Source organism: Scyliorhinus canicula, chromosome 5 (genome assembly GCF_902713615.1).
Source record: "Scyliorhinus canicula chromosome 5, sScyCan1.1, whole genome shotgun sequence".
Taxonomy (NCBI): domain Eukaryota; kingdom Metazoa; phylum Chordata; class Chondrichthyes; order Carcharhiniformes; family Scyliorhinidae; genus Scyliorhinus; species Scyliorhinus canicula.
Genome location: NC_052150.1, coordinates 62,954,097 through 63,098,275, shown reverse-complemented (window position 1 = coordinate 63,098,275; position 144,179 = coordinate 62,954,097). Strand labels below are relative to the sequence as shown.

At 47.5% G+C, this 144,179-nt stretch overlaps 1 protein-coding gene across 3 annotated transcripts; it reads right to left on the bottom strand.

Annotated features, from left to right (window-relative positions):
* Nucleotides 1–88,753: 88,753 nt before the first annotated feature.
* LOC119966024 (1-aminocyclopropane-1-carboxylate synthase-like protein 1) lies at nucleotides 88,754–143,892 on the bottom strand. 3 transcript variants are annotated; one of them, XM_038797172.1, is made up of 14 exons: nucleotides 143,720–143,892; nucleotides 137,319–137,378; nucleotides 136,968–137,041; nucleotides 118,225–118,294; nucleotides 115,265–115,331; nucleotides 115,094–115,191; nucleotides 114,926–115,003; nucleotides 104,693–104,808; nucleotides 97,389–97,472; nucleotides 95,099–95,144; nucleotides 93,655–93,796; nucleotides 93,427–93,569; nucleotides 89,852–90,005; nucleotides 88,754–89,029 (listed from the first exon to the last, which is right to left on the bottom strand). In XM_038797172.1, exons 1-14 carry the CDS (start codon nucleotides 143,837–143,839, stop codon nucleotides 88,893–88,895), a joined length of 1,389 nt encoding a protein of 462 aa, XP_038653100.1. In that variant the 5' UTR covers nucleotides 143,840–143,892; the 3' UTR covers nucleotides 88,754–88,892. The 3 variants fall into 3 exon arrangements, with proteins under 3 accessions (XP_038653100.1, XP_038653101.1, XP_038653102.1); XM_038797173.1 differs by having other exon boundaries at nucleotides 104,693–104,793; XM_038797174.1 differs by lacking the exon at nucleotides 88,754–89,029 and having other exon boundaries at nucleotides 89,697–90,005; nucleotides 104,693–104,793.
* Nucleotides 143,893–144,179: the final 287 nt, after the last annotated feature.

Sequence of the window (144,179 nt, the reverse complement as noted above, 5' to 3'; positions counted from 1 at the left end):
TCGACTGGCCTAATTATGCTCCTATGACTTATGGTCTTATGGAAAGAATACACCAGTCCAAATTCATCACAAAGATAGACTTGCTAAAGTGCTATCAGCAAATACCTTTGACTGAGTGGGCAAATGTTCCCGTACCACCCTCCCCAAACAGGCACCGGAATGTGGCGACTAGGGGCTTTTCACAGTAACTTCATTTGAAGCCTACTTGTGACAATAAGCGATTTTCATTTCATTTTAATTTCAAATGAGATCTCTGTATTTGTAATACCAAAGGGACTCTATCGATTCAAAGTTATGCCATTTGGGATGAAGAAAACACCTGCAACTTTCCAGAAATTCACAAATAATGTTATTCAAGGAATGAGCTGCTGTGCTGTATACACTAATGATTTAATTCAGTCAAAGTTGGGAAGAACAGCTGTGCCACTTAAAAGAACTGTTTGACCGCTTGAAAATAGGCAATCTTTTAATGAATCTAGCAAAAAGCACATTTGTTCAAGTCGTGGGACATGGTCAAATGGCCCCATGGGATGAAAAAATACAAGCCTTTAGGATTTTCTGGAACCCACCAAAAGAAAATAGATTTTATGGTTTCTGGGAATGAGCGGTTTCTATCACAAGTTTGCGCCAAACTCACAGTGCTTTTAACGAAGAACAAGAACTTTAATTGGACTGCCAAATACTATTCAAACATTTAAAAACTGTGTTTACAACAAAAGCAATGATAGCCATACCAAACTACGGCAGGCGGTTTAAACTGGCCATGGCTTCGAGTGACATTGGTGTGGGAGCCGTGTTGCCACAAGAAGATGAACTTCGCATTGAGATACCTGTGGGCTATTTCTCAAGGAAATTAAATCCACACCAACAGAAATATTCCACCATTGAAAAAGAGACTTTAAACTTTTTATAATAATAATCTTTATTGTCACAAGTAGACTTACATTAGCACTGCAATGAAGTTGCCATGAAAGCCCCTAGTCGCCACATTCCAGCACCTGCTGGGTACACGGAGGGAGAATTCAGAATGTCCAATTCACCTAACAGCACATCTTTTGGGACTTGTGAGAGGAAACTAGAGCACCTGGAGGAAACCCACGCAGACATGGTAAATGTGCAGACTCCACACAGACAGTGACCCAAGCCGGGAATCAAACCTGGGACCCTGGCGCTGTAAAATAACAGTTCTAACCACTGTGCTACCATGCCGCTTGGTACTGGCATTACAATGGTTTGAGATTTATGTTGCCAATAATCCCACAGAAACAATCATATGTATGCACCATAATCCCTGAAAGTTTCTGAAAAAATTTCAAGTTCAAAATACCAGGGGCGGGATTCTCCCCTACCCAGCGAGGCAGGGGATCCCGGTGCCTAGGAGTGGCATAAACCTTCACACCTTCAGGGCCCAGGCCCGCCCCGGAGTGGTTTGCGCCCCGCCGGCCGGCGGGAAAGGGGCTTGGCGCCACGCCAACCGGCACCGAAGGGCCTCCGTTGGCCGGCGCGAGTTGGCGCATGCGCGGGAGTGCCAGTGTGTGCTGGCGTCATCACCACGCATGTGCAGAGGGCTTAGTTTCTGCACCGGCAATGGTGGACTGCTACAGCCACCGGTGCGGAAGAATAGAGTGCTCCCACGGCACAGGCCTGCCCTCGGATCGGTGGTCCCAGATCGCGGGCAAGGCCACCGTGGGGGCACCTCCCGGGGCAAGATCCCCCCCCCGAGAACCCCGGAGGTCCCTCCGGTAAGGACCTACTCCAATTTACGCCGGCGGGACTGGCAAAAAATGGGACTTCGGCCCACCACGGGCCTCAGAATTCAGATGGCCCCGGGACCCATTGAGTCGTGCCGGTCCCCGCCATTCTCCGAGGCAGGTAGCACGATTCACGCCAGGGTGACTTTTGGTGGGCCAGAGAATTTGGAGGACGGTGGGGGCGGGATGCATGCCGACCCTCGGCAATTCTCCGACCTGGCGGGGAGGGGGGGGGTTGGAGAATCCTGCCCCAGGTTATTCCAATGAGCCCATTGCTAAGAGAGAGATTGTCATTGCGGATGTTTTATCCTGAGTATAAAGGAGACTTTAGGGAACATTGGGTGTAAATTCTCTGGGGTATAATGTTATTTTAATGCATGCTCTTAAATGTTTGTAATGGTTAATAAGGTAGAACAGCTAAGAAATTATTGAGAAATGTAAGCATCTTTCAAACTAAGACGTTTAATCTTTAAAAAGAATGGATGTGTCAGGTATATGGACAGTTAACAAGATTAACAGTGAGCTTGAGTTGAAAATAAAATAGCAGGAAAGTAACAACACTAGCAAAAACCTAGAGGAATAATGAGATGCGATTTTCCCAGTAACAAGATTAGCAGGAGTCTAGAGACATTGAGATGTGAATGGCCATATCATAAACATTGGTTGCCAGAGATCAGTGAGGCTATACAAATGATAACTTCTAAAGGTAGGGAATTTGGGAGAGGTACACAGCAGAATCCACAGAGAGGGATATTAAAGAGGCTGATCAATGTAACAGCTAGCACCCTCATTGCGGAAGCAGGCTAGTTCTCCAACCAACAGCCAGACAGGCTGGTTCCATCTGTGATTGAAGCCACAAATGCCTTTTCCAGCCAACATTTAGAGCCAGGACAGGTTACAGATATTCTCCTCTAATAGACGGAGATGTTTACTCCAGCTGGTCACCTAAGTGGCATTGTGTAGTAACTATTAACTGGATTTGACCTATAGAGTTACTAAAATTGGATAATGTTTGGGGTATCTGAAGTGAGTTCAGGTAATGTGGGTATATTTTGGGAACAAGAGGTAACTTATGATAAAATGGTGCATTTAGTTATTAATATACATAAGTGTCATAGTGTGCATTAATCTTTTATCGTGTATTTTTTCTTTTTTACTTTAATAAGTATTCCTTATTAATTGTTTACACAACGACTGGACTGGTTCCATAATGGGTAGTACGTGTTTCCTCACATTATTCCGAACAAACATACACCAGTAAGAAGCAGTATTTCAAATTATCCTTCAGAGACCCTCTCACAGGAAACATTGGCAGGGTACTTAACATGCCGCACCATCTTTATGGCAATTCGAATAAATTAATTCACCCTAAGCAAGACTGGGACTTCTCATCAACACAGAACTGGGAACCATAGTGCCTGAAAGATTATCGAAGTATTGAGTCAATATTGTCAGAAGCAATGCTGGCAAAGTGCATTGTAAATTCATTTTAATTCTGTAATCCAGGAGGGAATTATTATAGTCTGCAAGAAATTACAAGAAACATCAGCCAGAAATGTCAAACCAGCACGGAATTTGTTTGCTAAATATGCTTTGGATTGTTGTAAGTAATGTCAATCTTTCAGTGCACAAAAATGTGTAGTTACTGCAATTACACAGCTTTTACAAAGTGCACCGCTGAGAATGACAATTTCCCTGATGGGCTTTCAATTCAGGTACAATTTAGATTTACAGAAACAGAACAGACTTTCACTCAATAAAATCAAAACGCAGAACTGTTCCTCTTAGAAAATGCCTAAAATTGAAAGGTTGCTAATGGTCAAAGATCTGCCGCTTATTAGCCTTTTTAAAAGATAGAAATGTCAACTGAACGATCTTTCTTCACATTAATGTTGGTTTTCTTTATTAAACATTTGTTCTCAGACCTGTGTAAATCTATATGAAACAATTTCCCCTTGAAATGTGTTTTAGATCATTATTTGTCGAATAGTAAGTGCTGTACTTATCAGTGCACAAGGTGAATATATTTCATGTTTATATCAAATGATTGAGCATTTGTCAGACAACAGATTAATGTGTCAGTGCCTCAAAAACAACTGATTCCCGTACAAGGATATGGTATAGGGCAGTACGGTAGCACAGTGGTAGCTTCACAGCTCCACAGTCCCAGGTTCGATTTCAGGCTTGGCTCACTGTCTGTGCTGCGTGAGTGTCTCTGAAGGATCATTTGAAATACTGCTTCTTAGTGGTGTATGTTTGTTCGGAGTAATGTCTGTGCGGAGTGTGCACGTTCTCCCTGTGTCTGTGTGAGTTTCCTCTGGGTTCTCCGGTTTTCTCCCACAAGTCCCGAAAGACGTACTCTTAGGTAATTTGTACATTATGAATTTTCCCTCTGTGTACCCGAACAGGCGCCGGAATGTGGCGACTCGGGGTTTTCACAGTAACTTCATTGCAGTGTTAATGTAAGCCTACTTGTGACATTAAAGATTATTCTTATTATACAGCATTGTTAAAACCTAGAGCCAGGACATTTTCAGAAAGAAACATTTGGGTTCATGCCCATCATTTTTTTTAAATAAAGGTATTGTGGTCGGTGGGGGGGGGGGGGGGGGGGGGGGGGGGGGGGAGCCTTCCCTCTCTTTTCTACTTTTTTTTACAGAGAGAGTACCTATCACACCAGTAATACAAAATAGATCTGGAGGAGGGGGAGGGGGGGCACCACTGATGTTGCTTGCTTCTCCCAGTCGATTTTCGCTGTTGTTGTTGTGCGTTTGGCACTGCGTCTGACTTTCGCCGTTTCTTCCTCGTGTGCTTTCTTGTTCTCTGTCGTCGTGTTTATCATGGTCGCTGTCATTTCCTGTGCTCTCCTCCCAGTTGGTGTTCCCTCACCTTCCCTCCACCCCCCCCCCCCCCCCCCCCCCCCCCCCCCCCCCCCCCCCCCCCCCCCCCCCCCCCCCCCCACCTCCCCGGTTCCTCTCCATTGTTCTTTGCCCCCTGTCTTTTCTTCTTCCCCCCCCCCATCTCCCTGTCCCCGTGCCCCCACCCCCCCGCCTTCTACCCGCTCTCCCTCCTTGTAGCTCACCTTTCTTTTCTATTGTGTTCGGCTACCCCCTCTTGCACTGTTTCCCCCCCAACCCCTGGGTCTTTCCCTCCTTCCTTCTCTTTTCTCCTGCTTTGGCTACTTTCCCCTGGCTCTTGGCTACTTGATTATTCATCGACTTGTTCGTTCGTTGGCCACTAACAGGTCCCAGAACAGTTGGATGAATGGCTCCATGTTCTGAAGAAGCCATCATCCGACCCTCGGATGGCGAATTTGATTTTCTCCATTTGGAGAAATTCTGATAGGTCGGACAGCCAGTCTGCAGCTTTGGGTGGTGCTGCTGACCGCCCGCCGAGCAGGATTCTACGGCGGACAATCAGGGAGGCAAAGGCAAGGGCGTCCGCCCTCCTCCCCATGAAGAGATCTGGCTGGTCTGATACCCCGAATACCACCACTTTCGGGCACGGCTCCACGGCTCCACCCTCACCCCCACCACTTTGGACATGGCCTCGAAGAAGACTGCCCAATACCCAGCAAGTCTGGGGCAAGACCTGAACATGTGGGTGTGGTTGGCCGGGCCTCCTTGGCACCATTCACATCTGTCCTCCACCTCCGGGAAGAACCTACTCATTTGGGTTCTGGTCAAGTGGGCTCCATGTACCACCTTTAGTTGCGTTAAGTTGAGTCTTGCGCGTGTGGAGGTGGAGTTGACCCTATGCAGTGCATCACTCCAGAGTCCCCACCCTATTTCGATCCCCAGGTCTTCCTTGTTGCGTTCAGTACGGTGTCGGCCCTCTCTACTGTGGTGATATGCATCACTGTAGATATACAAGGGGTTAATGTAAGTACATGTAGACTAGCTAGACACTAGAGGGAGCACCAGAGACATGACACGCAGACTCTCAACCAATAGGTCAGTAAGATAGGACACGACCAATGGGCATTCACGATACACACAGAGGTGACACGACCACAGGGGGGCATTACACCAACCCATATATAAAGGACACAGCACCTATTCCTCTTTCCAGTGGCGACACTCAGTGAGTACAAACACAGGGTTGATTCAATATCACACCCACCACATGGATTGTAGCAGACTGGTTTGTCAGTCTGAGTAGCTATAGAAGGAGTAACAGTAGTGGCGAACCCTAGTAGGAGAATTGTAAATAGTTCAATAAGCGTGTTGAAGTTATCTCCACGTCTGAACCTTCCTTTGTCAGAGTGCACATCAAGGAAGCTGCTTATGCTACGCCAAGAGCATAACAAGACATGGTACCAGTGAGCAACTGTCTCAATCCATATAGCTACAACTCAGCAAACAGTGACAACCAGCAACAACACCCAGGCAAGATGATCCAGATCCCGGTTCCGCAGCGGCTCAAGTGAGCCACGGCAATCTCCGCGAAAACTGGCGTGCATTCCGGCAAAGGTTTGAGATCTTCCTGGTAGCAGCCGACCTACAAGACGTGGCCGATGCTGAAAAGACAGAGCTTCTGCTCACCATCGCTGGTGCCAGAGCAGAAGAAATCTTTAAAACATTCAAGTTCTCCAAAGGGCAAAACAGGAGCGACTTCCAGGCAGTCCTGGACAAATTCAGTAAATACTGCGAGGAAAACACAATCAAACCAACAGAAAACGGTAAGAGAGGTGCCAGTACTTACCACGAGCACAAGATACCGGAGCAGAGAACGACAATTTTGATTGGCGGGCATCTTTGTAAAGGTACTGCACATGCGCAGTTGCACGAGAAGCGCACAGAACGGGAAGGTCCGTTTGCGTATGCGCGAGAAGCCGCGCACGTGCAATTGCGAAAAAGGCCCCCAGTACAGGAACAGCGATAAGCGCATGCGCAAACGCTTCCTACGACTGACGTCACACGCTTCGTGACGCCCCGGACCACGTCCACTTAAAGGAGAAATGTCCCAAAACACGAAATAAAAATTCTTACAGCCATAAAACAAGATTCTTTCACCTGGAATGACAGCACAATGCCTGAAATTCAACCAGTAGCTGAAAGTAACCTCCGCAGAACCCTGCAACAAGCAGTTAGCACCGCCCAAAGAGATGATGCAGTCGTTGAAGACTATCACTCAGACCTTGAATTCTTCTTTGAACGTCACAAGTCCAATGCCAGCTCCGACACAAAGCGTGATGATATGGTCCTAGAAGACTACGACTCAGATGAAGCTTGCACCTTAGGAGGCTACCCCAGTACCAAATCCGAACCACAACTAGACGTTCTTCAGATTTGAGGATCTTCAGCCCAGCATATGCAACATCCCGACTCGTGAGTGCAGGATTATGCTGAGGCCTGACACCAAGAGACAGAGAGAGTGGTACAAGCCCACAGACTGCGGCCTGCTGCCACACAGAGAGTGGACACAGCACACATGATCTTCCTCTTTCCGGTGGAGACACTCAGTGAGTACAGACACAGGGTTGATTCAATATGACACCCACCACGTGGATTGTAGCAGACTGGTTTGTCAGTCTGAGTAGGTATAGAAGGATTAACAGTAGTGGCGAACCCGAGTAGGAGAATTGTAAATAGTTCAATAAATGTGTTGAAGCTATCTCCACGTCTGAACCTTCCTTCGTCAGAGTGCACATCAAGGAAGCCGCTTATGCTACGCCAACAGCATAACAAGACATCTACCAGTCGTTGGTACATGTCGCTACAGTTTCCTTTACCCAGAATGTTTGCATCAAGTACCTCCACTGGTAGTGTCTGTCATGGTAGTCGTGGGTATGCCCTTGTCTCCTTCCGTAGGAAGGTTTTGAGCTGCAGGTACCTGGGTTCATTGCCCCTAGCTAGTTGAAGTCTCTCCATCAGTTCGTCCAGTGTTGTGACCCTGCCATCATGAAATGAAATGAATCAAAATCGCTTATTGTCACGAGTAGGCTTCAATTAAGTTACTGTGAAAAGCCCCTAGTCGCCACATTCTGGCGCCGGTCCGGGGATTGTATAGGTCCCTGACTGTCAGTGTCCCTCCGTCTTGTCTTCACCTCTTGAAGGTGGTGACGGTGAGTGCTGATGTGAACCTGTGGTTATTGCAGATGGGGACTTTGTCGGACATTTCGGTCAGGCCGAATTGCTGTCGTAGTTGGTTCCAGGCCTGAAGAGTGGCTATCACCACTGGGTTGCTGGAGTGTTTTGTGGGTAGGGATGGGAGTGCCGCCATGGCCGGGCCCGGAGGGAGGTGACCCTGCAGGAGGCCTCCTCCGTGCACACCCAATCGGCTTCTGTCTCCTTAATCCATCGGCTGTCGCCATCCAGTGGTAGTATTGTAGGTTCGGGAGAGCTAGTCTTCCATTGGCCTTTGTTTTCTGCAGGACCTTCTTTGGGATCCAAGCATTCTGCCCCCCCCCCCCACTCCCCCCCCCCCCCCCCCCCACCCCCCCACCCCCCCCCCCCCCCCCCCCCCACCCCCCCCCCCCCCCCCCTTACAAACACCTTGATTACTTTGTCCAGTGAATTGGAAAAGGCCTTGGGGACATAGATCGGAATGGATCTAAGTAGGAAAGATGTTCCATCATTGCAGGTCCTTTTTGACTTTTCTCTGACAGACTGGTCAAGTTCCATTTGTGGATCCCTGTCCAGTCGGGAGTGATTTGGATCCCGAGGTAGCGAAATTTGTGTTGTACTTGTTTAAACGGCAGCCCCACTAGTGCTGCCCCTCCCCCTTGTGGGTTCACTGAGAAGATCTCGCTTTTGCTCATGTTAAGTTTGTAGCCCGAGAAGGCACCAAACTCTTTCGGGAGCGCGGTGATTCCTTCCATGCTGCTTTGTGGGTCCGAGATGTAGAGGAGCAGGTCATCTTCTGCATAGAGTGAGACTCTGTGCCCTCTCCCTCCCATTTGGATCCCCCTCTAGTATCTTTGCTGTTCTGAGAGAAATCGCTAGTGGTTCGATCGCTAGGGCGAACAGCAACGGGACAGCGGCCATCCCTGCCTGGTGCTCCTGTGCAGCTGGAAGTACTGGGAGTTGGTGTTGTTTGTCCGTACGCTCGCCATGGGAGCGTTGTACAGGAGCTTCACCCAGGAGGTGAACCCTGTTCCAAGCCCGAACCGCTGCAGTACGTCTATGAGGTACCTCCACTCGGCTCTGTCAAAGGCCTTTTCTGCATCCAGGGAGACGATCACCTCTGGTGTTCTCTCCCCGGGTGGGGTCATTTTGACGTACAGCAGTCGCATGATGTTCGGTGTTAGCTGTCTACCTTTGACAAAGCCCGTCTGGTCCTCTGCGACCACCTCTGGTATGCAGTCCTCTAGCCTTTTGGCCAGTATTTTGGCATCTGCGTGCAGCAGTGAGATGGATCTGTATGGCCCACATTCCATTGGGTCTTTGTCTTTCTTAGTTATTCGTGAGATTGAGGCCTGTGCCTGTGCTTGAGTGGCAGTGTGCCCCTAGCTGTGAACATCTCCCACAGGTGCGGGGCCAATGTTGTCGCAAATGTTTTGTAAAAGTCTGCCGAGAACCCGTCCGGTCCCGGCGCCTTCCCACCTGCATGGAGCTAATACTATTCATGATCTCTCCCAGTTCATGTGGTGCTTCCAGGCCCCGTTTTCTCTCGTCCCCACAACTGGCATATCCAGTCCATCGAGGAACCGCTTCAACCCTGATTCTTCTGTTGGGGGTTCCGAGTACAGCCCTTGGTAAAAGGCCTCAAAGGTTTTGTTGATCTTTTCTGATTTCTGTTTCTAATGTGCCTCTGTTGTCTCTGATTTGTGCGATCTTTCTAATGGCTGCCTGCTTTCTCAGCTGGTGTGCCAACAGGCGGCTGGCTTTGTCTCCGTGTTCGTACAGAGTCCCCTGTGCCTGGTGGAATTGGTGCATTCATTTCCTCGTGGCAAGCAGGTCAAAGTCCATTTGTAACTTTTTCCTCTCTACCACGAGCTCTATGGTAGGGGCCTCGGAGTATTTACGGACTACCTCCAGATGCTGCCTCACCCTCCTTTCCTCCCTGTCTCTTCATGCTTTGAAGGTGATAATTTCCCCTCTAATCACGGCCTTTAGCGACTCCCAGAACATGGAGGGTGAGGCCTCCCCGTTTTGGTTGTTCTCCGTGTACTCTGCTACGGCCTGTGATACTCTTTCGCTAAAGGCCTTGTCGGCCAGTAATGGAGTGTCCAACCTCCATGTGGGGACCCTGCCCATCTCCAATCTCACATCCATATAATGTGGTGGGTGGTCATAGATTACAATTGCAGAGTATTCAGTTTTGGCCAGCCCTGGAAGCACCGATTTTCCCACCACAAATAAGTCAATCCTGGTATATACGTTGTGTACTGGGGAGAAGAAGGAGAACTCCTTCTCCCCTGGGTGGGTGAACCTCTAAAGGTCCAATGACCCCATCTGTTCCATAAAACCGAGTTCTTTGGCCATGTTTGAGGTCTTCCCTGTTTTGGGGTTTGACCTGTCTGTCTGTGGGTCCTGTACACAGTTAAAGTCCCCCCCCCCCCCCAATGATCATTTGGTGCGTCGCTATGTCGGGGATTTCCGCCATGGTCTTTTTAACAAATTTTGTGTCATCCCACCTTAACGAGTTCTACCGGTGCCCCATCCACGGTCCTGCTGACCATGACGTACCATCCCCCTGAGTCTGTAACCATCTTCATCTGCTTAAACATCGTCCTCTTGTTGATCAGTATTGCCACCCCTCTGGCCCTCGTCCCGTAACAGGAATGGTAGGTCTGTACCACCCAGCCCGTTCTTACCCGCAGTCGGTCCTGCTCTCTCAGGTGTGTCTCTTGGAGGAAGACTATGTCGGCTTTTATGTTTCTTAGGTGGGTGAAGATCTTTTCACTGGGCCATTGAGTCTGTGGTGATTGTTGATCTGAGTAGATGCAATACAACTGAGCAAGCACTAGAGGGAGCACAGGAGAGCTATAAATACACAGGGACAGGAAGTGAGTACACACTTCACGGAAGGCAGAACTGGTAGCAGGACACAGGACAGGCAGGCAGCATTTGAGGCAGCCGTAAGTTAAGCTCTGAAGACAGAACAAATTCACAATAAAGCATCTTCTCCACCTTTGAGACTACGAGCTTTATTAAGACACGAGGAACAACACAGAGTCCAGGTGACTATCCTAGTGGAGGCTTCTGTCCCCCCATTCCTGTGGGGTTAACCATAATTCCCTGGTGGACATGCCCCTGCACTCCGGGGTTTTCTTTTGTTAGGGGGCCGTCCAAGATGGCCGATGTCACTGCTCTCCCCTTGTGGTCGGGTCCCCGCGATCCGGCATTTCCCTTTGTCCAGGGGGCACACAACATGGCCACCCACTGTGCGTCCACCACGTGGGTAGGCCCCTGCACTCCGGGGTCTCCCTTCACCCAGAAACTGTACTGCGTAGTTTCTTTCAGTGCTTCTTTGCTCTGGGTCCTTGGTTACGGCTCTTTGTAGCCTTATTGCTGCTCTTGTTCTAGACCTATCCCCCCCCCCATGCCCACCTCACCTCTGATCGCTCCCATCCCCCCCCCCTTATCTCCCCCCTCCCGCATTCTCCTATTTTGTCCCACTTCCCCCTGCTTCTATCCCCATTTGCTCCCACATCCTTGTCGTGTGTCGACTCCTCCCTGCCTGGAGTCGCCTCCCCCTGTTGGGAGCCCAGCTCTGCTGCATACCCCCAGTGCGAGCTCTCCTGCTAGTGCGGTGATCCCCCCTCCTGGGAGTTACTGTCTCGCTTCTCCCTCGCCCACTCTCTGCAGTTACTGCCCGTTCTTTCCCTGATTTACCCTGCACTCCTCTCGCTTGCCACTTCGCCCTCCCTTCTCTGCTGTGTTTGTTCATTTGTACAAGATCACGGGTTTCCCACCTGAAGCGGTCCCTCGGGTAGTGGTTTGCCTTTTGTCGTTCAGGGTTGTTTTGTGGGAGGGGGGGTTTTGTCTGCTCGTCGCCGTTCTATTGCTCCTTGCCAGGGGCCCCTTATTGCTTCCCCTGCTGTCACTGTTCCAGCCCGCATTCCTCAACAAACCTGTTTGCCTGGGCGGGGACTCAGAAGAAATGCTCTTTGCTTTGGTATGCGACCCAGAGCTTCGCTGGGTGCAGCATACCAAAGTGTACACCGTGTGGTGATCCTCGCCTGAGTCACCAGGGGGCAGCGCGGGGACACCCATAAAAGGAACGCCGAAGGCCCGCCTCCGCCACTTGAAACCGGAGGGGTTGGAGTGGCAAGAGGTGCAAGAACGAAGGGTGCTAGTCTGTTTGGGGCCTAGTTGCAGAACATTGAAGAGCAGCCTTTTCTCAAGTGTAATCTGTAATTTATTGTGGGACACAATAAATCATCCTTAACCTAAAGACGACTTCGAGCATTCTTTCAAGAAGCATAACACACCGTTCTTGTACAAGGCTGTTTTTGCCCTATTGATCTCAGCCCATTTCCTGGCCAGATCTGCCCCAATGTCTTGGTATATCCTAATACTATGTCCTTCCCATTGGCAGTTCTTGGTCTGTTTGGCCCAGCGCAGGATTGTTTCCCCGTCTTGGTACCGGTGCAGTTTGGCTATTACTGCCCTCGGTTGTTCCCCAGCTTTGGATTTTGGGCGCAGCGACTGGTGTGCGCTGTCCATTTCTGGTGGGTTGGGGAAAGTTTCCCTGCCCACTAAGTTGCCCAGCATCTCGGCCATGTATACCTTGGGTCCCTGCTTTTGATCCCCTGTGGTAGGCCCACAATCCGTAAGTTTTACCTTCTAAAGCGGTTTTCTTGATCTTCCACTTTGCCCTTCAGACTGCCCTGTGTCGTGACCAACCTCGCCACCTCCTTTTCCAGTGCCACGATCCGATCACTCTGGTCAGTTGCAACCTTTTCCAATTCTTTGCTGTTCACCTCTTGGGCTTCTAGTCTCTTCTCTGCTCTGCTCAGGGCAAGCTGTATCTGAGCCAGGGTCTCAGCCACCACTGCCTTCACCGTGGCCTCAATGTCCGCTTGTATCTCTGCTTTTATCTCTCGCTGGTTCTCCCTCAGCATCTCGATGAAGGATGTTGTCCAGTTCACCCCGATGCAGGAGGGATTTGTTCTTGTCTGTCCTGTTCCTTTTGTTTTGCCGAAACTTGCGCTCCGCCGCCTCGTGCGCCGGTTGGCTCGTCTGAGTGTGGTCGTTCCTGGCCCCTTCTACTCCTGGTGTCTGTACTGCCTCTAGTTTGGCTTCCTTCGGGCATTTCTGCTGGAAAATTCCTCACTTTCTTCCTTCCCTCAGATCCTATTAAGATTGGGGAATGGATTGCTGAGTCTTTTTGGCGAATTATGTGAAAAGTGGCTGTTTTTCTGGGTCACGGGAGCGAGAGCCACCTCCGTGTGACTGCTCAGCACAACATCACCGGAAATTCCCGGGTACATATCCATCATGGGCTGTAATTCTAAACAGGCAATACAAACTGGGTTCCAATACATTACCAGATGGAATGACATGCAGTAAGTGCATTAACGATCAAAACTTGTGCTGGAACTAAGATGGATTCGTTGCTCATACAAAATACTTAGAGCAGTCAGTGTATTCTTCTCATTGCTTATTAAAGGTTTTGATAAGAGCACAAAGCCACCCACTCCCATCTTTTTTCAGACTCAGGCCAGTGCTGTCGTCTCCTTAACAAAAAGAACTCAGATTAAAATTTCAATATATTTTATACTAGGTTAATTGTTTTTTTTTTAAACTCCTAACATCTTCATCCTGCTGTCTGGCATGATGTGCACGCTGTCAATGGTGTGACCATGGACCTCTTGCTTTCCACCTCTTCCCCGCCCAATCTCCTTACTACACTGCACCCCCCACTCCTTTAAATTGCTTTCAGATTCCCAGGAACTTCCACCTGGTTATCCACTGCAATCTCACCACAAAGGGCATGAGAAAACCCCATAAGGAAGCACCATCACCTGATCTGGAACTCGCAGCCACCAATTCAGACACTGATACTGCATGTGCCTTAGAGAGTAGCCTGGAGAAAGGACCATGCCCTAGTGGGCTACAGAAAGATGGGAGAAAAGGGTAGCACATGTGCTTCTTTACGTGCGAGAGAGGTCGCAGGGGAGTTCTGCTCCAGAGGTCTCAGATGAGGTGAATGCTGATAGGCATGCACACATAGATACTTGATGCATTGATACTCTTACCACAGAGTCACATGTCACTGTCAAGGAGCACAGAAACATAGAATCATAGAATTTACAGTGCGGAAGGAGGCCATTCGGCCCATCGAGTCTGCACCAGCCCTTGGAAAGACCGTCCTACCTAAACCCATACCTCCCCACCCTATGCCCACACCTCCACCCTATCCCCATAATCCCACCCAACCAGTTTTGGACACTAATGGCAATTTAGCAGAGCCAATCCACCTCACCTGCACATATTCAAACTTGGCACAAGGCTTTGCCCAGAGTTTGGAGCTCATTGAAAGAGGTGCCAACTCCATGAAAGCACTTGTGGACCAGGTGTGCAGTGTCTGGTAAGCAATCATAGAATCTCTACAGTGCAGTAGGAGGCCATTTGGCCCATCGAGTCTGTACTGACCCTCTGTAAGAACGTCCTACCCAGGCCCAATCCCCCACCCTATCTCTGTAACTCCACCGACGGGCATTTAGCCTGGGAAATCCACTTAACCTGCACATCTTTAGACTGTTAAAGCACAGATTGCTAGATTACTGTGAGAACCTGCAAGCCCAGTCTGGTGCCATGTAGGCTCACACTGCTGCTATCGCGGTTGCAGATACTAATCCTCAATGGGGCTTGCAGGTTCTCACAGTAATCTAGCAATCTGTGCTTTAACAGATTACGAGCATTGCTGAAGAGCCAGCCCAGAGGAGTGACAATAACTCCATGATGCATGAAACTGTAGTCGTCACTCAAAATGCCAGCATTCATGCTCCCATCGCTACCACTCCATCAGTGCCCCTGCTGTTACCTCTCAACCAACCAGCCAAGACTATTCTCACCTACGCCAAGCAGTTGCAGTCCAAAGTGAGACCCACAAGGCCATCCTGCACTGCCATCTGCAGTCTCCCGCACTGAAATTCAGCAGCCCTCTGCCAGCTTTGCTGCAGCCACTGTGATAGCATTGTGGAAGAGCATTAGGCCTGGCAAAGTCCTGCCAAGATGTCCTCCAAGGCCCGGTGGCAAGGCCTGCACCTCTGTAGGAACGACACAGCAGTCCACCATGAACTTGGAGACACATTCAGGTGGGTATTTGGAAGTTTTCATCCCAACAAATAGTCCAGGCAGCAGAATAATTTGTTTCAGAATCCTGGTGGTTTGCTCCGCAAGGTTCTGTATTGCACATACTTGTCCATATAGCATGTCCATGCTTGGCCAAGGGCAGGGTGGAGTCATGAGGACTCTGGAGACCAGGACTCTGCTGAGGTTGAGTACGATGATGAGCCTCTGGAATCGGCCACAAGAGACCTCTTGGAGATGCAGAGACAGACAGAGAAACTAAGCAAAGATGTCAGAGGCTGTCCACAGACTGGACCGAAGTCTGGAAGAATCAATCCCCGTCATGGCTGAAAGAGTGAAATGTGTTCTCAGCTTGCCTTATTGAGCAGTCATCGGATTGAGTCCATCCCTGGGTGATTTGGGGTTTCAACCACTTATAAGCTGCCATGCTCACCTCGGGCTGGTTTAGCACAGGGCTAAAGAGCTGGCTTTTAAAGCAGACCAAGGCAGGCCAGCAGCATGGTTCAATTCCTGTACCAGCCTCCCCGAACAGGCGCCGGAATGTGGCGACTAGGGGCTTTTCACAGTTACTTCATTTGAAACCTACTTGTGACTAATAAGCAATTTCATTTTTCATTTTCATGCACACTGACTGGTAGGGGTACTGGATAAAGTAGTATATTAGGTAAAGTTGCCTCAGGTCGTGCAAGAAAGAGAATGCTGTTCAGGTTGCACATCTGCCATATGTTGCCAAGTCTACTCAATGAATCATGATTTAGGCCCTTCCAAGGGTAAATCCATCATCAGGACAGACTGTGAGTACAGATATTTGCACAATCGTTATACAAGTATTGAACTTTCAAGAGAATTTCTCCTTTGACAAAAAAACGCTGGGGCCTTCCAGACATCAAAGGTGAAAGAACCGAACAATGGTGAGAAAGTGTCTACGTTTTACTCCTGGAATCTAGCAGCTATCAGATTGTCATGGGCACATCCGCCATATCGTACCTGTGCAATTTTGTACCTGCACACTGGTCTCTTCATGTGGCTCATCTATATCGTGGTCCTCACCTGATCCAGCCCCTGCAACTTTCTCTTCATCGGAGGAAACTTCTTGCTTCCCTCATTCTCGCTCAGGTGACCCAACCTCCCCTTAGTGTTTTAAGGTTTTTTTCAGTGCAAAGCATCCATGACATTATCTGTGGTGATTATAGGGGAGCCCCACCTAACCAGCCCAAAAACTGGAAACATTTCTTCAGAAGGTGAATCGTCTGCTCTATCAATGATCTTAGCCATGATGTGGAGATGCCGGCGTTGGACCTGAAGAAGGAGCCGTGCTCCGAAAGCTCGTGTTTGAAACAAACCTGTTGGACTTAACCTGGTGTTGTAAGACTTCTTACAATGATCTTAGAACATAGAACAGTACAGCACAGAACAGGCCCTTCGGCCCTCGATGTTGTGCCGAGCAATGATCACCCTACTCAAACCCATGTATCCACCCTATACCCGTAACCCAACAACCCCCCTCCCCCCTAACCTTACTTTTAGAACTCTACGGGCAATTTAGCATGGCCAATCCACCTAACCCGCACATCTTTGGACTGTGGGAGGAAACCGGAGCACCCGGAGGAAACCCACGCAGACACGGGGAGGACGTGCAGACTCCGCACAGACAGTGACCCAGCCGGGAACTGAACCTGGGACCCTGGAGCTGTGAAGCATTTATGCTAACCACCATGCTACCGTGCTGCCCCCATGCTACCGTGCTGCCCGGTTATCTTGCGGTGGTTATATCTCTCTTCAGCGAGCACTATGTGGATGGCAAACAGGCATCATCAGTCATGTCTTCTGGGGGGGTGATATCCCTTGTCCCAAGGCGCCAGCTCTGAAAGCACTGAGGTCCCTCGGTGAATGCATCAAGCTGTAAGGGCTGTGAGAGTGCCCCGTGTACCTCGGACAGACATGCAGGATTTCACTTCTGTGATCACAAATTAGCTCGACCTTCAGAGAATGAAATCCTTTTTGATGATAAATCTTATAGGCAGCTGCCCGGGAGCTCTCATGGCCACATGTATTGATGGCACCCTGCACTTGTGGGAAACCAGTTTTGTTGCAAATGCCAAAGCTGTAACAGTTTGGCTTTCAGCATCCATGCAGAACAGTGAAAAGGCCGCCTGTCACCTCACTCATCTCTCATCGATTGGGAGATTCACAAGGATCCCCATTGGAATCCTGGAATGACCGGTGTAAGGGGAAATGAATAGATTTGGTAAAAAAAAACGGGTTAGATCTAAAACCCCTGGAGTAGAGTAAAGAGTGCAAGCTAGTCAAATGAAATGAGAAGGAAACGACAATCGCTTATTGTCACCATTAGGCATCAAATGAAGTTACTGTGAAAAGCCCCTAGTCGCCACATTCCGGCACCTGTTCGGGGAGGCTGGTACGGGAATTGAACCGTGCTGCTGGCCTGCCTTGGTCTGCTTTCAAAGCCAGCTATTTAGCCCCATGCTAAACCAGCCCCAAATGCTTATATCCCAGTGAATGTTACACAACCCAAGGATCCGAGATCAGCAGATCTCGTCAGCAAGGATGTTTATTTGTTAGGAGAACAGGTAGCCCCTCACTAGGACCAGATAGTGGTCCTGCTTTTGGGTAAAGTTTTAACAATAAACCATGCTGATTGAAAATTAAACAATATTCTGTGGACTGATTAACAGTGCGTCTGTTGTCTCTTATAATGTTTGTAACTTATGTATATAGTTTTTCGGGGGCAGTTGTAATAAGGGACTTGGAGTGAGGGAGGGACATGATAGTGCGGCCCCTTTAAGGGGGCGGGCTCCACAGACCACGTGACCGGCTTGGGGCCAACCACGCAGGAGCACGCACATTCCAACCTTTAGGGAGTTTGCGTGGGGCCCTGGGAGCAGGACCCCGGAGCTGAAGTGTTGAGACATGTTATATTATGTTCTGTACCTGTTACTTAATTGCCTTTGCCTTTCATCGATAAACCACTTTGTTAACAACTGGAAGTCTCCAGTGTGTATCTCGAGCCACCACAGTATCTGTAAATGAATACAGTTCAGAAATTATCTAAACTTTCTCTTGACTGGTTTTCCCTCCATTCCAAGCCTGGAGGCTATCGTAAAACCTTTGGCCTGGCTTCTGCCTTGACATGGCATTCCCAGCTATACCTTCCAGGTCAAGCACACCCTCAGGGACCATCCTAGAGGGAGCTGATCCTTCCCTTCAGATATGCATACAAACATTGCGCCTTGATCCTGACAGCTGTCCTGACAGCTGTGTATGAGAATCCTCCATCAGGCTATTTTGTGCTTAGCTCCAGAGCCTAACCATCTGGTCAGCCATAACCATTTAACTGTAAGTACTGATGCCTTAGAGGTTCATCTAACTGCTGTCCAGCAGCCGACTCCTAGAATGCTTTAATCTCCATTCCATTTTACATGCCTTCCGTCAGGAACAGATGATCAATCGCATCTACTCAATGTAGTAGATTGTATCAAATTTGTCTGAAGCATTAAGGTAGATACGTCCCCAGGGCCTGATAGAGTCTACCCCAGAATACCGAGAGAGGCAAGGAAGGAATTGCTGGAACCTTGACAAAAATCTTTGTATCCTCATGGCTACAGGTGAGGTCCCAGAGGACTTCAAGATCCCAAAGGGCAGCACGCTAGCACAAGTGGATAGCACTGTGGCTTCACAGCGGCAGGGTCCCAGGTTCGATTCCCCCGCTGGGTCACTATCTGTGCGGAGTCTGCACATTCTCCGTGTCTGCGTGGGTTTCCTCCGGGTGCTCCGGTTTCCTCCCACAGTCCAAAGACATTGCAGGTTAGGCGGATGGGCCATGATAAATTGCCCTTAGTCACCAAAAAGGTTAGGAGGAGTTATTAGGTTACGGGGATAGGGTGGAAGTGAGGGCTTAAGTGGGTCGGTGCAGACTCGATGGGCCGAATGGCCTCCTTCTGTTCTATGACTGGAGAGTAGCCAATGTTGTTCCTTTGTTTAAGAAGGGGTAGCAGGGATAATCTAGGAAATGATATGCCGGTGAGTCAGTGGTAGAAAAGTTATTGGAAAAGATTCTGAGGATTTACACACATTGGAAACAAATAGACCTATTAGCGGGAGGCTGCTTGATTTTGTGAAGGGGGGCGGTTGTGTCTGACTAATTCTGACTGAGTTTTTATGGAGGAAATGACGAAGATGATTGATGAAGGAAGGGCAGTTGATGTCTACATGGACTTTAGCAAAACCTTTGATAAAGTCCCTCATGGTACACTAGTACAAACTGCTGTTTGTAGTATATATAAATTATTTGGGGGAAAATGTAACTGGTCTAGTGAGTAAGTTTGCGGACGACACAAATATTGGTGTATATTGGGTATTGCGGATAGTGAAGAGGATTGTCAGAGGATACAGCAGGATACAAATTGGAGATTTGGTTAGAGAAATGGCAGATGGAGTTTAATCCGGACAAATGTGAGGTAATGCAGGTGGGAATTGTATAGTAAATGGCAGAACCCTTAGGAGCACTGATAGGCAGAGAGATCTGGGTGTACAGGTTCACAAATCATTGAAAGTGGCAACACAGGTGAATAAGGTAGTCAAGAAGGTTTACGGCATGCTTGCCTTCATCAAGTATCAAAATTGGCAAGTCATGCTGCAGCTGTACAGAACATAGTTAGGGCACATTTGGAATGTTGCGTTAATTGAAAAAAATAATTGGTTACACAAAATTGTTTTTTTAATGGAAATGTTCATGGAGATTGCCTCTCCTTGAATTGCCCCAATTCACCTGACAAGCACATCTTTCGGGACTTCTGGGAGGAAACTGGAGCACCCAGAGGAAACCCATGCAGACATGGGGAGAACATGCAGACTCCGCACAGACAGTGACCCAAGCCGGAATTGAACCCGGGTCCCTGGAGCTGTGAAGCAATAATGCTAACCAGAGCTTAGGAAGAAGTAAAGGAAACCATCAATGCAAAAGGAAATTGACAGAAACAATTTATCAAGGTGTACGAAAATAAATAATGAGTGGAATTTCCAGAAAAATGGCCGTCATTTTCAACACGGAAAATCAGTGCGAATCCCGCCAGCCCCTGCAGCACAACCCAAATCGCAATCTTCAGCGTACTTTCCCCACATGAAAAATATGGTACCTGCGGCGCGGAATTGTCTGATTCGTCCGCTCTGGGGACATCTAAGCACTTCAATCAAGGGGGTGCTCTAATTTAAATGGCTCCATAGCACTTTGTCTATTCAACTCGGGAGGATGGCGCTAGATAATCAGCTCCCAGATTGTCGGAAGGGCCCTGACTCGATGCTGGATACCGTGGAGGGAGGCCAGGCTACAATATACCCACAAGGTGGCCGGAGGACCTCTAGCAACGTGACACATCCTGCCTGGGAGGCGGTGGCAGCACTGGTCAGTGCCAGAAACCTGACAAGGATGACCGGGTTTCAATGTAGGAGAAAAATGAATGACTGACTATGATCTGCAAGGCAAATGCCCTGCCCACTTGGCACTCCACCTTCTCTACCCAAGGAATGTAACCTTGCAGCCATATGCCACAACCTCACAAATCTCAGCACCTTACCTACCAGCATCATCCTCAACCCGGCATTCCTCATCAGAAAGTCTCCCTGCTTAAGCGCAGTGTCCACAAAAGCTAGTTGTCCTCACACACTTACCACCAGGCGTCCTGCAAGAGAAGATAGCCCTCAGCTACAGAAAGAGAGAGAAGATGGGCGAGGGAATACCCCAACTAAGGATCTTCACTCCTTTTGAGGAGAGGGTGATAGCGCTTGCAGGAGGACCAAGAGTGGGTCCTGCACAGAGATCATGATAGGCCCAGTGACAGAAAAGTTGAGGCAGCACTGAAGCACCTCCCCAGTCCTTCCAGCAAGGAGAGCTTGGGAGTGACCAGCCCTTCTGAATCCCCCCTTCCTGATATCGACGGCATCTCAGAGGTAGAACGGGATGATGCAGCAACATCAGTGCCACCCAAAAGTAGGCCAAGGCCTTCCAGAGGACACCTGCCAGGGTATCTCAGGCAACAGGGCGTGAAAGGTAGCAGGCTACATCCAATTCTGATGTGCATCTTGGGAATACACCAAAACGTAGAGAGAGATGGTTGGAGGTTCATAATGAAATGTCACAATTGCGTTTGTCACCTTATTAAACCTCTTGTTGTTCATAGCCTTAAGGCCTCATTCTTTTTGACTCTCCTCACCTGGGATAGGTTTTTCATGCATAGAATCAAAGAATCCCTGATATGCAGAAGGAGGCCTATCCAGTCCATAGAATCTGTGCTGACCTCTCCAAAGACACTCTACCCCAAATCCAGGAGTCCTGAAATAAGCAAAGTCTGAGGAGCATCAGGACCATTCCCACTGCATGTCACCATCAGTCTGTTGCAATCACAGCTAAACAGGCACAAGGACTCCACAGGCCCAGCACCCTGAAGATTGCTTTTCATCTGGATCTCTTCCCTTGATTGCAGAGGGATCATGAGGCTTTGGGGGGTTAGGGGGATGTGTTGCAGAGCTGTTGGACAACATGATGGTGCTATTGTGCCAAGTGAGAAGTGATGAGGGCATCCCTGGTCCTCCTACCCATTGTGAACATTCCCCGGGCCTGGTATTCATCCCTGGCTCCTCTTCAGCTTCTCCTTCTTGGCTCCTCATCTAGGAGACGATCTGCTCCTCTTGGTCGTCAATATCAAGAACATCACCCTGCTGCTGTGCCAAGTAACACAGACCACAGTAGACCACCACAATACGGGAGACCCTCTGTGGGACTGCATTGATGGGCCACACTGGACTTGTTGAGTAAATAGAAGCACATCTTCATAAGATAAAGATGCATGGCATTAAGGGTAAAGTAGTAGCATGGATAGAGGATTGGTTAATTAATAGAAAGCAAAGAGTGAGGATTAATGGGTGTTTCTCTGGTTGGCAATCAGTAGCTAGTGGTGTCCCTCAGGGATCCGTATTGGGCCCACAATTGTTCACAATTTACATAGATGATTTGGAGTTGGGGACCAAGAGCAATGTGTCCAAGTTTGCAGATGACACTAAGATGAGTGGTAAAGCGAAAAATGCAGAGGATACTGGAAGTCTGCAGAGGGATTTGGATAGGTTAAGTGAATGAGCTAGGGTCTGGCAGATGGAATACAATGTTGACAGATGTGAGGGTTATCTCATTTTGTTAGGACTAACAGCAAAACGGGATTATTATTTAAAACAATAAAATATTAAAGCACGCCGCTGTGCAGAGAGACCTGGGTGTGCTAGTGCATGAGTCACAGAATGTTGGTTTACAGGTGCAACAGGTGATTAAGAAGGCAAATGGAATTTTGTCCTTCATTGCTAGAGGGATGGAGTTTAAGACTAGGGAGGTTATGTTGCAATTGTATAAGGTGTTAGTGAGGCCACATCTGGAGTAATGTGTTCAGTTTTGGTCTCCTTACTTGAGAAAGGACATACTGGCACTGGAGGGTGTGCAGAGGAGATTCACTAGGTTAATCCCAGACCTGAAGGTGTTGGATTATGAGAAGTTGAGTAGACTGGGACTGTACTCGTTGGAATTTAGAAGGATGAGGGGGGATCTTATAGAAACATTTAAAATTATGAAGGGAATAGATAGGATAGATGCGGGCGGTTGTTTCCACTGGTGGGTGTGAAAGCAGAACTAGGGGACATAGCCTCAAAATAAGGGGAAGTAGATTTAGGACTGAGTTTAGGAGGAACTTCTTCACCCAAAGGGTTGGAATCTATGGAATTCCTTGCCCAGTGAAGCAGTTGAGGCTCCTTCATTAAATGTTTTAAGGTAAAGATAGATAGTTTGAAGAATAAAGGGATTAAGGGTTATGGTGTTTGGGCTGGAAAGTGGAGCTGAGTCCACAAAAGATCAGCCATGATCTCATTGAATGGCGGAGCAGGCTCGAGGGGCCAGATGGCCTACTCCTGCTCCTAGTTCTTATGTTCTTATCTTAAGCAACCCAATACACCGTTCAATCACATACTGGGTGGCATTGTGAGCCTTGTTGTAACACGTCTCTGCATCTGTCTCAGGTCTCCACACTGATGTCATTAGCCAAAAGCAGGTATCCCTTGTCCCAAAAGAGCCATCCCTGCAGCTTGGGCTGACCCTTGAGTATCCAGGGATTTGAGATTGGCCATGGATGAAGCCATCATGCATGCTTCCTGGAAAATGTGCTCAGCGTCCATGATCTTATCGGGAGGTCACAGACCATCTAGACATTAAGGAAGCGGAAGCTCTTTCTGGTACTAAATGGACTCACTGATTCTATGAGGCACGTAAAGGCCCATGAGTGCCATCGATGGCCTCCTGAGCCTACTGAGCATACCAGCTATGGTGCCACATGTAGTGCGATGACTTCATGGATGCATTGTGGCAATGACTGCAAGATGCCACACAGGTCTCTTGTTGAGGCCTGGAATGATCCTGTAGCATAGAAGTTTAGGGATGCTGAGTCTTTCAAAGGGAGCGGTGCCCTCTTGCCCTCCAAGTTGGCAAGAATGTCACCAGGTGCCACACTGTCCCCATTTGGAAGTCGGAGATTCCTGCGACACATGTCCGACAACTCGATGCAGGACACCCAGGTCCTGTAAAACCTCAGTCGCCTTCTTTGACTTCAGGCCCCCTGTTCCGCTTGTGCTCTGTCCAGTTCCTGAGCCTGCCCTGTGGCCCCCTGGCCTCCTAGCATTGGTTCATGCCTCCACAATTTCCTCAGCTATCTCTTTTCGGACCCTGGGGTGTAGTCCATCCGGTCCAGGTGACCTATCCACCTTCAGACCTCTCAGTTTCCCCAGAACCTTCTCCTTAGTAATGGTCACTGCACTCACCTCTGCACCCTGGTTCTCCTGGAGCTCTGGCAGCCCACTGGTGTCTTCCACCGTGAAGACTGATGCAAAGTAACTATTCAGTTCATCTGCCATTTCTTTGTTTCCTATATTACTTCTTCTCCGCCACATTTTCTAGTGGTCCAATGTCTATTTTTGCCTCTCTCTTACCTTTTATATATTGAAAAAACTCTTCCTATTCTTCCTTTATATTACTAGCTAGCTGCACTCATACTTCATCTTCTCCCCCCTTATTGCTTTTTAGTTGTCCTCTGCTCGCTTTTAAATGGCTTCCCAATCCTCTGGTTTCCCACTAATCCTCGCCACTTTGTATGCTTTTATTCTTAGCTCTTATGACATTCCCTCATCAGCCATGGATGCCTTCTCCCCTGAGCATGTTTCCCCCTCCTTGGGATGAATTTCTGTTGTGCCTCCCTAATAACCCCAAAAACTCCTGCCATTGCTGTTCCACTGTCTTCCCTGCTCGGCTCCTTCTCCAATCAATTCTGGCCAGCTCCTCCCTCATGTCTTTGTAGTTACCCTTATTTAATTTTAATACCGTTACATCTGATTGTAGTTTCTCCCTCTCAAACTGCAGGGTAAATTCGTACATATCATGGCCACTCCTCCCTAAGGGTTCCTTCATCTTAAGTTCCCTAATCAAGTCTGTCTCATTACAAATCACCAAATCCAACTATTTGCATTTGGTAAAACTGTGAGGAAATGTTACTGCACCACAGGAGTGATAACACTGACCAGTAAACAGCTTTTATATCAAAATAAACTTTAATTTGAACTCAGAATTAAGCACATTAACAACAAAGAAACAGCTTTACAGTTAACAGGTACAACATCTTAACTTGCTTCCTGAAATCTGGCTCTACATTCCAATTAAGCAACCCATATATTTCAAATACCACTTATGTGTAATGTGGCCACTATTTGTGACCGTGTTTGTCTTGGTGCAGAGTCCTTGGAGAGAGAAATGTGTTTTATAGGACCAAGCTGAAAACCTTCTGCTCAGCTTAGAGCCCTGGAAAGCAAATCTTGTGTCCACGCAGACTTGGACCCTCTCATTGAGGGTGCTAGCTATGAAGAAAGGTTGAGTAGATTAGGATTGTTTTCGTTGGAAAGACGGAGGTTGAGGGGGGACCTGATTGAGGTCTACAAATTATGAGAGGTATGGACAGGGTGGATAGCAACAGGCTTTTTCCAAGAGTCAGTTACAAGGGGTCACGATTTCAAAGTGAGAGGGGGAAAGTTTAAGGGAGATGTGCGTGGAAAGTTTTTTACGCAGAGGGTGGTGGTGCCTGGAACGCTTTACCAGCGAAGGTGGTAGAGGCGGGCACGATAGCATCATTTAAGAAGCATCTAGACAGGTATATGAATGGGCGGGAACAGAGGGAAGTAGACCTTGGAAAATAGGAGACAGGTTTAGATAAGGATCTGGATCAGCGCAGGCTGGGAGGGCCGAAGGGCCTGTTCCTGTGCTGTAATTTTCTTTGTTCTTTGTTCTTTATTAGTTACACCAGCTGCACTCAAAGCACACAGGCATTTTTTTGTCTCTTGTTATAAGTTGTACCCTGATTTGTTCAGGCCAGGCTCAAAGTGTCGCAACTTACTTTGGATAGCTATCTGCAAACATGTAAAAATGGCTTTTAATAGCATTACTGCAAAAATACAGGCTATAAAATCTGTCCATTTCTTATATTCATCGCACTTAAGTTGTCCTTGAGATGTTGGTGGTGAGCCACCTTCTTGAAATGCTGCAGTCCAGTGACAAAAGGTATTCCTACTGTTAAGATAGTGATAATAAAGGATATGGAAATGATTTGCACATTAGGATGGTGAGTAACTTGAAGAGGAACTCGGATTTGGTTGTCTTGTCATGCAACTGCTGCCCTTGTACCTCCAGATGTAAAGGTTGTGGGTTTGAGCTGTGGAAAATTTCCTTCAGTGCCTCTTGTAGGTGAAATACACAGCAGCACTTTGCACAGGTGGAGGATAGAGAAAACTATTTAAGATGGGTGTTGTTGGGTGTCAATCATACAGGAAGGTGGTTATACTTTCTCCTCTGGCAGTGATCATTGTTTTGCACTTCGGTGGGCAAATGTTACTATTTTCAATTTAAGACTGCCCAGAACCGTGCTGGCATATGGGCATGGATGCCTCATGAACTGAGGAATTGCAATGGAACTGAACACTGCACAATCATTAGTGCAGTCTCAGTCCATCTCCAGGCCTTCGTCTGCGAAAGTGGGCTGTGTCTAGTCCACCGTTGAAGTCTTCTCTGCAGCCTCTGTGTCGAGTCTTCGCTGGAGGAGGGTCTCTGGGTCCCTGTCCTTACCCCCCTCTTCACGCCTTTCCAGAAGTTTCTCTGGCCTTCAGCCAATGAGGGCGCTGGGTAGGGATCGCAACATGCAATGAAGTTGCCAATTACAACTCTGCATGGATACAGGGCCTGCTCCAGAGGCCCAGCCTCAGGTGCATTGCCCGCATTTATTCTGTATAATATGATCTAGATGCCAGAAAGTCTAGCTTCATCTGGGCAATCCCACAACAATCGATCTATTGAATGGGGCCGATTATCTTTTGATGTCCCTGTTTACAGAGCAGGCCCAGATATGCCCCAGAGGTCTGTCTCCAATCCAGTGTTTTTCAAGTTTGGCTGTGACTTCCATCAGGCCTGTCTGTGATTGTGACCTGTGGCTTTAATTTTAAAGTGTCCCAATTCTGTATCTGGGCCTAAGCTTGAGGCCATTGGCCATTTTACCACAGTCTCCAGAAGGATTGATCACTCATACTGATGCTGTCAAGGAGGAGAACATGAGAACATAAGAACAGGGAGCAGGAGTAGGCCATCTGACCTCTCGAGCCTGCTCCGCCATTCCAATGAGATCATGGCTGATCTTTTGTGGACTAAGCTCCACTTTCCAGCCCAAACACCATAACCTTAATCCCTTTATTCTTCAAAAAACTATCTATCTTTACTTTAAAAACATTTAATGGAGGAGCCTCAACTGCTTCACGGGCAAGGAATTCCATAGATTCATAACCCTTTGGGTGAAGAAGTTCCTCCTAAACTCAGTCCTAAATCTACTTCCCTTATTTTGAGGCTATGTCCCCTAGTTCTGCTTTCACCCGCCAGTGGAAACAACCTTCCCGCCATCTATCCTATCTATTCCCTTCATAATTTTAAATGTTCTCATAAGATCCCTCATCATCCTTCTAAATTGCAACGAGTACCAGTCCCAGTCTACTCAACCTCTCCTCATAATCCAACCCCTTAAACTCTGGGATTAACCTAGTGAATCTCCTCTGCACCCCTCCAGTGCCAGTATGTCCTTTCTCAAGTAAGGAGACCAAAACTGCAACACATTACTCCAGATGTGGCCTCACTAATACCTTATACAATTGCAACATAACCTCCCTAGTCTTAAACTCCATCCCTCTAGCAATGAAGGACAAAATTCCATTTGCCTTCTTAATCACCTGTTGCACCTGTAAACCAACATTCTGTGACTCATGCCACTAGCACACCCAGGTCTCTCTGCGCAGCGGCATGCTTAATATTTATCGTTTAAATAATAATCCGTTTGCTGTTATTCCTACCAAAATGGATAACCTCACCATTTGTCAACATTGTATTCCATCTGCCAGACCTTAGCCCATTCACTTAACCTATCCAAATCCCTCTGCAGACTTCCAGTATCCTCTGCATTTTTCGCTTACCACTCATCTTAGGGTCATCTGCAAACTTGGACACATTGCCCTGGTCCCCAACTCCAAATCATCTATGTAAATTGTGAACAATTGTGGGCCCAACACGGATCCCTGAGGGGACACCACTAGCTACTGATTGGCACCCAGGGAAACACCCATTATCCCCACTCTTTGCTTTCTATTAATTAACCAATCTTCTATCCATGCTACTACTTACCCTTAATGCCATGCATCTTATTCTTATGCAGCAACCTTTTGTGTGGCACCTTGTCAAAGGCTTTTTGGAAATCCGATATACCAAATTTATATTGGCTCCCCGTTATCTACTGCACTGGTAATGTCCTCAAAAAATTCCACTAAATTAGTTTAGGCATGACCTGCCCTTTATGAAACCCATGCTGCGTCTGCCCAATGGGACCAATTTCTATCCAGATGCCTCGCTATTCTTCCTGATGATAGATTCCAGCATCTTCCCTACTACTGAAGTTAAGCTCACTGCCTATAATTTCCTGCTCTCTGCCTACCTCCTTTTTTAAATAGTGGTGTCAGGTTTGCTAATTCCAATCCACCGGGACCACCCCAGAGTCTAGTGAATTTTGGTAAATCATCATTAGTGCATCTGCAATTTCCCTAGCCATCTCTTTTAGCACTCTGGGATGCATTCCATCAGGGCCAGGAGACTTGTCTACCTTTAGCCCCATTAGCTGCCCATCACTACCTCCTTAGTGATAACAATCCTCTCAAGGTCCTCACCTGTCATAGCCTCATTTCTATCAGTCGCTGGCATGTATTTGTGTCTTCCACTGTGAAGACCGACCCAGAAAAACCTGTTCAGTTCCTCAGCCATTTCCTCATCTCCCATTATTAAACTCCCTTCTCATCCTCTAAAGGACCAATATTTACCTTAGCCACTCTTTTTGTTTTGTATATTTGTAAAAACTTTTACTGTCTGTTTTTATATTCTGAGCAAGGTTACTCTCATACTCTATCTTACTCTTCTCTATAGCTTTTTAGTAGCTTTCTGTTGCCCGCTAAAGGTTTCCCAGTCGTCTAGTCTCCCACCAATCTTGCTTTTTTCCTTCAATTTGAACACTCTCCCTTATTCCTGAGATATCCACGGTCGATTTTCCCTCTTTCTTACCGTCCTTCCTTTTGTTGGTATAAACCTTTGCTGAGCACTGTGAAAAATCGCTTGGAAGGTTCTCCACTGTTCCTCAACTGTTCCACCATAAAGCCTTTCTCCCAGAGATGCAGTAGTGACAAGTAGAATGATGAGGAACACATTGGCTGTCTCACTACCTGCTTGCAAACCTCAGAGGAATATGGGGTATTGGATGAAAGGTACGATTCTGTGAATGTGACTATGTCAGGCTGTTTCTTGACTAGTCTATGGGACAGCTCATCCAATTTTACCAAAGAACATAGAACATAGAACAGTACAGCGCAGAACAGGCCCTTCGGCCCTCGATGTTGTGCCGAGCCACGATCATCCTACTCAAACCCACGTAACCACCCTATACCCGTAACCCAATAACCCCCCCTTAACCTTACTTTTATTAGGACACTACGGGCAATTTAGCATGGCCAATCCACCTAACCCGCACATTTTTGGACTGTGAGAAGAAACCGGAGCATCCGGAGGAAACCCACGCACACACGGGGAGGACGTGCAGACTCCGCACAGACAGTGACCCAGCTGGGAATCGAACCTGGGACCCTGGAGCTGTGAAGCATTTATGCTAACCACCATGCTACCGTGCTGCCCAGGTTCCCAGAGTTCAACTTTCCATAGTCGACTGTGAAGGCTGTGGCTTGTCAGATTTGGATCCAATGTCTAGGATGATAGCCATCCAGTGTTGTTCATATTATAGCTTATTGTAGCAGTTTGAGCAATTCCTCTGCCATTTCAGAGGGCGGTTAAGAATTAACCACATTGCTGTTGGCCTGGAGTCACGTAAAGACCAGATCAAGTAGACAGGAGATTTCCTTCCTTAAAAGATATTAGTGAATTGATTGGATTTTTTTTAAAAACCTCCATAGGTTCATGGTCACCTTTACTAATGCCAACTTTTTATTTCAGATGTATTTAATTAAGTAAATTCAAGTTCACAAACTGTCATGGTAGAATTTCAACTGATTTCCCTCGATCATTAGTCCATGCCTTTGAACTACAAGTTCAGCAGCAGAATCACTGTAACCACTATTGCTAGTTCAGCTGCATAACCACTGTAACCACTATTACTAATCCAGCAGCATAACCACTTTAACCACTATTACTAATTTAGCAGCATAACCACAATAACCACTATTATTAGTTCAGCAACATAACCACAATAATCACTATTACTAATTCAGCAGCATAACCACTGTAACCATTGTTACTAGTTCAGCAGCATAACCACTATAACCACTATTGGGCAGCATGGTGGCACAGTGGGTTAGCCCTGTAGCCTCACGGCGCCGAGGTCCCAGGTTCGAATCCCGGCCCTGGGTTACTGTCTGTGAGGAGTTTGCACATTCTCCCCGTGTTTGCGTGGGTTTCGCCCCCACAACCCAAAGATGTGCAGGGTAGGTGGATTGGCCACGCTAAATTGCCCCTTGATTGGAAACAATGAATTGGGTACTCTAAATTTATTTTAAAAAACTATAACCACTATTACTTATTTAGCAGCATAACCACTTTAACCACTATTACTAGTTCAGCAGCATAGCCACTATAACCACTGTTGGAGGGCATTTTGTGGTGCTGGACTGTGATATAAATTACAGGTCCCTGTAACTACATTTGTGCGCCTATATTACTTTTGAATAGTTCTGATGAGACAAAAGGTACTCATTGGCTTAGATGCCTGTTTAGAAGAGGCAATTTGTGGAAATAGATAGTGTATACACAATGCTTGTTAATATCAGAAAAGACACAAAATGGCTGTTAGCTATTTTGTGATGTTAAAGACACAAAATGGCTGAACAAGCCACATGCCCTGTAACTGTCTCATGAGAACCCACCGTGGGTATGTATAGGGAGTATCCCAACAGCCGCTGATAACAGCTTCACAGAACAAGACATGCAATGTATCCTTGATAAAGCTCAAGGTCTACAGCTGTAGACAGGACACATCATTGTTAGTTTTGAATGACTTCTGAATGAAGTTAGGGGCGGGTAAGACAACACCCACTTTAACCATATATGTGATAACTGGGATGCTAGGAAAATTGATTGACTGCATGTAATAAGTGTGGCACAAATATAGTTGATTGATTCTATGTAAATGAGAATACAATTAATTCCACCCCTTGAATCTGTATATTAACCCGTGTGAGCCTTAGCTCAAGTGAGGAAAGGTGCTGTCATAGGCTGTGGAGTCTCTCAGGCCTTCTTTCCCACAGTTCTGACATAATAAACTGCTTTTTTACTTATACTCAGGCCTTCATGTGAAAATGTTCACCTCTAACAACCACTATTACTTATTTAGCAGCATAACCACTATTACTAGTTCAGCAACATAACCACTATAGCCACTATTACTAATTCAGCAGCATAACCACTAACCGCTATTACTAGTTCAAAAGCATAATCACTGTAACCACTATTACAGGTTCAGCAGCATAACCTCAGCAGCATTAGGGGCCTCACGGTAGCATGGTGGTTAGCATCAATGCTTCACAGCTCCAGGGTCCCAGGTTCGATTCCCGGCTGGGTCACTGTCTGTGTGGAGTCTGCACGTCCTCCCTGTGTGTGCGTGGGTTTCCTCCGGGTGTCCGGTTTCCTCCCACAGTCCAAAGATGTGCGGGTTAGGTGGGTTGGCCATGCTAAATTGCCCGTAGTGTAAGGTTTAATGGGGGGATTGTTGGGTTACGGGTATACGGGTTACGTGGGTTTAAGTAGGGTGATCATTGCTCGGCACAACATCGAGGGCCGAAGGGCCTGTTCTGTGCTGTACTGTTCTAAAAAAAAACCACAGTAACTACTATTACTAATTTAGCAGCATAACTACTGTAACTACTATGATTAGTTCTGCAGCAGAATCATTGTAACCACTATGACAAGTCAGCAGCACAAGCACTGTAACCACTATTACTAGTTCAGCAGTATAACCACTGTAAACACTGTTACAAGTTCAGCAGCATAACCACTATAACCGCTATTACTAGTTCTGCAGCACAACCACTGTAACCACCATTACTAGTTCTGTAGCATAATCACTATGCTACAATTGGAATGATGTCATAGCAATAGGGGACAGTACAATCAGGGGTACAGATTTTATGCAACCGCAACCACGGAGAATCTGCAGGCGCCAAAAGCTAGGATCAGTAAGCTGGTAAATTGTATAACCAGAGCTGCAAATGGGGCTTTGAACTGAAAGGCAAGGGGAGAGGTCAGGTGAGGCGAGATTTAAAAATTTGAAGATAAAAGTTGAGGCAACAGTGTACTGAAGCAATTTGGATAAGGACATACGAAGCGTGACTGGAGGGGATGGAGAATTTAATGTTAATAGTACATCAGCGGATGAGGTCCATGCAAAGAATAATAGTTTAAAAAGTAAAAGTTATGCTTCTTGATCTGAATGCATGACATGTTTGCATATAGATGAACAAGCAGCACCGATACAGATAAATGGTTTAGATCTAATCACCATTAAAGAAACATGGGCTGGCATTGTTTGCCTGAGAGTGGGCTAACAGGTGGGGAAAATAAATAATGCTGGAAATGCTCAGTAGGTCAGGCAAAATCTGTGGAGAGCAATAGAGTTTCAGGTCATGAGACCTTTCATCGGAACACAGGCAAAGGGCACTATGCCTGTCTCCAACTCTCTGCTGGATATTTACGAGCAGCAGAGTTGATGTTAGATGTGTTTTTTTTTTTGCTGTTATCATTTTGATTCATGGATGCTTAATGGACATATGCCTTTACGTCGAGTAGGGGAAATGAGGAATTCAAAATTTACAAAACAGGACACCATGCTAGCCTTCAGATAGCAGACCTCAGACTTTTCAGCACCTGAGGGATCAGTGGAACTCAGTTCAATTGGTTGGCGGGTGGCCAATAATTTGGCCAAAAGGCCGTATTTTGCCTGGTAACAGGCAGTGATTGGGTACTGTCTGAGCGGATGATTTTCAGAGAGCCTGGGGAAACAGTCAGGTCCTGGACACTCAGAGCAGAGGAAAGGACCTCTCTCTCTCTGCTCTTGTTTTCTATTTTAAAAAAGCTGTATAGTTGCTGTATTTCTGAAACTGCAGAGACCTGAATGAATCTACAGTGGAAACCTCGAACTGAAAGACTAAATTGAGGGAAGGTGCTATAAGACAACATCTGAAACAAAGACTACTTTAACTTTAATTATTATTTTTATACACCTATTTTCCCCTCTGTGTTTGGTTATCTGTCTTTTGTGCATTTGTAGGTGGGGGGGGGGGTGTGTTTAAGTGGGGGGGAGGGGTTAGGAATTAGATAATAGTTAACCTGTTGTATTTGCTGTATATTTAACTATATATTGCTATTATAAATTAATTGTGTTGAAATTTACAAACCTGGTGACTGTAACTATTGGGCAGCTAAAGGCCAAATACTTTGGGTGTTTTTATAAGAATTATTTATTAATTATAATTGTGTTGTGACTCTGGCTCAAGTGGGGCAAGAAATGACCGTACACTAGCTCAAAGTGTCATAACAGTTGGCCCACTCCTCCTTAGGCCAATTGAGGTCCGTAAGTGGCAACTAATGACAACTTAAGGGTCTCCATCTACAAGCTGATATTTTACCAGCAGCGGGTTGTGATCATGTCATGTGGGAGAACCATCAGGCAAATCCTCGGGATGCCTCCTGTAAAGGCAGATAGTCCCCAATGGGGACCCCCATAATGGTGGCCCTCACTGCTGCTTGCCACCCTTGACACTGGGGCCTGCCTGACTGGCTCTGGTGAAACTACCCCAGTTTTCTTGGTGTCTGCCCTCATACTGTTCCTCATACTGGCTGCAGTCCCAATAGAGATCACTACTCGAGTGCATTGCTGGGACTGGAGAGCTGCCAGCATTAAGAGTGAAGGGGGTCACCACAGAGGGCTGACTGTCAGAGGGCTTCCCCTTCACAATGTAGGGCCCTCCCATCAGGCATCAGGTGCACCTGAATGAGGAACCTCCCTGCAATAGGAACCCACTTTGTGCTTCCCTCGTGGTGAGTCCCCCACCTGCCACTGGTGGAGGGATGAAGCCCTCAAGTGGTCATTAATTGCCCATTTAAGGGCTGTCAAATAGCATCCAGGCAGATACTACTGGTTGTAGAAGTGGAGGGATGAAGCCCTCAAGTGGTCATTAACCCATTTAAGGGCTGTCAAATAGCATCCAGGCAGAGGAACCATTCACAAGCCCTCCCACCCTGGACTTAATAGGGCAGTAGAATGAAGATGAGAGAGTGCCCACTCTCCACAGCCTCCCACCTGTTTAAATGTTCTCCCAGTCTCCAAACTGGTGGGGAGGCATTAAATTCCATCCATTATCTCAACAATGAAAGCAACAATGCCATCACCGGGTTCCTTTCAAAGTTTCCCCCCTGATGATTTTATTCCTTCCATTGTCTGCATATGTTGTTTTTTGTTCCCCTCATGTGCAATACACTACATTTTGAAGTACTTAAACATTTGCCCAAATGTATTACTTATCCAGATCTTTCTGCGGTCCTTAGCTGCTTTCTCTTGTATACCTGGCTTTGTAGCAAGTGGTGTTTGTACAAAATAAAAGTTTAGTTATGTAGCAGCTAACCTTTGATTCCAAAATTGATCCAAACTGAATGCAGCAGCCTCTGAGCTTTCATCGTAATTGGTTTGTTTAAATTCTCCAGCAGCAAGAGTCCTTACTTCACTTGCTGACATTTATAAAAACCTAATGGAGAAAAATATTTTGTCTCTTTTATTCAACGTGACCTGCACAATGAAACGCCACACTGTTTACAGTGTAAGATAAATCATTACACCACTCCTGATGAATTGAGAGCAGTGTTCAATAACATCAGAGCATACAAGCACCAGATAGAACCTTCTCAAGTTATATACATCCCGTTCCAAGAAAACTATTATTCCTTTCATAAGCCCATACCAAGAATGCACTTCAAAACATTTTTGAAACTGAGCACATGCACAACATTACAGCTGATCCTATATAACAATTGGCATCACGCAATGCAAAAATGCATCGTAGCAGGTTTATTTAAAGACATGATAATATGTCTTGAAAATATTAGAATTGTCAGGGTCTAAGACTACACATTCTAAATTTTTATAAAATATATTGATATCCCCTGGCTCATTTCTAAATCTTAAATATTGGACAGAGACCTTTTAAAAATAACTGAAGCCATGTCTGGCTGTGTCTTTTGAACAATAAGAGTCAAAATGGCAGTATCAGAGAAGGTGACAACTCTTTAACTCAGAAGGTCTTGTCACTGCAGAGACCAAATTCAAAGGGAATTATACAAAGGCCAATGGAACCCAATAGTCTTCTCGGACAAAGGACCCTGCAATTTCCTTTCAAATTTTTAATGGATGGAACATCAACAATCTTAGGCACTCAGACAAAGGAATAGACATCTTTTGTCAAAGCCAAAGTGGAGAGGTGGGAGTCATGTGACATGACCCCTGACATGACTCCCTGGCTGAGCGACCCAGTTATACTGCTTTGCTCTACTACAAATTCGTCTGCCATGTATCAAGTAGCAACACAAAAAAAGGCCTCTGCCAGGTGTGAATGCCAACCTCACCCCATCTATACTGTTGCTACTGGAACTTCTGAGCTTCTACACCATTGCCTACCAAATTAATTCATTTCTGTGTGCCTATCTCATCATGAAAATCATCTCTACTGGAAAAATGAATTGTCCAGCATCAGTTTTCAACCTGCCAACCTCTGTGAAGGAAGAAACCATTAGACTTTGCTTTTGGATTCTGGACTCCCATAAACACTAAGTGGTGAATTCTCCACCTCCCCAGCCCATGTTTTCCCGCACACCATCGCCGGCAGCTGGATTCTCTGTCCCCGCCACCAGTCAATGAGATTTCCCATTGTGGCCACCCCACAATGGGCATTCATGACAATCCTTCATGGTCATGATAATCATTGTGATCCCGGGGTCAGTTTAGTTCAGTTGGCTAGACAGCTGGTTTGTGATGCAAAGCAAGGCTAACAGCGTGGGTTCAATTCCCGCACCTGCTAAGGCTATTCATGAAGGACCGCCTTCTCAACCTTGCCCCTTGCCTGAGGTGTGGTGATCCTCAGGTTAAATCACCACCAGTCAGCTCTCCCCCTCAAAGGGGGAAGCAACCTATGCACATCTGGGATGATGGTGGCTTTACTTACTTACCTGTAGATGCAGGAAAGGTATCGTTTCCACTTAGCCATGTTTACTGAATTGTTTAATGCATTTCTATTGAATACTTATATTTTAAAAATTGCACTGTGTTCCTGCATGGAAATAATGAGATTCCAAAAATGTTTTGAAAAATTTAAGCCACACAAAGTCTTCTAATGTCAAGAAACAGGGGCGAAATTCACCGAAGACTTACATGACGGCCATTACCGGCGGGCAAAAGCGGCGCTGGTGACTCCGGCGTCGGGGCCTGCTTTTAAGGCCTAAATCTGCCGTCCCGAAAGGGCCAGCAGCGGAGTGACGCTGTACGCGTCAGTTTCAGCCGCTGCGGAAGTGGCGTGTTGGAGGGGGGAAGGGAAGGGAAGGGGGGGGGGGTAGCGGCGCTGGAGGGGGGGGGTAGCGGCGCTGGAGGGGGGGTAGCGGCGCTGGAGTGGGGGTAGCGGCGCTGGAGGGGGGGTAGCGGCGCTGGAGGGGGGTAGCGGCGCTGGAGGGGGGGTAGCGGCGCTGGAGGGGGGGTAGCGGCGCTGGAGGGGGTAGCGGCATTGGAGGGGGTAGCGCCGTTGGAGGGGGTAGCGGCGTTGGAGGGGGGTAGCGGCGTTGGAGGGGGTAGCGGCGTTGGAGGGGGGTAGCTGCGTTGGGGGTGGGGGGGGGTTGGGGTTGGGTTGCGGCGTTGGGGGGGTGGGTTGCGGCGTAGGGGGGGAAGCATCATCCTTTCCCCCCATCATCGCCACACCCATAGCAGGGTTCCCGAGGGGCCCTGCCTATGAGCCTCCCTTGCACCACCAACCTGACCCCACCTCTTGCACATCAAACCTGATACTGCTCCAGCACTGCCCTTTGATTGGCACTGCCAGGGTGCCATGGGGCTGTGCCAGGGCATTGCCGGGCCATGTCCTCAAAGCCCGGATGTTACCCTCACCTCCGAGTCCCTGACGCTGGCAGGTGAAACTTCCTTCGAACCCAGAAACAACAGCGTTAAGCTATTTAAATTTAGTCAATATGGTTATCAGATTCACGCCCTTGAGCTCCCCATGGCATTAAACCCCTCACTTAATATTCTTACCTCACTGACGTGACATGCATGAATCAGTCGAGGGGATCCCCCCAGGGAAGCAATGGTAAATATGAGAACCCAGCCCGGGAGTGGGGCGGGGGGGCAACATGACCGGGCTGTGCCATGGACTACCCACTGTGCCATGGGTTGGCTTGCCCCGGCCGTGCCAAACTGGCAGTATCAACCTGTGCCGGGGGAAGTGCAGGTGCGGATCATCTGGGGAGCCCCGTTTAGGGTGGGTGGTGGGGGGGGTTCCCATTATGTTTTCTGGTGGTGGGGAGCCCCTGATGATTGTGACGTGGTGGGGCGGGGGGGGGGGGGGGTGTGAAGAGAGGGAATTGAGTCCCTCTGATGCTTGTGCGGTGGGAGTGGAGGGGTGGGGGGCAGAGACCCTGATGCTTGTCCTCTGTATCCATTGGAGGGTGAGGGTGGGCAGTTACTTCTAGTTCAGATCGCTGTGCCCATTAAAGGTGGCACCCTGTGGAGCCAACCTTTCCGGCTCTGTCACACTGCATGCCCCACCACGCCGCAACCCACCCCCCCCAACGCCGCAACCCACCCCCCACCCCCCCAACGCCGCTACCCCCCTTCCTCCCTTCCCCCCTCCAACGCCGCTACCCCCCTCTCCACCCCCTCCCCACCCCTCTCCACCCCTCTCCAACGCCGCGACTCCCCACCCCTCTCCAGCGCCGCTACCCCCCCTCCCCACCCCTCTCCACCCCTCTCCAACGCCGCTACCACCCCTCCCAACCCCTCTCCAATGCCGCTACCCCCCTCCCCACCCCTCCCAACCCCTCTCCAACGCCGCTACCCCCCCCTCCCCACCGCTCTCCACCCCTCTCCAACGCCACTACCCACCCCCCCCGCGCACTCGATGTAGGTTACTGAACGGCGTCAACCATCATCAATGGTTGACGCCGTTATAAATCTACTTTGATTTTCGCCGACGTGACCCATGGCCACGTCGGCGGGACTTCAGCCCATCCGGGCCGGAGAATTATTCACCCTAAAAATAACATGACATCCCGCCAGCGCCAGCTGTTCTCCTTGGCGGCCGGCGGTCTTGAACAACGCCGTTTTATGGCGAGTCGGATAATTCCTTACATGGCGGGAGCGGGAATAACGCCGCCGCCGGCCGATTCTCGGACCCTGTGTGGGGTCGGAGAATTTCGCCCCAGGTCTTAAGAAGTCAAATAAAAACTTGCATTTCTATAGTGCGATAGTTACTGCTTCGGGCACAAACTTGAAATTGCACTCAAAATATACTAGAAATTAAACTTGTTAGTTTCACTTTGATCAAACTTCCAATAAAATTAATGTACATAATCACAAATGTAAATTATTTCATGAACCCGTGCAATCAGGCCACAAAATGAATAGAATTGTTTATTTTTAAAATTTCCATTAAAAACTATCCATTGATGTACAGAAGAGACGTATTGGCATTGATTTATTAATATAAGCAAAAACTGATGTATTGTGGATATCTAATTTCATAATTCATGTGTTTTAGAGGTAAATCTTTTAGTTTTCAGAATTAAAGTGTTAAATAGAAATTAAATGAAATATCTGATTGAGACACTAGTAAACAACCCTGAGGTAAATAAAATTCAAACAGACATGGTGTATTTATAGTTTAGAAGGTTGTTGCTTCACTTACAACACAACACATAATGCAGCAAGCAGACTTTCAACATTTCCCATCGTGAATAGTTTCCTGGAGCATTTCACTTACCTGTCACCAAAGGCTTAAAGCTTCAATTCAAGCATGACTGACCGGGGGACTGTCACCACCTGCCTTTGAATGTTGGAAGGATTTTCAAGTTGCTGCTTAACTTGTTCATGCATTCTGAACACGTCTTTCTTGGCCATCAGGTCCTAGAATGGGACTTGTACCCAAAGTTTCTTGCTCAGAGGCAGGGATGCTATTCACTGTGGCACAAGACCTCCACAATTAAAAGGGTAACCCATGTTTATTCAATAAAGTTATAGTTAGAAGAGAGAAAATTTAAATAATAAATGGCCCGCCTTTGAGCTTTTGGTCGGGACAGAAAGCCTATAGTTATTTCAACAAGGTATTTGAATTATTCATATAGTTCCCAAAACAAAGAAACTAAAAGCACCTTTGTAAATAAGGGGGTTTCTTGGTAAAAGCAGCAAGTCTGAAAAATGGTCTTTTAACTCCATTAGAGATATAAATTATTTATGTGGGTGACAGAAGTAAAGCATTGTTTTGAAGATAAATAATAAATAGTTTACGTTTTTGTTTGGAACATCCCAAACTGCCACATTGCTATGGAGAAGGGGATAGGCGAAGCTATTTTTGGGATCAAGTTATAGGGTTTTGTATAAACACAGGGATATAACAGACAGACACATTTACAGCTTTAGTTTTGGTGTAGTTTTCAGCTTACTGAGTTGAGAGAGCAAAAGAGATAAATGCTAGCCAGGCCTGCACCTTAAGCAGAGAAAGTACTAACTTTATAATTCACTGCATAAGTGTGTGAATGAAGGCTCATGCTCAGTTTGGGGACAGAATTTATGTGGGGAAAAACACTGGAAATTTACCGAGCTTAGAGGTAGGAAAAAAATCTATAGTAACCTTCCGAAGGAAAGGCAGTTAGCCTGGGACCAGACTGGCAAAAAAGCAATTTGTTACAATCCAAAGCAAGGTCAAGGTACAGAAAAGCTGTTAGGAACCAGGGTACTCCTGATTTTTCAATCAATAAGCACAAATGAAGCAAGGCCCAAGCTTGAGCTGAAAACTCTCAGATCTTACAAGGCAACTGTGAAACAGTTTGGAGTTGGTCCCAAGAAATTGGATAACCTTCAGGAACCTGATAAGGAGCCAAAGACTTTCTGGGAACAGGTCAGAGTGGAAATGTTCCATTAGTAAAATTCAAAATGTGCCTTAACAGGCCAACTGACTGCAATTTTAGATACCCTAATCGCCTTCTCGCTGGGTAAATATGTGAAATCCGCCCTCCATGTTGGCCGCTATTAGTAAAATGCATGAACAACATAATGATTTATGAAACGAAAGGGAAAATGCTGGAAAATCTCAGCAAGTCTGGCAGCATCTGTAGGGAGAGAAAAGATCTAACATTTCGAGTCCGATGGCTCTTTGTCAAAGCTAACAGACAAAGTGGTAAATATTTATACTATGGAGTGAGATTGAAAGATGAGTCATAATGATTTCTGATGTCTTCCATTCCAATGTTATGCAGCTGCCCCTCCCCACCGCCTCTCAATCCATCCCAAAATGTCCTGTAATATCAGCCCATTATTTCCTCTGCTGGGCAGTCTGTAACGAGGGATATCAATTTAAAATTGTCAGTAAGCAGGAGAGGGAGGAGGTTAGGGGAACCTTCTGTACAGGAGAGTTGTTGGGGTTAATGGAGGAAGATAACCTTAAGCTTTCTTCCACAAAGGGACATTCTGGGCCATTTAATCTCTACACATGGTAAAGACCTATGATTTTATGTTTCACTGGACAAAGCAAGCTTTCAAGAATACTGGAGTTACAACAGTAGTATGGAATTTAAAAGAAATCTGATAATCCAGGAGATTACCAATTCCTTTCTCATCGATTACATTGGCTTTGGCTCCATGAGAAGAAGCCTCCGAACAAAATATCAATGGTAATTGTTGGTGTAAATTTTCTGCTTTGGCAGTGTATGCTGTGATACTTGGCTATGTGAATTAATGCTTGCTTTTAAGTTGCCACGAATGGTGTTTTCTGCTGAGACAGTGAATTTTGGACTAAACGAGTGACTCATAACAGATGTATCCTCCAAAGACAAAGGGTCAGTGATGACCAGTGCTCCACGGACTGCAGGAGCTGTTATTCTAGCTGTCAAAACAAGTGTGAGAGGAAGAAGCCCACCAAGTCACTACGAGAGAAAAGGGCCCCTAGATCCTGCATCCAGGACTGGCAACTCATAACCTTATGACCTTACGTAATCACGCGCGCAACATATTGATTGTACAAATGTAACGTAATGTGTAGAGAATTGATTAACCATATATGGAATGAAGTGCAATACTAAGAGAATTGGTTGGCTGTATGTAAATGAGAATGTGAACTAATTCTGCATTTGACAGTGTATATTAACCCAGTATAAGCCCCAGCTCAGAGAGAAAGTGTGCCAACAGGACTGTGGGGTCTAGGACCTTTCTCCCAGAGCTCTGCAACAATAAATTGCTTCTTTTGCTCACGTTAAGGTCTACTCTCAAATATTTTCACCCAACAGTAATGGTAATTGTACGTTAGATAAAGCTCATGTTTAAGCAATATTAGTAACGTTTAGAAATCTGAGCCCAAAATGCTTCGGTTTTTCAAACAAGATCACAGGTAAAGAATAACCCACCAATACATGGTGCCACAATCTGTCGTCTGAACAATAAATAATTATAGCAAAGTGGTACTTACCAATTTAACATAAACTAGTTTAACATGAAGCTTTAATGTATTTAATTTAATTGAAGAGTTTCCAAAGCTGAACTTCAGATAGGTTATTATTTTTCTGATGAAATATAAAAATCAAATTACAGATTTTTAAATGCAAGTTTTTACTTTACTTTCAAAGTGTAGAGAATGTGTGTTTTTTCACTCTTCAGATATTTGTAGGTAAAAGTTTCTGAATTGCCAAGTAATGTCACCAGTGTACCATTATAAGCTAGTAGTGAAGGGAATTGTCAAATGAAAACTGTGCTTCAATTGATATCAAGCGATGTTTACCAAAAGCCCTAAGAGTTCAGCGAGAATAGCCTTTTGCAGATCCTCTGTTTTTGACAAGTAGCAGACAATACCTTGCACCTTTATTTCTTCTCTATTTAAACGCTGCATTGTCAGGGAAGTCCAATTATGTAGCACTTTGGGGTGCAGATTACAGAACGTAATAATAGATATTACTACAGTCAATCTTCAGTGATTACAGATAATTTCAGGCTTAGCTTCCACAAACAAGGCCTAAAAGCAGAGATGACAGGATATAAAGCATGATTTCAAAAAACAAAGACAAAATTGATTTTGATTTCCTAAAGTGCTTCACTTTTCCGATTTTTACTTAGCAACACAAAAGTCAGCCTTCTTTATAAGTTGAGTAACAGTGGTCAGTTAATTAAATTATGAATGTTCAAGGAAAGATTTAATATTTCAGTTTTAATGAACTGGGGAGGGAGGGGAAGAGAACGTTGGGTGTAGGGCTGAAGTTTTTAACTGGAAACGAGCTTAGAGTGTATGTGGGGAGCAAGGCAATAATCTAACATTCCCTCACAGGTATCAATTCAAAGGCCTGGGCTATTTTCAAACTTTGACCTCTTTTACATTCGGCTGGCTGGTTAGGATTATGTGGCCAGGAAGCCATTTACCACCTGGAGAACAAATGCCAAGAAGGAGGTTTCAGCAGGGTACTGTGGGTGGCAAGAGAAGTGTATGGAGGAGCAGAGATTGAGACTTTCCTTGTGTAGTTCAGAGACCTGTCAGCCTCATTCTGGTCCCAAAGAGTGAGGTTTGCGGCCTCTTCAGTTTTCCAAGCAGCTTTTACTCAACAGAATGCCCGAGGCCGCTCACACCTAACAAAACCAAACTCAATACATTATCAGGTTACTATTAATATTCTGGGACACTGATTATCATACACTCATAAGGTTACAACATTATTCAGCACAGCATCTCATCCGACAGCAAAAACAGAAGAGAGCGCAGACCCTACCGCACCATTAGACACCCCAGACCCCTCATCACACTGCCATTCTCCACCCACTCCACACACACACACACACACACACAACAGAAAGACCACTCATTACAAAAGTGAACAAATTAAAGGCAATCATGGTGAAAGTATGGAGAGAGAGAACAGAGTGAGAGCGGAGACAGGGAAGAAAGTGAGCCTGAGAGGGAGCAGAGTGAGGGGAGAGAGTGAAAAAGATTGAGTGTGAGACGGAGCAGAGTGAGGGGGGAGAGAGTGAAAAAAAGTGAGTGTGAGAGGGAGCAGTATCAGTGTGGAGAGAGGGTAAAAGAGTAAGTCTGAGAGAGAGCAGTGTGAAAGTGGAGAGAGGGTAAAAGAGTGAGTCTGAGAGGGAGCAGAGTGAGGGGAGAGAGGGTGAAAGCGTGAGTGTGAGAGGGAGCAGAGTGAGGGGGAGAGAGGGTGAAAGAGTGAGTGTGAGAGGGAGCAGAGTGAGGGGGAGAGAGGGTGAAAGAGTGAGTCTGAGAGGGAGCAGAGTGAGGGGGAGAGAGGGTGAAAGAGTGAGTCTGAGAGGGAGCAGTGTGAGAGCAGAGAGAGCATAAAAGAGTGAGGCTGAGAGAGAGCAGAGTGAGAATGGAGAGAGTGTAAAAGAGTGAGTGTGAGAGAGAGCAGAGTGAGGTGGAGAGAGGGTGAAAGAGTGAGTCTGAGAGAGAGCAGAGTGAGGGGGAGAGAGGGTAAGAGAGTGAGTCTGAGAGAGAGCAGAGTGAGGGGGAGAGAGGATAAAAGAGTGAGTCTGAGAGAGAGCAGAGTGAGGGGGAGAGAGGAAAAAAGAGTGAGTTTGAGAGGGAGCAGAGTGAGGGGGAGAGAGGATAAGAGAGTGAGTGTGAGAGGGAGCAGTGTGAGGGGGGAGAGAGGATAAAAGAGTGAGTCTGAGAGGGAGCAGAATGAGGGGGGGGGGGGAGAGGATAAAAGAGTGAGTGTGAGACTAGCAGAGTGAGGGGGAGAGAAGGTGAAAGAGTGAGTCTGAGAGGGAGCGGAGTGAGGGGCGAGAGAGGATAAAAGAGTGAGTGTGAGAGAGAGCAGAGTGAGGGGGAGAGAGGGTGAAAGAGTGAGTCTGAGAGGGAGCAGAGTGAGAATGGAGAGAGGATAAAAGAGTGAGTGTGAGAGGGAGCAGAGTGAGGGGGAGAGAGGGTGAAAGAGTGAGTGTGAGAGGGAGCAGAGTGAGGGGGAGAGAGGGTGAAAGAGTGAGTCTGAGAGGGAGCTGTGTGAGAGCAGAGAGAGCATAAAAGAGTGAGGCTGAGAGAGAGCAGAGTGAGAATGGAGAGAGTGTAAAAGAGTGAGTGTGAGAGAGAGCAGAGTGAGGGGGAGAGAGGGTGAAAGAGTGAGTCTGAGAGAGAGCGGAGTGAGGGGGAGAGAGGGTAAGAGAGTGAATCTGAGAGAGAGCAGAGTGAGGGGGAGAGAGGATAAAAGAGTGAGTCTGAGAGAGAGCAGAGTGAAGGGGAGAGAGGAAAAAAGAGTGAGTGTGAGAGGGAGCAGAGTGAGGGGGAGAGAGGATAAGAGAGTGAGTGTGAGAGGGAGCAGTGTGAGGGGGGAGAGAGGAAAAAAGAGTGAGTCTGAGAGGGAGCAGAATGAGGGGGGGAGAGAGGATAAAAGAGTGAGTGTGAGACTAGCAGAGTGAGGGGGAGAGAGGGTGAAAGAGTGAGTCTGAGAGGGAGCAGAGTGAGAATGGAGAGTGGATAAAAGAGTGAGTGTGAGAGAGAGCAGAGTGAGGGGGAGAGAGGGTGAAAGAGTGAGTCTGGGAGGGAGCAGGGTGAGAGGGAGAGAGGATAAAAGAGTGAGTGTGAGAGGGAGCAGAGTGAGGAGGAGAGAGGATAAACGAGTGAGTCTGAGAGGGAGCAGAGTGAGGGGGAGAGAGGGTGAAAGAGTGAGTCTGAGAGGGAGCAGAGTGAGAATGGAGAGAGGGTAAAAGAGTGAGTCTGAGAGGGAGCAGGGTGAGGGGGAGAGAGGATAAAAGAGTGAGTCTGAGTGGGAGCAGAGTGAGGGGGAGAGAGGAAAAAAGAGTGAGTGTGAGAGGGAGCAGAGTGAGGGGGAGAGAGGATAAGAGAGTGTGTGAGAGGGAGCAGTGTGAGGGGGGAGAGAGGATAAAAGAGTGAGTCTGAGAGGGAGCAGAATGAGGGGGGAGAGAGGATAAAAGAGTGAGTGTGAGACTAGCAGAGTGAGGGGGAGAGAGGGTGAAAGAGTGAGTCTGAGAGGGAGCAGAGTGAGAATGGAGAGAGGATAAAAGAGTGAGTGTGAGAGAGAGCAGAGTGAGGGGGAGAGAGGGTGAAAGAGTGAGTCTGGGAGGGAGCAGAGTGAGAGGGAGAGAGGATAAAAGAGTGAGTGTGAGAGGGAGCAGTGTGAGGGGGGAGAGAGGATAAAAGAGTGAGTCTGAGAGGGAGCAGAATGAGGGGGGGGAGAGAGGATAAAAGAGTGAGTGTGAGACTAGCAGAGTGAAGGGGAGAGAGGGTGAAAGAGTGAGTCTGAGAGGGAGCAGAGTGAGAATGGAGAGTGGATAAAAGAGTGAGTGTGAGAGAGAGCAGAGTGAGGGGGAGAGAGGGTGAAAGAGTGAGTCTGGGAGGGAGCAGAGTGAGAGGGAGAGAGGATAAAAGAGTGAGTGTGAGAGGGAGCAGAGTGAGGAGGAGAGAGGATAAAAGAGTGAGTCTGAGAGGGAGCAGAGTGAGAATGGAGAGAGGGTAAAAGAGTGAGTCTGAGAGGGAGCAGAGTGAGGGGGAGAGAGGATAAAAGAGTGAGTCTGAGTGGGAGCAGAGTGAGGGGGAGAGAGGAAAAAAGAGTGAGTGTGAGAGGGAGCAGAGTGAGGGGGAGAGAGGATAAGAGAGTGTGTGAGAGGGAGCAGTGTGAGGGGGGAGAGAGGATAAAAGAGTGAGTCTGAGAGGGAGCAGAATGAGGGGGGAGAGAGGATAAAAGAGTGAGTGTGAGACTAGCAGAGTGAGGGGGAGAGAGGGTGAAAGAGTGAGTCTGAGAGGGAGCAGAGTGAGAATGGAGAGAGGATAAAAGAGTGAGTGTGAGAGAGAGCAGAGTGAGGGGGGAGAGAGGGTGAAAGAGTGAGTCTGGGAGGGAGCAGAGTGAGAGGGAGAGAGGATAAAAGAGTGAGTGTGAGAGGGAGCAGAGTGAGGGGGAGAGAGGGTGAAAGAGTGAGTCTGAGAGGGAGCAGAGTGAGGGGGAGAGAGGGTGAAAGAGTGAGTCTGAGAGGGAGCAGAATGAGGGGGGGAGAGGATAAAAGAGTGAGTGTGAGACTAGCAGAGTGAGGGGGAGAGAGGGTGAAAGAGTGAGTCTGAGAGGGAGCGGAGTGAGGGGCGAGAGAGGATAAAAGAGTGAGTGTGAGAGAGAGCAGAGTGAGGTGGAGAGAGGGTGAAAGAGTGAGTCTGAGAGGGAGCAGAGTGAGAATGGAGAGAGGATAAAAGAGTGAGTGTGAGAGGGAGCAGAGTGAGGGGGAGAGAGGGTGAAAGAGTGAGTCTGAGAGGGAGCAGAGTGAGAATGGAGAGTGGATAAAAGAGTGAGTGTGAGAGAGAGCAGAGTGAGGGGGAGAGAGGGTGAAAGAGTGAGTCTGGGAGCGAGCAGGGTGAGAGGGAGAGAGGATAAAAGAGTGAGTGTGAGAGGGAGCAGAGTGAGGAGGAGAGAGGATAAACGAGTGAGTCTGAGAGGGAGCAGAGTGAGGGGGAGAGAGGGTGAAAGAGTGAGTGTGAGAGGGAGCAGGGTGAGGGGGAGAGAGGAAAAAAGAGTGAGTCTGAGTGGGAGCAGAGTGAGGGGGAGAGAGGAAAAAAGAGTGAGTGTGAGAGGGAGCAGAGTGAGAATGGAGAGAGGGTAAAAGAGTGAGTCTGAGAGGGAGCAGGGTGAGGGGGAGAGAGGATAAAAGAGTGAGTCTGAGTGGGAGCAGAGTGAGGGGGGAGAGAGGAAAAAAGAGTGAGTGTGAGAGGGAGCAGAGTGAGGGGGAGAGAGGATAAGACAGTGTGTGAGAGGGAGCAGTGTGAGGGGGGGAGAGAGGATAAAAGAGTGAGTCTGAGAGGGAGCAGAATGAGGGGGGAGAGAGGATAAAAGAGTGAGTGTGAGACTAGCAGAGTGAGGGGGAGAGAGGGTGAAAGAGTGAGTCTGAGAGGGAGCAGAGTGAGAATGGAGAGAGGATAAAAGAGTGAGTGTGAGAGAGAGCAGAGTGAGGGGGAGAGAGGGTGAAAGAGTGAGTCTGGGAGGGAGCAGAGTGAGAGGGAGAGAGGATAAAAGAGTGAGTGTGAGAGGGAGCTGTGTGAGGGGGGAGAGAGGATAAAAGAGTGAGTCTGAGAGGGAGCAGAATGAGGGGGGGAGAGAGGATAAAAGAGTGAGTGTGAGACTAGCAGAGTGAGGGGGAGAGAGGGTGAAAGAGTGAGTCTGAGAGGGAGCAGAGTGAGAATGGAGAGTGGATAAAAGAGTGAGTGTGAGAGAGAGCAGAGTGAGGGGGAGAGAGGGTGAAAGAGTGAGTCTGGGAGGGAGCAGAGTGAGAGGGAGAGAGGATAAAAGAGTGAGTGTGAGAGGGAGCAGAGTGAGGAGGAGAGAGGATAAAAGAGTGAGTCTGAGAGGGAGCAGAGTGAGAATGGAGAGAGGGTAAAAGAGTGAGTCTGAGAGGGAGCAGAGTGAGGGGGAGAGAGGATAAAAGAGTGAGTCTGAGAGGGAGCAGAGTGAGGGGGAGAGAGGAAAAAAGAGTGAGTGTGAGAGGGAGCAGAGTGAGGGGGAGAGAGGATAAGAGAGTGTGTGAGAGGGAGCAGTGTGAGGGGGGAGAGAGGATAAAAGAGTGAGTCTGAGAGGGAGCAGAATGAGGGGGGAGAGAGGATAAAAGAGTGAGTGTGAGACTAGCAGAGTGAGGGGGAGAGAGGGTGAAAGAGTGAGTCTGAGAGGGAGCAGAGTGAGAATGGAGAGAGGATAAAAGAGTGAGTGTGAGAGAGAGCAGAGTGAGGGGGAGAGAGGGTGAAAGAGTGAGTCTGAGAGGGAGCAGAGTGAGAGGGAGAGAGGATAAAGAGTGAGTGTGAGAGGGAGCAGAGTGAGGGGGAGAGAGGGTGAAAGAGTGAGTCTGAGAGGGAGCAGAGTGAGGGGGAGAGAGGGTGAAAGAGTGAGTCTGAGAGGGAGCAGAATGAGGGGGGGAGAGGATAAAAGAGTGAGTGTGAGACTAGCAGAGTGAGGGGGAGAGAGGGTGAAAGAGTGAGTCTGAGAGGGAGCGGAGTGAGGGGCGAGAGAGGATAAAAGAGTGAGTGTGAGAGAGAGCAGAGTGAGGCGGAGAGAGGGTGAAAGAGTGAGTCTGAGAGGGAGCAGAGTGAGAATGGAGAGAGGATAAAAGAGTGAGTGTGAGAGGGAGCAGAGTGAGGGGGAGAGAGGGTGAAAGAGTGAGTGTGAGAGGGAGCAGAGTGAGGGGGAGAGAGGGTGAAAGAGTGAGTCTGAGAGGGAGCTGTGTGAGAGCAGAGAGAGCATAAAAGAGTGAGGCTGAGAGAGAGCAGAGTGAGAATGGAGAGAGTGTAAAAGAGTGAGTGTGAGAGAGAGCAGAGTGAGGGGGAGAGAGGGTGAAAGAGTGAGTCTGAGAGAGAGCGGAGTGAGGGGGAGAGAGGGTAAGAGAGTGAATCTGAGAGAGAGCAGAGTGAGGGGGAGAGAGGATAAAAGAGTGAGTCTGAGAGAGAGCAGAGTGAAGGGGAGAGAGGAAAAAAGAGTGAGTGTGAGAGGGAGCAGAGTGAGGGGGAGAGAGGATAAAAGAGTGAGTGTGAGAGGGAGCAGAGTGAGGCGGAGAGAGGGTGAAAGAGTGAGTCTGAGAGGGAGCAGAGTGAGAATGGAGAGAGGATAAAAGAGTGAGTGTGAGAGGGAGCAGAGTGAGGGGGGAGAGAGGGTGAAAGAGTGAGTGTGAGAGGGAGCAGAGTGAGGGGGAGAGAGGGTGAAAGAGTGAGTCTGAGAGGGAGCTGTGTGAGAGCAGAGAGAGCATAAAAGAGTGAGGCTGAGAGAGAGCAGAGTGAGAATGGAGAGAGTGTAAAAGAGTGAGTGTGAGAGAGAGCAGAGTGAGGGGGAGAGAGGGTGAAAGAGTGAGTCTGAGAGAGAGCGGAGTGAGGGGGAGAGAGGGTAAGAGAGTGAATCTGAGAGAGAGCAGAGTGAGGGGGAGAGAGGATAAAAGAGTGAGTCTGAGAGAGAGCAGAGTGAAGGGGAGAGAGGAAAAAAGAGTGAGTGTGAGAGGGAGCAGAGTGAGGGGGAGAGAGGATAAGAGAGTGAGTGTGAGAGGGAGCAGTGTGAGGGGGGAGAGAGGATAAAAGAGTGAGTCTGAGAGGGAGCAGAATGAGGGGGGGAGAGAGGATAAAAGAGTGAGTGTGAGACTAGCAGAGTGAGGGGGAGAGAGGGTGAAAGAGTGAGTCTGGGAGGGAGCAGAGTGAGAGGGAGAGAGGATAAAAGAGTGAGTGTGAGAGGGAGCAGAGTGAGGAGGAGAGAGGATAAAAGAGTGAGTCTGAGAGGGAGCAGAGTGAGGGGGAGAGAGGGTGAAAGAGTGAGTCTGAGAGGGAGCAGAGTGAGAATGGAGAGAGGGTAAAAGAGTGAGTCTGAGAGGGAGCAGAGTGAGGGGGAGAGAGGATAAAAGAGTGAGTCTGAGTGGGAGCAGAGTGAGGGGGAGAGAGGAAAAAAGAGTGAGTGTGAGAGGGAGCAGAGTGAGGGGGAGAGAGGATAAGAGAGTGTGTGAGAGGGAGCAGTGTGAGGGGGGAGAGAGGATAAAAGAGTGAGTCTGAGAGGGAGCAGAATGAGGGGGGAGAGAGGATAAAAGAGTGAGTGTGAGACTAGCAGAGTGAGGGGGAGAGAGGGTGAAAGAGTGAGTCTGAGAGGGAGCAGAGTGAGAATGGAGAGAGGATAAAAGAGTGAGTGTGAGAGAGAGCAGAGTGAGGGGGAGAGAGGGTGAAAGAGTGAGTCTGGGAGGGAGCAGAGTGAGAGGGAGAGAGGATAAAAGAGTGAGTGTGAGAGGGAGCAGAGTGAGGGGGAGAGAGGGTGAAAGAGTGAGTCTGAGAGGGAGCAGAGTGAGGGGGAGAGAGGGTGAAAGAGTGAGTCTGAGAGGGAGCAGTGTGAGAGCAGAGAGAGCATAAAAGAGTGAGGCTGAGAGAGAGCAGAGTGAGAATGGAGAGAGTGTAAAGAGTGAGTGTGAGAGAGAGCAGAGTGAGGGGGAGAGAGGGTGAAAGAGTGAGTCTGAGAGAGAGCAGAGTGAGGGGGAGAGAGGGTAAGAGAGTGAGTCTGAGAGAGAGCAGAGTGAGGGGGAGAGAGGATAAAAGAGTGAGTCTGAGAGAGAGCAGAGTGAGGGGGAGAGAGGAAAAAAGAGTGAGTGTGAGAGGGAGCAGAGTGAGGGGGAGAGAGGATAAGAGAGTGAGTGTGAGAGGGAGCAGTGTGAGGGTGGAGAGAGGATAAAAGAGTGAGTCTGAGAGGGAGCAGAATGAGGGGGGGGGGGAGAGGATAAAAGAGTGAGTGTGAGACTAGCAGAGTGAGGGGGAGAGAGGGTGAAAGAGTGAGTCTGAGAGGGAGCGGAGTGAGGGGCGAGAGAGGATAAAAGAGTGAGTGTGAGAGAGAGCAAAGTGAGGGGGAGAGAGGGTGAAAGAGTGAGTCTGAGAGGGAGCAGAGTGAGAATGGAGAGAGGATAAAAGAGTGAGTGTGAGAGGGAGCAGAGTGAGGGGGAGAGAGGGTGAAAGAGTGAGTGTGAGAGGGAGCAGAGTGAGGGGGAGAGAGGGTGAAAGAGTGAGTCTGAGAGGGAGCTGTGTGAGAGCAGAGAGAGCATAAAAGAGTGAGGCTGAGAGAGAGCAGAGTGAGAATGGAGAGAGTGTGAAAGAGTGAGTCTGAGAGAGAGCGGAGTGAGGGGGAGAGAGGGTAAGAGAGTGAATCTGAGAGAGAGCAGAGTGAGGGGGAGAGAGGATAAAAGAGTGAGTCTGAGGGAGAGCAGAGTGAAGGGGAGAGAGGAAAAAAGAGTGAGTGTGAGAGGGAGCAGAGTGAGGGGGAGAGAGGATAAGAGAGTGAGTGTGAGAGTGAGCAGTGTGAGGGGGGAGAGAGGATAAAAGAGTGAGTCTGAGAGGGAGCAGAATGAGGGGGGGAGAGAGGATAAAAGAGTGAGTGTGAGACTAGCAGAGTGAGGGGGAGAGAGGGTGAAAGAGTGAGTCTGAGAGGGAGCAGAGTGAGAATGGAGAGAGGATAAAAGAGTGAGTGTGAGAGAGCAGAGTGAGGGGGAGAGAGGGTGAAAGAGTGAGTCTGGGAGGGAGCAGAGTGAGAGGGAGAGAGGATAAAAGAGTGAGTGTGAGAGGGAGCAGAGTGAGGGGGAGAGAGGGTGAAAGAGTGAGTCTGAGAGGGAGCAGAGTGAGAATGGAGAGAGGATAAAAGAGTGACTCTGAGAGGGAGCAGAGTGAGAGTGGAGAGAGGGTGAAAGAGTGAGTCTGAGAGGGAGCAGAGTGAGGGGGAGAGAGGATAAAAGAGTGAGTCTGAGAGGGAGCAGAGTGAGGGGGAGAGAGGGTAAGAGAGTGAGTCTGAGAGGGAGCAGAGTGAAGGGGAGAGAGGATAAAAGAGTGAGTCTGAGTGGGAGCAGAGTGAGGGGGAGAGAGGAGAAAGAATATCACTATCTTAATTATGCAGAACAATGTTTTTCCATCAAACATTCTGGGGTATATGACATTTCCGTAATAAAAATATTTCTCACAAGTTCATTCTGATCTCAACATTCTTGTTTCACACAATGAAATTCATTTTATGGCATCCTCTATGCAACTGTTTCTTCCTGTTCCATGAATAATTCTCATATTATACAGTTGTAGCATCAAATTTGAATGAAAGTTTCCAATTCCTGCCAAGAACGTTCGATCAAAACGTTAGCGAACTCAAGTCCATAGAAATAATAGTCTCTTCAGTCATTAGAGTTCTGGGTTTCACAAAGTTGTAGCACCAACACCAAACTCAAAGAGGGGACAGGGACATCACCAACATTACTCTCCCACCCTCAGGCTGCAATACACAGCTGTCGGGCCTGAGCAGTGTGGAGTGACCAAGCCACTGCTCCGGGAAGCTAGGATGGTAGCATGGGTGACTGGGTATTCAACAGAGAAGGCTCATAAGAGCAGCTCGTAATGAGAGCAGGGGGATGTAGGCAAATAGTTAATGATCAAGTTGAGTTTAATGTGGAGGCTAGGGAATAATCAGCTGAACCATCCACGCCAGGGTCACTGAGGGGGGAGACACCGGAGGAGGTTGAGGAAGGGCGTTGGAAATAGGCCAGGGCCCAAATGGGGCACAGGGCTCGAGGTGCCCTGACAGCTTCTCATTTTGGAGATGATCAGGACGAGGTTGGTCAGTGATGTCCCCCCATGGGGTTTAGGGCTTCATTACCTGTGTGATATCAGAGATTGCTCCTTTCATGGGGAGGGCGCAGAAGTCCAGAAACCACACGATGCAGGATAATGATGATGACTTGCAGTGAGGCCAGAACCATGCTCCTCATATTTCCTCCGACAGTCTGACTCCTGTTTGACAGAAAGCTACTGAAAACCTGCCAATGAACAGGGTGATGTCTGGGTGCTGAGACGCTGAAGGACCCATCTCTGCTGATGCTGCTTCCTCCACGATTAGGGGTGCTGATGAGGGTGCAAGTGGAGCGACTCTCACAAGGCTGCAGCCGATGGTTTTTTAGACCTGAAATCAAGAAGCCTCTGGTTGTTGACCTGGGTGCCGGGGGTGGGCTGCGGCTCGGCGTGACCAGGATGACAACAACATAACTGTGTTGTTACGGTATGAGGGGACGGGCAACCATTGAGCTGTCATCCTCACAGGGAGGTGTTGAAGGATGCACCGGCATTGGCCATCCAGCCTAAACGTCGGGGTTGACAGTGCTTGCTGCAATGACATGAGAGAGGGGAGGTATAAGGAGGGTGAATAAAGTGCCTTTTAATACATTGCATGGTGCTTACATCAGTGCTCACTATCTTATTGCCTCTAATCTCACCCATTCCTACTCTGTACCTCCAATTTCCTTCCCTCCCACTACATATAAGAACATAAGAACATAAGAACTAGGAGCAGGAGTAGGCCATCTGGCCCCTCGAGCCTGCTCCGCCATTCAATTAGATCATGGCTGATCTTTTGTGGACTCAGCTCCACTTTCCGGCCCGAACACCATAACCCTTAATCCCTTTATTCTTCAAAAAACTATCTATCTTTACCTTAAAAACATGTAATGAAGGAGCCTCAACTGCTTCACTGGGCAAGGAATTCCATAGATTCACAACCCTTTGGGTGAAGAAGTTCCTCCTAAACTCAGTCCTAAATCTACTTCCCCTTATTTTGAGGCTATGCCACCTAGTTCTGCTGTCACCCGCCAGTGGAAACAACCTGCCCGCATCTATCCTATCTATTCCCTTCATAATTTTAAATGTTTCTATAAGATCCCCCCTCATCCTTCTATATTCCAACGAGTACAGTCCCAGTCTACTCAACCTCACCTCATAATCCAACCCCTTCAGTTCTGGGATTAACCTAGTGAATCTCCTCTGCACACCCTCCAGCGCCAGTACGTCCTTTCTCAAGTAAGGAGACCAAAACTGAACACAATACTCCAGGTGTGGCCGCACCAACACCTTATACAATTGCAACATAACCTCCCTAGTCTTAAACTCCATCCCTCTAGCAATGAAGGACAAAATTCCATTTGCCTTCTTAATCACCTGTTGCACTTGTAAACCAACCTTCTGTGACTCATGCACTAGCACACCCAAGTCTCTCTGAACAGCGGCATGCTTTAATATTTTATCGTTTAAATAATAATCCCGTTTGCTGTTATTCCTACCAAAATGGATAACCTCACATTTGTCAACATGTATTCCATCTGCCAGACCCGAGCCCATTCACTTAACCTATCCAAATCCCTCTGCAGACTTCCAGTATCCTCTGCACTTTTCGCTTTACCACTCATCTTAGTGTCATCTGCAAACTTGGACACATTGCCCTTGGTCCCCAACTCCAAATCATCAATGTAAATTGTGAACAATTGTGGGCCCAACACGGATCCCTGAGGGACACCACTAGCTACTGATTGCCAACCAGAGAAACACCCATTTATCCCAACTCTTTGCTTTCTATTAATTAACCAATCCTCTATCCATGCTACTACTTTACCCTTAATGCCATGCATCTTTATCTTATGCAGCAACCTTTTGTGTGGCACCTTGTCAAAGGCTTTCTGGAAATCCAGATATACCACATCCATCGGCTCCCCGTTATCTACTGCACTGGTAATGTCCTCAAAAAATTCCACTAAATTAGTTAGGCATGACCTGCCTTTTACGAACCCATGCTGCGTCTGCCCAATGGGACAATTTCTATCCAGATGCCTCGCAATTTCTTCCTTGATGATAGATTCCAGCATCTTCCCTATTACCGAAGTTAAACTCACTGGCCTATAATTTCCTGCTTTCTGCCTACCTCCTTTTTTAAACAGTGGCGTCACGTTTGCTCATTTCCAATCCACCGGGACCACCCCAGAGTCTAGTGAATTTCGGTAAATTATCACTAGTGCATCTGCAATTTCCCTAGCCATCTCTTTTAGCACTCTGGGATGCATTCCATCAGGGCCAGGAGACATGTCTACCTTTAGCCCCATTAGCTTGCCCATCACTCCCTCCTTAGTGATAACAATCCTCTCAAGGTCCTCACCTGTCATAGCCTCATTTCTATCAGTCGCTGGCATGTTATTTGTGTCTTCCACTGTGAAGACCGACCCAAAAAACCTGTTCAGTTCCTCAGCCATTTCCTCATTTCCCATTATTAAAACTCCCTTCTCATCCTCTAAAGGACCAATATTTACCTTAGCCACTCTTTTTTGTCTTACATATTTGTAAAAACTTTTACTGTCTGTTTTTATATTCTGAGCAAGTTTACTCTCATACTCTATCTTACTCTTCTTTATAGCTTTTTTAGTAGCTTTCTGTTGCCCCCTAAAGATTTCCCAGTCCTCTAATCTCCCAGCAATCTTTGCCACTTTATATGCTTTTTCCTTCAATTTGATACTCTCCCTTATTTCCTTAGATATCCACGGTCGATTTTCCCTCTTTCTTCCGTCCTTCCTTTTTGTTGGTATAAACCTTTGCTGAGCACTGTGAAAAATCACTTGGAAGGTTCTCCACTGTTCCTCAACTGTTCCACCATAAAGTCTGAGCTCCCAGTCTACCTTAGCTAGTTCTTCTCTCATCCCCTTGTAATCTCCTTTGTTTAAACACAAAACACTAGTATTTGATTTTACTTTCTCACCCTCCATCTGTATTTTAAATTCCACCATATTGTGATCGCTCCTTCCGAGAGGATCCCTAACTATGAGATCATGAATCAATCCTGTCTCATTACACAGGACAAGATCTAGGACCGCTTGTTCATCTAGTGTGTTTCCCCATGATACACAGTTGAGAATGAGGCGGCCTGCTAGCGGCCACGCCCTGTTGCCTGAGATGACCTTGGCGGGTGTTTTCTGGAGGGCCGGGACCTTGAGGGTCCGGACCTGCTTTCAGGCAGCACAGGTATTGTAGTGCTGCCCTCTTCTGTGTGAGGGGCTGGATGTATGCCAGTCACAAGGAGGAGGGAATCAGATGGCCTGGTCACCCCCAGGGTCTCCAAGGTGCAAGGCCCCAGGCTGTGAACCAGATGCTGCTGTTCCCTGTGGGTGCACGGGGGCCACTCGCCTCCTCCATAGGATGGAGGGGCAGCTGGAGTGAGATCCAGAAGTCCTGCACTGACACTCGTGGATTCCCACAAGTACCTGCACCATGCAGTTTATCCACTGTGTCTCAGCCATGGAGTACATGACCTGAACCATGGAGTGCACATCCTGCACCAAGGTATCCACTGCAGATGCCACCCTTGCCGTGTTGGCCTGGATGCCTCCAAGTGCCGGCACCATCTCTTTAGACAGAAGACGATGGGACTCCTCCAGTCAGCCTGGCATTCCGAGGAGGGATGCTGACATCCCTTTCTGATATTCATGACTCTGCCTATGAAGCTCCAGGAGCTGTGGAGGGCTGAAGCCAGGGTCAGATCACTTGATCGGGGTTTAGCAGAGTCCTGGGCTGCAGCATCCTCCAGAGTACCAGTTCCCTGGGATGTAGTGTGGCAATTAGGGGCTTTTCACGGTAACCTCATTGCAGTGTTAAGCCTACTTGTGACAATAAAGAGTATTATTATGTCCCTGCCTCCCCCTGCTGTGGATCATCAGTCTTGAGGTCTTCAACAGTGAGTGGCCCAGAAGACTGCCTGCTCATTATCCCCACCGAGTTGTGAATATCTGTGCTGGTGGAGGGTACTGTAATGCCTTTTCCCTGCTTATGTCCAAGATATTTTCCTCTGAGCTGCTCAGGCCTGTTATTTTCAGAGGGCGGGAGGATTGTCTGGGCTGGTGGACTGATTGACCTGCAAGGGAAGTGAGATGGCATGAGTGTATAGCAGGGGCATTAGGATAGCTGATGAGGGTTCTCACTTTTTCCTCTTGCCCCCACCTCATCCACAGCACAAGTGTGGTCCTATTTCTCTCCAGCCAGGTCAAGGGCTCTCTCCTCGAATGGTGTGAGGGCTTTCATCTTGGGCATGACTCCAGCCGTCTGTAGCCATTCACGCCAATTGTACTCGGGCTAGTCCTGCAATGAGATAGATGGGGAGAATGTAGGCAGGATGTGTACTGGGTCAGAAGGTAATTCTGTCTGGCTGGTTGGAGAGTTGGAGCTCGGATGCAATGTGGAGAGGAGCCACTTGGGGACTAAGAATGCTGGAGGGAGAATGGTTGAGCCCCATGAGATGGCTGTGAGTGAGCTTCCTGTGGAGGTGTGATGGGTGCACCGGGTGAAAGTCACAAGCCAAGGTGAGCCAACCGGTGAGAAGCCAATGAGCAGTGAAGGGAGCAGGTGAAGGGTGCCTCAACCCAGCCAGGGTTGTTGGAAGGCCAGCCAGCAACAACAGGGTGCAAGATGCCAACTCAAACCTTATCAGCACAAGCAGGTGATGAGTATGCCAGGAAGCTGCCTTAAAGACTCCAGGCGAGCGAGGTTAGCAAAATTGTGAGATGGGAGAGTGTGTGTGTGAGGGGAGGGGGGGGGGGGCAGGGGGGAGAGACTGTGAGGGGGTGAGGGGAAGAATGTGAGGATCTAGGATGACTGGGGGAGGAGAGTGTGTGAGGTGGGATTAACCAGGGTTCCAGACTTGCAGTGAGGGAGATTGTTTGAGGGGGAAACAGGTCAGAGAATTGAGTGTTATCTGAAATCCAGAGTCACAACTTCACAGTTAACAGATGAATCAAATGTTTGCAGAGCTTGAATTAATATGGGACTAACTGCAAAATTCTTTCAGAAAATTCCTTATAATCAAGGTCAGTTTCTTTAGTAATATGAAGTGAGGCAGCACGGTAGCATTGTGGTTAGCACAGTTGCTTCAGAGCTCCAGGGTCCCAGGTTCGATTCCTGGCTGGGTCACTGTCTGCGGAGTCTACACATTCTCCCCGTGTCTGCGTGGGTTTCCTCCGGGTGCTCCGGTTTCCTCCCACAGTCCAAAGATGTGTGGGTTAGGTGGATTGGATTGGCCATGCTAAATTGCCCTTAGTGTCCAAAAAAGGTTAAGTGGGGGTTACTGGGTTATGGGGATAGCATAGATATGTGGGCTTGAGTAAGGTTCTCTTTGTAATGGCCGGTGCAGACTCGATGGGCCGAATGGCCTCCTTCTGCACTGTAAATTCTATGTATCTATGTAATAATCTGGTAGTCAAAAACGTAGAAAATTGAAGGAGAGGACGAAGCTGGGCAAAAAGACCCTTTGTCATTTTACTTTTAAAAGTTTGAAGTATTGAAAAGTGCACAAACTGCACCTTCATCCTCATCCACGAAAAGTATGGATGAATTATCTGATGACTTAGACTTGTCAATTTCCGGAGATACCACATAGCCTGAAACAGTGGACTCTGAAATAGCAATGGAACTACAAGGTATTGCTGATTTTTCTGGTGAAGTGAGGGAAGAAACCTACCTTGAAGAAATTGCATTACGGCCAAATCCTGTTCCACTGGGTATGATACAATATTTTGTACTAAATAAACCAGAATTCATAGGTAATATGGAAAATTTGAAAAAAGAGTTTGAGGTTGGAGGTCGAAAGCAGGTTAGAGGTCTTCCTAAGTCCCATTTTCTGAGGGAGAAGAGAAATGGGATGATGGAATTTAGAAATTGGTTGATTATTTCGGAAAACTCTAAGGCAATATACTGTTACATTTGCAAACTATTCCCTGACCCTAGTAAAGGGAAACAAGCATTCGGCAACACATACTATAACTGGAGAAATGTTGGATGAGATATTGCTGTTCATGAAACTTCCAAAAGTCATATTAAAGATATGTGTTTGTTCATTCAAAGGTGTAAATTATCTGGAAGAATTGAATATGCATTATCAGCTCAGTTTGAAAAAGAGTGTTCTTACTGGGGGCAAGTGCTGAGGCACGGCGCCGGCCGCGCACAAACCCAGCCTGTCAAATAGTGTCCCATTTGGCCAGGCTCGCCACCCCCAGACTACCCCTGCACCGGTGCCCCCAGCCCCCACCAAAGTTCCCCCTGCCCGTGGATCGGCTCCCCCCACAACTATGGTAGCGTTGGACTCAGTCTGCAGCCACCATGCCGGGTTGACGGAAGAAAATAGCACATCGGGAACGGAGCATCGGGAAGGGCCTCAGGTAACGTCCTGAGGCCGTCAGGACAGTGTGCGGTGTACTCTGCGAGTGCGCCATTTTGGAGGGGTGGAGCGTCGCAAAAGCGGCGCCGCCTCCGATTTCGGCCCCAATGGGGGTTCTCCGGTCAATTACCGAAAGGGATTTTGGCGTCAGAGACCGGAAAATCCCACCCCTTGCCTTTCTTTAACAAGCTTGTCAGGAAGATCACCACAGCTCTGAAATTTGGAACAAACCTCCAAAGGAATACATTCATGTCCATATACCGCAGAATGACTTGTTTTGTCTTCGCCCTTGTTTTTGTTTCTCGAAATGTTACTTGGCCTTGTCCCACAGTGTGGTCCAAATAAGTTATTTTCGTTTTGGCAAATTCACTTTTTGCCAAGTACATGGCCAAATTGGCTCCTTGTGACCCATCAAACAATTCATTCAAATGTTGTAAATGTTACTCCCAGGTTTGGCTGAATGCAGCCAAATCGTCAATATATACCACACAGTTGCAAAATCTTTCAATTACCTCGTTGATTAATCTTTGAAAAGTTCTGGTGCATTTTTCATTCTGAAAGGAAAGGTATGATTTTGCATTGATAAAGTCCATCGGGGTTACAAAAGCCGATAGTTTCTGTATTGGCGATTGGAACTTACCAAAATCCCTTCAATATAGCTATTTGCATAATGAATATTACTTGTCTAATCTTTTCAAGGCAATCTTCTGTCCGTAGAATTGGATATTAATTTGCCTTTATTACTGCATTACCGTTGCGATAATCCATACAGAATCACTGCGGTGCATCCAATTTTGGTACCATTACAATAGGTGAACTCCAGCAACTGTGACTCGGTTCAATAATGTCATTTTCTATCATGAACTTGATCTCTTCCCTAACTTGGGCTTCTCTGAACTGAATCTGTAAGATGTAAGTCTTTATGGGAGGCCCATCATCTACATTAACATATATGTCCAAAGATGTTTTTCCTGTCCTATTCACCAAAATCGATTTTGAGTTTGTAATAACTTTCATAGGTCAGTTCGACGGTTTTCTGGAAGATACATCTAAATTTTCAAGCACTCCATATTCCTAGATTCCTAGAGGATTGACTTCAGAATTTCTGACCTTTGATTCATTTTCTAATAGCGCTGATATTTTTATTTCACTCCTTACTTTATTTACCAACGTAGACACATTCCTATCCTGATTATCTTCCCTGTCATAATATTGCTTAAACATATTAGCGTGACACACTCATTGGACACGATTTAACTACCTGGGTCAGTTCAAGCCCCACAGACCCCGGAGTGAATTAACAAACAATTTGTGTTTTCCTGAGATCTTTAACCCCTGACTGTTCCAAGGAGTTACAGATACCAGGGGCGGGATTCTCTGTTTCTGAGACTAAGTGTTGCTGTCGACGCAAAATTCTTGGACTTCCACAATAGCGAAATCAGCGCCGCACCTGGACCAATTCAGCTGCTAATTCAGGGGCTAGCACCAGTGCCACGTGGAACATAATCGATTCCAGTGAGAAACGGTTCCAATGAGAAAAGGTGTGGGATTTACCAGTTTGGCAATTGACACTCAGGAAACTGACAAGCTGCAGCCACACATACACACTTCACTCCCACACACACCATTCCAGCCAACAAGATGGCAGCAAGGTTCCATGTTTCATGGATGCAGAGCTTGAGACCCTCTTAGACGCTGTGGATGACCCTGTACTCCGACCCAGGAAGGAGGTTGCCAGCTGCCGCCATTTACCATGCCTGGGCGCAGGTGGCAGAGGCCATGTGCGCCATGGGCAACACCGTTCGGACCGGACAACAGTGCCGAAAAACGGGCTTAACATGATGTTGAACTCTTCTTTCATCGCCTTCATCTCCGTGCCCACTTCTTTGGGCAAGAGTCTTCCCCCCGTTCCACAGATCCATTCATGTGCCTCCAATATTCTGCCACCAAGTGGGACAATTACCTGCCTTCGATCTTTTCATTGAGAACTGTCGACGGGACATTGGCAGTCATACTTTTTCTGCACCCCTCACCCATTCCAATCTCTCTCCTTCCAAACATTCTGCTCTTCACTCCGTCAGGTCTAACCCCGATTTAGTCACCAAACCTGCCGACAAAGGGTTTGCTGTTGTCGTCTGGCGCACTGACCTCTACCTCGCAGAGGCTGAGCGCCAACTCTCAGATACTTCCTCCTACCTCCCCCTGTACCATGACCAGACCACTGAACATCAAGCCATTATCTCCAACACCGTTAGTGACCTCATTTCCTCCGGATGCCTTCCCCCTACGGCTTCCAACCTCATAGTCCCCCAACCCCGGACAGCCCGCTTTTACCTACTTCCTAAAATCCACAAAAAGGACTGTCCCGGCAGGTCTATTGTGTCAGCATGCTCTTGCCCCACTGAAAGTACTTCCTCTTATCTTGACTCCATCCTCACTCCTCTGGTCCATTCCCTCCCCACCTACATCAAGGATTCCTCTGATGCCCTGCGTCATATTGACAGCTTCCAGTTCACGGGCCCGAACCGCAGCCTATTCACCATGGACGTGCAATCCCTCTACACCTCCATCCCACACCAGGATGGCCTGAGAGCTCTTCACTTCTTTCTCAAAAAGAGGCCCGGACAATTCCCATTCACCACCACCCTCCTCCGCCTTGCTGAACGCGTTCTATCTCTCAACAACTTCTCCTTTAACTCGCCCCATTTTCTCCAAATCAAATGGGTACCTGCATGGGTCCTAGCTACGCTTGCCTTTTTATGGGGTATGTGGAATATTCCTTGCTCCAGGCCTACCCGGATCGCCTCCCACAACTCCTTTACCGATACATTGATGACTATTTTGGTGCCGCGTCATGCTCTCGCCCGGACCTGGAAAAATTCATCAACTTCGCTTCCAGTTTCCACTCCTCCATCACTTTCACCTGGTCCATCTCAGACACTTCCCTTCCCTTCCTTGACCTTCACTGTCTCCATTACCGGCAATAGACTATCTACTAATATACACTACAAACCCACTGACTCCCACAGCTATCTGGAGTACAGCTCTTTGCACCCTACACCCTGTAAGGACTCCATCCCATTCTCTCAGCTCCTTCGCCTCCCTCGCATTTGTTCTGACGATGCCACTTTCCAAAATGGGGCATCGAAAATGTGTTCCTTCTTCCTCAACCGTGATTTCCCACCTACAGTTGTGGACAGGGCCCTCAACAGTGTGTGGTCCATTTCCCGCGCCATTATCCTCGCCCCCTCCACTCCCTCCCAGTACAAGGATAGAGTCCCCCTCGTTCTCACATTTCGCCCCACCAGCCTCCGGATGCAAGGCATAATCCTCCGCCATTTTCGCCAACTCCAGCGTGATGCCACCACCAAACACATCTTCCCTTTACACCCTCTATCAGCATTCCGCAGAATCTGTTCTCTTCGAGATAACCTAGTCCACTCCTCCACCATATCCAACACATCTCCCATCATCCATGGCACCTTGCAATGCAATCGCAGAAGGTGTGACACCTGCCCCTTTACCTCTTCGATGCTTAACATCCCAGGCCCAAAACACTCATTCCAGGTGAAGCAGCGTTTCACTTGCATCTCTGCCAATTTGGTCTACTGCATTTGCTGCTGCCAATGTGGTCTCCTCTTTATCAGAGAGACCAAACGCAGACTGGGTGATCGCTTTGCTGGGCACCTTCGGCCTGTGCACATTCAGGACCCTGACCTTCCCATTTTAACACAGGACCCTGCTCCCATGCCCACATGTCTGTCCTTAGCCTGCTGCAATGTTCCAGTGAAGCTCAATGTAAACTGGAGGAACAGCACTTCATCGTTGGCTAGGCACGCTACAGCCTTCCGGTCTCAACATCAAATTCAACAACTTCAGATGATTAGCTCTACCCCACCTCAACCCACTTGTTTTGACCCCATTTCATTTTAACTGTCTTTTACCATTTCTTTCTTTCTTGTCTTTCTTTCTATATCTATACCCTCTATCTTATCCCCCTTCCCTTACCTTTTCTCCCCTTTGCTTCCCCCTTCCCTTCCCCCACATCTCCATCTGTCACAGTTTACCTTCTGATATTAGTTTCTCTGCTGTTTGCCTTTCACATCTCTGTCTCTGCTTTTCACATCATTTGTTCTCTCTGGGGACTGCCATTAGCACTCTTTGCGCGGATTTCTGTGGCTATGACTCATCTTTTATTCTCTCACCCCACAGTATAAATATTTCCCACTTTCTCTGACTTTTAGCTTTGACAGAGGGTCATCTGGACTCGAAACGTTTGCCCTTTTCTCTCCCTACAGATGCTGCCAGACCTGCTGAGATTTTCCAGCATTTTCTCTTTGGTTTCAGATTCCAGCATCGGCAGTAATTTGCTTTTATCCAGTGCTGAAAAAAACTGCACAACCGCCTCAGGGCGGCCAGGGTGAGGAGGCAGCACTGTGCCCCTGGCATCAACCCCCATCCCACACACCCGTAACCCAACACCCCCCCCCCCCCCCAATCCGGAGGACGTCCGAATCCCCACTCTGCACCACATGTTGGCTCCCATGCCGGCCCCATCACTGAAGCCACCAGCTACCCCCCCCTCCTCCCCTCCCCAATTGGGCTGCATCCGTCGGACTGTCCAACACTCGTTTTCTGTTCCCCTCCCCAGGAGAATTCCGCCCACAACCACCGGGAGCAGGAGAAGGCACGCTCACCCCACAACCCCCCAGCCCACGATCTAACCCATGCATCTTGTCTTGTGTCTTGCAGGAGCAACTGGAGATGGGGCGGGTCCATCCAGTGTCCCCCACATCCAGCCGGTGCCACAGATGGAACACTCCCATGAGCCGAGCAGAGACGACCACAGCAGCTCGGACAGCAGCCCTCCACCCGAGACTCAGGAGACCCCGGAGCTCGGGTTGGAGGCTGAAAGTGATTTTCTGCCGTCTCCAACACCCTCTGCCGTCCATGGGGAAGACGGTCAGAGGGCAGCCCTACCCCAGGAACACGCTGCCATCCAGACGGGTCCCAGGCTTCTGGAAGGACAGTCCCAGAATCAGTCCCATCGATTGTGGATATGCAGTCGCAGAGCCAGGGATCACATGAGGCGAGTATCCAACACCTGCAGGCGCAGTTCGAGGAATCCAACCGCATGCAGCAGCAGGAGGTGGTGATGACCATGCGAGCTACCCAGGCCAACACCGCATGGTGGCATCCTTGGTGGAGTCATTGGGGCGATGATCTGGCTGTGGATCAGCATGTCCAAGGCCTGGGGCATTCTGTGAAGGCGCTGGCCAAGGGCCCAGGACAGGGCTGCCACCTCACAGGCAGCCATGTGCCAGAACCACCTGGAAATCGCAGCGGCGCTCTTGAGCGTGGCCCAGTCAGGAAGGCCATGGCTGGGAACATCGGTGGCATTGCCCAGGCACTGGCCAACGCGGCACAGACACAGAGGGAGGTGGCTCAGTCCCAGAGGGAGGTGACCCAGTCACTGGCCGATATGATATAAACCCAGAAGGCAGTGGCACAGTCAATGGGTGATGTCGCGCAGTCCCAGACGGAGGTGGTCCACTCCCTGTGCTCCATGGCCACGAGCATGCAGACCCTGGTCAAGATGGCAACAGGCCTCCAGAACTGACAGCGGATAGCTCCACTCGCACCCCTGTTCAATGGAGTAGTCCAGGGGCCACCGGGCACCCCAAGGGAGGAGAAGGTGATGGGACCCATGCCGGTGACTCCTGCAGGGGAGCTACCAGAACACCGCAGCACCTCAGACTCCCCCCCCCCCCCCCCCCCACTCCCCAACGGCCGTCCCCCGTCCCTGGTGCATCTGTTGGGCAGCAAGTGTAACAGGGAGGCACCACACCACCTGGGACACCCGAGCAGCTGGCAGACAAATCATGACCCGGTCGCCCGAAAAGACGGCCACCAACAGGGACCCAGGTTGCAGGCTGGGAGTCATAGCAGGTCACCTCCACTCCTGATGTCCCATTTGGGAACCACCTAGACGTGGCTTTAAGGGCCGTAAGGCCATAAAGTTAGACACTAGTTAATTTGGCACGGGTGCAGGGCATGGGTTACATATAGGGGCTAGGGCACAGATCTGTATATACATTGTCACATTAAACACCTATTACCACTGTTACAACCTGCCACGGTGCTCTGTCAGATGGGTGTGAGAGGTGGGCTGATCTGGGCTGGCCAAAGAGGGGGTGTGGGGCGGGGGGAATGGGCAGACATTGTGGGGGTCCGGATTCCCCACCTCCCTGCTCATGACCATCCTCACCACCATCCCACCCCAGAGATCCGATGGGATCGTGTGATGGAATGGCTAGCTTGCATGCAGGGAGCACCCAGGTGGACGGTGGACAATGCTACAGTGGGCAGGAGTCAGATCTCATCATACGATGTGGAGCACCAGAGCTCATCGCAGAGCGGGTTGCCGTCATGCACCATCGCATGGACCAGACCAATGTTGCTGCCAACCCAGAGCCCGCACCCTGTAGCGCGGCAGGTATGTGTCACGGGTCTTCGGCGGCATGCACGGTCTGGCAGATCCTCGAATTACTGCCGCTGCCAGTGCACACTAGGCCTCATGTGGCGCCACCTTAGCATCTCCTCCTTCTCTGACTAGGGGGCTGCCAGCTCTCCATCGTGCGCAGCTGCATCCTGTCCCTCTGCGACATGGTCCATTGCTGCATGCTCCGCTACCTCAGCTTCCTCCTCCTCGAGCAATGCCAATCATACAGCCGCAGGGCATCCCCCAGGGCTGCGGCTGTGGTGACACAAGTTAACTAGATGCAATACAACTGAGCAAACACTAGGGGGGGGCACGGGAGAGCCATATAAATAGACGGGGACAGAAGTAATGACACACTTCACTGAGGGCAGAACTTGGAGCAACACAGATACAAGACACAACGCCAGCTAGGAACACTGAAGGTAACCTTAGGAAACAGCTCTGAAGGAGTTGAACGAACTTACAATAAAGCATCTTCTCCACATTTGAGACTACGAGCTTTATTAAGACACGAGTAACAACACATGGTACCCAGGAGTGGCTTCAGACGCTTCTACAGGACAACTCAGTGGCAGATACAGAAAGCTCAAAATGGCATGGAAATCTCCTACTGGACATTTGCCTTGGGAAGACATCGCTAATTCGGAGGATGTGGCTTGGACACCCAGAGCAGCTAGACCTGACTGGCAATGTAAGAGGTATCTGGAAAAGGTTTTAAACAAATGTTTGATTTGGATCTCGTAGCTAATGAGGTACAAGACGCCTCCGACAACATTAAAATAGCAATTCTCACCGCAGGGCCTGACGGTAGCATGGTGGTTAGCATCAATGCTTCACAGCTCCAGGGTCCCAGGTTTCGATTCCCGGCTGGGTCACGTCTGTGTGGAGTCTGCACGTCACTCCGGTGTGTAGCATGGGTTTCCTCGGGTTGCTCCGGTTTCCTCCCACAGTCCAAAGATGTGCGGTTAGGTGGAATTGGCCCTGCTAAATTGCCGTAGTTGTCAGGTTACTGGGGTGGCTTGTTGGATTACGGGTCTCAGGGTACGGTCGGGTTTAAGTAGGGTGATCATTGCCTTCGGCACAACATCGGAGGCTGAAGGGCCTGTTCTGTGTTCTGTACTGTTCTATGTTCTATGTTCTAAATAGGTGGAAAGTGTACCATGGATTTAAATACTCAAAAGATGAAGACAGAAACAGCTTACAAACGTTACTAAAACAAATTTGAAGAGTACTGTGAGAAATTTGAACAGCAAGACATACTCAGAAGTCCAAACTGGCACAGAGACTGAGTGATGCAAACTTAAAAAATCACGAAAAGAACAAGAAATCGCGAATGAAAAGTACAGATCAAAAAAGAAGAAATAAACAAGAATTTCTCACAAAGCCAAAATGCTGAAACCCAGTCCAAATCGGGAAGAGAAGGTAACTTACAACTTTTAGCAATCCAGTCCAGATGGGACAGAAAAAATCGCTGAAATCCGCGAAAAAAATGGCGTTGGAGCACATTTTGCAGTCTCCGGCAAGCAAAGAACTACAAATTGCGTCTGCGCATGCGCCGGAAACCGGAAGCCGCGCATGCGCAGTTTAAAAATATCGCGGGTGCCGATCGTTATGCGCCATGCGCAGTCGAAAACAGTTTTGGTCGCGGATCGGTATGCGCATGCGCAAGCCGCGCATGCGCAGTCAAAAAAAGTTTTGGTCGCGGATCGTAATGCGCATGCGCAATGGAACAAAACCGCACAGTGAAGGAGGAAGGCCGATTTGCGCATGCGCAATGCATTCCTGCGCGTGACGTCATGACGTCTGAGCATCCCGACCACGCCCACTTAAAAGGGAAATGCCCGAAAATTGCAAACAAGACACTTAAAGTGGTAAACACAAATTTTCTTGCCTCAGAACACAGAAAAACGCCTGAACTTAACCAACAGCTAAAAACAACTTGCACAACACCCTGAAAAAAGCATTCTGCACCACCCAAAGTGAAGAGAACAAAAAGAATTCCGAAACAACAAAAGATGATTTGTTTTTCAAAGATTACCTCTCAGACATGGCTGAGTCAGTCGGATATGCTTATCACAGCATCAGCGACACGGTCGCAAAGCACAACACAAACCAACTCGTGGTAGATGAATCCAACCAAGATGATTGGTTTTCAAAGAACACTACTCAGACATGGCTGAGTCAGTCGGATATGCTTATCACAGCATCAGCGACACGGTCGCAAAGTTCAACACGAATCAACTCGTGGTAGAAGAATCCAACCAGGATGATTTGGTTTTCGAAGAATACTACTCAGACACAGCTGAGTCAGTCGGATATGCTTATCACAGCATCAGCGACACGGTCGCAAAGTTCAACACGAATCAACTCGTGGTAGAAGAAGCCAATGAAGATGAAATGGGTATCAAAGAATACTACTCAGACATGGAGGAGTTATTTGGACATGCTGATCACAGCATCAGCGACACCGTTGCAAAGCTCAACACGACTCTACTCATGGTAGATGAATCCAACACCATGATGCCATGGCAGCTCGTCGATACATTGGATGACAGCAATACCCTAGACGAAGACGACGCCACACAGAGAGCACAGGAAGACTCCACAGAGCGAGCGATGACAGGCTCCACAGTGCGAGTGATGAAAGACTCCAAAAGGGATGCAAGCAAACACTCCCTGGCGAACACCATGCATGAACAAGACCATGAAGGTAAACCCGCTGTATCTGAGCAACCACAAGCAGACTATGAAAGTCTAACAAGCTCACAGGAACAAGAAGAAGACAATGCACCTCTACCCACTGCATGCAAAGACAGTGACAAGGTGATCACACTCGACGTACAGGATCACAGCGAGACTGACAGTTCTCAGCTTGTCTGTACCGAAGCACAGAGCGAAAACAGTAACAAGGTGATCGCACTCGAGTACAGGATCACAGCGAGACTGACAGTTCTCAGCTTGTCTGTGCAGAAGCACAGAGTCGGGCCACCCAACAGTCCAGAGAGACGATGCCGAAAGAAAACATGCAGATTTTGACTCCAGAAGAGGAGCACCTGGAGTCCAGAGAGACAACGCCGAAAGAAACCATGCAGATTCTGACTCCAGAAGAGGAGCACCTGGAGTCCAGAGAGACCAAGCAAAAAAGAAACCATGCAGATTTTGACTCCAGAAGAGGAGCACCTGGAGTCCAGTGAGACAACATCAACAGAAATCATGAAGATTTCAACTCCAGAAAGCGGAGCACCAAGAGTCTAGAGAGACCACGTCAAGTGAAATCATGCAGATTTGGACTCCAGAAGAGGAGCGCCAGAAGTCCACAGACACCACGTCAATTGTAATCATGGAGGTTTTGACTCCAGAAGAGGAGCGCCAAGAATCCAGAGACACCGCGTCAAATGGAATCGAGAAGAATTTGACTCCGGAAGAGGAGCACCAAGAAAGCAAAGATGAGGAATCCAATTCTCCACAAATGATTGATGTCACCTGCACCGATGCAACATCAGATCATTCGCACCACTCTCGAGACGAAATGCTCAATGACTCAAATTATCCACTCGGGACACGAATAGAGTATAACAAGAAAAACAACAGTCAAAAGAAGCACAGCAGAAACGGGACAAGCAACAGCAAGAACAAAAGCAACATGAAGCGCGACAAGACCAACAACAATAGCAAGAAGCACAGCAGAAACGAGAACGACAACAGAAAGAACAAAAGCAACATGAAGCGCGACAAGACAAACAACAAAGTCAGGCACAAAGACAGAAACGACAAAAACAGCAACACGAACGGCAACGAAAACAACAAAGTCAGGAACAACGACAGTGCCAACACCAAAGACAGAAACGACAAAAACAGCAACAAGTACGGCAACGAAAACAACAAAAACAGGAACGACAGAAACAACAGCAATGAAACAACGACTTGTACACAATGGTACTACTCAGCACATGAAGGACAATGCCACAGCACACTGCAAAACGATGACAAGACTACAAACATGGCATGGGATGACAACGAATCGCACAAACTCACGTCTGCTCCAGAACGAGCAAGCACACCAGCATCCAAGGCGGATGAGACAATAAATCAACACCACAAGCACAGAAAAAAAGTCCATGCCAGTCAACATCAGTGAGGGGACCATGCAAACACCTCGGGATGATGCAGTGGGTACTTAAAATAATAAGGAACACCAACAACATTCACAGCGGACTTGCAATATCAATATCACCACGTCATCAACAACAACAAGAAAAAAAAAGCTCTGAACAAATTCATCAAGTTTGGACTCATAAATGTTTTATTAAGATTGGACATATAACTACATTGGCTTTGTACAATATGCAATAGCACCATCACCTGCATAGATACGCATATCATAAGTAACTGTTTTCTATAATTTTCTTTAACGATGTACAGCAAATATGTAAAGAGAAAAAGGGGGATGTGGTAATCATAGATTTACTAGATACAAAAACAACTGAGCAAACACCAGAGGGAGAGCTATAAATACACCGGGACAGGATGTACAATTTTCTTTAACGATGTACAGAAAATATGTAAAGAGAAAAAGGGGGATGTGGTGATCACAAGTTAACTAGATGCAATACAACTGAGCAAACACTAGAGGGGGCACGTGAGAGCCATATAAATAGACGGGGACAGGAAGTGAGGACACACTTCACTGAGGCAGAACTTGGAGCAACACAGATACACCCACATCAGCTAGGAACACTGAAGGTAACCTTAGGAAACAGCTCTGAAGAGTGAACGAACTTACAATAAAGCATCTTCTCCACATTTGAGACTACGAGCTTTATTAAGACACGAGTAACAACACAGCGGCGACTACATAGAACATAGAACAGTACAGCACAGAACAGGCCCTTCGGCCCTCAATGCTGTGCCGAGCCATGATCACCCCACTCAAACCCACGTATCCACCCTACACCCGCAACCCAACAACCCCCCCTCTTAACCTTACTTTTTTTAGGACACTACGGGCAATTTAGCATGGCCAATCCACCTAACCCGCACATCTTTGGACTGTGGGAGGAAACCGGAGCACCCGGAGGAAACCCACGCACACAGGGGGAGGACGTGCAGACTCCACACAGACAGTGACCCAGCCGGGAATCGAACCTGGGACCCTGGAGCTGTGAAGCATTTATGCTAACCACCATGCTACCCTGCTGCCCTACAGGGCAGGACTAGCGGGAAGGCCACCATTGCTGGCTAAATTCCAATATCCATTGCCCAACCAGGTCCAACGGGCTACTTGGTGGCCTTGGTTGGCACTGTGGGCTCTGCCCCCGCATGTCACCACCATCTCCGCACCCCTGACCCCATCATTGTCCAGCACCATGGCATAACACCTCTGGCATTAGTGCCTATCCCTGATGCCAAGGGTACCATCAGCTGGCACTGCCTTTGCCAGTGGTATGCTCCGCAGCCCCTGCCCAGCACCCCCTAGAGGCTATAGTGGGCATTGTCCTTGATGACGCCCCGCCAATGAGTGGCGGCCGGGTGAGGTTATGGCGGGGTGCAGGGGTGGGGATACCCATATGGTCGGTGCCACTTTGCAGAACCAGGGGCCAAGGTGGGTGGTCAGTGGGGTGCGCAGCAAGATGGCTGCGTGGAAGGCACAGCAATGGCCGTCCATGACTGGACACCGCTCCAGTCCCATGGGGGGGTCACCCCTGCCACATGGCCCGTTCCATCACACCCCACACCCCACAGCCCTGGCAGGGCCCCCCACCGCAGCCAGCCCGGCCAGTGTCCAGTCCGGCAGCCCACAGTCACTCCTCTCCTTGTCCTACCTCCTCTCCTTCACCAGCCTCGACACCAGTTTCACGATTTTTAAAAGCACAAGTGAACCACGCCGTCGGGAACTCGGCCCATAGGAGGTGGAGAATCGCGGAAGCCCCGGATAATACGGGGTCAGGCCCACTAATGGTATGCAAAGGGTGTTTACTCTACGTGCGGAGTGCAATGCATTGTCATCACTGTCGAGGTGACGGAGAATCATGATTTGGCGTCAAATCGGCACCCGCCGCGATTTTGGCGTCGGGTCGATACTCCACCCAATCACGCTTTGCAATTGCAAGCAACAGCAGGAGATGGCTTAGAATTTTAGATTCACCAATTGGCTGTTTGCCGTGTCTATTATACTGACATTACGGGCTCTGCCAGAGAACTTAAAAGGGAAGTCCTGGGTTAGTCCTTTAGACCAGGGTGTTTCGGTTTGCCTGTAGTTGAAACAAAAGCCTCAGTGTGACAGCAGCCAACAAGATCTATAGATCAATGGTGGTCAGCAGAGCAGGGATTAAAAAGGAAACACAGAATAGATAAAGGTTCCACAATAGTATATCAACACACCATGTTGCACAGATCCGGGTGCACTGGGTAAACAGCAGGAAAGGCCAAAATCAAGATTCACACCGAGTGTGGACCAGTTTGAAATTCCCGGACCCCCTCCTGATGACGAGTTCCAGATCTCGCCCAAAAATGCCGAGATTATCATTAACCCTCATTTGCATTCATTTCAATCCCATTAGTGAGATTGATGTCAAGCGCAGAGGTTTCCCAGGAATTATCCGACCCCCCAGTGAGAAATCATGCTGGCATCGTTTAGTACACCTTTTTAAAATGTGAAGCCGGCCCAATGGCTGCTGAGGGGGAAGTGAGGAGGCGAGTAGCCATTCCTATTTTCCAGCAAGCAGCTCATGGGCACCAGAGCTGTTAGCTGCCCCAGTGCTCGGGGCGGGAGGAGTGGCGCCCCAGGGGATGAAGCATTCTAGGTTGGTGGTCTCCCTGGGCTGGGGAGGTGAGGGGCTTTGCATCTGTGAGGCCTTTGCGCCATCTTTAAATATTGTGGAGACCCATAACAGGGGCAACCACAGCTGCAGCCTTTCTGTCCTACTAAACACTTCCAGGAGAGAGACCTGCTGTGGCTTTTCTCAGAAACGTCAATTTCACCCCCTTTGACTGAGAGCAGCCTCCAGTTTCACAGCTGAAGGCTATTTCAAATGAGGAATTAGCTTTGTTCGTTGTTAAAGCACTTCACACCCCTCAACTTTCAAGTGCCCCCTTGAGGGCACTCGTGCCATGTCTCAGAGGTCGATTAATGTATAGCATGTCCAGCAAAAGTTGAACCCTGAACAGTGTTCCTGAACTCTCGGAGCATCAACACCATAGAGGCAGTTGCCAATAATCAAACACTAAAGAGCTGGGCTTCAGCAGTGGGGGTCCTCTCGCGACAAAAGGGTGAGTGTGTGGATCAGGGGAGGGCACCTGAGCACGGTCCCCCTAATGTTACCAGCAGAGATTTGGGATCTGGGTTCGAGGGGCTTCCGATGTGGCTGGGGGTGAGTGTGCAGAGCAAGATTTGCCAGCACAAATGGTTTGCTGGATGGTACTCTGAGAGAAGACGGGACACATAAGAGTGGGGGAGGCTTGGGATATTTCAGAGCGCAAGATGGAAACCCTAACTGTTTGTTGGTCTATCTTCTTCTCTAATTCTATTCCGATACCAAAATGATTGTTGGAGTTTATCCCGCAGCAGCTACCCTTGCATTACTAGTGGCAGCCAAGGCGGCCAAACGGCAGAAATGGCAGCGGCAAAGTCACAGGAGCTCAGGAGCCTATTTCTACCAGCATAGCACATAGGGGTAGCATGGTGACACAGTGGTTGGCACTGCTGCCTCACAGCTCCAGGGTCCGGAGTTCAATTCCAGCCCTCGGGTGACTGTCCGTATGGAGTTTGCATTCCTCTCCGTGTGTGTGTGGGTTTCCTCCGGGTGCTCCGGTTTCCTCCCACAGTCCAAAGATGTGCGTTAGGTGGATTGGCCATGATAATTGCCCCTTATTGTCCAAAAGGTTGGGTGGGGTTACTGGGTTACGGGGACTGGGTGGAGCAATGGGCTTCAGTGGAGTTCTCTTTCCAAGGGCCGGTGCAGACTCAATGGGTCAAATGGTCTCCTTCTGCACTGTAAATTCTATGATTCTAAGGTTAAGCACAAGCTCGCAGATGATGGAATATAGGCTTAATTACACACAATCCCTTCCACACCACTGAGATATGCTGCCACGGCAAGATGGTTTAATAAGAGAAAGGCACCTTTCCAAACAAATGGGGGAAAAAGGCAAGAAAAATGTGAAGGAAAACAAATGGGATAAAGGAAACTGTGGGACCCTTGTCAGACTCTGCTTCCGGTGGTGTAACATTTGCAATGCCAGAGCAAGTGATCACTGCTCACGCGCTCTGCTGCACATATAAAGATGGTAGCCACACATACAACTGTGCTTACACGGCATTGGCAGCAATCGCAGCCTTTTAAATACAAGTTGTTGTGGCTGCTGAATCCTGCACAAAAGCACATCTCTGCCACCCAGTGGTAGAAAATAAGTAGGCATATAAGAGGTCATTTTTCAACATTTATTATGTTTTGTCAGAGAGATTCTCAGTCAACAGTTAAAGTTCCCTGTTGGGAGCATTAAGTTGGAAAATTATTTCCGAAAAGAACATTTAAAAATTCCAAATGGTGGGCTGAATGGCCTACTTCTGCACTGTAGAGATTCAATGAAAAGAACAACATAGCACAGATTTGAAATAAGTGACCAGAGAAGTGACATGAGGAAAAGCTTTTTCACACAGTTAATGGTTGGAGTCTGGAATGCGCTGAGAGTGTGGTGAAGTCAGGTTCAATCGACCCATTCCAAAGGGAATTAGACTGTTATTGGAAGGGAAGAATGTGCAGATTACGGGAGAGGGTGGGGGAATGGCACAAGGTGAATTTCACCTTTGGAGAGCTAGTGCAGACATCATAGATTATCATAGAATTTACAGTGCAGAAGGAGGCCATTCGGCCCATCAAGTCTGCACCGGCTCTTGCAAAGAGCACCCTACCCAAGGTCAATACCTCCACCCTATCCCCATAACCCAGTAACCCCACCCAACACTAAGGGCAATTTTGTATACTAAGGGCAATTTATCAAGGCCAATCCACCTAACATGATGGGCCAAATGGCCTCCGTCTGTGCTGTAAAAATTGGAATAGCTCCACTGTAGAAAGAGAATGTTGTACAAAATTCACTATTAGTTGCTATTAAAAAAGCCCTTGGGTCCCAGTAGCCTAAACTTATCATCTCGGTTTACTTTTGGTGCCTGGGCAAAAGAGCATGAATCCATGCTTCACCATTCTGGACATTGTCCCATCTTACTTCTGGTGAGAGATTAGTGGAACCCTCAAAGAAAAGTCATAAATGACCTTTTTTTTCCAGGGGGTTCCACCAAAGTTATACTAGGAATAACTCGTGGGATTTCAGGGTCAATTGGTTTTAGAATAGAATCTCTACCATCTCCCTGGATGCAGAAAAGGCCTCCGACAGGATTGAATGGAAATACTTCATACAGGTACTGGAGCGGTCTGAGTTTGGGCCAGGGTTCACCTTGTGGGTGAAACTGTACAGCGCTTCTATGGCAAGCGTACGGACTAACACCACCAGTTCTGAATACTTTGGCTGCCCAGAGGCACGAGGCAGGGAAGCCCTTCATTCCCACTAATGAGCCATTGGCGATCACTCTCAGGGGTGGAGAGGTATCCAAAGTGGGGGCAGAGAGCACAGAGTCTCACTCAATGCAGATGACCTGCTCCTCTACATCTCAAACCACCTGGCCAGCATGGAAGGAATAATGAAACTCCTGAAGGAGTTCGGAACCTTCTCAGGTGACAAACTTAACCTGAGTAAGAGTGAAACCTTCCTGTAAACCCACAGGGGGAGGAGAAGAGCTGGAGAGACTGTCGTTCAAACTGGCCCAGACTAAATTGCGATATATCTGGGGATCCAAATAGCTCATGACTGGACATGGATCCACAAGTGGAACCTGACGAGTCTGGTGGGGGAAGGTCAAAGGAATCTGCAGAGGTGGGACTCGCTCACCCTCTGCTTGGTGCTGCCCAAGTTCCTCTTCCTCTTCACATCCCTCCCAATCTTCATCCCCCAGATCTTTATCACTGCAATCGAAAAAACAAATCATGGCTTTGTTTGGAGGGGGGGGGGGGGGGGGGGGGGGGAATGTGCTCGAAAGATCATGAAGAAGGTCCTACAAAGAAGGAGAAATGGGGGAGGCCTGGCCCTCCCAAACCTCCGGTTCTACCAATGGGCGGCCACCACGGAAAGGGTACGGGGATGGTTCAAGGAATCAGGAACAGAATGGAGGAGAGTTCCTGCACAGGAACATCCCTCTGAACACTGGCCATGACCATACTCCCCATCCCCCCAACCAAATACTTAAAAAGCCCAGTGCTTCGACTGTGGTAGGAGGTGTAACATCACTTCAATGGGGCCACCAATAGCCCCCATCTGCAAAAACCACAAGTTCACCCCCTCGACATTGGACGCCTCCTTCAAAAGGTGGACACAGGACAAGGGGACACTGATGGTTAGAGACATGCACACAGAGGGCAGAATAGCAATCTTGGGGGTGCAGCTCCCGAAAGGGAACAAACTCAGATATAACCAAGTCGAAAAATTTATCTGCAAGGAAACATTGATATTCTCCCAAATACCAGGACGTACACTACTAGACGGGCTACTGACTGCAGACGAGCTAAGGCTGGGGAACTGTGCAGACATGTACGGATGACTGCTGGAGGAGGTCCACTTATCTCTGGAAGAGACAAGAAGGAAGTGGGAGGAAGAACTTGGCAGGGAGATGGAGGCGGGACTCTGGATCGAAGCACTGCACAGGGCAAACTTCACATCCACGCCTGTATATAAAGGTGGTGCACAGTGCTCACCTAACCAGGATGAGAATGAACGGATTCCTCCCTGAGATGGAGGACAAGTGTGAACGGTGCCAGAGAGGCCCGGCCAACCACACCCACATGTTCTGCTGTTCTGGTCCTGCCGCAGGCTTGTCAGGTACTGGACATCCTTCTTCAAGACCATGCGCAGGGTTGTGGGAATGAGGGTGGAGCCATGCCTCCTGGTGATGGTGTTCAGGGTATCGAAACAGCCAGAGCTCTTCATGGGGAGAGGTGCGGACCTCCTGGCCTTTGCCTTCCTGCTTGCCCACTCCTGCTTGGCTGGCAATCAGCAGCACCTTCCAAGGCTGCAGATTGCCTGTCCGACCTGGCAGAATTTCCAAGGCTGGAGAAAATAAAAATGCCATCAGAGAACCAGAGGAAGGCTTTCACAAAACATGGAGGCTGTTCACCAACTTGCTCCAAGACCTATCGAAACCAACGCCCTGGGGAGAGAAAGGGAGAGGGGAAGAGAAGGGTGGGGTGAAGGACAGGAAGTGGGGGAGGGTAGGGGAGGATAAAAGCACCAAGGGAAGATGAAGAGCAAGTAGGAAAGGGGAGCACTGCAAGGAACAAAGGGCAACAAAAGAAAGAGCGCACCCAGAGGATGCAGCCGCCACCCGCAGCACGGATAAGTGCCGGAAGGCAACAAGGGTGGGGGGTGGGGCGGGCAGCAAAGCGGCAATGGTCGGCCACCAGGGGCTCCCATACAGGGACATCCCCATGGCTGCATGGAGGCTCCCCGTCCCCCAAGGGGAGCACCGCTAGCTGTTTGCCATCACATAACTGAGTGGACATACTCTGGACCATGGCCTGACCCAGCCAGCGCTCAACAGCCGTTTTTCTTTCCGTGTTACCCATTTCTGTGTGTCTGTTTCAATCACTTTCTGACCTCAACTTTTGAACCTTGTATGATAGGCCCCACAGGTCGAGATCAAACACCCTATGTATAATTGTTAAAACTACAGTGGTCAAAAAATTCTTGTAAATACATATCTTGATCTTGAAAAAAAGATTAAAGGCCTGGATGCAGGAATAGAAGATTCTAAAGCCAAATTTGCAGATGACACAAAAATAGGTGGAAAAGCAAGTTGCAATGAGGAAATGGATATGGATGGGGTATGGGCGGCATGGTAGTACAGTGTGTAGCACTGTTGCTTCACAGTGCCAGGGTCCCAGATTCAATTCCTGGCTTGGGTCACTGTTTGTGTGGAGTCTGCATGTTCTCCCTGTGTCTGCGGTTTCTTCCGGGTGCTCCGGTTTCCTCGCACGAGTCCCAAAAAACATTCTGTTTGGTAATTTGGACATTCTGAATTCTCCTTCTGTGTACCCGAACAGGCGCCAGAATGTGGTGACTCGGGGATTTTTGCAGTAACTTCATTGCAGTGTTAATGTAAGCCTACTTGTGACAATAAAGATTATTATTATTAGGTGATTGGGCCAAAATTTGACAGATGGAATTTAAGCGGATAAGTGTAAGGTTATCTATTTTGGTTGGAGGAATAAAAAGGAAGTTATTATCTAAATGAAGAGTATGTTCAAAATGCTTCAGTGCAGAGGGATCTGGGTGTCCTAGTTCATGAATCGCAGAAAATTAGTATGCAAGTGCAGCAGGTAATAAGAAGGTAAATAGAATTTTGACATTCATTGCTAAAAGATTGAGTATAAAAGTAGGGAAGTGCTGTTGCAATTGTATAGGGCATTGGTGAGACTGCATCTGGAGTACTGCGCACAAGTTTGGTCCCCTTACTTGAGGAAAGATGTAAATGTATTAGAGGAGGTTCAGAGGAGGTTCACAAGATTGATTCCAGGGATGAAGGGAAATAATCTTATGAAGACAGATTGAGCAGTTTAGGCCTATACTCACCTGGGTTTCGAAGAATGAAAGGAGATATAATTGTGGTATATATGATGCTAAAAGGATTGATGGGATAGAGTGGATGTTCACCCTTGTTGAACATTCTAGAACGAGAGACCATAGTTTTCAACTAAGGGGTGGCAAAGTGAATCTATGGAATTTCCTGCTTCAGAATGCAGAGGACGCCGGAACACTAAACACATTTAAGGAGGAGATGCTACAGGCCAGTTAGCTTAACATCTGTCATAAGGAAAATGTTAGAAACTATTATTAAAAAAACAATAGCAAGGCACTTCGATGAGTTCAAGGTAATCAAGCATAGCCAACATGCTTTTGTGAAAGGGAAATCATATTTAACCAACTTATTGAAATAGAAGTAACGCGTGCTGTGGATAAAGGGGGAACCAGTGCTGTACTTAGATTTCTAGAAGTCAAGTGTCACATCAAAAGTTATTGTGTAAAATAAAGGTCCATGGTATGGGGCAGTGTATTTCAAAACATTTTTGCCCGGGACCCATTTTTACCAACTGGCCATCCTTCGGGACCCACGACGGCTGACCTGCGCGACCCACAACGGATGACCTTCGCGACCCACGCCGCCCGAACTTCATGACCCACCATTTTTGCTTACCTTTAATGTGGCAGGTCAGCCTGCTTGGTCCTCACGGTGCCACTTGCTTTGTCATTCAATGTTACATTTCTGCTAAGGACTTCAGCTGATGATTTAAGTTCTCACTGCATCCACTGAAAAGCATCAGGAGGTTTGTCTCTCTCACGCCCAGAGCACATGATGTCAGTGTAAGGGGCGTGTGACCTGATCTCTGCTGCTGCACCAGGCAGGAAGACACCATTGATTTTTTAAAAGAATCTTCTCCTGGGTCAGGAGGCAGCGGTGGCAGCACGGTAGCATTGTGGACAGCACAATTGCTTCACAGCTCCAGGGTCCCAGGTTCGATTCCAGCTTGGGTCACTGTCTGTGCGGCGTCTGCACATCCTCCCCGTGTCTGCGTGGGTTTCCTCCGGGTGCTCCGGTTTCCTCCCACAGTCCAAAGATGTGCAGGTTAGGTGGATTGGCCATGATAAATTGCCCTTAGTGTCTAAAATTGCCCTTAGTGTTGGGTGGGGTTACTGGGTTATGGGATAGGGTGGAGGTGTTGACGTTGGGTAGGGTGCTCTTTCCAAGAGCCGGTGCAAACCCGATGGGCCGAATGGCCTCCTTCTGCACTGTCAATTCTATGATAATCTATGACAAGGCTCCAGGCCTACGCACTGCTGAGGGGGAACACAAGCGTGGGATGGCCAGCATTCTGAGAGCGGGTCGCAGCCATTGGGCACTTCTTCCTGCAATCAGGAATGCCACAACCCATGGCCCCGCAACCCTCCCGACACCCACCCACAGGTCGTGACCCTAACTTTGAAAATGATTAGCATAGGGAGTAATATAGGGAGTAATATATTCATAAGAACATAAGAAGTTCCTCCTAAACTCAGTCCTAAATCTACTTCCCCTTATTTTGAGGTTATGTCCTCTAGTTCTGCTTTCACCCGCCAGTGGAAACAACCTGCCTGCATCTATCCTATCTATTCCCTTCATAATTTTAAATGTTTTGATAAGATCCCCCCTCATCCTTCTAAATTCCAACGAGTACAGTCCCAGTCTACTCAACCTCTCCTCGTAATCCAACCCCTTTAGCTCTGGAATTAACCTCGTGAATCTCCTCTGTACACCCTCCAGTGCCAGTACGTCCTTTCTCAAGTAAGGAGACCAAAACTGAACACAATACTCCAGGTGTGGCCTCACTAACACCGTATACAATTGCAGCATAACCTCCCTAGTCTTAAACTCCATCCCTCTAGCAATGAAGGACAAAATTCCATTTGCCTTCTTAATCACCTGTTGCACCTGTAAACCAACTTTCTGTGATTCATGCACGAGCACACCCAGGTCTCTCTGCACAGCGGCATGCTTTAATATTTTATTGTTTAAATAATAATCCCGTTTGCTGTTATTCCTACCAAAATGGATAACCTCACATTTGTCAACATTGTGTTCCATTTGCCAGACCCTAGCCCATTCACTTAACCTATCCAAATCCCTCTGCAGACTTCCAGTATCCTCTGCACTTTTCGCTTTACAACTCATCTTAGTGTCATCTGCAAACTTGGACACATTGCCCTTGGTCCCCAACTCCAAATCATCTATGTAGATTGTGAACAATTGTGGGCCCAACACGGATCCCTGAGGGACACTACTATCTACTGATCGCCAACCAGAGAAGCACCCATTAATCCCCACTCTTTGCTTTCTATTAATTAACCAATCCTCTATCCATGCTACTACTTTACCCTTAATGCCATGCATCTTTTATCTTATGCAGCAGCCTTTTGTGTGGCACCTTGTCAAAGGCTTTCTGGAAATCCAGATATACCACATCCATTGGCTCCCCGTTATCTACTGCACTGGTAATGTCCTCAAAAAATTCCACTAAATTAGTTAGGCATGACCTGCCCTTTATGAACCCATGCTGCGTCTGCCCAATGGGACAATTTCTATCCAGATGCCTCGCTATTTCTTCCTTGATGATAGATTCCAGCATCTTCCCTACTACTGAAGTTAAGCTCACTGGCCTATAATTTCCTGCTCTCTGCCTACCTCCTTTTTTAAACAGTGGTGTCACGTTTGCTAATTTCCAATCCACCGGGACCACCCCAGAGTCCAGTGAATTTTGGTAAATCATCACTAATGCATCTGCAATTTCCCTAGCCATCTCTTTTAGCATGGTTAAAAAATTTGCTAGCTGACAGGAAGCAGAGTGTTTGCAAAAATGGTTCTTTTTCAAGTTGCAAAGGTTCAATGTGTGATGTGCCACATGGCAGCACGATGGCACAGCAGCAGGGACCCGGGTTCAATTCCAGCTTTGGGTGACTGTGTGGAGTTTGCACTTTCTTCCTGTGTCTGCGTGGGTTTCCAAGTGCTTCTCTCCGTCACCCTTGCACAGCTGGTACCGTCAGGTACATAGTGTCAGGTTGGCAGTGTCAGGGGGAGCATCTGGGGGTAGTGCCAGGGGCAATCCCAGGGCACTGCCTGGGCATGTCCCTCTCCTCCCAGGGGCTATGTTTACCTTGGCACTCCGGTGGGTTCCCCTCAAGTCATTCCCGTTTTTGTAAACCAGACCAACGTGACATCATGTCAGTGAGGTTTGAACATTCAGTGATGGGGGAATCATGTGGCTGGGAAGTCCTTTAATGATATTTAAATTTATTAAGATGCATTGAAATGAGATCCCACTTTTTCTGGGCAGGAACCTCGCCTCAACAGTGAGGGGCAGGGAAAATCGGGAAATGTTATCTCACCGTCAAGCAGTTTGTTTCCCAACTCTCGCTGGATTTGGGGCCCACATTGCTGTTTACACTGACAGCCAATACAGGCTCAAAATTTCACCAATTATCAAAATTGTAAGAGATTTCAAAGCTCTGAGATGCAGAGGGATCAGGGTGTCTTAGTGCATGAATCACAAAATGTTAGTTTGCAGGTCTAGCAAGTAATTAGGAAAGCTAATAGAATGTTATCATTTATTGGGAGGGGAGCTCAATACAAACATACGGCGATATGCGTGATAAACAAAGCAATAGTAAAACCACATCTGGAATACTATGTACAGTGTTCGTCATTTTTTTTTAAGGAAGGATGTATATGCGTTGGAAGCTGTTCTGTAGCGTTTTTCACCTGTTTGGTCCATAATGACAACACAAATTTATGTGAGCCTGCTTCATAGTGCTAGGAGGGACATGTCTTTCACTGCACCTGTGCATCACAGTGCTCAATATCATGTTTTCTGCATACCTTAGCTGGGTATACATACAAGCCTCAATGCCGAAGCAGAACCATGTGCCATATATCGTTACCTTAGCTGCAGTACTCAGATACAACCCTTCCCTTGGTGTTTTATAAGCCGAACTGCTCACCTTGCAGCAGGACATGGAATGCATATGTGTTGATGTGCAATTTGCATCGAGGCCTTCTCGGTTGCAGAAGGGGCATTACAGTGGCCAGCAGGATAGAGAACTAGGGCTGGATTCTTCATTCTGGAGACTAGGTCCCCACACCAGCGTGAAAACGGTGGCGTTTTGGAAAACTGCCGCAAAACGGCCACTGATTCCCTGTTCCGGAGAGGGCCAGCAGCCAGACAGCATAGAGATCCCAGCTCCCGCTGCCGATACGGCCTGGAGAATTGCCAGGTCCATGGCCACATGCGCATGGCGGTGGGCTGCAGCGGCCGCGCCGTTCTTCATGGCGGATGCCGCTTGCGGACCTGTCCCGCAAAAATAATCCCTCCCTTCGGCCGGCTCACACATCCCGGACCGCCTCACCACAGTGCCCCCAGACCTGAACATGTCCCCCCCCCTGCACGCGGATCGGCCCTCGCCCGACTGTGGCGGAGCTGGACTGAGTCCGCAGCCACCACGCTGAGTTCCCGACAGGTGAGACCATGAGAACCCCACACCGTCAGGAACTCAGCCGGTCGGGGACGGAACATCGCGGGGCGGGCCTCAGCCAACGTTCGGAGGCCATGGATACAATGTGCAGCATATTCTCTGAGTATGCCGCTTTACAGGGGGCGGAGCATCGCTAAAGCGGTGCCACCACGATTTTGCCATCATCTGTCACCGAATGCGATTTTAGATGTCGGGGATCGGAGAATCCAGCCCCGATCTCTTCTGGACCTCTTCCACTAAAACATGAAGCGGCCAGTCAGAAAACCATAGCGTAGCAGGAGCCATTCCTTCCCAGGCTTCTCCTTTATAATAATAATTTTTATTAGTGTCACAGTAGGCTTACATTAACACTGCAATGAAGTTACCATGAAAAGCCCCAGTCACCACATTCCGGCGCCTGTTCGGGTACACGGAGAGAGAATTCAGAATGTCCAAATTAATTAACAGCACGTCTTTTGGGAATTGTGGGAGGAAACAGGTTTGACGTTCTAAGAATAAAAACGTACGGTGAAAAGGTGAGTCGTTCAGCTTACAATGCTCTCATTCACTTATATGTGCTTACATGCACTAACCAGTTTCACCATATTATCAATGATTACTGTCAAAACATGATGGAGAAAATGGCTCGACACAAACGCTCATGGCTATTTATGTTGCAACTGTAACTCCCTCCTGGTTTCCTCCTTAGTCACACTGTTATGTTGTGTGATTGTGCAGCTATGAAGGCCCTGAGCAAAGGTTAACAGCATGGGTGCAACTTGATAAATGGGTGGAAAGAGGAAATGGATGGGATCTGGAGAATGGCACAATTCATCCAACCGATTCATGACAGCGGACTATTTGAGTGCATAATATCTGTAGTGTCGTGGTGGCAAGATGATGCCATCTCGAGAATCGAGAATCCACTGCATGCTTTTGAATGGTTCTGCCAAGCACACTTTGATTAGGCTGCAACAATGACACTTCTCCCAGAGGGAAAGTCCATGTTGTCCCATCTGTTCCAGGGTCAGCTAACAGCTGGACAACATTTATAGCTTGGACACTCACTTCAGTAAGCAATGACATCTCCTCCAAGGCACAGGGGCTTCACCATTCACAACCTACCTCTCAAATGGAATTTTTTTGAAGGCCCACAGAAATTGTTACGGTGGAGAAGGAGGCCGTTTGGCCAATCATGTGTGCACATGCTTTTCTTTAAAAATCGGCCCCAGACTCACCCAACTCGCATTGAACCCATTTCCAACCCCTCACAACTTCTGGGCCTGGTCCCCCTCCCCCCAAAGCAGATGTTCAGGCAGCCATTTTCAAAGATCAGGGGCGGAATTCTCCAACCCCCGACTGGGTCGGTGAATCAGCGCGGCGCTGCACACATCGTGCCACGCCACCAGAACGCAATTCTCCGCAGTGCAGAGAATCGGCGGCATTGGCGCCAGCGTGGTCAATGCAGCGCTGGTCGGGGTATGCGCCGACTCTCCGGCCCGGGCGCCGTTCTAACATCCTCTGAGCAGGCGTGACCTCAGCGCAGAAGGGTCCAGGGGCGGTCTATTGGGGGGGGGGGGGTCCGAGCCCGGGGGGTCCTCTGTAGTGGCCTGGTCTGCAATCGGGGCCCACTGATTGGCAGGCCGGCCTCTCTGCCCCCCCCGGCCTCCTTTCCTCCACGCCGGCTCCTGTAGCCCTGTGCCATTTGGCATCAGGGCCAGCGCGGGGGGAAAGGCCACTGCGCATGCGGTAGCTGGCGCCGGCCCAACTGCGCATGCGTGGACCCTGCAGCACCGGGTTCAGTCTGGGACCAGCAGCTGGAGTGGCGTAAGCCCCAGCACTGTTCTAGCCGCCTGTGGGCAGCAGAATGGGGTCCCGGAACGGGCGCCAACGTTGGAGTAAAACACTCCCATTTTTACTCCGGCGCCGGCACTTAGCCGCCCGTTCGGAGAATCCTGCCCCAGATTTGTGGAGCCAGGAATTCTCCTGTCTCTGCACACCCAACCATGGAGCAAAACTCTGAGCCCAAGGCAGCATTTAGCCACGTGTGCATCAGGAGGTCCATGAAACTAAGTCAATTGGGACTAGCGGGAAACTTCTCCAGTGGCTAGTCATATGTAGCATCAAGGAAGGCACAAGTCAAGTGCGAGACTGAATACTCTGCACTTACCTGGAAGAGTGCAGTTGCAACACACTACACATTCCAGTCCAAGGTTGTCTGCTTAATTGCCATTCCATCCAACATCTTAAAACATCCAATGCCTACACTGGTGGCATACTGTGTCTGCAGTGTGCACTGTTTATAGGTATACTGCAACAAGTTGTCATGTGGGAGTACCTTTAAGAAATGGGTGTTTATAAATGGGTACGTGCATAAATGTCTGTAGTGAGAGTACCTTTAAGAAATGGGTGTTTACTATTGCAGTGATGTCAGAGAGTGGGTGGAGCTGGGATGGCTGTCAGCTTTTTGCTTTCATTTAAGGCTGTTTGCTGCAGGGTGTGTTTAAGTTTCATTTTCAGTGTTGGAGCTGAAGCCAGACCAGGCAGGTGTACTGCTGTTCTCTCTGCCATCAAAAGACTCTCTCTTGATCATTTGGTGAATTCAGAATTAGAAATGTTTTCAGTAGTGACTTTAACCTGATGTGCTTCTGTTAAAGGTTTTGTTTTTAAGTCGTATGGATGTTAAAAGGAAAGCTTAAAGGATTACTTAGTGTTGTAGTCTTTGGGATTGTATTTGAATTAATGGTTGCTAGGATGTTCACTGGATGTTTTAAAAAGGTTAACTTGAGTTCATAGAATAAGCACTGTTTTGCTTTAAAAATACTTATCCATTTCTGCTGTACCATACCTGTAGAGTGGGCCGTGTGCTCCCCATACCACAATCTATTAAAAGTTGTTGGTCAGGTGAACTCCACGATAGACTTTGGGGTCTCTAAACCCTGGCCCTTAACAAATTCACCACGGTTTCTGAGCAATGTCTTCCAAACCTGCAAACTTCATCACCTAGAGGGAGAAATACAGCAGATATATGGGAACAGGGAAACCGTCAACTACCAGATTGCTGTTCCTTCATCATGGTTAGGTTAAAATCCTGGAATTTCCTGATGCAGATGTTAGGCGCAGCAGTGCAAGTCAGCCGATCACCTTCGCAGGGTCAATGACATTAGGCAATAAATGCTGGCCCAGTCAGTGAAGGGATTTTTTTTTTCTTTTAAATGCTGTTTAATTAGGTAGCATCCATGACATGCAAACTCTCCAACTTCTCTTTAATGATCTGGTCAGATGGGTTGATCAGTGGCAAATGGAATTCAATCCTGAGAAAAGTGGGAGGTGATGCACTTGGGCAGGACAAACAACGTAAGGGAATATATGATAAAGAGCAGGACCCTGGGAAGCACCGAGGATCAGAGGGACCTTGGTGCGCATGTACACTAGTCCCTTAAGGTAGCAGAACAGGTGGATATAGTGGTTAAAAAGGTGTATGGTATACTTGCCTTTGTTAACTGAGGCATGGAGTTTAAGAGCAGGGAGGTTATGCTGGAACTGTTAAGAGTATGGTCACAGCTAGAGTATTGTGTGCAGTTCTGGAATCCACATTACAGGGGATTACATTAGAGGGATGTGATAGCACTGTAAAGGGTGCAAAGAGTTACCAGGATGGTGCCTGGGCTGGAGAGTTTTAGTTAAGAAAGATTGGATAGACTTGGATTGTTTTCCTTGGAGCAGAGGAGACTGAGAGGGGACATGATTGAGAAGTATAAAATTATGAGGGGCATAGCTAGAGTAGACAGGAACAAACTTTTCCCCTTGGTGGAGGGGTCAATGACCAGGGATCATAGATTTAAAGTAAGGGACAGGAAAGTTAGAGGGGATGTGAGGGAAACCTTTTTACCCAGAGGGGGGTGAAGGTTTGGAATTCGCTGCCTGAAAGGTGGTGGAGGCAAAGACCCTCATAACTTTAAAGAATAACTTTATTTAGATGTGCACTTGCAACCCCAGGACATACAAGGCTATAGGCCGAATGCTGGGAAATGGGATTAAAATAGGTGGTTGTTTTTGACCGCGGCAGACACGATGGGACGAGGGGTCTTTTCTATTCTGTATGGCTATTTCATGTAATGGTCTTTCTTGGTCTACACTTTAAGTAGTTTACAATTCTTTAAGCAGAGTTCACAGAAGTTTCAACACAACATTTTCAAAAGGTAAAACAGAGCTCTATTTATTTCAAACATTTGAAATGAAATAATTTAATACAAGAACACAACGGTGAAAAGCAGGTTCTGCTCGTTTTTAATTTGTATTATTTATATGTCCCTGCTGCACAAGCCACAGGTTCAAGTCTGGGGAGAAAAAAAGTAAAGGGAGGTGAAAAATGTAAATTTCACAAAGAAATCTGAAATGGTTAAAATTCAAAACAGGTTTAAATAAAACCCAACAGGCTGGCACGAGCTGCTGCTTCCTAGTTGGCAAGTTCCCACAGAGAGAATCAAGTGATGAGAAACCAGGTGTTTTAGCTCTACAGATACAAATCCAAGGACTCTTGATATATTGAAGCAAGGCTGTAGTCACACAGCTTGCACACAAGAATTCAATTGATCATTATGCAGCTGCTGCCCATCTACGTCTTACAAAACACTGGACAATGGGATGGGAGTATAGTACACCACAGCTTTGACAAGGTGCCACATAGGAGGCTGTTTAAGTCAAGAGCCCATGGTGTTAAGGGTAAGATCCTGGCATGGATAGAGGATTGGCTCACTGGCAGAAGACAGAGAATGGGGATAAACGTTTTTTGCCAGGATGGCAGCTGGTGACTAGTGGTGTGCCTCAAGAGTCTGTACTGGGACCACAACTTTTCACAATATACATTAATGATCTGGAAGAAGGAACTGAAGGCACTGTTGCTAAGTTTGCAGATAATAGAAAGATCTGTAGAGGGGCAGGTAATATTGAGGAAGCAGGGGGTCTGCAGAAGGACTTAGACAGACGAGGAGAGTGGGCAAAGTGGCAGTTGGAATACAATGTGGAAAAGTGTGAGGTTATGCACTTTGGAAGGAGGAATGGAGGCATAGACTATTTTCTAAATGCTTAGGAAATCAGAAGCACGAAGAAAATTGGAAGTCCTTGTTCACGATTCTCTTAAGGTCAACGTGTAGGTTCAGTCGGCAGTTAGGAAGGCAAATGCAATGTTAGCATTCATGTCAAGAGGGCGAGAATACAACTTCTGAGGCAGTATAAGGCTCTGGCCAGACTCCATTTGGAGTATTCTGAGCAGTATTGGGCTCCGTATCTAAGGAAGCATGTGCTGGCCTTGGACACTAAGGGCAATTTAGCACAGCCAATCCACCCAACCTGCACATCTTTGGACTGTGGGAGGAAACCGGAGCACCCGGAGGAAACCCACGCAGACATGGGGAAAACGTGCATACTCCGCACAGACAGTGACCCAAGCCGGGAATTGAACCTGGGACCCTGAAGCTGTGAAGCAACTGTGTTAACCACTAGCATTTTGGCTATGCTAAATTGCACTGTGCTACTGAGCTACCCTTGATGGACTCAATAGGTCAAGTGACTTACTTCTGCTCCTATGTGTTATGGTCTTATGGCTCAGGCATATCTTTATCTTTCTCATGGCGAGCAGTTATTTAGGTATGTAGAGACAAATACTTGCTTGTCGATATTATAACACATACGTGTTTGATTATGATTGGTAATTATACTCATATGTAATACATTAAGTAATCCTAATCGTTAGTTGTGAATGGACAGATAACTTTTAAATAAATATAAATATATTCTTTTGTTTGGTGTATGTTAATTACTTGGGAAATACACAAAAGTATAATTGTTCTGTATTTTCTGTGACAGGGGAGCTGACAAGCCACCTCGTGGATGCTTAGCTCCCCTGCTATTGCTGGAATAATGTTCTTGAACTGAAACTCCGGAGAGTTGTCTGGTTAGTTGGGGAATGAGGAACACTATAGTCGAATAGGTGCGAAACTCCCACAACAGAATCAAATCTTCAAAACTCTAAATCACTACTCCTTTCCAAACATTACAAATAAATCAAACTGAGCTCAGTTTCACTGTTTACATCAGTAACACTGGACGTATTTCCCTGTAAATGTTGGATGTATTTCCCTGTAAATGTTAACACTATTTTTTAACCGGTTACATAATAATGTGTTGAAAATAAATAAACGATACTGATGTAACAACAATGCTTATGGGAAATAACACAATAACTAAAGGTTATTATTATTATTGGGAATATTCACGTTTATTGGGGGGGGGGGGGGGGGGGGAAAGCTTGAACTGTTCTCCCACAAAATGTTTCCATTACATTAAGAAAGCACATGTGCTTGCCTTCATTCTAAACCATCTGAACATATTGTCAACTAAATACACATAGGCCTTAATTGGTTCCAGAATAAACAGCATTTATATTGACCATTGTGTTCCTTTGTGCATGACCTTTGAGGGCAGCACGGTAGTACAGTGGTTAGCACAGTTCCTTCACAGCTCCAGGGTCCCAGGTTCAATTCTCACTTAGGTCACTGTCTGTGTGGAGTCTGCACGTTCTCCCAGTGTCTGCGTGGGTTTCCTCTGGGTGCTCCGGTTTCCTCCCACAGTCCAAAGATGTGCAGGTTAGGTGGATTGGCTATGCTAAATTGCCCTTAGTGTCCAAAATAGGTTAGGTGGGATTACGTGGATAGGGCGGAGGTGTGGGGTTAGGGTGGAGGCATGGACTTAGGTAGGGTGCTCTTTCCAAGAGCAGGTGCAGACTCGATGGGCCGAATGGCCTCCTTCTGCACTGTAAATTCTATATGATAACATCTGAACAACTATAATGTATTATCTGAAAAATCACAGTCTGAATGCATCCTGACAGGATCCACATATGGCACCACCTCATTCAGATTATCCAAAGGAATTGTTTCTGATGCATAAGCCTGCAACATCACCTTCAGCCTCTGAATCCCTGCAAATTAGAAGAACCTAGAATTAAATTCACCTTTTTCAGTGCATCCACATATTTGTTTTATCTCAATATATGCCTTCATTTACCAGTTCATGAACTTTCAGTCTGCAAAGTTAATTTGTTTTTCAGCTTGGGGGGGATGATGTCATTGCTGGGTTGAGCCAAGGAATGCGCAGAGTCAATTTTGGAGAAGGCTTTGGAGAGAGAAGGGTTGAAGTCTGATAGTTATAAAAGAGTAATCATATGTAAAGCAGAGCAGTCTTGTTTGGGGGCAAGGAACAAAATGAAACTAGCCAGGTTAACCAGCTGTTTGTAAAACAAGTATTATTCTATGCCATGCAGATTTTAAGATAGACCGAGAGCTGTATGGTTTGAGACTAAAGCAAAACCTTTGGGTTTGGCGGAAAAGCTGCCGTAACATTCAGGTCACCATATTATAAAATGGATAGAGAAACATTGGAGTGGTTGCAGAGAAGATTTACAAAGATACAGGGAAATATTGACAAGCTAAGTCTCCTTTCGTCTGCTACACACTCCATCTTTCCTCCTTCTTTCTTTTCCTCTTCACTCTCTGCACCCCACATCTTGCCTCCTACTTGTACGCCCTCCCTCGGAAATGAGAAAAGGAATGCTAATGTTTGGATGAAGATCCTTTGCTGGGAATAGAAAATAATCAAATACCTTTATTCATTTTAACAAGATCAAGGAGGTCAAACAGGCAAACATCAAAAATCAGAGATAGATAATGGTTCTATTTTCAAAGGAAGTTTCAAGGCCCAGTGTTTTAAAAGTAACAAATACATTGTTTTAAGCACTGCATACCCAAACGTATCCTATCAGCAGAGTCTGAAAACACCAATCTAAACCACCCAGGCTCGCAACAGTCAAAAGCTATGCCAGGACTTATGTAGAGTTTTCCATCGATGAGTTTCCACCAGAGTTCCATCTCAGCTTCTGAAGTCTGAGTTCTCAGGAACTGTAAAGAGAGGTCAAAGTAATCAATTTATAATAAATAATCCATTACGTATTGAATTTTCAAAAGTATTAAAAATTCCAAACTTCCTTCCTCATTGTATTGTTACATTTCACCCTATGCTGGCGTCTCTTCCACAACAAAATCAATGTTTTCTGTGTCAGCTATATGGGAAGTATTCAGGATACATCAGGCTGAAAATTAGCTTATCCTTTTCTCCGACACAGGATTACAATTCATAACATCAGTTCTGTTGGAAGTGGGCAGCATGTAAATTTGGTGCTGCCATCTCATTACTATGATTGTAGTGCAGAGCACCTGCCACATGGCCTCCGTGTTCAGCGGGAACCAGTGTTGCGCTAATAGCAAGCGGTGCAACCAACTTGCTCTTCTTTCAGGGAAACAGTACTGAATAATATTGCCTCTGGCCATGAAAGAGGGGATTCCAGAATGGCAGATGCAATAGAAGGGAGCAGAGGAGAACGGGCAGGGGACAAAGACACCCCTAGCTTCTGAACTCTTTGGCGGAAATAGCCTTCAGCATCATGGCGCCGGTCGCAACAAGGCCCGTGGCAAGAACATGGAGGGTGACAGCATCTGTCAACATATGCCTCTTACCCCCAGCTCGGCCTCATCCTGCTCGCTGGTATGATGCGCAAAATTACCTCACACCAGCCTTCCCCTTCTGATATTTTGCTTTCAGACACCAAGAACTGCAACCCATCCAAGTGCCACGGCCCAAGAAGGATAAGAGAACAAACAACTAGCACAGCACTGATGAAAAGGTCACATCATTTGATGCAACACTTGGGAGTCACCAGCTCAGACACTAGTGTTTCACTTAACTTCGGGATCAGTGGTGAGTCACCCAGCACAAGTTGTCTGCAGCCAAGCTAGGGTTAAGAAAGGTTTACTTGCCTGCTCCCCTAAGGGTGAGGTTCTACTACAGCCAACTCAGGTGAGGATCTCAAATGGACAGCATACAGGACAGCACTGTGGTTGTATCATTGGCCTGTCAGACAGACTGGAAGAGTCTTGCTCCAAGTTGACAGAGTCTATAACCAAGTTTGCCTCTCTGCAGCCTCTGCTCCATCTCCCTGTCGTACTGCAGGCCCAAGGACACTGCCATTGCTGACCCCATTCCTTTTGTGGGTGGTTCAGCTAATTCTTTGCTGTGCCTTTCAGGATGCATGAACACAAACTGGCAAACATAGGAATTCATTACAACACCTCCAGAAACACATCTTCCAAATGTTGTGCAATTACAGAGGGTACAATATTCCCATAATTTGTCGAGAGTCTCAGGCTGTAACTGAAAACTGGTGTGTATCTCTTGTGATGCACTGCCGAGTTTTCACAGCAGATTTTCTGACACTGACTAAAAAAAAAGAAACAGGGGCATGATTTATGCCATCGGTCTGATGGGGCAGGGCCAGATAGAGCCAGTAAGGCCAGATTGGAGCACCGTCTTTAAAGTGCTCCCCGATCATAACTGACCTTAAGCTTCCCCCGGCAACCCCGCGTTTCCCCCCTTCCCGCCCAAAATCGGGCTCTCCAGAGAATCTGCCCTCCGGCACAAGTGGGCTGCCATTGCCAGGGGGCAGTGCCATGCCATGCCCCCCCCCTCCCACTCCACACCCCCCCTCCCCCCCCCCCCACCCAACTGGGGCTGTGTGACCTTGGCAGACAGGAACCCTTGGACTGTTCCCAGTCTTCCTTAAGCTGTTGCGAATCTTGCCAACGTAACGTCATGTCGGCGAAGCTTGAATATTCATTGGGGGGGGGGGGGGGGGGGAAGGAGGAGGAGATCATGTGGCGTGTAGGCCCTTTAATAATATATAATTCCATAAAAATGTATTTAAAGTAGTCAGGAATCCTGCTACATCACCGGCGAGGGGGTGGAGAAAATCAGGAAACGAGAGCTCACCGGCGAGAATCTAATTTCCTGACTAATGAGATTTTTGCACTTTCGTTGCCATTCTCACTGATGGCAAACGCAGGTGCAAAATCACCCCCAGAAGTTCTTCAAAATTACTTTATCAGCAAGCGGAGTTTCTAGCCCTTTAAATAGATCAGGTTCAGAACCTAACGTAGCTCAGTGCTTCTTCTGAGGATAAAATTCAATGTCTGGACCTTCTTAGCCCAAATGAGGTATTCAGGTATTGCAGACTGTCCAAGGACTGGATAGTGCTCCTTCTGAAGCATTAGGCACGTGCTGGGAACACCCACGAGTCCTTCTCAAGAGGTTATGTAGCACAGGCCATGCTGAAACAACTGATTGCACAGTGCCCCAGCAAAAGGGCACAAGGCATTCATAGCAGCCCTGGAAGCAGTGCAACAGAGATGAAATTCACTGAACTTTGCACTTCATTCAACATCCTAGCTGAAAGTTGGCAAAATTTCATGGAAGCTAAAAAGTAAAATCACACGGAAAGATACACTTTACACTCTTTCAGTTACAGGTAACTGATTTTGTACTGGAGGCACCTTACTTAAAGGTGGATTGGTTATACTTGCCATACATTTTAAACACCTCCACTTCTTCCAAAACTCAATACTACTATTCTGCATTCTTTAAAATTGGAACAAAGAACAAAGTCAGATAATTTCAGTGCCATTCTGATCATAGTGGTATGCTAAACATATTTTCATAGGTTATATAACAAAAGCAATCCATTTCTTCCAGCACAAGTATACAATGATTCATTTGTTATCTTTTTCATGCCTTTGACATTTTAGAAATGTTAAATTTATTGCCTTAGTTCCAGGTGGCACTAGTTTGCTCTTCCCCAACTCAATTTCTAACTAGGGCGCTTGTCGCACTAGCTCTAAAGATATGTTGTTAATCTTCTTCACTCCCTTTCACGGAATAGAAGGAATCCTGTTCAGCCCATCACACATGGGAGCTACCCATTTGATCTTATCCCTTCATTTTTCTACAAAAGTTATGTTTGTTCCACTCAAATTCTTTACATTTTTAAGTGACAAGTATTAATTTCCTTTCAATACTCCCCATCACCTCAATGTTATACTAACACTTTATATTAGCCTGACCTTCCAAATTAACCTGCGAATCTTTGGCACTCAGCACAGCTCTCTTTCCCTCCTAATGTCTCCACCATTAACCCCTATTTCTAAAAGTAACTGAACATTAGCACACATTCTGGGTGGGAATTATTACAAGTTCCCCGTTTGTGTAGCTGCAATCTAGCACATGGAACAGCAGCAGAACATAGAAAGGAATAAAGGTGCGGGGAACTACATTCAGAAGATAGCAGCGATATCCCATCTATACATATTGGATCGCCCTGGTTCACGGGTTGGATGCATCCTGCACAGTCTGAATATCCCCAATACGTATCCTTGTCCATGACAACATGTTTAAGGACATCCAAAAATTAGTGAAATAAATTTTCATATTTACTTTTCTAAAGTCTGCCCAAACAAATAATCCTGCTGAGCTTCGAAAAACTGGAATCCCAAGTGCAGCTAAACCATCAACAATGATTTGGTGTGCTTCTCTCAGACGTTGCCGGCTTGTTGGCAGAAATATTTTGTCTATCCATTCTGTACAAAAGAACAAAGCACTGTATGTTTGTGGATTTCCAAAAGGGAAAAGGCATTTTTTATTTGATAAATTTATTTGACATACCTCTATCAGCAATTAGCTGACTCAGAACAAACTGAATTGGAACTGGGCATCCATGGAAACTGGCCAGTTGATTAAGAGCAGAACGGACTTCCTTGTTTCTTGTATGCAAAATTGCAACTCGAATCCCACACATGGCAAAGTCCTTCAGCAGAAGGACAATAAAACATTGAATAAAATTATACTGAAAGGGTATGGTTTTTAGACTTTACATTGAAATTAGTTTATTTTTATTTTAGTTATCCAATAAGTGCTGAAGGGGTTAAAACTCTTCTGCATCGATCTGTATTACACACAAGCTATTTAGCTAAAGTTGTCATCCACAGGAAGCATGCCCCAAGGACACATCTCGCTGGAGATGGGGCCCAGGAAAGATAAACCAGATGTTCTTAATCAGGGATGGCAGGGGAACAGTGTGGGGTCTTTTCGGCAGTGCCAGGCTGTCAAGGGGCAGGACGTAGCTATCCAGAGTTAATGCAGCAGGCCATTTTTACCTTGGGAAGCAGACTACAAGTCAGAAAAGTCAGACAAGTAGGTGATTGACAGCCACATTCTTGATATTGGGGAGCTGGTGATAATTTTTAAGGGAACAACATATATTTGCCTTTGCACGGATAGTTTAATTAAGCATGTGGGCCTTTTGAAGTGATTGGTTAATTATTCCCATATACTATGCATTATGTAAACCTAATCGATAGTCACGGTTGGAAATAAATAACTAGTAACAAATGATTGGTACGTGCTCATTTCTTGTAACCAAATCTCAAAGTATATCTGACTGTACAATTCTTGAATCTGTACTCTCTGGAGTCCCAACTTCGAACGCCACAGTTACAATCCTATAGCAGGGCTAAAGGTCTCGTTTTTAACTCTCAAGAGCCTTTGTTTGGTTTCTCGTGAGCGGGAGACTGAAGTACACTAAAGTCGAATAGCTGTCCTTAACAATTCCATTGGGCATACTCTCCTGTGGCACCGTCATAACTGCATTATTTAAATAAGTGCAGATTAAAAATGATATCAACCCCAGAACAATGACAAGTCTAAATCACAAAAAGGCATCAATTCAATAAAATACCACAAAAAGTACACTGAAAGATTTCAAATTTAAGTCGCAGAAGTTCAAAATAAAGTTCTACAATGCAATAATTATTTAATTTACTTTTTTGTATAAATTTAGAGTACACCTTTTCCAATTAAGGGGCAATTTAGCGTGGCCAATCCATTGACCCTGCACATCTTTGGGTTGTGGGGGCGAAACCCACGCAAACACGGGGAGAATGTGCAAACTCCACACGGACAGTGACCCAGAGCCGGGATCGAACCTGGGACGTCGGTGCCGTGAGGCAGCAATGGTAACCACTGCGCCACCATGCTGCCCCTGTACTGTAGTTATTGGAACACAGTTATAAATAATAAATAGCTAACTGTAAAGTAAAACCAAACATACCTTACTAAATCCCCACATAAAGTGTATTCTTTCTGGGTCGGGTTGACTGTAAATATATGTACACAGAGAAATAAACAGTTTGTACCACGTCAGGATGGGTTCACCCATGAAACTACATTTAGGAACTCTTATAACATCCATTTAGTTTCTCCAAATAGAGCAGTGCACAGATTCACTGCAAGTAAGCAGTGATCTAATTGTACGAGGATTTCAATTCCCTCTAATTAGAGTGAAAATGGATTTTAAAAATCATTGCCGTCATCCAAAAATAAATATCAAGAATATTCAACATTGATTTATTAAAGAGAAGACATATTTGATATACTTTAAACGAGTGATGCATTGGATAAAGCAGATTTTCAGAACGTATCTGATAAGATGTCACATAAGATGCATGTTAAAAATGGGTTTTGATACGCAGCAGCATGAATAAACAGATAGTCGATGGGCAGGAAATGAAGATTTTGGATTGACAGGTAGTATTAGAATGCAGAAAAGTGACTGGTAGTATACTGAAGGTACTAGGTACACAACGGTTCAAAGACGATTGGAATGTGGCCATAAGTAGTACAATCTCAGGATTTCCTGATGCCACTGAAATGGCTTGGCAAAAAACAAGAAAGACTGCAAAATAATTCAAGATAATGACAAGATTCACAGAATGGGCAGAAAAATGCATGATTTAATTAGTGTGTGGTAATAATATTTTGAAGAAAAAAAAGAGTGCGCACTCAATGAAGGATGTGGATGAGTCTGAGGTGTTCAAATACAAAATACTGTGGAAGTGCATGTTCTGATAGACAAAGTCATAGAAATGGTTAACAGTTATTCGAATTTTATAAATATGCAAAGTTCAAGAATAAAGTTATACAAAATATTGTTTCGACCACTTTTAGAGTAACTTACAGTTTTGAGGATTCTGCTATAGAAAGAACATTCAAGCCTTGGAGAGCATTAAATGCTCATTTAATTGGATTACGCTAAGGTGGTAAAATAATCATGAGGATAGACGCAAGGTACTGTGACCATTTCACTTGCACAGAGACACAGGGCAGGAAGAGACACAGGGCAGGATTCTCTGATCCTGAGGCTAAATGTTCACGCCGTCGGAACGCTGTTGCGTTTCCCGAGGGTGTCAACATGGCCTCAGGATCAGCAGTTCTGGTCCCTACAGAGGGCTAGCACGGCACTAGAGGAACTCTCACCCCTCCAGTTGCTGATCCCGGCGTCAGCTGGGCACCGCGGGGTCCAGCATGAGCAGTGGCACCGGTGCCAATGTACACATGCGCAGTGTCTCCCTTCGCCGCGCCGGCTCAACATGGCGTAGGGCTACAGGGACTGGCGCGGAAGAGAATAGGCCCCCAGCCCAAGATGTCGGCCTGCCGATTGGTGGGCCCCGATTGCAGGTTAGGCCACAACGGAGGCCCCCCCCCTCCCCCCCAGGGTCGGACACACTCTTCCCCCCCCCCCCCCCCCCGCCCCCCCCGACAGGCCGCCCCCGGACCCTTCCACACCAAAGTCCCACCGGCTAAGAGCAGGTTAGAACAGCGGCAGCAGGACTCTGGTTTCTTGTTACGGCTGCTCGGCCCATCCCAGGCCGAGTAGAGCGGCCCCCGGCTGCGCCTCGCCGGCGTCAATGGCGCCGATTCTCTGCTCTGCAGAGAATCATGTCCTGGCGTCGGGGCAGCGTGGCACGATTCGCGCCGATTCTCCGGCCCGGCCCCAGGCTGAGAGAATCCCGGCCACAGTTCTTTTTTAAAATTACAAGAGTATTGAAAAAGTTTGGGGAGCTCATATGAAAAGAGACATTCAATTTAAAATGGTCACTAAGTACAAGGAAAGTGGTTAGGAAAAAATATTTGAGGCTGCTGGGGGCATAGAATGCTTTGCTACAGGATGGAAACACAATAACATTTTCTAAGGAAAGCCGAATATATATTTGAAGCAGAGGAAGGTGCTGGACTACAGAGAGCACACTAGAGAGCAATTTCCGTTTTGAAAACAGTGCACCAGCAAAAGCCAATATAAATGAGAAGGGCCAACTTGTCTCTTTAGCCATTGACCTCTTTGGTCCTATTTATCATGGTAGGCATTTTCATTAGAACGTCAGTAAAGTACAAGGAGGAAAGGATCTAGCTGCTACTTAATACTGATGAATTTTACTTCTATTAAAAAAGGATAGTGAAGTTGGACTGAAGTCTTGTTCCTCACTAGGCAGTTTTTAGAATCGCTACAAACTTTATATATGGTAAATCAAATCCAAATTACATAATATTCTTCACATACTTACTTCAAGCTAAGAACGCTGGTGAAGTTGATGTCATCATACACTGAGAGCATGTAAATTTCATCCATTATTACATGCAATTTGTGTCTACAAAATGAGAAACAATAAGCAAGTTACAGACAATTCAAACATTAATTTAACACTCCTTTATGTTTTACCAAGTTGAATTTCCAAGGGTCAGGAACTGAACCTATACCCCTATCCTAAAGGACTCAGTACTCCAGAATCCTAAATGAAACACAAGTATTTGACTTACCTATTTTAAGAATCCACCTGGGATTTTTTGCTCTTTAAGTTTCGCATACATGCATGCAGGCTCACACACAAACATGCACAACTACATTAACATAACATCAGTATTCAAAGTTACTAAAAGTAGGTTTGCACATTTTGAACCAATTTTGCCCATTTATATTATAGATTTCTTTCTATTTTTCCAAAGAGAGTAACATTCAAGTATTTAATACTTGATCAAACTAATATATATATATCTATGGATTTGTTTTTCTTGAATCTCCCTTTTGAACGTAGATGCTAAATTATTGGAAAAGATCTTGGCCACACATATAGAGGACTGCGTCCCGGAGGTAATCGGGGAGGACCAGACGGGATTTGTGATGGGCAGACACCTGCCGTCCAACATGAGGCGGCTCTTAAATGTTATAATGATGCCAGCGGTGGGGCGCGAGGTTGAGGTGGTACAGTAGTCCCCCGTTATACCGCGCTCCGCAATACCGCGGTTCGCGATATACCGCGGGGGGGCTGATGGACCCCAACTGTCAGTTGTGTCAATTTCAGCGGCCGGCTCCGGAGAGGGAAGCTGCTCTCTCACTGAAATAATCAGCCGGCCGCTGAAATTGACACTGCCCGCTGCTCTCTCCCTCCAATCCAACTTTTAAGTTTTAATGTTTCTGATTGGAGGGAGGAGAGCAGCCGGCAGTGTCAATTTCAGCGGCCGGCTGATTGTTTCAGTGAGAGAGCAGTTTCCCTCTCCGGATCAAAGTGAGCCGGCCGCTGAAATTGACACTGCCGGCTGCTCTCTCCCTCCAATCAGAAACATTAAAACTTAAAAGTTGGATTGGAGGGAGAGAGCAGCCGGCAGTGTCAATTTCAGCGGCCGGCTCACTTTGATCCAGAGAGGGAAACTGCTCTCACTGAAACAATCAGCTGGCCGCTGAAATTGACACTGCCGAGGGGGGGCGGATGTTGGGGGGGGGAGAGGAGGGGGGGCGGGTGTTGGGGGGGGGAAGAGGAGGGGGGGCAGGTGTTGGGGGGGAGAGGAGGGGGGGGCGGGTGTTGGGGGGGGAGAGGAGGGGGGGCGGGTGTTGGGGGGGAGAGGAGGGGGGGCGGGTGTTGGGGGGAGAGGAGGGGGGGGGCGGGTGTTGGGGGGGGGAGAGGAGGGGGGGCGGGTGTTGTGGGGGGAGAGGAGGGGGGGCGGGTGTTGGGGGGGGAGGGGAGGGGGGGCGGGTGTTGGGGGGGGAGAGGAGGGGGGCGGGTGTTGGGGGGGCGGGTGTTGGGGGGGGAGAGGAGGGGGGGGCGGGTGTTGGGGGGGAGAGGAGGGGGGGCGGGTGTTGGGGGGGGAGAGGAGGGGGGGCGGGTGTTGGGGGGGAGAGGAGGGGGGGCGGGTGTTGGGGGGGGGAGAGGAGGGGGGGCGGGTGTGGGGGGGGAGAGGAGGGGGGTCGGGTGTTGGAGGGGGAGGGGAGGGGGGTCGGGTGTTGGAGGGGGGTCGGGTGTTGGAGGGGGGTCGGGTGTTGGGGGGGCGGGTGTTGGGGGGGGTGAGGGGGGCGGGTGTTGGGGGGGAGAGGGGGGGGCGGGTGTTGGGGGGGAGGGGGGGGCGGGTGTTGGGGGGAGAGGAGGGGGGGCGGGTGTTGGGGGGGGAGAGGAGGGGGGGCTGGTGTGGGGGGACCCCCCCTGCGGGTATGGGGGAGACCCCCCTGCGGGTGTGGGGGAGACCCCCCTGCGGGTGTGGGGGAGACCCCCCTGCGGGTGTTGGGGGAGAGAGGAGGGCCCTGCGGGTGTTGGGGGACGGGGGAGGAGAGGGGGGGAGGAGAGGGGAGGGGGAGGAGAGGGGGGGGAGAGGGGGGGAGGAGAGGGGGGGGGAGGGGGCGAGCCGGAGGGTGTGAGGTGGGTGGGGTGGGGGGGGAGGGGAGAGGAGGAGACAGAGCCCAGTGGGTGTTGGGGGAGAGGAGGAGACAGAGCCCAGTGGGTGTTGGGGGGAGAGGAGGAGACAGAGCCCAGTGGGTGTTGGGGGAGACGGGGCGAGCCGGAGGGTGTGGGGGGGGAGAGGGGTCTAGTTGGAGGATGTGGGGGCGAACCGGAGGGTGTGGGGGGAGAGGGGGCGAGCCGGAGGGTGTTGGGGGGTTAGAGGGGGCGAGCCGGAGGGTGTGGGGGGAGAGGGGTCTAGTTGGAGGATGTGGGGGCGAACCGGAGGGTGTGGGGGGAGAGGGGGCGAGCCGGAGGGTGTTGGGGGGTTAGAGGGGGCGAGCCGGAGGGTGTGGGGGGAGAGGGGTCTAGTTGGAGGATGTGGGGGGAGAGGGGGCAAGCCGGAGGGAAAAAAAAAGAAATTGACACTGCCGGCTGCTCTCTCCCTCCAATCAGAAACATTAAAACTTAAAAGTTGGATTGGAGGGAGAGAGCAGCCGGCAGTGTCAATTTCAGCGGCCGGCTGATTTCAGTGAGAGCAGCTTCTCTCCGGATCAAAGTGAGCCGGCCGCTGAAATTTTAATTGGATCCACGATGGGGGTTTTAAATTTATTTAAAAATCTATGCTAGCGCTTCCCATTGTGAGTCTACGGGGGTCTGACCTCTCTTCCCCCCCCCCCCCCCCCAGACTCACAATGGGAGGCGCTAGCATAGATTTTTAAATAAATTTAAAACCCCCATGGTGGATATCCGCGGCTCGGTTACAACGCGGGTGGGGGTCTTGGACCCCAACACCTGCGTTATAAAGGGGGACTACTGTAGTAGCTATGGATGCAGAAAAGACCTTTGACCGGGTGGAGTGGAAGTACCTATAGGATATTCTAGGCAGGTTTGGGTTTGGGCAGGGATTTGTGCATTGGGTCCGGTTGCTATATCAGGCTCCGGTGGCGAATACAAGAACCAACCAGGTCTGGTCAGAATATTTTAGTCTTTGTAGGGGGACAAAACAGGGATGCCTTCTTGCCCCAGTACAGTTTGCCCTGGCCATAGAGCCCTTGGCAATGGCCCTTAGGTAATCAAATGTCTGGTGGGGGATAGTGAGAAGGAGAGTGGAGCATGGGGTCTCGCTCTACGCGGACAATTTACTTTTTTATATTGCAGACCCTTTGGAGGGGGATGGCCGGAATCATGGAGACACTGGAAGAATTTGAGCGATTTACAGGCTACAAACTAAATATGGGAGTGAGATATTTGCGATCAGGCACGGGGCAGAAAAGGAGACTGAGGGAGTTACTTTTTAAAGTGGTGGGGAAGAGCTTTGGGTATCTGGGGATTCAGGTGGCTAAGGATTGGGGGCAGCTCCACAAGTTAAACTTGGGTAAAGCGGTCAATCAGATGAAAAGGGAATTCTGCAGTTGGGACATGCTCCCGCTGACGCTGGCAGGGAGGGTGCAGGAGGTGAAGATGGGACACACTCCCGCTGACGCTGGCAGGGAGGGTGCAGAGGTGAAGATGGGACACACTCCCGCTGACGCTGGCAGGGAGGGTGCAGGAGGTGAAGATGGGACACACTCCCGCTGACGCTGGCAGGGAGGTTGCAGGAGGTGAAGATGGGACACACTCCCGCTGACAGGGAGGTTGCAGGAGGTGAAGATGACAGTCCTCCCGAGGCTGCTGTTCTTTTTTTAATGACTCCCGATTTTTGGCCCGAAGGCCTTTTTTAGGAAAATGAATGCGGTAATCTTGGGTTTTGGGTGGGCTGGTAAAACCCCGAGGGTGAAGAAGGCACTCCTGGAACGGGGTCTTGGGGAGGGGGCTTGGCCCTTCCGAGTTTTAGCAATTATTACTAGGCAGCCAACATATTGATGGTGAGGAAATGGGTAGTGGGGGAGGGGTCGGTTTAGGAGCGAATAGAGGTGGCATCCTGTAAGGGTACGAGCTTGGAGGCTTGATAAATGGCGCCCCTGCCGTTCTCGCCGGCTCGGTACTCCACAAGCCCAGTGGTGTTGGCAGTCCTGAGGGTGTGGGGACAATGGAGACAGCACATGGGATTGGTCAGTGTGGTCACCGATCTGTGACAATCACTGTTTTGTTCCGGAGGGGCTGGATGGGGGCTTTAGGAGGTGGCACGGGCACGGATTGAGAGATTTGGGGATTTTTTCATTCAGCGGGGTTTCCAGAGCCTGGAGGCTTTAGGAGGAGTTTGAGTTGCCGGATGGGAATGAATTTCGGTACCTACAGGTACGGGATTTTGTCCGGAGGCAGGTTCCAAGCATTCCTCGCCTTCCCCTGAGGGGACTACAGGATAAGGTAATGTCAAAAACAGGGGTTGGGGAGGTGAGGGTCTCGAGATATGCAAGGAATTGATGGAAGTAGGAAGGGATCCCAATCGGGTAGGTGACGAGGAAGTGGGAGGGAGAGTTGGGAAGGGAGATGGAAGACGGACTCTGGGAAAAGGCCTCGAGGAGAATCAATTCATCCTCATTGTGTGCCAGGCTCAGTCTGATCCAGTTCAAGGTGTCCATAGGGCTCATATGACTGCAGCCCGGATGAGTAGGTTTTTTGAGGAAGTGGAGGATAGGTGCAGAAGCTGAGTGGGAAGCCCAGCGAATCACGTACATATGTTTTGGGCGTGTCCGAAGTCGAGGGGATTCTGGCAAGGATTCTCAGATGTCTTGTCAGAGGCCCTGGAAGATAGGGTGGCTCAGAGTCCAGGATTGGCAGTATTTGGGGTATCGGAAGATCCGGGGATCCCGGGGAGGGGGGGTGGGGGAGAGAGTGAGGCCGATGATCTGGCCTTCTCCTCCCCGGTGGCCCAGAGACGGATTTTGTTGGGATGGAGGGACTCGGAGCCTCCAAAGTCAGGAGTGTGGGTCAGCGAAATGGCAGGGTTTCTCAGGCTGGAAAAGATTAAGTTTGCCTTGAGAGGTTCAATTTAGGGGTTCACCCGGAGATGGCAGCCATTCATCGACTTCTTCAAGGAAAATTGAACGTCAGCAGCAAGGGAAGGGGAGGGGAAAAGGGGGCGGGGTGGAAAATGGGAGGCATGGTAGTGTAAGCCAAGGACAGGGAACTTTGTGTACGGGTAATTATGAAATAGGGCGGGGGTGGGAGGGGATGTCATTTACTTAATGTTTTTTGTGTGTGCCGGCCGGCTCGGTTGTTTAAAGTGTTAAAACTGTGAAAATTACAAATGCTTCAGGAAAATATTTTCTGAGAAAAAAAACAAACCCCATTGTCCTTTATAGTTATCGCAGTTAACTTGGAGGTACAGCCGCCTCACCCCTACAAGCCCCCATGTCTACTCCCTCCACTCCCAAAATGTCTCTCCAAATCAGCTCTGGTCCTTTTTTTCCCCCCAATCACGTTCCACATCACTATCCACCCCCTCTTCCCAAGTACCCGCCCCATAGCATCAGTCACTGCCGTGTGGCTGCACGGGCTTGATCAACCAAATTGGTTCCTGTGCCTCAAGGACTTTTGCATCTACCCTCATCAGGACTTCAGTTGTACACCAAAGATGGCATTAGCTGGCGACTGGACGACACTCATGTAGGTGATCAGGATAGAAAATGGCAGAAGTGTGCTTGCAGTCAAACAAAAGGTATGCCAGTGCAGCGTTTTTCAAACACTTTTCTGGTGATCCACTTATACAAAATGGAGCCAGTAAAATGTTGCAGGTGTACGGAATGGAATGTGTCTGCAAAGTTTTGCATATTAGTCAGCTGAGTTGTGCCCAGCATTTTTTTTAAAAGTGTGTTTTCAGTCTGTTACATATTTACCTAGGAATGGTACTGACTGCCGTCCAGTGACATTCTGTCTGACCATGTTTCTAGTTCAGCAATTAGGGCTCCTGATTTTGAAGAGCAAGTTTTGAATTGAATTTCCTATCCGAGGTAGTGTTAGGTTTTGAAAGAGTGAACGTAACATTGTAAAAACTATATAATATTGAGCCTGCTAATACTTCCAGCCCTTGCATGCAATTATCCAAATGCTAACAAAATATAATCAAATAATCCTGAGTTACACCCTTGAGCAAGGTGTCAGGAGACAGCCATCCTTTAAGGTGAAACAGCAGCTCAATTTACAATTTTTACATTTAATAACACAGAAGTGCCAACAATAAATGTGACATATTTAAAAGTAACCATGAAGACGATGGAGAATCTATTGTGAACGTGGAGTGGGTCGTGAGAGTTGGACATTTTGTATAAGTGGGTTGCTGGAAAAATAAGTTTGAAAAACATTGCACTAGCACATGTGTGTTGTGTGAGTGCAAGCACCTTTCTGCCATTTTCTACCCTGATCTTCTCATGAACTGTGCAAACTCCAGCAACAAATCCAGCCACGGAATCTGTATCCAGGCCCCAAATGCTATGTTGAAGGCCAAACAGAGCTGTTGAGGAATATCCAAAATGGTGTTACACTATTCTCTCCCAGAACCCCACTGATTAGTGGCAGCCTGGTGAGGCTCTAAAAGGCTCGCGTAACCACCCACTTTGTACATCTTTGCAACATTCATACTTTGCAACAGTTTTAAATAACGAAAAGGTAAATGTGTGGAATTCGAAGTGTTACCCCAACCCCGCATGAGCTAACATAATGCAGTCCCATCATATACAGATAAAACACTTATGTTGTTGGGCAAATTCTATAATCATCCATTCGGTGCCTTTGTTTTATACAAGCTATCACCATGCCTGCACCCCAAAACTGCTTTCCAACCCAGAGATCAGATAGTAACAGGGTGACTCATCCTTGGATTCTCCCTTCCTGCTGGTAAGCATCCACAATTCAGCTGAAAATGGCCACACTAAATGTGAGGAAAATGTATCTTTCATACAGCAAGCGGAAACAATGCCTTGAGTTAATCTGATCTCTACTTTCAAATGAGTATTTAAGATACATGCATATTATATTCAGAATTGCTGCTTAGTTTGTTGTTTTATGAAACAGACATTCATACTTCAAAAGATTAAATTTGGAGTGCTAAACTTTAGTTTTAGTTTTAAACACTTTAAATTGTAGCTGTCCGCCAATAAATTTCTTTAAGTCCACATGCAAATATAGTTTGGGCAGTGCTGCACAGCGAATACCAAAGAAAATTTTGTATTCAAATTTCCAATATGAAAATATTGCAGCCCAAACAGTGTTGGGACTCAAACCTGTGTGCAAAGTCTAGACAGTCTTTCAGTAACTGTTCAGGGTAAATGTCCCCTAACGGATTGTGAGGGTTGATCAGGATTAAAGCTCTGATTCTGATGCCCTGAAAAAAGAAAAACTGAAAGTCGAAGATGCCAAGGATGTGATTAATCGGCATCCTTTATTAAGCAAACAATCACCAATCAAATTTATGATCTGTACATAAACATCTGTAACTGTGCTACAATTATTTCCGATACTTCAGAAAAATAATCAGTGCCCCAGCTAATCAGAACCGGTAGATGTCGTACATCTAAAACAAAAGGAATTCTTCTTCATCAATTGGGTCCCAACAAAAACATTTTGTAAATCTTGCTCCTTCAGATTCAAAAGATTTCCCTTCTAGATTGTTTCCTCTAAACCCCCCAAACTCTACTGTCCAAAATAACAAATTAGCTGCAGCACCGATTATACATTTAAAATTACATTAAATAAATCACTTATACAACATTAGAATTAGTAACTATTTTATTCAAACAGGCTGCAAAAATGCAGTTTCCAATTCCTTAAGTGACTCAATCAGGCCTTGTGCTAACTAATCTCCTCTGAATCTGAACAAAAACAGAAATAAAATCTGCAGGACAATAGTTGGACGGCTAAAACGAGTGTCAGGAAATTGGAGTTAAAGAGCGAACTAAAGTTTGGATTCCTGTTCCTTCTCGTCATCCAGTGGTTCGTTCTGGAATGTGTGTGTGGACATTAGGGTCAGGATTTTCTGGCCTCCCCCATCAGCGGGCTTTCTCCATTGCAGAGCTGGCTTGCCATCGGCTACCAGCAGGATCTTGGTAACACCAAAGCCAATGGCCATTTGCATGGCTCAACAGCCCCGCGACCAAGAAACATGTCTTGGAAGGGTTGGCCTCGGTGGGACCATTGGCAGGAAGGGTTGGAAAATCCCAACCTAGGTAGAAGTAAGATTTAATTTACTGCAGGTACAACTGTTCCATGCTTGCTCAAATAACAATTTAAATAAATGTGAAAAACTCATGGGTGTGGCAGCAGCGATGGAGAGAAAAACTGAGCTAACATGGAGTCCAAATTACTCTTCTTCGTTGGGAAATCACATTCAACCCAAAACATTAACCGTGTCTCTCTCCGCGTGTTGCCAGACCTGCTGCAATTTTCTAGCACTTCATTTTTATTTCAGATCTCCCACATCAACAGTATTTTGCTTTTAATCAACTAACTGACCATCGAAGCTCACATGTGACAAATGACTACTTTGGTGAAACGTTAGGGTCGGGTCTTTGGTGCCAATAGAAAATTACCCCAGCAAGGGTTGGCACCTTCAGAGGAGGTGGTAAAATCGGAAAACAACAGAAATTCAAGAATTTTGTAAATTGACTACTTTCTCCGGTATAAGAATTAATACTCATTATATTCTTGGTTAGAGTGGTTTAATGTTAATTAAAACTCGCCTAGTGTAGGCTACAATCGAATTAGACTACCATAAATGTAACTTTTAACACTTGAGCATTATTCACTGGTTAAGATAGGATTTTTTTTTTAAATTGCAACTTGGGAGACTGCCAATTCAAATGTTAATGCATAGTAGAGAACGCGGAAGAGGCAACATAAAACATTTTAGACATTAACATATTGGGATTTAAAATACAACACACACAAATTTGATGAAAGTAGGGTTAATAAACTTCAAGTGCAACTGCGTGCAACTGCTAAATGAGAAAATTGTATCAAGCAGGCCTAGTTAAATTTCCTTCCCACTCAAACCCTGGGTCATGTCATGTGTATAAACTGAAATTTATTATGTTCTGATGCAAATACTCAAGTAAATAATGCTGAGCCTGTGTAAGCCTCACCTAGTCAACATTTCTACTTATGAAATTGGAAACAGGATCATTTCTGACCAAAAAAGACAAGTCAAATTACTAAGCAAGTCATCTAAGTCGAACTAATAGGATTTGCCTGGGGCAATTTTATTTAAATCAGACATCGTCTAGGAGATAGTATTTAATTCAGTTTTCAATTTTTCATTTCCAAACAGGCATCAAGATAAACTCTTCCTATCTTTTAAAAAAAGTAAGCAAACTACACTTTCTTTTACAAAGTTTTAAAAATGCCTTCTGGTGACTTTTGCACACATCATGGTATGAATACTGGGGAATGGAATGAATGACACAAATCCAGCATCAGAATCAAGTATTTCCTGACCCGGCACAGCCGAGTTAGAGACGGAGTCGAGCTCCCTTGCCTCTTCCTCTACAAAGCCCTGCAGGCCCAACCTCAGGGAAGCATCTGATAATATAGCAGAACATCCTTTTCCTTTTCTCACACCAAGCATCATGCAGACACTGAGTGATATTCTTATTTCGGAGTGGTTTTGCATTATGAAACACTGGGAACCAAACTGGGATGCCCAAATTCATTTTGTGTAGGATCTCTACAGACAGCGGATATCTGATCATTCTGGACTAAGTGCAATAGTTGTACAAATGATCAAACATTGTACCAGTACGTTTAGGGCCAAAATAATGCAGTTTCTATTGCGCAGTGCAGCAAAACCTAATCTCAACTTCACTTTGAAAATTATTTTCTCCCTCTCAAGAAAATGTTGCAACAACCAACCTGAAGTATCAAATAAGAGAGTATTAATCAAAAGGGAAAAACAAGTAAACACAGCAGTCCTCAACACATTTTCATAACTAACATTGGTACAATTCAGACAATTGCATTGTTATTTGAAAGTATCGCCTCCATTCAGAAACTTATCCAAAAATAAATCAATTTTTATACTAGAATTACAAGTGCCACATTCGATTATACTGATAGAATTTTCCCCTTTAGAAGAAAATTTTTTATACTAGAATTACAAGTGCCACATTCAATTATTCTGATAGAATTTTCCCCTTTAGAAGAAAATTGCTTTGCTTCACAGGAAGTCATTAAGTACAGGAGTTTGAAGTTTCAAATGATTCAAAAGCAATGACTTAGATCTTAATCCTACAAGCTAGTTTTAAAACAGAGTTTCCCTAAATGATTAAACATTGGGCGGAATTCTCCCAATGGGAATCTAAGTGCTGACGCCGGAGTAAAAACTGGAGTGTTTCACTCCGGCATCGGCGCCCATTCCCAGACCACTCTTCTCCCCCCTCCGTGGGGCTAGCTAGGGCGTCGCGCGATTTACGGGAGCGGGGCCTCGGCGCAGCGTCAGAGACCCGGCGCCGCATAAAAGACTCGGCGCCTTGGGTCCCGCGCACGCGCAGATGGGCCGGCGCCAACTAGCGCATGCGCGGTGGCCGTCCTCCCCCAGGCCGACCCACACAAAAATGGCGATTGGATCCAGGCTTGCCGGTGGAAGAAAGAAGGCCCGCCGACAGAGAGGCCGGCCCGCCGATCGGTGGGTCCCGATCGTGCACCAGGCCCCTCCGGAGGGCCTCTCCCCCCCCCCCCCCCCCCCCCCCCCCCACCCCACAGGCCGCTCCCAGCCCTTGAAGCCCCAGGTCCCGCCGGCCCGAGAGCAGGTTAGAATGGCACCGGCGGGACTGTCATTTATTTCACCTGCCGCTCGGCCCATCCGTGGGCCCATTGCGAGCGGCGATTCTCCAAGCGGCCCGGCGCAATTCGTGCGCCACTAGTTTCTGGGGGGGGGGGGGGGGGGAAGAGAGAGAATCGCATGCAGGGGTCGGGGCAGCGTGCCGCGATTTGCGCAGCGCCCCGGCGATTCTCGCACCCGGCCCCCGGGGGGGGGATTCCGCCCATTATCTTAGGCAAACTGTTAGAATTCAAATTTGTTCTTCCTTCATGGAAGTCAATATCATGTCTTATTATACATTATGGAGTAATTTTGTCGATGTGTATACGTGATTCTTTCCTGCTGGGTTATGCACTAACTTAACAGAAGCTGCAGTAGAAGCCCATCCACAAAATAAAGGAGATTCAACTCAATACTCGCACTACCTATACTATACCAACTCAGATCAGCTCAACGTACTGAATTCCTAATCTTCCTAATCGGAATGGCTTGTATCCACTACACCATCAATGCAGCCCCAAACAATTTTCTAAACCATCAAAAAGATAGTTATCCATACACATTCTAGTTCTTAAAATAACTTAGTTAAATAAATACAATTTTCATAAGTAACAAGAATGACCCAAAGAAACAGGAATTCCATGACAGTAACATGATTGGACTCTTCACCATACAATACCATTTCATGGTTTTCTAACTGCACCAACCATCTTCATCTCAAAATGCCACAGGCATAGAGTTCATGGACATCCTCAGCTTAGATTAACTAGGTTAGCTAAACCAAAGCCATGCTCTTCAGTTCTCACCTGATATCCCTCAGCCTACTTCACAGTTTCATCCCAAGAACACCTGAAAACATGGGATAAACCCAAGAATAGCAAACTTCAGGTGTCCTGCTGTGGATCCCAAGCTGAGCATCAGACACCACATCCAAGTGCATTGCTGTGGCAGTATCACACACCTCTATCCCTACATTATTGCCGGTACTGTCAAAATCCTCAAACATGCCTTCATCACCTCTCGACCTAATTTTTCCATAGCTATCTCAATAGCCTCCAAACCTTTTAGCTCACACGTCCAATATGCCATCTATTGTGAATTGCTTCAAAATATTTTACAATGCTGAATAAAAAGGTAAGCTGTTGTTGCAGAAATGTGGTAGACCTCAAACAAATCACAAAATGGAAAAAAATCTATTAAAAATCTGTTAAAAAGACACATGGTGACATCAAATGAAGGAAACGTCAACTGTGTTAATAAACAGTTATGCCCAAGGTTGACCTTTTATTAGATCTTAATGAATTGACAAATTGCTTTTGATTCAATTTAAACTTGTACTTGACTAGACATAATTATTTTTTTTTTTTTTAAAAAGGGTATGCATGCACACCTTTTTAAACAGAGATACTTTTAAAAAAGTAGAGAAACCGATTTCACTGCTCAGTTCGTTCTTTTCTCCTAATATTTCAACTAATATTTGGCCTGAACTGGATAGTTCCCTACTGCTGTTTTCTGAAAAAGCACAATTAAGACCGTTGTGAAATTTGTGACGTTGCAGAATTTTACTCCCTTTTGGAGGAAAGTCTTTGTATGGAACAATTTACAACAGCAACAATTGCATACATATAAAAGAGCTGAAAGTTACACTGACCATTTGAAAAAAAACCCAGAAGTCTTCATAAATTAATATAGCATTTAATTTGTACATGGTTTTAAAAATTATACCAACGATGTGTCATTCTTGTCCTGCAATTTGAATTAGCTTGGTTGTATAAAATTTTATTTTTCCCATCAATAAAGCGTAGCCACTGAAGCTGACATAAAATGGAACATTGAGTTGCATGCATGGAAAATTGGACAATGACAGAGAGGTAAGCAGGTTGCAGAACCTCTCTGTGGATTCTGTCTGTGAAGAAACCAGACAGCATAACAAGCTGCGCATATTAATTGAGTGATTCCCGGTGATTCCCAGGCACAATGGACACAACAATTAGAAGAGATTGAAACATTCTATAGCAGGCCAGACATCCCGGCGCCAGTGGAGTCTGAAACAAAAGGACACAAGCAAGGTAGAAAGAACCGCCCAGTGATCGAGGAACAGCCCCGTTATTGGAGAAATTCAAATCAATCGATTGGGAAGAGACCCAATCGATTGCAAGTTTATAGAGGGTCCACCCAGATGGGCGCGAAACCCAAAACAGTATAAGACAGAGACCCCGACCCCAGCTCTCTCTCTTAGCCAGCCCTCCCCGCTCTTAGCCAGCTCTCCTCGCTCTTAGCCGGCCCTCCCAGCAGAACATCTTTGCAGCAGCTCTCCAGGAACTTGGACGCGAGAAGGAGAGGCCTGGCCAATTGCTACACCGGCAAGTAAGTGTCATACAACGCACGCTACGAGAGTAGACACTCCTGACCCCTTTAGTCCACACCAACTGGAAGCCTGCGGATCCAGGACAAAGCAAGAGGCCATTGTTCCCTGATCCGGCAGTTCCCTTATTTCAGATAAGTATTGGCCTAGTAGTGGTAGGAACAGTTTAGTTTTAGTATTATATGCATGAGTAGCAAATAACTGTGTAATAATAAACGTGTCTTGTTTGAACTTACTAACTGGTGTATTGAGTCATTGATCTGAACTTGAACTTGAATCTTGTGGCGGTATCATAAGGATACCTGGCGACTCTAGAGCTAAGGAATAAAACAGAGCCAATTGAGTGTAAAGCACACTCACCCAGAACGAGCAACAAAAGCCAGATGCAAGGTGCAGAAAGCAGAAATGTGGTGCACATCTTGTAACAAAAACTAAGACCATTAAAACTCAGAACGTAGGTTTACACCTACAGTACCAGGTTCTCCAGATGAAGCAAGGAATTTAAGCAGGCTGCTATACCCTGGATGGTATCGAGCTTCTTGACTGATTTTGGATCTGCACTCATCTAGGCCAGTGGGGAGTATTCCATCACACTCCTGACTTGTCTTCTAGATGGTGGACAGGCTTTGGGGAGACAGGAGGTGATTTACTCGCCTTAGAATCTCCAGCCTCTGACTTGCTCTTGTAGCCACAGTATTTACATGGCTGTTCCTGTCAGTATCTGGTCCATGGTAATGCCCAGGATGCACACACACTTATGACCCAAATGAAGCCTACAAGTGAAGAAACACAGCTAGACCTAGCAATGGAAAAACAAATGGGCCCATTATGAATAAGGTTAAGATAATTACTGAGAGGGATATAGATAATAAAAGAACAAGCAATACATTACAGAAAATCAAAACTCTGAAGAAATGAGGATACAGATAAGATTAACAGGAAAATATATCCTAGTAGCCAAGAATGAGAAATTCTGGAGAAAGAGTTGCGGATAAAATTGAAACTAAAGGAAAAAAATGCAAAAACAGTAAATCAATTTGACCCTCTAATTTCTGATACCTGGGGATCCGCGTAGCCCATAACTGGGCTTTGCTCCACAAACTGAACTATTCAAGCCTCATAAGCAAGGTTAAAAGAGAGGTCGAAAAGTCTTCCTCAGACTCTTGCAGGCAAGGTCCAAACTGGCAAGGTGAATGTGCTCCCAAGGTTTCTATTCTTATTTAAATGTATCCCCATTTTTTTTGCCCGAAGCATTTTTTATTACAGTTAACAAATTAATATCAGCTTTTATCTGGACAGGTAGGAATCCCAGAGTCCACAGAAAGGCAGAGGGTCAGCAGGCTTTGCCATCCCAAATCTCCTGTTTTATTACTGGACTGCCAACGTATATAAAATCCTACAATGGCTCAGTGACCCAAGGTCGAACTGGAGCAAAATGGAGGCTCGGTCTTGCTCCAGAACCTCTTCCCTACACACCATAATTGCTGTGCCGCTACTCTTCTCCCTTCTGTCTTTTCTCAAGTCCTGTGGGTGTTCTCCTCCCTCAGGATTTGGAAGCAGTTCCGGCAGCAATTCAATCTTCGCTCACTGTCTTCACTTGCCCCAATTTTTGACAACCACTTCTTTGTGCCTTTGAGCTTGGACCCATCTTTCAGGTCCTGAAGAACAAGAGGTCTGGTGCACTTTGGTGAATGATTTCTAGAAGGAAGTTTAAAAAAACTCACGGACAGATACAGTCTGACTGGCTCCAACATTTTTCATTTCTTGGAGCTGTTTAACATAGGGCTACATCGCTGGCTTTGAAAGCAGACCAAGGCAGGCCAGTAGCACGGTTCAATTCCCGTACCAGCCTCCCCGAATAGGTGCCGGAATGTGGTGACTAGGGGCTTTTCACAGTAACTTCATTTGAAGCCTACTTGTGACAATAAGCAATTTTAATATTTCATTTCATTTTCAAATTCAGGATTTCTCAGGCAAGTTATTTTTTCTATCCCCCGACCCCACCTTCTTCCCTGCTGGAAAATGTCTTGGCCTTAGAACAGCAGAGGAGAGGGTCTATCTCAAACCTGTATAACCTCATTCTATCTTCGGATCCTGCCCTTTTGAAAATGAAAATGAAATGCTTATTGTCACGAGTAGGCTCCAATGAAGTCACTGTGAAAAGCCCCTAATCGCCACATTCCGGCGCCTGTCCGGGGAGGCTGGTACGGGACAGGCGCCGGAAAGTGGCAACTGGGGGCTTTTGGATAGAGTATACAAGAATTAGAATTAGAATTAGAACAGTACAGAACAGGCCCTTTGGCCCTCGATGTTGTGCCGAGCAATGATCACCCTACTCAAGCCCACATATCCACCCTATACGAGTAACCCAACAACCCCCATTAACCTTATTTTTAGGACACTAAGGGCAATTTAGCCTGGCCAATCCACCTAACCCGCACATCTTTGGACTGTGGGAGGAAACCGGAGCACCCGGAGAAAACCCACGCACACACGGGGAGGACGTGCAGACTCCGCACAGACAGTGACCCAGCCGGGAATCGAACCTGGGACCCTGGAGCTGTGAAGCATTGATGCTAACCACCATGCTACCGTGCTGCCCTGGGTGACATAGCTCACCTAGAAATGGGTGAAGGAGCTAGGCTCTGTGTTTACTGAGGAGGCTTGGAGGGAAGCCCTCTGCAGTGTGAACTCCACTTCACCTTGTGCCAGACTGAGTTTGATTCAGTTCAAAGTATTAGATAGAACATTGGACAAAGGCAAGGATGAGTATATTCTTTCAAGACGAGTAGAACAAGTGTTACAGCTGTTCACTTACAGCAGCTAACCACACGCATGCGTTCTGGTCTTGTCCTAAGCTTGCTCGATACTGGGTTTACTTTTTCAATACTATATCCAAGATTTTACAGATAACCCTAGAAACCACTGGTTGCAATATTTGGAGTCTCGGAGTCTTCGTCATGCCATTCAGGAACGGGGGCGGATGTTCTTGCCTTCGTTTCCTTAATGGGCAGGGGGCAAATACTACAGATGGCATGGTGGCAAAGTGGTTAGCACTGCTGCCTCACAGCTCCAGGGTCCCGTTGCGGTTCAATTCCCACCTCGGGTAACTGTCTGTGTGGAGTTTGCCGGTCTGGGTGGGTTTCCTCCGGGGGCTCTGGTTTCCTCCTACAGTCCAAAGATGTACAGGTTAGGTGGATTGGCCATGCTAAATTGCCCTTAGTGTCCAAAAAGGTTAGGTCCGGTTATGGGGATAGGGTGGAGGCGTGGGCTTAGGTAGGGAGTGCTTTCCAAGGGTTGGTGCAGACTCGATGGGCCGAATGGCCTCCTTCTGCACTGTAAATTCCATGATTCTATATGATACTTAAATGGAGAACTCCCCTACCGCCCAAAGCATCCTTATGGGTGGAAGGTATGATATCGGTCTCTCATCTGGAAAAGGTGGTCGGTGGGGAGATTCTACCAGAGATGGCGGCCATTCATTTCATTCTTTAAAGACTTGGACACATATGAGGGTTAGCGGCGGTGAGGGTTAGTGGCGGTTGAGTTATAAGGGGTTAGTTTATATAAGGATTTCTTGTTCCATTGTACTTTTTAATCACTTTTTACTCTTGATTCAGTTTTTATATAACATATATATTTGCCAATATGTCTGTTATTGTTTATATTTGATAATTTAATAAAAATATTTGACAAAACAAAAAAATGTACAATAATAATTTACAGTTTTAAAATTCAGCCCTGCTGCATTGCCAATTGTGCTCATCGATTTTGAATAGCAATTAGGTGCATTGTATAATCCAACTCCTGAATATTTCAACGTACTACTTTATTGTATGCCTATACCCATGAAACATTACAAGCATAAAATGAGCTATGCCAGCCAATGCTCAGTGGGTAGCACTTTCCTCTGAGATCGAAGGTTGTGGGTTTGAGTTCCATTCCAGAAATTCAAGGACAAATACCTGGGCTGACAGTGCAGTGGTGCAGTGCTACAGTGTCGGAGTTGTCATCTTTCAAATAGGACATTAAACAGAGTCCTCTGCCTTCTCGGCTGGATGTAAAAATTGCATGGCACTATTTTGAAGAGAAGGGGAATTATCCCCCAGTTCTGGCCAATATTAATCCCTAAAATCAACACCACAAAACAAATTATCTGATCATTATCACATTGCTATTCCCTACGTTACAACAGTGACAACATTCCCTACGTTACAACAGTGACAACATTCCAAAAATACTTAACTGGCTGTGAAGCACTTTGAAACATCTCAAAATCGCAAAATAAATATACTAAATACAAATCTTTCTTTCTTCCTAAAACAGTTCAAAGCGTACCTGCTCGTTTGCTTTCTGCATAGCTGCTTCAAGTTTTTTCACTGATAGCTGAAAGGGAAAACTTTCACCGTCTGACATCTAAAAATAAATATTTATAAAAATCTTAGTTTTCCCATTGCAACTTTAGATTAAAAACAAAACTAAGAGCGTTATATTTCATTCACATACCTTACTATCCAAAGGTACATGCACAGCTTGAACTTCTCCATAAAGCCACATATCTGGATTCACACCACCAAAATACGGAGTTGGAATCAGGTAGCAATCTTCAAAAAAATAAAATTAGCTTTACTCGAGTCAAAAAAAGCTAAGCAAAATAAAAATAATGACTGCATTTACCTCCAGGGTCAAATAAAACTGCAGAGAGTGCAGCAAAGATGGAACAACATCCATTCATGACCACAATCTAAAAAACGCAGAGAAATGAAGTCAAAACCAGTGATTTAAAATAATTTGTGTTTGGTAAGAGTCATTAATTTTGACTATATCGTATATTATTTATTTCAAAATATTCTTTCGAAGCCCCCTAAGATTACAGGGCATGTCAACGTGAACAGATTTCTTTAAACATGTACATTTAGTAGTTGAAGAAGTTCAGAGACACAATAGTTTAGGAAATGTAGAACTTGATACATGTGCAGAAAAAGCAGTTGCCACCTTTGGCAATTCATGAAACACACATGGGATATCAAGCTGACCCTTAGGATCAAGCTGATGAATTGAAAGGCCTGAACACTCAGCACTTTGCTGTATGACTGCAAACCGGGCGACATGTACAGCTATCAGAAAGGTCAACAATTTCCATCTTCACTGTCTGCAGCGCCTATCCTACCAAGACAAAATCACGAATGCAGCAGTCCCCTCAAAGAGCGAGCTCCAAATTTGGTAGCACTGAAACAGGTGACTTTGTTGGCTCGGGCACGTCAGCAGGATGGAAAGGGTCACATATCGAAGGGCCTTCTCTATGTTGAGGCAGCCGGAGACAGGTGGCAAGTAGGTCTCATCAATTAGGCGGCAAGGAGGCACAGTGGTTAGCACTGTTGCTTCATAGCACCAGAGTCGCAGGTTCGACTCCCGGCTTGGGTCACTGTCTATGCAGAGTCTGCATGTTCTCCCCGTGTCTGTGTGGGTTTCCTCTGGGTGCTCCAGTTTTCTCCCACAAGTTCCGAAAGATGCGCTGTTAGGTAATCTGGACATTCTGAATTCTCCCTCTGTGTACCCGAACAGGCACCGTAGTGTGGCGACTAGGGGATTTTCACAGTAACTTCATTGCAGTGTTAATGTAAGCCTACTTGTGACAATAAAGATTATTATTATCAAGCTCTGCTTCAAGGATGCTTGTAAGCATGGTATGGAGATCCTAAACATCGATTATCACACCTGCGAACCGTCAGCTAACAATAGAGGAAAATGGCAACACCAGCTGCTGTTGTCTGGCATGCACCAACACTGTGACTATTGGCTAGGCAACAAGAACAACCCACGACACCTGGTGGCTTTATATGCAGCACTTGCAGCAGAGCCTGTCTCTCAAAGATTGGCCTCTTCAGCCACAATCAAAGGTGAGCCTTATGTAGCTACCAGATCTGAAATGGATTTGTTTGCTCTGTGTCCATCATCTTTCGTAGATGAAAGGATGCTGCTGCCAGCTAGTCTCTAGCTAGTAACTCAGCTGAACAGTGGCAAAATTTCCCAAACAGAAACAAGCTCAAGTAAAGCCTTGGGCTTCAAATTCATGGCGTATCTCATTACATTATGATTCAATTTAACAAGTGCAAACAAATGATGCCTGCGTAACAGCAGAAGCAGCAAGCTATAGAGGGAGCTCAGTAATCCCCCAACTACAGGATCAGATCAAAGCTCTGCAGTCCTGCCACATCCAGTTCTACGAGGGCCATTCAGCACCACAGCTCATTACCACCTTGGTCAAAACATGGACAAAAGAGCTGCTTGCCATTGACAATGCATTATTTGACCAAGTGTGGCATCAATAACTCCTGGCAAAATTGAAGTCAATGGGGATCAGGAGAAAAACTCTCCATTGGATGCAGTCATAACTTGCACAAAGGAGGATGGTTGTTGTTATCGGAGACCAACCATCTCAGCCCCAGGATTTCCTCAACGAACAAGTCAGGATTATTATTGGCATTCTCTCCACTTGTCTTGATATTAAGCTGGAAAAGCAGCACGTCTATATGGCAGCCCATCCACCACCTTAAACATTTACTCCCTCCACGAATTGTGCACGGTATGTACAACCTACAAGATGCACTGATGCTCCTTTTAACAGTATCCTCCAAACACACAATCTCTACCAACTAGAAAGTACATGGGCAGCAGCCTCATGGGCAGCAGCCACCTGTAAACTCTCCTTCAGGTTGCACATCATCCTGATTGGAACTATATCACAGTTGGTGGATAAAATCCCAGACTTCCTCCCGAGCAGCAAATGGACTGCAGAGATTCAAGAAGTGTATAGAACAAAAACTAGCTTACCCCTACCAAGGGCAATTAAAGATTGGCAATAACTGCTGGTCTTGCCAGCGATGCTCACATTCCCAAGAACAAATTAAAATCAATCTATGCACCCTAAAATAGGAAAGGGGCGATTTTAAATTTTGTTTAATCATTTCCCCTGCCATACCAGCTGTGGAACAAGACGATTGCAGGAATTAGCTGTACCATTTGTTGTTCCTTTCACAACAGACACTGCAGAATGTTTTATTTTAGTAAACGGTGTCACCATTACCTTTTCCCTTTGATATTGCTCAGCTACCACCATGCATGGAAAAAATATGGAGAGAGTAATTTTGACGAGAACAAAAACTAGCTAGCCTCAGCAATAAATTCCACTGCTTACCTTCAGCTCCTGAACAGCAGCATTGCAGGAGGAAAATAAATCAGAAGATAAGCATGAACCAGTGAAATGAATTGCAATATATGAAGTCTACTAGGGTTGAAAAACACACTGCACCAGCAATGAGTGCAGGCCAATGTAGAACTATCTTACCAATGGCTGGCAGGAAACATACTACTGTATACATTTCCGGACAAATTAGTAATGTAGATTCAGCAGCCAACACTTTTGATCCCAGTATATTAAAGGGCAACAATAAGAATGTGAAGATGCCACCAAGTCCCAGCCTCAATAACTTCGATCCCTTCCTTATTTCACAGAAATATATTAGTAAAGTTAAGCAAGACTCCAAGTCAAGTGCAATTACCTATCACTAAACAAAAATACAATTTAAAGAGATAATTAAATATGGAAGGCAAAACAAAGTACTGATATTTCTTACGTGCTCTGGATTCAATGCTTTTGGAGCCCTGGCATAGTCAGTGAGAAATTTGGCAATTTCGTGTCTGAAACTGAAACAAACAGATAATGTCGAAAGGAACACAATTTTGGTTCACTAACATTACAACATACTTAGTCCAGTAAAAGTGAGAAAAAAGATTTTAGTAGATTCAAGAATCATTAATCGTTCTATTCGTTCATTTAAAGTTTAAAGATACATCCAACTCTATACGTGAACTGTGGTTATAAATTTTCTCAAATATGTTTTGAAGAAACTTAAGAAATGCTTGCTCAAATGGTGCAAGCACGAAAGCGCACTATTTTAGTCCATTATTCCATATCAATGCATCAAGAGACATTTTAGTCAAAAAGAACATTCATCACTTTAACTTTAAAATCAGTTGAAAGAAAAGCAAAATACATGCCAAACTGAACACACAAGAATATATCAGTCAGCACGATTATGGCTGATCTGATCTTGGTCTCAACTCCACTTTCCTGTCCAATAGGTACAAGTTGTTAGTACAACAGGTACAAGACTTCAGATGTTGTATGGGTGAGCTTGGAGGCTGCAAGGTGGATAAGCAAATTGACCATGGCACCATGTTTCAAATAGGGAGTAACTAGCAATGTGGCAGTAGTAGGAGATGGCATAGTCAAAGCAGGAGTCCAGAAGATTGCAGTGCCAAGGTTCAGGACATCTGCTCAGGGGCTTGGTATGAGCAGCTAAGAGATCAATTATAAAGCAGAACATCAAAAAGGTAATAATCTCTGGATTATCAAAAATTGTGGGAGAAATGAGTTTCAATTAATGAGGCACTGGTACCAATACTGGGGAAAGTAGGAGCTCTACCTTTGGGACAGCCTTCACCTGCTGGGACCAGTGTTCTGCCGAGTCATATATATCTAGACCTGTGGAGAGGGCTTTAAAATAGTGGGGAGAAAGGGATCTTCAGCGGAGATGTGGTAAATCAAAGGGAAATAACGATGTAATAGAGCAGGGCAACAATTTAGGTAATAATAACCAGAGTGAGCAGCAAGGGACATAGTGTAAAGAGTGCATCAACAGATAAGGTTAGAGATGCAAATATGCCAAGGAAAAAAGACAGTTAAAGTCTCTAAACCTGAATGCTCACAGTACTCATAATAAAATGCTGAACTGTTTGCACAGAGAGAAATATATATGTATAATCTGGGAGACATTCCAACATATGGTTGCAAGAAGGCCAAGGCTGGGATATGAATATGGAGAGATACCGTATATACTTGCGTATCATTCGATCTCGCGTATCATGCAACCCCTAAATTTTAGACCCCAAAACATGATTTTATGCTATACCTCATGTATCATGCGAGTCACTTTTTTGAGACACCAAATGAGATACCAAATTACGCCGTTAACAACCGCCGTAAACAACCAGCTGTTTTGCGGTTTCTAATCACGGTAATAAGCAGTTAACTAACGCGTAACACATAACGGTCGAATACATTCTACCATTAGCCACTATGGAGAAAAGATCTGCCAAGAAATATACTGCCAAATTGAAGCTGCAAGTCGTTGCCAAAGCGGAACACAGCAACAACGTCAAAGCTGCAAAGCTGTTTGGTGTCGGAGAAAGCTGTGTCCGCAACTGGAGAAAACAGAAAGAGAAATTGATGGAAAGTCCTTCCTATAAATGCGCTAATCGCGGGTCGAAATGTCATTGGCCGCAATTAGAAGATAACGTCTCAAAGTGGGTGTCCGAAAATCGGGAAAATGGTTATATTATAACTCGATCTAAAATTAGACTTTATGCTTTACGAAAAGCAAGAAACATGGGCATTTGTGAGTTTACTGCAAGTCCTGGTTGGTGTACGCGGTTCATGAAAAGACATGACTTTGTGTTAAGAAGAAAAACAAAAATTGCACAGAGACTCCCAAAAGAATAGTTTTTTTATTAAAGTTTTATTAAAGTTTGTTATGTATTCCTGTTTTATATTTCATTATGTCCATAATAATGTCCATTTGACTTTCCATTAATGGATACGGTCTGCTTAACAGCCTAATCTTGACTAGTACTTCACACCTGAAATTTTGTATCTCGCGTTTCATGCGACCCCCCCAAATTCAGGTCAAAATTTAGGTCTTCAAAGGTCGCATGTTACGCGAGTATATACGGTACTTGAAATTTCGAAAAGTCAGGAAGCGAGAAAAAACATTGTGGAGGGTAGCTCTGTTGATCAAGGATGTTATTAGTAACCAGTGAGATATTACCTGAGCTTAAAAGAGCAAATATAGAATCAGATTGGATGAAGATAAGGAACAGAAAAGGTAAGAGATCACCGATGGGAGTAATTTACAAGCCCCTAACAGTAGTTGCAGGTAGGATAGAGTAACAAGAAGGAATAAATGGGGTGAGTAAGAAAGGTACTGCAATAGTCATGGGTGACTTTAATCTACAGGTAAATTGGTGAATCAGATTGGCAAAGGTAGCCTGGAAAATGAGTTCATACGAATGCATTCTTAGAATAGTACTTTCGAGAACCAACCAGGGAACAGGCTATTTTAGGCCTGAAGTGCAATAAGACAGGATTAGTCAGTAACAGCATGTAAAGAAGCCTGTAGGCAAAATAAATCATAACTAGTGATTAGCAGGGTACCGCAAGGATCTGTGCTAGGACCCCAACTGTTCACATTAATATTGGACAAGGAAACTAAATGTATTATCGCCAAATTTGCAAATGATACAAAGTTAGGTGGGAGGGTGAGCTGTGAGGAGGACACAGAGATGCTTCAGTGGGATTAGGACAGGCTGAGTGAGTGGCCACATGCATGACAGATGAAATATAATGTGGATAAATGTGAGGTTATCCACTGTGGTAGCAAAAATAGGAAGGCAGATTATTATAATAATAACCTTTTATTGTCACAAGTATGAACTTACTGTGAAAAGCTCCTCGTCGCCACATTCCGGCGCCTATTCGGGTAAACTGGTACAGGAATTGAACCTGCGCTGCTGGCTTTGTTCTGCATCACAAACCAGCTGTTTAGCCCACTGAGCTAAACCAGCCCTTGAAGGGTGCAAATTGAGAGGGGTGGATACTCTAGTGTCCTTGTGCATCAGTCGTTGAAAGCACGTACGCAGGTACAGCAGGCAGTAAAGAAGGCAAATGGTATGGCGGCCTTCATAGCGAGAGGATTTAAGTATAGGAATAGAGATGTTTTACTGCAATTGTACAGGGCATTGGGGAGGTCAAACCTGGAGTAGTGTGTGCAGTTTTGGTGTCCTTATCTGAGAAAGGATGTTCTTGCTATGGAGGGAGTGCAGCAAAAGTTTATCAGGCTGATTGCTGGGATGGTGGGACTGACATAGGACGAGAGACAAAGTCAGTTAGGATTATATTGAATTTAGAAGAGTAAGGGGTGGGGCGGGGGATGTCATAGAAACTTACAAAATTCTACCAGGATTAGTCAGGGTAGATTCAGAAAGAATGTTCCCAATGGCGGCGGAGTCCAGAACTAGGGGTCATAACTTGAGGAGAAAGGTCAATCCTTGGATTGGACTGAGGCGAGGAGAAATTTCTTCAACCGGAGAGTGGTGAATCTGTGGAATTCACTATCACAGAAAGTGGTTGAGGCCAAAACATTGTGTAAGAAGGGATTAGATATAGCTCTTGGGGCTAAAGGGTTCAAGGGGTCCCAAAAGACGTGCTTGTTAGGTGAATTGTACATTCTGAATTCTCCCACAGGTGTACCCAAACAGGCGCCCTAGTGTGGCGACTAGGGGATTTCACAGTAACTTCATTGTAGTGTTAATGTAAGCCTACTTGTGACACGAGTAAAGATTATTATAATTATTATATGGGGGGAAGAAAGTGGGGTCAGGGTATTGAACTTGATGATCAGCCATGATGAGAATGAATGGTGAAGCGGGCTAGAAGGGCCGAATGGACTCCTCCATACGAGGTACATTCGGTTTTGGTCCACTTATTTGAAAGGATATAATACTGTTTGGTTAGCAGTTCAGAGAAGGTTCACTCAAATCTTTTATGAGACTATATTGAGCAGGTTGGGCCTATACCCATTAGAGTTTATAAGAATGAGCGGCGATCTTATTGAAACATACGAGGTCCTGAAGGAACTTTGATAGGATGTAGAATGTTTCCTATTCACTGAGCTGTAACATAGCTCCTCCGTGAAGGAACCCTCTATGGACGCTGATTTTCTGGACTCTGGCAATCATGTGAAATGAAATCCATACCGAGTGGTGCTTTCTCTTTAAGTCATTTTAGTTATAAACACTCCTATTTTCTATCTTCTTATTGTATCCATGAAGTTTGTTTCCACAGGTTTGAATGTGTAAATAAAATATACTTCTGACTAAAGAGTTTTCAGTGAGACATTTTAACATAAATTATACATGGAGAGTGTTGGAAAACACGCCACAACTTATTTCAAAAACACCTTTGCTTACAGACAGACAGCAAGGTTATAAGAAGTTTACTTCTGCCTCCCTCCCTCCCCTGGCCATGACAGAAGAGGTTCATCCTTATTGCCCTCTTAATGGCAACACTTACTCTAAGCTATGCCCCTAGTTCTAGATTCCCCCGAGATGGGAAACATCTCCTCAGCATTAATCTTATCAGACTCCTCACAATCTGGATGTTTCAATAAGATCACCTAGAATCAAAGTTTTACAGCACAGGCAGAGGTCATTTAGCCCATCGTTTCTGCACCAGCCATCTGATCTATTCTAATACCATTTTCCAGCATGTGGCCCGTAACCTTCTTTGCTATGGTATTTTCAAATGCTCATCTAAATGCTTCTCAAGTGTTGAGAGAGTTCCTGCCTCTACCACCCTTTCAGGCAGGGAGTTCCAGATTCCTACCATCCTCTGGGTGAAAAAAACTTTTCCTCAAATCCTCTTGTGACAATTGGAAGGTGTTAATTGGAAGGAAAATTAGATTATAAATGTAGTGGACAATTTAAAAGGTTAAAAGCCTGGGGTTAGAATGCATTTGTTTTAAAAAGAATTCAGTTCTGGACTTCCGGTTGCGGTGATGCGAAGCTAAGCCGCACGTTCGGTAGCTCCCACTATTTTTGGACTTTCGGGCTCTTTTAAGGGCCCGCAGCGGCGCTGGTTCGACTTTTCCCCGGGTGGGAACGGGGCCACTGTGCTCAGCTGCCGGTGGATGGGCTGGACCAGGAGCGGAGCGGTCAGAAAATCGACTTTGAAGCAGAGAAAGGTGCGAGGCAAGGAAAACAAGATGGCGGCAGGCGGGGAACCAGCAGCGTGGCAGCAGTGGGTGCGGGAGCAGCAGGAGCTGCTTCAGCGCTCCTTCAGGGAGCTGAAGGCTGAGATCTTGGAACCGTTAAGGCCTCGCTGGACAAGATCATGGTGACTCAGACGGCTCAGGCTGCAGAGATCCGGCAGATACAGCTAAAGACCTCGGAGAACGAGGACGAGCTCCTGGGCCTAGCAGTGAAGGTGGAGTCGCACGAGGCGCTTCATAAGAAATGGCTGGCAAGGATGGAGGAGTTGGAGAACCGCTCCCGTCGGAAGGACCTGCGGATTTTGGGCCTCCCGGAGGGGCTGGAGGGTTTGGATTTGGGGGCCTACGTGGTAGTGATGTTGAACTCATTAATGGGCACAGGGTCGTTCCAAGGACCCTTGGAGCTAGAGGGGGCCCATCGAGTGCTGTTGAGGAAGCCCAGGCCAAACGAGCCACCAAGGGTGGTGCTGGTCCGCTTTCACCGCTTTGTTAACCGTGAGTGCGTGCTGAGATGGGCGAAGAAGGGAAGGAGCAGCAGGTGGGAGAATGCGGACATTAGGATCTATCAGGACTGGAGCGTGGAGGTGGCAAAGAGAAGGGCTGGCTTCAATCGGGCGAAGGGAGCGCTTCACAGGAAGGGGGTGAAGTTTGGCCTGTTACAGCCGGCTCGCCTCTGGGTCACTTACAAGGACCGCCAGCTCTACTTTGACTCTCCAGAGGAGGCCTAGGCTTTTGTCCAGGCAGAGAAAGTGGACTCGAACTGAGGACTGGGGGGCTGGGGAACGATGTACATTGTCCGGAGGCTTTGTCCTCCTTGGTATCCTTTCGTTTTTATTGGCTGTGTTTGATGTTGCTTTTTCGTTGCTCTGCTTCTTCGTTTTTTGGGGCTGTTATTTACTGTGGTCTTTTTAGTTTTTTCCACTGGTGGAGGATTGGGGAGCTGTTCGCGGTCCCACTGGGTCATGTGCCCGTCTTTTTCCCGAGTGTTGGGCTGGGGGGGCGGGGTTCGGGATGGAAGCGTGGGCTTTCTTCCCGCGCTGGAAGAGTTGGGGGCAGGGCCGGCACTAGGAGGGGAGATTGGTGGTTGCGTTGTGGTATGGCGGGGGTAGCCGGGGTGGCGCATACTGAGCCAGATCCCGGACCTGGGGACGGGGGGTTTGATCCTGGGTGAACACTTTAATACGGTGCTGGATCCGGCTCTGGATCGCTCGAAGTCTAGGCCGGCTAAGAGGCCGGCGGTGACCTCGGTGCTGAGGGGGTTCATGGATCAGATGGGAGGGGTAGACCCTTGCACGTTCTTGAAGCCTAGGGAGTTCTCCTTTTTCTCCCATGTTCACAAGGATTAAACCCGGATTGACTTTTTTGTTCTCAGCAGGGCGCTGATCCCGAGAGTGGTGGGGGCGGAGTATTCGGCGATAGCCATATCTGACCATGGTCCGCGTTTGGTGGACCTGGAGCTGGGGGAGGGGAGGAATCAGCGCCCGCTATGGAGGTTAGATGTGGGGCTTCTGGCAGAGGAGGAAGTGTGTGGCCGGGTCCGTAGGGGTATAGAGGAGAGGTGCAAATTGGGGTGGTTTGGGAAGCGCTGAAGGCAGTAGATAGAGGGGAGCTTATATCCATTCGGGCATACAGGGAGAGGCGGGAGAGGATCGAGAGGCTGGTGGAGGAAATGGTAAGTGTGGATAGGAGGTATACGGATTTCCCGGAGGAGGGGCTTTTGAGGAAGCGGCGCAGTCTCCAAGCGGAGTTCGATATACTGACCACCCGGAAGGCGGAGGCGCAGTGGAGGAGGGCACAGGGGGCGGTATATGAGTATGGGGAGAAGGCAAGTCGGATGCTGGCCCACCAGCTCCGGAAGCGGGAGGCGGCGAGAGAGATAGGGGGAGTCACAGATGCAGGAGGGAACTTGGTGTGGGGTGGCAGGGACATCAATGGGGTGTTCAGATCCTTTTATGAGGGGCTGTACCAGGCAGTGCCCCCTAGGGAGGCGGGCAGAATGGACCGCTTTCTGGATGGGCTGGAGTTCCCAAGAGTAGAGGATGAGCGGGTGGAGGTTCTGGGGGCCCCAATCGAGTTGGGGGAGCTGATGGAGGCGCTGGGAAATATGCAGACAGGGAAAGCGCCAGGACCTGACGGGTTCCCGGTGGAATTTTACAAGAAGTTCTCAGATCTGCTGGGCCCGCTCGATTGGGCCGATCTCGTTCCTTAACGTGGACGCAAAGTTGTTGGCAAAGGTACTGTCCAGAAGGGTGGAAGATGTGGTCCCGATGGTTATCCATGAGGACCAAACGGGGTTTGTGAAGGGGAGGCAGCTGAATGTCAACGTACGGCAGCTTCTTAATGTTATGATGATGGTGCCGGTGGCTGGGGAGGCGGAAATAGTGGCATCGATGGATGCGGAGAAAACTTTTGACAGGGTGGAGTGGAGTTACCTGTGGGAAGTGCTGAGGAGGTTTGGGTTTGGTGAGGGATTCATCAGCTGGGTGAGGTTGCTGTACAGCTCCCCGGTGGCGAGTGTGGTGACGAACGGGAGGAGATCGGAGGACTTCCGGCTTTCCCAGGGGACGAGGCAGGGGTGGCCCCTTGTCTCCCCTGCTCTTCACGTTGGCGATTGAGCCCTTGGCCATGGCGCTGAGGGAATCGAAGAACTGGAGCGGGATTGTGCAGGGGGGGGGGGGGCACCGATTGTCATTGTACGCAGACGATTTACTTGTACGTCGTGGCTCCGGCTGGGGGGATGCCAGAGGTGTTGAAGATACTTGGGGACTTTTCGGGCTACAAGCTCAATGTGGGGAAAAGTGAGCTGTTTGTGTTGCACCTGGGGGACCAGGAGAGGGAGATAAGGGAGCTCCCGTTGAAGAGGGCGGAGAGGAGCTTTAGATATCTTGGGGTCCAGATAGTTAGGAACTGGGGAGCCCTGCATAGGCTTACCTTCTCGAGGCTGGTGGAACAGATGGAGGAAAAGTTCAGGAGGTGGGATGCGCTGCTGCTTTCGTTGGCGGGCAGGGTCCAGTCGGTTAAAATGACGGTACTCCCGAGGTTTTTGTTTCTTTTCCAGTGCCTCCCCATATTGTGTGGGCGCGGAAGGCCCCGAGAGTAAGGAGGGTATTCCTGGAGCGAAGAAGGGAGGTAGGCGGTTTGGCGCTGCCCAACCTGTGTGGGTATTACTGGGCTGCAAATGTGGCAATGATTCGCAGGTGGGTGATGGAGGGGGAGGGGGCCGCATGGAAAAGGCTGGAGGTGGCGTCCTGTGTGGGTACGAGTTTGAGGGCATTGGCGACGGCCCCACTTCCGCTCCCCCGGCAAGATATTCCACGAGTCCGGTGGTGGTGGCGTCCCTCAAAATTTGGGGGCAGTGGAGGCGGCACAGGGGGGAAGTGAAGGCCTCAGTGTGTGCCCCGATACGCGGCAATCACCGGTTTGCACCAGGGAGAATAGATGGTGGGTTTTTGAGTTGGCATAGAGCAGGCATCAGGCGGATGGGGGACCTTTTCCTCGATGGGAAGTTTGCGACTTTAGAGGAGTTGGAGGGGAAGTGGGGCCTGCCCCCTGGGAATGCTTTCAGGTATATGCAGATTAGGGTGTTTGTTAAGCGGTAGGTGGCTGCCGCCTAGGGGGTTGCAGGATAGGGTGCTCTCAGGGACGTGGGTCGGTGAGGGGAGGATCTCGGCGATTTATCAGATGATGCAGGAAGAGGAGGCCTCGGTGAAGGAGCTGAAAGCGAAGTGGGAAGAGGAGCTAGGGGAAGAGATTAACGATGGGACGTGGGCGGATGCCCTGGGGAGGGTGAACTCGTCCTCTTCTTGCGCACGGCTCAGCTTAATTCAGCTGAAGGTGCTGCATAGGGCGCACATGACTGGGGCCAGGATGAGCCGGTTCATTTTGGGGGGGGCGCAGATGCGGGAGGTGTTTGGGAGCTCCGGCAAACCACACCCGCATGTTTTGGGCATGTCCGGCATTGGAGGGGTTTTGGAAGGGGGTGGCGGGGACTTTGTCCAAGGTGGTCGGTTCCAGGGTGGAGCCGGGCTGGGGGCTCGCGATCTTTGAGGTAGCATCGGAGCCGGGAGTGCAGGAGGCGAGAGAGGCCGGTACACTGGCCTTTGCGTCTCTAGTAGCCCGGCGTAGGATTCTCTTACAGTGGAGCGACGCGAAGCCCCCGAGCCCGGAGGCCTGGATCAATGACATGGCCGGGTTCATCAGGCTGGAAAAGGTTAAGTTTGCCCTGAGGGGGTCGGTACAAAGGTTCTTCCGGCGGTGGCAGCCGTTTCCCGATTTCCTGGCGGAGAGGTAGAGGGTGGTCAGTCTCAGCAGCAACCCGGGTTGGGGGGTTCAAGATTTGTTAAGGGGTTTTGTTTTTGCGACAGTGTGTTTGCTATTTTTTTCTTTCTTGTATTGTTATTAGTTATTAATTTATTACTTTGTATTGGGGGGATTTCTGTTTCTGTTTAGTTTTACACCGTGTTTACTTTAACTGTTGGGAGAAAATTTGTTGTTGAAAAATTTGAATAAAAATTATTTTTTAAAAAAGAATTCTGTTCTGCAGGGACGGGTGGTTTTAGCAGCCAGCAGGTGAAATTGACAAAGGAATGTATTTTTCAGTCTGGGTAATGCATAGTGGTTTGTCTGTGGAAGTCCCTGGGGAGTTAATGTGCTTTGCAGCCTGCAGGGATAAGGGGCGCGATTCTCCGCTCCCACGCCGGGTGGGGAGAATCGCGGGCGGGCTGCTCAGGCACCCCCCGCGATTCTCCCACCCCCTCCAAAATGGCGTGTCGCGTTTTGGGACACGCCGTTCAGAGTTTTTCACGGCAGCCCGCGATTCTCCGACCCTCATGGGCCAAGCGGCCTGCCGTTCCCGACCTATTCACGCCAGCGGCAACCACACCTGGTCACTGCTGGCGTGAACATGGCGCCAATACCTGGTTTGTGGCTTGTAGGGGGCGGAGTGGGGAGTGAGCACCACGACCGTGCTTGGGAGGGGACTGGCCCGCGATCGGTGCCCACCAATCGTCGGGCAGGCGTCTCAAAGGGACACACTCTTTCCCCTCCACCGCCCCGCAAGATCATGCCGCCACGTCTTACGGGGCAGCGGAGGGGAAGACAGCAACCACGCATGCGCCGGTTGGCGCCAGGGGAGAGAATAGGGGGCCAGGAGCGGCCTCCGACGTCATTGTGAACCTCTCCGGGTTTCATGACGACGTCAGGCCTTGCGGAGAATTCCGCCCAAGTTGTTTTTCAGCTTCAGGAGATTAGGTCATTGCTGGGTGGAGTCAAGGAAGGCAGAGAGACATTTTGAAAGCATTAGAGAGGCAGTGGGTAGAGAAACTTTGGAGGCAGGAGTTGCTTTCTGATCTGCCTGATGCTGAGTCCACAATTCGCCCACAGCAAGTTAGATTGAGATGTGTATGTTTCTTTTGTTGTTGTTTGATGGGAAATTGAGTAGTAGTGTTTAAGTAGCAAATTAAAAGCTGTTCTTTTTGGATGTGAATTTAAAAAGTTTAATATTATAGTTATGATAATAATGTTTGTTTTAAAAACAACCAAGCCCGATTTCTTCGTGCAATCACTCCCAGAGTGAATAATTGTTTCCGCACAGTCTTCCAGATAAACTATAATATTGGGGCTTCAGTCCAGTATCCGAGCCACTGTTGGGGGGCTGGTCTGGGATTGTAATATCCTCTAAAATTCCTGGCCCTTACCTTAAATCTATGTCGCCTGGTTGTTAACCCCTTTATTAAAAGGGGAAAATGTTTCATCCCGTTGGAAGGGCTCTTCTTGTTTATTATCATAGAATTTACAGTGCAGAAGGAGGCCATTTGGCCCATTGAGCCTGCACCGGCCCTTGGAAAGAGGACTCTACTGAAGCCCATGTGTCCACCCCATTCCCATAACCCAGTAACCCTACCTAACCTTTTGGACACTAAGGGGCAATTTACCATGGTCAATCCATCTAACCGGCATATCTTTAGACTGTTGGAGGAAACCGGAGCACCCGGACGAAACCCACGCAGACACGGGGAGAAAGTGCAAACTCCACACAGAGTCACCAGAGGCTGGAATTGAACCCGGGACACTGGAGCTGTGAGGAAGCAGTGCTAACCATCATGCCGCCCCTGCTTATTCCTTAATCCCCCTTTCTCTTAACTCCGGTACAGACATATTCAAGTGAGATTAATTACTCACTTGAATATGCAAATCTGGATCCCGCCCATTGAGGGCAAGATCCAGATTGGGATGCCTCAACAGATCTCGTTAGATATCACGAGAGGTATCGGGGGGAAACAGGGGGCTCGATGGAGGCTCCACTGGGTGGCAACCATCGGTTCATCCCGGGGAACACGGATGGGGGATTCAGGGGGTGGCAAGGGCGGGCATCAGCAAATTGAGGGACCTGTTTATTGGCGGGAGGTTTGCGGGCCTGGGGGAACTGGAAGATAAATTTGGCCTTCCCCAGGGGAACATGTTCAGATACCTGCAGGTAAAGGCGTTTGCTAGGCGACAGGTAGAGGGATTCCCTTTGCTGCCCTCGCAGGGGCAATGGACAGAGTGCTTTCGGGGGTGTGGGTAGGAGAGGGGAAGGTGTCTGACATCTATAAGGTAATGCAGGAGGTGGAGGAGTCGTCAGTGGAGGAGCTGAAGGCTAAATGGGAGGAGGAACTCGGGGAGCAGATAGAGGACGGGACTTGGGCGGATGCCTTGGAGAGAGTCAACTCTTCCTCCTCATGTGCGAGGCTTAGTCTCATCCAATTTAAGGTGCTGCACCGGGCCCACATGTCCGGGACTAGGATGAGTAGGTTCTTCGGGGGTGAGGACAGGTGCACCAGATGTTCGGGGAGTCCTGCGAACCACGCCCATATGTTCTGGGCATGCCCAGCACTGGAAGAATTCTGGAAGGGGGTGGCGGGGACGGTGTCGAGGGTGGTTGGATCCAGGGTCAAACCAGGGTGGGGACTCGCGATCTTTGGAGTTGCGGTAGAGCCGGGAGTGCAGGAGGCGAAAGAGGCCGGTGTCCTGGCCTTTGCGTCCCTAGTAGCCCGCCGAAGGATTCTGCTACAGTGGAAGGATGCAAGGCCCCAAGTGTGGAGACCTGGATCAGTGACATGGCGGGATTTATAAAATTGGAAAAGGTCAAATTTGCCCTGAGAGGATCAATACAAGGGTTCTATAAACGATGGCAGCCTTTTTTGGACTTCCTGGCTCAGAGATAGGTAACTGGGTCAATAGCAGCAGCAACCCAGGGGGTGGGGGGGGGGGGGGGGGGGGGGGGGGTGCATTATTGTAGTGTTTATTCTGTAACTTTATAGTGTGTTAATATGCGTTGTTGTTAAAATGCTGGGTTGTTCATGGGGATGGGGCGAATGTATATGATTGTTAATATTATTGTTATTTTCGGTATTTTACTAAGGTGCGTCAATGTTGTATAAAATCAAAATTTCTCAATAAAAATTATTTTTTTAAAAAAAGATATCACGAGAGGTAACAAGCATCGCAAGTCCCGGGAGAGGCCTCTCATGAGGTTTAATCGCCTCATCGCATCCCGGGTTGGGCGCGATGAGGCCGGTAGATCGCGCTCAAGTGTCTCCATAAAGTCTGATACTTGTAAGTACTGCATTTTCTAACCTGTGGTGACCCTGAATGAACGACTCTACAAAGAAGACAAATATCAGCTTAAACCAAAAGGAAAATGTCAATCAGCATGCTGTGAGGAAAGCGTGCTAAAGAACCACCATTTCAAGCAAAGATCCTTATCTTTTGGCCTTCATCCTTATTATTTTTACCCCTTTCCACCCGTTTGTTTATCTTGTGTGTGAGCCGAGGACGGGACAGTTAAAGTGGGTAGCAGTAGTGGTAGGAGCAGCTAGCTGTTGTCCAGTTGTATTCATTGCATATTTCAAGATAGTCCTTGTTATCAATAGACAGTAATTGTGCTTCAACTTACAAACCTGGCAGCTGTAGGGCCAAAGACCTCAGGAATTTTAAAAGAATTGTTGGTTAATTTATTTTGTTGTGACTCAGGGGCATGTGCGGCTGGAATTGACCACGCACTTGCCCAGGGTGGCATAACACCATCAAACCTATATAGGTCCCCCTTCTGCCTTCTTTGCTTGTAGGAGAACAACCCCAATCTAACCTGTTTCTCTTTGATAACTGAAATGCTCCAGCCCAGGCAACATCCTGGTGAATCTCCTCTATACCCTTTCTTGTTGCAATCACATTCCTCCTTTAGTGTGGCGACCAGAACAGCACACAGTACTCTAGTTGTGGGCTATTTATACTGTGGAGTAGGAATGAAAGATGATCTAGTCCACTCCTCCACCATACCTAGTACCTCTCCCATGGCACCTTCCCATGCAATCGCAGAAGGCGTAACACCTGCCCCTTTACCTCTTCCATGCTCAACATTCCAGGCCCAAAACACTCATTCCAGGTTAAGCAGCATTTCACTTGCACCTCTTTCAATCTGGTCTATTGCATTCACTGCTCCCAATGTTGTCTCCTCTATATCGGAGAGCACAGTAAGAAGTCTTACAACACCAGGTTAAAGTCCAACAGGTTTGATTCAAACACGAGCTTTCGGAGCGCAGCTCCTTCCTCAGGTGAATGGCGAGGTATGTTCCAGAAACATTTATATAGACAAAGTCAGAGATGCTGGACAATGCTTGGAATGCAGGCATTTGCAGGTAATCAAATCATTACAGATCCAGGGAGAGAGATAATCACAGGTTAAAGAGGTGTGAATTGTCTCAAGCCAGAACAGTTGGTAGGATTTTGCAAGTCCAGGCCAGATGGTGGGGGGTGGATGTAATGCGACATGAATCCAAGATCCCTGTTGAGGCCGCACTCATGCGTGCAGAACTTACCTATAAGTTTTTGCTCAGCAATTCTGCGTTGTCGCGTGTCCTGAAGACCGCCTTGGAGAACGTTTACCCGGAGATCAGAGGCTGAATGCCCTTGACTGCTGAAGTGTTCCCCGACTGGAAGGGAACATTCCTGCCTGGTGATTGTTGCACGATGCCCGTTCATTCGTTGTCGCAGTGTCTGCATGGCCTCGCCAATGTACCACGCTTCAGGACATCCTTTCCTGCAGCGTAAGAGGTAGACTACATTGGTTGAGTCGCACGAGTATGTGCCGCGTACCTGGTGGGTGGTGTTACCATGTGTAATGGTGGTATCCAAGTCGATGATCTGGCATGTCTTGCAGAGATTGCCCTGGCAGGGTTGTGTGGTGTCGTGGTCGCTGTTCTGAAGTCTGGGTAATTTGCTGCAAACAATGGTTTGTTTGAGGTTGCGCGGTTGTTTGAAGGCCAGTAGTGGGGGTGTGGGGATGACCTTGGCAAGATGTTCATCTTCATCTCCATATCATCTATATCGGAGAGACCAAACACAGACTGGGTGATTGCTTTGCTGAGCATCTTCGGTCTGTTCGCATTCAGGATCCTGACCTTCCTGTTGCTTGCCATTTTAACAAAAGACCTTGCTCCCATGCCTGTTCTTGGCCTGCTGCAATGTTCCAGTGAAGCACAACCCAAACTGGAGAAACAACATCTCATCTTCCGATTAAGCACGCTACAGCCTTCCGGCCTGAACATCGAATTCAACAACTTCAGATGATCGGCCCCACCTCGACACATTTGTTTTCATTTCATTTTAACTGTCTTTTACCATTTCTTTCTTTCCTGCACCTTTCTCCTCTTTGCTTCCCCCTTCCCCTACCCCCACACCTACCGTTAATCCTCTGATGTTAGTTTCCCTGCTGTTTGACCCTTCACATCTTTTGTCCTCTCTGGGGACTGCCATTAGCACTCTTTCCCCTTGGTTTCTGTGGCCATTAGCATCCAGTTTCCCTGGGTTTCTGTGGCTATGACTCATCTTTCATTCCTACTCCACAGTATAAATATTTCCCACTCTCTCTGTCTGTTAGCTTTGACAAAGAGTCAACGGACTCGAAACGTTAGCTCTTTTCTCTCCCTACAGATGCTGCCAGACTTGCTGAGATTTTTCAGCATTTTCCCTTTCGTTACCACCTCCTGAATAATGAATTCCATCATGACAAATATTAGGTTATCTGGCCTAAGTTTCCTGCTATTCGACACCTTCCTTTTTTGAATAGGAAGGTTACATTTGGAGTTTTCCAATTCACCAAGACCTTTCCAGAATCTATAGAATTTTGGGTTATAATCAATGCATCCGCTATCTCTTCAGCCACTTCTTCTAAAATCCTACGATGCAAGTCAACAAATTGAGGGGGCTTATCAACCTTTAGTTTGCCCAGTGCTTTTGCTCGAATGAGGATTAACTTTCTATTTTCTTCCCACCCTTTTGACACCAGGTTTCAAACACGAGCTTTCGGAGCGCAGCTCCTTCCTCAGGTGAATGGCGAGGTATGTTCCAGAAACATTTATATAGACAAAGTCAGAGATGCTGGACAATGCTTGGAATGCGAGCATTTGCAGGTAATCAAATCATTACAGATCCAGGGAGAGGGATAATCACAGATTAAAGAGGTGTGAATTGTTTCAAACCAGAACAGTTGGTGGGATTTTGCAAGTCCAGGCCAGATGGTGGGGGGGTGGATGTAATGCGACATGAATCCAAGATCCCTGTTGAGGCCGCACTCATGCGTGCGGAACTTAGCTATAAGTTTTTGCTCGGCAATTCTGCGTTGTTGCGTGTCCATAAAAGCGCCTTGGAGAACGCTTACCCGGAGATCAGAGGCTGAATGCCCTTGACTCTGAAGTGTTCCCCGACTGGAAGGGAACATTCCTGCCTGGTGATTGTCGCACGATGCCCGTTCATTCGTTGTCGCAGTGTCTGCATGGTCTCGCCAATGTACCACACTTCAGGACATCCTTTCCTGCAGCGTAAGAGGTAGACTACATTGGTCGAGTCGCACGAATATGTGCCTCGTACCTGGTGGGTGGTGTTACCACGTGTAATGGTGGTATCCAAGTCGATGATCTGGCATGTCTTGCAGAGATTGCCCTGGCAGGGTTGTGTGGTGTTGTGGTCGCTGTTCTGAAGGCTGGGTAATTTGCTGCAAACAATGGTTTGTTTGAGGTTGCGCGGTTGGTTGAAGTGGCTACCATTTTAACATTATGACAGAGAAGGAGGCCATTTGGTGCATTGAGTCCTTGTTAACGGCCTATCAAGTCCATGTTGACTCTCTTTGAAGCATTCCACTCAGTCCCATTGCTCAGCTCTATCCTCATAGCCTGCAAATTTATTTCCTTCAAATGCACATCCAATTTCCTTCTCAAATCATTGATCATGTCTGCTTCCTCCATTCCCTAATGGAACATTGTTTCTCATCTGCCTAATCCAAACATGTCATAGTACACCTCTATGCAATCTTCCGAGTCTCCATCGCTCCAAGGAGAACAACACCGGCTTCTGCAACCTAACCCCTTCAGCCACATTTCCTCATTCTTTGAACCATTCTGGTAAATCTCCTCGGCGCCCTCTCAAGGACCTTTCATCTTTCCTAATGTGTGATGGCCAGAACTGGACACAATAATCTAGTCATGGCCTAACCAGAGCTTTGTAAAAGATTCAACATAACTGTCCTGCCTTTGTACCCAATGCCTTTATTTTTGAGGCCCAAAGTCCCATATGCTTTGTTATTCACTCTCTCAATATGTCCTGCCACCATCAAAAGTCAGTGCTCCCTGCTCCTGCATATGTTAGAATAGTGCTGTTAAGTCTACAGTGCCTCTCCCTACCCCTGCTGGCAAAACGCATCACCTCACGTTTCTATGTACTAAGTTCTGTCACTCGTCTGCCTATTCTGCAAGTCAAACTATGTCCTGTTGCAATCAATTTGCATCATCCTCACCATTTGCCATTCCTCAGAAGTTTGGTATCATCATAACATTTTGAAATTTTACCTTGCATTTCAAGATCCAAGTCATTTATATATAGCAAAAGCAAACAGTGGTCCAAGAACTGACTCTTCTGAAAGACCACTATCTACCATCCTCCAGTCTGAAAAATAACCATTTATCATAACTCGCAACTTTCCAAATTTTGGATTTTTAAAAATATATACAATTTGACCTGATGCTCCTGCTCATGAATCTCATTCTGTTAACCACCCATTTGCGTGGTACTATATCACTTTCTTAAAGTCCATATGGACAACATGAGCTGCATTCCCTTCATCAACCTTCTCTGTTATCTCACCAAAATATTCAATTAGATCAGCCAAAGACAATTAGCCTTTTACAAATCCATGCTGGCTATCTTTAATTAACGTAAATGTGTCCAGTGCCTGTTGATTGTTTTCCCCACTTATTGTTTCTAAAACCTTACCCACCACTAAAACCAAACTGGCCTGTAGTTATGAGGACTATCCTGAATTAGAGGTATCACATTTTGCCCTCTTAATGTCCCCTTTACTTGAACCCTACATGGGCAGCAGGGTAGCATGGTGGTTAGCATAAATGCTTCACAGCTCCAGGGTCCCAGGTTCGATTCCCGGCTGGGTCACTGTCTGTGTGGAGTCTGCACGTCCTCCCCCTGTGTGCGTGGGTTTCCTCCGGGTGCTCCGGTTTCCTCCCACAGTCCAAAGATCTGCGGGTTAGATGGATTGGCCATGCTAAATTGCCCGTAGTGTCCTAATAAAAGTAAGGTTAAGGGGGGGCTGTTGGGTTACGGGTATAGAGTATAGGGTATAGGGTAGATACGTGGGTTTGAGTAGGGTGATCATGGCTCGGCACAACATTGAGGGCCGAAGGGCTTGTTCTGTGCTGTACTGTTCTATGTTCTAACTAACTCAATTTCTAATTTGATGAAAATGTTTCTAGGAGGTGCATTTTCACTATAATGGGCAGTCAATTTTCTTCTGTTATGGACTTCAATTCCGTTAGCCATACAGTTCACCTTTGTTCTATTGTAACCATTTTCAATCAGGAAAATATTGACAGCATTATTCAGGTTTAAAAATAAATAAATAAATAATTTAAAAGAGAGAAGGGGGGAAAAAAAAAAAAAAAAAAAAAAAAAAAAAAAAAAAAAATCGCAATTATGCAGTCATGTCTCCTTCGCAATTTGTTTCGATCATGTGTACACCAGCAAAGATTAAAGTTCAAATCTACACAAGGTGTTTATAAACATCCTGCAGAATAACACTAAAAATATAGTACTGTTTGTACATTTAAAGGTTTTCAAAATAGCATATTGCCTTTGTAAAGATAGAAACACGTAGGGGGTGGAAAAGTAACTTTTATTTTCTTACTGTGTGGCAACCTTCATTCAATGAAGTGGAATTCCAACCATTTCTAGAATGGATAGGCGATGCACTTCTCCAGATTACTACTTAACCAACAAAGTTAAAAATGACTCCACGTTAATTAGTGTCTCTACAAATAAGGGCAAAAAGCATATTTCTCCTTTCCACCACCTGCTATCTCTCTCCCCACCCCCCTCCCTCCCCACATCCCTGCCATCTGGTACATTCTCCATTCAAAAATATGAAGTATTCGGATTGTTCTTACCTCTCTATGCCTTGAACGTCAGAATACTGGAACATGTGAGGTGCAATGTTGCTTCCACCATTATGTCGGTTGAACTTTGAACACAGGGATAAGCTATTATATTTATAAATATATTTGAAACGGTGAAATTGTAACTTCCAAACCCACTCACTAATGAAATAAAGTAATTACAAACTACGGTTTTATAAACTGAAAAGTCTCCAGCTTTACTGGGAGGGCAAGTTAAATCGACATGCCAACATTAAAAACAAATTGAACTTCATGGTGCAAGAATTGGGATATTTAAAATACTCCCATAAACAGGTACTTTCAGTAGCTGAAAAGTTACTTTTCAATATTTCACTTACTCACCCACTCTTCTATCAAGTCAAAACAAAGTTTGTTCTCACTAGTTCCCAAATTCAACACACCCTAAAAAGAGAAAAAAAAAAGTTCAATTGAGCAAAATACTGTAGATGCTGACAAATTGGAAATCTAAACATAAAATGCTGGAAATACTAATCAGGGCTGGCAGCACCCAGGGAGAGAAAAGGAGTTCATCAGAACTCCATTTTTTTGTGGCACTCTTGGAGATGTTAATTCAGATACAGTAGCACATTAAATGTCACAATACTATAAATGTTACGAATAGTGACTAAAAACATTAATGGACGAGCCACATAAATATATGGTTGTAAAAGTGGGCTACGACTCACCTCCTGACTCCCGAAACCTTTGCAGCCTCTACAAGGCACAAGTCAGGAACGGGATTGAATAATCTCTACCTGCCTGGATGATTTCTACTCCAACCAGGCTTCAGAGCCTCAATGCTATCCAGAACAAAGTAAGAAGTCTTACAACACCAGGTTAAAGTCCAACTTGAAGAAGGTCACCTGAAGAAGGAGCTGCGCTCCGAAAGCTCGTGTTTGAAACAAACCTGTTGGACTTTAACCTGGTGTTGCAAGACTTCTTACTGTGCCGGCATCTCCACATCATGGCTACCATCCAGAACAAAGTAGCCTCTTTGATTGTCACCCTATCACTCCCATTCACACCCTCTCTCCACTGGTGCATCATGGCTGCAGCATGCATCACTAACCAGATACACTCAGCAACTCACCCAGGCTCCTTCAACAACACCTTTTAGACCAGTGATCCCTATCACCTAGAAGGACAAAGGCAGTAGGCAGATAGGAACACCACCAGCTGCACGTTCTCCTCAGAGTCACACCCCATCTTGACTGAGAAACATAGAACAGTACAGCACAGAACAGGCCCTTCGGCCCTCGATGTTGTGCCGAGCAATGATCACCCTACTCAAACCCACGTATCCACCCTATACCCGTAACCCAACAACCCCCCCTTAACCTTACTTTTTAGGACACTACGGGCAATTTAGCATGGCCAATCCACCTAACCCGCACATCTCTGGACTGTGGGAGGAAACCGGAGCACCCGGAGGAAACCCACGCACACACGGGGAGGACGTGCAGACTCTGCACAAACATAAAAGAGTTTTTTTATCAAGAGTCAAACGTCTGGAACACCCTACCTTCCAACACCAGGCCTACTTATACAGCAAAGAATGCAATAATTCAGGAAGGCAACTCAACACCATTTTCTCCAAGGCAATCAGGGTTGGGGAAAAAACAGTTCTGTAGACGGGTCACATAAATTCAAAATGTTAACAATGTTCCTCTCTCCGCAGATGCTGTCAGATCCTGCTGAATTTATCCAGCATTTTCTGTTTTTAAATTATTTTGTTTATGGGAAAGAAAGCCAACGACACCATATTCTGTTTAAAAAAAAAATTTAAGCTTACTTCTGATACAGTACAAATTGGCATGCCATTGAATATAGGAACAGGTATAGGCCATTTATTATTCAGTGAGATCATGGTGGTCTGCAACCGGAGTTCATGGGTACGGTTTAATGGCCTCATCACTCTCAACTTGGTGATGCAACCGTAAATGGTTGAAATAAAAAGGTTAATATCGCCAAGATTTAAAATTGACAAATTAATCCAGCAATCAATTGCCATTTGAAAAAGAGGGTTCCAAACAATGACTGAGATCAATAGATGTCGACATATTAAAAACATGGGGATATGGAGAGAATGCAGGAAAATGGTGTGAAGTAGAACAAAGGACAAAGAAAAGTACAGCACAGGAACAGGCCCTTCAAGTCTGCGCCAACCATGTTGCCCGTCTAAACTAAAATATTCCACACTTCCAGGGTCCGTATCCCTCTATTCCCATCCTATTCATGTATTTGTCAAGATGCCCCTTAAATGTCACTATCGTCCCTGCTTCCACCACCTCCTCCGGCAGCGAGTTCCAGGCACCAACTGCCCTCTGTGTAAAAAAAACTTGCCTCGCACATCTCCTCTAAACCTTGCCCCTCACACCTTAAACCTAAGCCCCTCTAGTCTGGGAAAAAGTCTCTGACTATCCACTCTGTCTATGCCTCTCATAATTTTGTAGACCTCTATCAGGTCGCCCCTCAACCTTCTTCGTTCCAATGAGAACAAACTAAGTTTATTCAACCTCTCCTCATAGCTCATAGTCCCATACCAGGCAACATCCTGGTAAATCTCTTCTGCACCCTCTCTAAAGCCTCCACATCCTTCTGGTGGTGTGGCGAATTGAACACTATACTCCAAGTGTGGCGTAACTAAGGTTCTATACAGCTGCAACATGACTTGCCAATTCTTATACTCAATGCCCCGGCCAATGAAGGCAAGCATACCGTATGCCTTCTTGACTATCTTCTCCACCAGTGTTGCCCCTTTCAGTGGCCTGTGAACCTGTACACCTAGATCTCTCTGACTGTCAATACTCTTGAGGGTTCTACCATTCACTGTATATTCCCTCCCTGTATTAGACCTTCCAAAATGCACCACCTCACATCTGTCCGAATTAAACTCCATTTGCCATCTCGCCGCCCAAGTCTCCAAATGATCTAAATCCTGCTGTATCCTCTGACAGTCATCGATATCCGCAATTCCACCAACCTTTGTGTCGTCCGCAAACTTACTAATCAGACCAGTTACGTTTTCCTCCAAATCATTTATATATGCTACGAACAGCAAAGGTCCCATCACTGATCCCTGCTGAACACCACTAGTCACAGCCCTTCAATCAGAAAAGCACCCTTCCACTCTCTGCCTTCTATGACCTAGCCAGTTCTGTATCTATCTTGCCAGCTCAAGCCTGATCCCGTGTGACTTCACCTTTTGTACCAGTCTGCCATGAGGACCTTGTCAAAGGCCTTATTGAAGTTGGTTGTTGCATTTCAAAAAGCAACATATATAATTGAAAGAATGAGAAAGATTGAGGGGCAGCAGGGTAGCATGGTGGTTGGCATAAATGCTTCACAGCTCCAGGGTCCCAGATTCGATTCCCGGCTGGGTCACTGTCTGTGTGGAGTCTGCACGTCCTCCCCCTGTGTGCGTGGGTTTCCTCCGGGTGCTCCGGTTTCCTCCCACAGTCCAAAGATGTGCGGGTTAGGTGGATTGGCCATGCTAAATTGCCCGTAGTGTCCTAATAAAAGTAAGGTTAAGGGGGGGGTTGTTGGGTTACAGGTATAGGGTGGATACGTGGGTTTGAGTAGGGTGATCATGGCTCGGCACAACATTGAGGGCCGAAGGGCCTGTTCTGTGCTGTACTGTTCTATGTTCTATTCTAAATAGATGAGACAGAATAGTGTAAAATGTTGGGGAATTCATTTTGATAATTATTGAAAATTTGATTTAGATACAGCATTTGATCATTTTGAAGCACAGTAGCATAGTGGTTAGCACTATGGATTCACAGCGCCAGGTCCCATGTTCGATACCTGCTTGGGTCACTGTCTGTGTAGAGTCTCCAAGTTCTCCCCGTATCTGCGTGGGTTTCCTCCTGGTGCTTGGGTGGGTGTAGGCGGGGCAGCGATTGGGTGGGTGTAGGCGGTGCAGCGATTGGGTGGGTGTAGGCGGTGCAGCGATTGGGTGGGTGTAGGCGGTGCAGCGATTGGGTGGGTGTAGGCGGTGCAGCGATTGGGTGGGTGTAGGCGGTGCAGCGATTGGGTGGGTGTAGGCGGTGCAGCGATTGGGTGGGTGTAGGCTGTGCAGCGATTGGGTGGGTGTAGGCGGTGCAGCGATTGGGTGGGTGTAGGCGGTGCAGAGATTGGGTGGGTGTAGGCGGTGCAGAGATTGGGTGGATGTAGGTGGTGCAGAGATTGGGTGGGTGTAGGCGGTGCAGCGATTGGGTGGGTGTAGGCAGTGCAGAGATTGGGTGGGTGTAGGCGGTGCAGAGATTGGGTGGATGTAGGTGGTGCAGAGATTGGGTGGGTGTAGGCGGTGCAGCGATTGGGTGGGTGTAGGCGGTGCAGCGATTGGGTGGGTGTAGGCAGTGCAGCGATTGGGTGGGTGTAGGCTGTGCAGAGATTCGGTGGGTGTAGGCGATGCAGAGATTCGGTGGGTGTAGGCGGTGCAGAGATTGGGTGGGTGTAGGCGGTGCAGGGATTGGGTGGGTGTGGGCGGTGCAGGGATTGGGTGGGTGTAGGTGGTGCCTATGTTGAGCAGAGATTGGGTGAGTGTAGGTGGTGCGGATATTGAGCAGAGATTGGCGGGTGTAGGTGGGGGGTGCAGATGTTGAGCAGAGATTGGGCGGGTGTAGGCGGTGCAGAGATTGGGTGGGTGTAGGTGGTGCAGGGATTGGGTGGGTGTAGGTGGTGCAGAGATTGGGCAGGTGTAGGTGGTGCAGAGATTGGGTGGGTGTAGGTGGTGCAGAGATTCGGTGGGTGTAGGTGGTGCAGAGATTGGGTGGGTGTAGGCGGTGCAGAGATTGGGTGGGCGTAGGCAGTGCAGAGATTGGTTGGGTGTGGGCGGTGCAGAGATTGGGTGGGTGTGGGCGGTGCAGGGATTGGGTGGGTGTGGGCGGTGCAGAGATTGGGTGGGTGTAGGTGGTGCTTATGTTGAGCAGAGATTGGGTGAGTGTAGGTGGTGCGGATATTGAGCAGAGATTGGCGGGTGTAGGTGGGGGGTGCAGATGTTGAGCAGAAATTGGGCGGGTGTAGGTGGTGCAGTGATTGGGCGGGTGTAGGTGGTGCAGTGATTGGGTGGGTGTAGGCGGTGCAGAGATTGGGTGGGTGTAGGTGGTGCAGAGATTGGGCGGGTGTAGGCGGTGCAGAGATTGGGCGGGTGTAGGTGGTCCAGAGATTGGGTGGGTGTTGGTGGTGCAGGGATTGGGAGGGTGTAGGTGGTGCAGAGATTGGGTGGGTGTAGGTGGTGCAGAGATTGGGCGGGTGTAGGTGGTGCAGAGATTGGGCGGGTGTAGGTGGTCCAGAGATTGGGTGGGTGTAGGTGGTGCAGAGATTGGGCGGGTGTAGGTGGTGCAGAGATTGGGCGGGTGTAGGTGGTGCAGAGATTGGGTGGGTGTTGGTGGTGCAGGGATTGGGAGGGTGTAGGTGGTGCAGAGATTGGGTGGGTGTAGGTGGTGCAGAGATTGGGCGGGTGTAGGTGGTGCAGAGATTGGGCGGGTGTAGGTGGTCCAGAGATTGGGTGGGCGTAGCTGGTGCAGAGATTGGGTGGGCGTAGCTGGTGCAGAGATTGAGCAGAAATTGGGTGGGTGTAGTTGGTGCAGATGTTGAGCAGAGATTAGGTGGATGTTGGTGGTGCCAATGTTGAGCAGAGGTTGGGCGGGCGTTGTTGCAGGTGTTGAGCAGAGGTTGGGTGGGCGTTGCTGCAGGTGTTGAGCAGAGGTTGGGTGGGTCCATCGGGAATAACAGGAAGACAGAGTACTGGGCTAATGGTAAGATTCTTGGTAGTGTGAATGAGCAGCGAGATCTCGGTGTCCATGTACATAGATCCCTGAAAGTTGCCACCCAGGTTGAGAGGGTTGATATAAGGCGTACGGTGTGTTTGCTTTTATTGGTAGAGGGATTGAATTTCGGAGCCATGAGGTCACGTTGTAGCTGTACAAAACTCTGGTGCGGCCACATTTGGAGTATTGCGTGCAATTCTGGCCGCCGCATTATAGGAAGGATGTGGAAGCATTGGAAAGGGTGCAGAGGAGATTTACCAGAATGTTGCCCGGTATGGAGGGAAGATCGTATGAGGGAAGGCTGAGGGACTTAAGGCTGTTTTCGTTAGAGAAGTTTAAGAGGTGACTTAATTGAGGCATACAAGATGATCAGAGGATTGGATAGGGTGGACAGTGAGAGCCTTTTTCCTCAGATGGTGATGTCTGGCACGAGGGGACATAGCTTTAAATTGAGGGGAGATAGTTACAGGACAGATGTCTGAAGTAGGTTCTTTACTGAGAGAGTAGTAAGGGCGTGGAATGCCCTGCCTGCAACAGTAGTGGACTCGCCAACATTAAGGGCATTTAAATGGTCATTAGATAAACATATGGATGATAAGGGAATAGTGTAGATGGGCTTTAGAGTGGTTTCACAGGACGGCGCAACATCGAGGGCCGAAGGGCCTATACTGCGCTGTAATGTTCTATGTGTGTTGGTGCAGGTGTTGAGCAGAGACTGGGTGGGTGTAGGTGATGCAGATGTGGAGTGTTGGGTGGGTGTAGGTGCCGTGTTGAGCAGTGATTGGGTGGGTGTAGGTGATGCCCTCTCATTGCCAACTCCCTAATATATTAAGGAGATGTTCCTTCAGTCTGGGGTCCATCGGAAGCTTTATCATCGGAGGCGAACAATAGAGATAAACGCTGAGCTGGGCAATGCCGCCGCCACAGCAGCGCTGAATTCACAACTGTCGCAGCCGCTGCCAGACTCACCTGAGGGTTGCTCCGCTCGTCGAACCGGTCCTTACCATACATGGTGAATCCTTGACTCAGTATCCCCTGGTAACGGCCAATCCGCGCCCCTCGGCGAGATACATAACCGTCAGCAGCCATAAGAACAGCAGGCACAGCCCCTGATCACCCCTCCGCTCTGCAACGGAGCTAACCGCCGGCACCCAGACAACTGCGCAGGCGCGACACCAGTCATCAGGGCCCTCGCTAATTGGACATTAACACCTGCCTGTTTCCGACACATTTCAGATGGCAGCCAATGAGATATGCGTATATCTCGCGCGGTGGCTTAGCCACGTGGGCGGCAGGAAGGCGAGGCATGAGGTTGACTGTTGCGGAGGTTTGTTCATGTGGATTGTGGAGGTTTGTTCATGTGGATGGAGTTCCCTCTCTACCAGGGGGAGTGGACCTTTACCACATACATCACATAATTGTTAAGGTG

Coding starts and splice junctions, on each gene's coding strand:
- LOC119966024 (XM_038797172.1), bottom strand. CDS start 143,839: ATGGCTGCTGACGGTTATGTATCTCGCCGAGGGGCGCGGATTGGCCGT. Junction 104,809..114,925: donor TGCAGAAAGCAAACGAGCAG/GTACGCTTTGAA, acceptor TTCGACTTTCAG/TTTTTCTTTTTTCAGGGCAT. Junction 93,797..95,098: donor TTATGTGGGGATTTAGTAAG/GTATGTTTGGTT, acceptor CTTCTGCTGAAG/GACTTTGCCATGTGTGGGAT.